Raw genomic sequence first — 144,179 nt, forward strand, 5'->3', positions numbered from 1 at the left:
CTAAAAGCAAATGTTCAGTTCTTGGGTGTCTAAGTTAAATTTAATTTCCATCTATGTTGATAAGTCAGGTGACAGCTTTTCCACGTGTCCAGCTCCTTGGGTTGCCACTTGCTTCCCAGCACCAGGCTCTGCTTCCCCATGAGATGCTGCCGGGGCCCCTGGGCCCACCCACCCAGGGCCCTGAGAGGCCCCATGCAGCCGTCCAGTCTGTCCACTGGGGAACAGGAGGCTGGGAAGAGGCAGGGTGTGGATATGGGAGCAGCTGCTCAGGGGGCTGGATCCAGGGAAGGGGTCAGGAGGGGCGGGGGTGTCCAGGCTGAACATCCTGCAGCACTGTGGCCGTGAACACACATGAGACCTAGGTCCTTCTCTGCGTGACGCCAGGGGGAGCCGGGGTTGGGGGTGGAGCCAGCCCGTCAGCTGCGCGGGGAGTCGAGGGGCATGGAGGGCATGTGGCCAAGGCCCCGGGGTCAGTGCCCCTCCTCCCAGGCCACTATCCTGCATGGTTTAGCATCCTCGGCGGCCCCAGGACTCAGAAAGACCCACTCCCCGTTTAATGCTCCACGGTCCTGAAATTCAAACCAGGGCCCAGGTTCCAGTCCCCGCTGGGCTCCAGTCACCTTGCCGGGTCGGCGCCTTGCACCCTCAGAGCTCGCTTGTTTTCACTCCATTTCGTATCTCGTCAGCCAGACTGTGACCCTGGCGTCTGCCCTGTGGGGAGCGGGCAGGCAGCAGATGCCCCGTAAACGCACGCTCTCAGCTGGCCTTTATTCGGCCCCATCTGTTCACCAGTCCACACGACAAACATCCAGAGAAAGGGGGAAACGTGGGCAGAGTGCTATTACAGGACAGCCTTGCATTTAAAATCCTTCGAATCCAAGCCCCAGTGATGGCGCTCGGGCCGGCCGTCCACCCCGTCCCACCAGCGCGGGAACCGTTTCCCGCCCGCCCAGCCAGCAGCGCTCACGCCCGGCGCCCCGTCTCTCCCAGCAGGAGTGAGTCAGGCCGAGGCGCGGCAGCCTGGGAAGTCGCCCCACTTCAGCGTGAACTGGGTGGTGGGCACAGCGGACGTGGAGGTCATCGACGCCACCACCGGGAAGCGGAGCTGCGGCCGCTCGTCCAGGCTCTGCAAGCACAGGCTCTCGGCCCGGTGGGCGCGGCTCTACGGCAAGGTCAGTGGGGCTGGACATGGGTGGGGCCCAGGGTGTGGCCGCTTGGGCAGAGCCAAGGTGACACGGGACACGCAAAGCAGCCCCTGTGTCCCTGCCCGCCCCCAGCCAACCCCAGGTGTGGCCCCTCCGAGTGGGGCCCCCGACCCGCAGCAGGGTCTCATGCTGTGGCCCCAGAAATAAGTGGAAAGGGGCTCACTGGTGAACAGCTGTGGTCAGTGCAGCCCGTGAGAAAGTCCATAGAAACTTCGGAGTCCATGTCATTCCAGTTTAGACAGAAGGAAATGGATGCCCAGAAAAGTTAGGTGTTCCCCCAATTACACAGCAGTGAGTGTCAGGGACGGACTGGCCGGCCAGTAGCAGGTGCCGCCCCCCGCCGACCACTTCCCCCGCTCACCGCACCCCTGACCCTGGCGCACAGGTGGTGAAGCCAGGCCGGGTCCTGCCCCACTGGACACAGGGGCCAGTCCCGGTCCTCCCAGTGGGCTAGCAGGCGACTCCACCTGGGACGCTGCCTTCATTCCCTCGGCCCCCTCGGCCTCACCACCCACGCCGATTTGAGCCCCTAATCCTCCTCGAAAAAGAAAAAAATTATGCACAGCTTGTGTTGTTAATAGCAGACAAGTTCTGTGTTTATTTTTTTCATTAATCGCTCACACTTCTTGTGAAGCAAAGTCTCCCTAATTTCTACTGTTACTCTCTTTCTTTTTTTGTAATTTTATATGAAATTTTATTTATCAATAGATCAAATTAGAGAGAATAGATATTTTTCTTTGTTACTGAGGCATAATTGACATATGAACAGTGTATATATTTAAGGTGCACAACTGGATATTTTGATACGTTGTGAAATGACCCCAGAATTGTACTAATTGACTCAAGCAGCCCCTCCCATCATCCGTGTGGTGAGAGGACTTAACCTGAGATCCACCCTCTTGGCAAACTCCAAGCCCACGTGATGATCTCGCTGCTTTTCTGTTTAAAGGAAGAGAGAAGGAAAAGTGACCGGCAGGCCAGTGCCTGCTTGCCAGGCTTGAGCGGTCCTGCTGGTCGGGGCCCGTTCCCGGCGAGGGCTCACCCGTCCTCTCTCGTTCTGTTCCACAGCTGAGCACACGGATCCCAAGCCACGGAGACACGCCGTCCATGTACTGTGAGGCCAAGCTGGGGGCACACACCTACCAGGCTGTCAAACAGCAGCTGTTCAGAGCATTCCAGAAGGCCGGCCTGGGCACCTGGGTGAGGAAGCCGCCAGAGCAAGACCAGTTCCTACTAATGCTATGAGGCCCCGGGCCGGCCCTGCACAGTGGGTGAAGCCGTGTGTGGGTGTGGCGTGCCCTGACGGTGCTGATCTGTGCTGTGCATTCGTTTTCCTTTGGTGTTCAGAAACACACACGTGTCTGAAGCTCAGATGAGCAACTAGCCTTGCGTTAGGGACATGCTGCTTCTCCGACGGCCACTCCCAAGGTGCCAGGACCGAGATCGCCCACCACACCTGCCTACGCACAAACAGCTCACCCTCCTCCTTGTGTCCAAGGGAATTTCCATTTGGGCCAGAGGATCTGAGTGGATGCCTTGAAAAGCAGTGCCGAGGCTTGGCCGGTGAGAACCAACCAGGCCCATCCCCGACGCTTCCCTCCCCGCCACGCACCCCCTGAGCAAGGGGTTCCCACGAGCACAGCGTGTGTGAGACTTCAGGATAAGCCACAAGTGAAGAGAAAAGCCATGGGCTCCTCCCCAAAGAAGCCAGTAAGGATGAGCTGTCATGTTCATTACTATTTAAGTTTTTCACTCCACCTCCTTTCAGAAGGATTTGAGACACATGATATTAAAGAACCCCTAAAAGAGGACCAGAGAGTGAGACCATTCTTGCAGAGAGCAAAGGAACAGTTTCCAAAGCACCCGGGGGCCAAGATTTAGGGAGTGAAGAAACCACTGCTACATGTCCTGGTGACGAGGGTCCCAGATGCGCAGCCCCCGGACCCCATGCCCATGGCTTGACGCAGCTGCTTCCTGGCAGATGATGACCCGACCACATGGACAAGGTCTGAGCTGATAGGGTCCTCCCCAGGGAATCAATCAGGAAACCAAGTCCCAGACCAAGTCCTGCCTTTTTAACTGAGTTTTATCAGAAAGCAAGCACAGAAACTCACAGAATTGTCCCCTTAGGCCTGAGGGGCCTCCAGCTCTCATCTCGGTTCTCTGATCTCCATCCTGAACAATAAAAAAATTCACTTAAAGCAGCTGCAAAAGTGCAAGAGGCAGAATTCTGCCCCCTTTAGGTTCCCCCGAGCACACGGGGCGTCCGGGGTTGAGTGAGGGGCGGGATCCTGACCCCCTGTTCACGCAGGAGGGTGGCACCCCCGTGACATCTCAAGTCCATCATATGCCTTGAATTGTTTCACCGCCGAGGACTCATTTCTGGCTCCATCATGCTGGCTAACCAGCCTCTCATTCCTCCATCTAAATGATCCGCATCTGAGATTTATCGTCCAGAATATAAATAGCAAAGCTCTGTAGCAGCCTGAGCACCTCACTTAACCCAAGAAAGGCAAGTGCAGCATCACAAAGATCTCATAACAACGGGGCAAAAGCAAAACAAAGTGAGTTGTAGGTATTGTCACAAGAGAACAAGAAGTAGAGATACTAAGTATGGAGAGAGAAACTTTTCCTGGGATTTAATATAAAGTCAAACTTACTCAAGTTCTTTTATAAGAGAAAACGGGCCGGGTATTTGACAACTTCTCCAGCATAAAGTTTCAAGAGAGATGAAAATGATTTTGCAAATAGATGACTTGTATTAATCTTTCATACAAATTGAGGAAATAAAATCTTAATTCAGTACAAAAGCTAGGATCAAAAGGCCAGTTTATGTTAGTTTCTGATCATTTGACGTGTCACCAGGACAAAGCTTAGAGAACCAGCGGCCTCAGGACTGGTTGTGACTCAGACACTCTGAGCCCCGTGTCTGGAGCCCTGCTCTGAAAGCAGGAGGCACAGTCCAGTCCTGGCTGGAATCTGTGACCAGAAGCTCAGCTCACAGCACTCTGAGCTGTTTCTCGGAGACGTGGTCCATGCTTTGTATGAACGAGCTCCTACTACAGGGAGCAGACGGCAGGGAAGATGCGGGGGAGCCGACCCACAAAGGGGCACAGAGGGCACTGCCCATGGGACCTGGTTCTAGGGGCTTGGAAGGTGCCCACCCACCCATGATGAGCACCCCACAGGGTTCGAGGCACTGGCTCTCCAGAACCACACAAACTTCCTCATGTATAAACATCTGCTCCTGGAGAAAGCCACCCCTAGCACCCTGGTACCCATTAGCACCGGTGTGGGGACTTGTCTGTCGGGTCAGGAGGGTACTTCTCGGAGGGAGAGATGGATGAGAGGAGAGTCCCTACGGCAGCAAGAAGTCCAATTCAGGGCCTGGAGCTTTGCTGCAAGTGAGTGGGAAACAGAGAGGGAGCTGGGGACGAGGGACCCCGGGCTCCGGGCACAGGCGGGTGGGGACGGGACAGGAGGGCTGGGACAGCCAGAGGCCAGAGGAGGGGGCCCCGGGCTCGAACCCGGCACCAGGGTAGCTGGAGGGCTTGGCTCAGGTCAGCCCGAAGCCCAGAGGTGCACCACTTACGCAGGTCCACCTGCATCTTTCGATTAGAAAAATAAGGGGAATTCGAGTCCAGAGGAGCCCGCACACCTCCCCACCTGGGTCTCTGTGAGGAGTACAAACACTTGAGTCACCCTGAAAGCAGGACGGAGCCAACAAAAGGGCCCCCCACCTGCCAAACCTGCCTCAACCACCATCCTGCGTCTCCATGATTCACACTTGCCCTGTTCCGTGTTCGCATCCACCCTCCCACTAACATCCAAATAAAGTCGGCAGCACCTCCATCTGCCTCCCAAGCCCACACCACTTCCAGTCAGGGAGAAAAACGTAAGCAATGTACAGTTCCCAGCCTGGTCCTCCTGGCAGGACCCAGCCCCAGAGGGTCAGGAGGTCGGTGGCTCCGCTTGTCCCCTCCCAGCACGTGATCCCACAACGTGTGATAGCAAGTTACTGGATTTAGGATTATCTTTGGGTTTTGTTTTTGCTGAGCAAATGATTTGCGGGTCTATTTTGCAGGTCTATAACTGTTGTTTCCTTTTTGTTCCTTTCTAAGTCTGTATGTACCCATCTGGCCACTACAGTGTCTGATGTCTGCTGTTCCTCAGAAACGTTGACTTGAGTTGCTTTTCAAGGAAACACAGCTCATATTTTTCCCAAATAATTTTTTTCACAGAATTCTGTTCTTATCAATAAAGTTAAATGCTTTCTTTCTTTCTTTCTTTTTTTTCTTTGGTATAGTGTTTATCACATCTGGAGAGCCATAAAGAGTAAATACACGGTGTATCAATGCCCAGAATAGAGTATTTTGATGAAATCCTATTTTTAGATTAAAAATTTCAAGATGTGTCTATAGTATCTTGTTTTTAAAAATTTAAAAAGACATTTGAAACTTAAAAGTAGACATTTTTAATTTAGAGAAACTTCTATACCCATTTTTAAAGAAGCCATTCTAATGGAATCATCGAGTTGGTCCAAAATACAATAAATAGCACTTTCTAATAAGACCAAAGGAAAGTTAGGAAAATCTCTGTTTATGTACCACGATTCGATGGCTGTGACCTCTTTTAGCAGAAGCCTTGTTAACACCCAGCAAAGCTGGGTGAACCCTGGCTGGTTTCCCCACCACCCTCCCCATCCAGGAGCAGGGACCCACCGCCTGCACATGTCGAAAGGCTGTCCCAGCTGAGTCCTTGCGGGGGTCAGGGGTGGGGTGAAATACCGAAAGCTCTGTGATTCAGGAGAGACAGACCCGCGCTCCGAGGCCCCTCCGGGCACAGTGACGGGCGCTCGCGGGGAGAGCGGTGGGAACGTCATGGCTGCCAGGTATCCGCCGCTGTCCGCGGTGCTGACTCACCCCCAGCTGCAGCACGACTGCTTCTGGGAACGCGGGGACACTGCCGGCTCCTGACAAGATTCCCCCACAAATTCTGAATCAGATCAAGTAAAGGATGGTGGGGGGTGAGGGGATGAAGAAGCAGAAACAAGAGACAGAAGAAGCATCCATCGAGGGACGGCTCTGGAAAACCGCCGCGATGGGGCCACCGCCACCACGGCCCCAACCTACCTCTTCTCCCTCTTCTTTCTCGCATTTCCTCTCCCTGCCCGTCCTTCTCCTTTTTTCTTGGCTGACTCCCCATCCTAAACCCCTGGCTCCTGGTACAACCGAACGTTAAGTCTCAGGCCCGTGTCCACCCCTGACCCCCACTTCACTGACCTGAGGTCAGGCCTTTGCTCAGGACTAAGAGGTCCTGGCGTGTTCCTGTGACTTCTTGTCCAGAGGGACCTACCAGTCCCTTCAGCCCCCTGGAGCCTGTCCACCAAAAGGGACACTGATGCCACAGCTCTAGAAATTTAGACCAAACAATATCACTCCTGCAGTGACATGCAGGCAGCATCAATCCCTGGGGAAGAAAATACCTAGTTCCCAACTCATTTCAGAATCAAAGGTGGAGGGATGAAATATCCTCTAAAGATAAAGACAAATGATCTGGATTCTAGGGCCTCTTTTTACACAGGCACTAGATTTCTATCACTCTGCCGTGTAAGCATCAGTAAAAAAGGGAGAAAAAAAAACTTTCCCAGCAGTGCCCAGTTAATTTTCAGCATTTTTTAAGCAAAATGAACTTAATAAATAGTAATTCCTAAGTGAAGGTATGTACATGAAAAGCATGATTGAATGGCAATATTGTACCAATCGATGTACATTTGTAATATTTGTAAAAAAAAATCCAAAACCTTAAAATATGAATTTACACGTTAATTTACCTCTACATTCTGTAAATTGCACTTCAGTGAAATCTGAGAAGTGAATGTTTCTGTTAAGTGAATAAAAATATCAAGTACAATTGTGCTTTCCTGGGGTGTTGGGCCTTTTTGATCAAGCAGAGTTCTAGGGGTTCAGAGTCCACGGAGGGTCTGCCCCCCACAAGGAAATGGCACAGTCCACTCCAAAACCTTTTTCTCCTTACAATGATTGCACCTGTGTCTGGATGGCCCAGGTGCTGCTCTTATGGATTTACTGTCAGTGAACTACGGAGAGTATCCCAGGGCCGGGAGTGGAAGATGCCCCCATACCCCGACTCAGCGTCTCAGTCCCTGGGGCCTTCCCTCCAGTTTTCTCACTGCCGCGTCCTCTGCCCACTGGTGTCCAGGGCCGCCCCTGAGGGGAACCAGGGAAGTTGGAATATTTCAGTGCTTCAAAAAAACACTGCACATACTTAAGGTGTTCTGAGCGCTCCCCCCAGATCTGCACATGAAGTGTAGGCATGGCCATCATTTTCCCGCAGAATACTAAGTCAGGTGGCTATCAGGCATGGGAAACACCTAGAGCATCACCCAGGGGAGTTCACAGTCCCAGTTCTATAGGACTCAGCATGGGCTGGACATCCCAGAGTTCAACTGAGCATCTCCCAACAACATTCTCTGCCCATCCACAGGCTGGCGGAAGGGACTTCACTATTTTGTTTGTCACCCTAGAGCTGGAGCCAAACACGGGGCTGGTGAGCTGCAGTGTGATGGTCGCAGGTGAGCTTTCGTATCCAAAACAGCCTCATCCATCCGAGTCTGAAATCCTAACACATGTTCCTCTCGGGCAGGGTGGGGATTTCTTAAAATGTTTTTCTGTCTATATTTATTTCCCATTAAGCACAGCGAGGGTGTGAGATGTCAGGGTGGAGGCGGAGGTGGGGGCAGAGGTAGGGGAGGACGGGATGCTCTGAAGATTCCTTCATCCTCAGGTTGGGTGGGGGGAGGGCTGGGCAGCTCCTCACTTTTCAAGTCTTATGGTCAGTTGCCCAAATAGAGAGGACACTTAGGGCCACACCTGCCAGCCAGGGGTCTCCAAAAAACAGACCCAACGGGACGTGAACATAGAGAGAGATTAACTTTAAGGAAGTGGCTCATGAGATTGTGAGGGGAGACTCCCCCTGTAATCAGGCTTCAAGCAGAGGTCTGGAGGCCCACTCAGTCTGGAGGAAAAACGAGCCAAAGGTGAGGAAGGACATGTACAGACTAAAGGGGATGACAAATGGCCCCCTGGTTGCTCAGGACTCGGAAGGAGAAAGGCTGGAGGATCAGGGGAGGAAGGTAGGTGGGGCTCAGGCTGGAAGCAGAAGGTGACCGTCATGGTATCTCAGGTGAGGCCACGAGAGCATCCGCGGCAGGCAGGTGACAGCCTGTCCCTCTGTCCTCTGACACTCTGGGGCCTCACAGAAAAGTTGCCACAGGGGTACAGATGGAGGCATTGCATGGACCACAGGGTGTGGGTCCTTCCCCCAAGGCTGCTGCAGCCGAAGCTGAGCTGGGTGATCACACCTACCAGCACGAGACCAGCCGGCACCCAGCAGCAAGTGGATCAGGTCAGGGTCCTTCTTCCCGGAAAGGCGGCCTCGTGAGAGCGTTTAGTCTGGACACTGGTGCCACCCAGGCACTGAGTGCCACGTCTCAGACAGAGGGACCCCCTGACGTCACAGGAGGTAGGACGGTGACTACGTGACCCACCACGGACCAGACCACGGAGTGGTGAGGTGGCCTGGAAGGGGCAGCAGCGGGAGGCACCCCCAGGTGGGATGCTATCATTCACGACGTAGTACCAACTGTAAACCAAAGGAGCCGTGTCCCCATGGGGGGAAAATAGGTTCTGGAAACCAAGGAGGAGGAAGTGGACCCACTTCCACGATTCGCTTAGGCGCTCGGAGAATTCGCGTTTCTCAAACCGCCACTTGGGAGGATGCTTCAGCCAAGGCTGTGGTAAGAGCCACACTGTTCCCAAAGCAACAGCTGTTTCTGGGTCACTGCAGGCTCCCCATGCAGTGGACACGCAGGAAGCAGGAAACCGACCCTTACTGTCGTGACTACGTGATGGGGTGGGAAGGAGGGCTGTCTGCCTCTTGGGTGTCTGCTGGGCGTGTCCCAGAGAACCGCCCCCGCCCTAGGGGCAGCCACACTGACAGCCGACAATGCAGAGGCTGGACCAAGGCTGACCCTCTGGCCTTGAGTCCCTGCAGGCTGGAGCTGAGCTGGACTCGCCCTCGGAGACCACACACCCCCGCTTGGCCCGCTTTCCTCCGTGACCCAGGCACACAGCTCCTGGCCTCAGGCTCTGCTTTGGCACAGGACAGGGGGTGGGCTGCATGGAGAAGTGGGTTCAGAAACTCGGTAGCCAAAATGAATAAAAACGTCCACTGCACTTGCTATTTACCTGTGGATAAATCTGAGGACTCATTTGTTGACATTTGAAAAAGGAAACACTCTTTCTGCATTTGGAATTCTTTTTGCATTTGGATTCTCAGCATAGCAGGAGTCACAGACGGATGAATGATCAATTTTGCTGGGACTCAGACACTCGTGCCTGGAAGAGCCCAGGCAGGGACCCTGGGGACTCTCCTTACCAAGCTTTGCCCCAAACTCTGCTTCGGGCTGAGGAACCGAGTGTCAGTTCCGTCCAGCGTGACTTCTGACCTTTGCCCCCATCCCTGGGAGCTCCCAGGGGAAAGAGGGGGAGGCAGAAGGGAACTGTAATTGCTATCTTCACTAAAAAGCCTTTGATTTACTCCCTGGGCTGAAGCGATGAAGCTTTGACGCCCGGACAACCAAGCCCGGGATGAAGGGGACACTCTTGAGGCTTCCTGGACATGGCCTGGACGTGGCGGAAGGACCATCTGAGGCAGCCAGCGGTGAGCCTTCGCACCTTCACAGTGGAAGCAGCTGGCGGCTCTTGTGAACGTTTGCCTGATGCACCGAGCAGCCTCCCCCCACCCCCAAGATGACTGTGAAGGGGCTGCATCTCCGGAATTAGCGGGGTGGAGCCGGAGCTGAGGACGAAAGCGCATGGTGGGGAATGAGGCTACATTCCAGCTCCGGGATGTAGTGACCTCTGTCCACCTTGGCTGTAACGCCTGGTTTTCATCTCCTTTCCCACGAACATCCAAACTGCACGCTCTCTCTTTGAAGGAGCGCGTCGGGCACCTCGTGCAGGAAGTTAGTGCCGCCCTCGTCCTGCCGGCCACTAAGCTTCTCCACATAAATCCAGAGACTCAAGTCTCAGAACTGCCGGCTCCTTAGCAAGGACTACTTTGCATTTCAAAGAGAAAAGTACTCTGGACACTGAAAGCTCACTGAAAACAAGGGCTGCTTTGCAGACAGCCTGCCCCTGATGAGGTCCTGCCGCTGACCCACCCAGCAAGGGACCTGGCTGCCCGCCCCGCTCCGGGCGCCAAGGACCCGAGAAGCTCTTTGCACTGATCTCAGCCCATCTGGGCGCTTGGCTGAGTTGCTTTTCTTAGTGGGTGGAGGCTGTTTTCACAGAGATTTTGGCATCAGAAAGACCCACATTCATCCCACAGCTCTGAGCAAGGCAGCTTCTGCATTTGAACCCCAATCCCTCATCTTTCAACAGAATCATACATGCAGTGAAGGATTGTGATGAGAATTCAATAAGTATGTAAAGGGGAAAGTGCTTAATTTTGGTAACAACGGGTCATAATGACGACAGTTATTCAAGTCAGGAAGGCTTTTCCATCCTTCCCACCATTACTGGGATTTCAGCTGCTCACTGAGAGGCAGTGTCAAAGTGATCACTCTCTCCAGGTTCTTCAATAAATAATATTTATTGAGACTTGTTATGAGCAAGTCATTGTGCTCTATCCACATACGTGCCACGATCTCTGGTCCCAAGGAGCTGACGCGCTAGTTGGTGGAACCGAACACAAAGCAATTTAAAAAGAAATTAAACGGTTACAACAACAGTGAGAGTGGTCACCAGGTTGGACATAATTAGCAGCTGGACAGCAGTGCTTTCAATTGAAGCAAGGGGGCCACAGAGTAGGGTGACCTGGCAAACCCGGTGCCCAGGGGACTAAATAACCAAGGGGAGGTAAGGGCACCTGGCAGGGACGTGGGGATGGTGTAAAGTCAGAGGCCAAGATCACCCTGGGCAAGGGTCCATCAACAGGGAGGGTCAGGAGGTGAGACCACAGCATTTCTGCAGACAGAAAAGGGAAATGCAAGCCATCCTGCCTCAAGGAGAGATGTCAGAAACCCTGATTTATAAATGCTTGTAGTTTCAGATCAGGAGAACTATTTCAAGAGGCAACCACTGGGAGAAGTGCACAGAGATTTGGAGAAAAAGTCACGGACACTGTAAAGGGACCAGACCTGACACATTCACGGCCCTTCTCGCCTGTGTTGTGTACCTGCTGCTGGACCCTGGGACAGGGGTGTGCTGCACTGCTCCTGGACACCCCGCAGCTCAGGGGAGACACCCACAGAACAGCTGTGCGCAGGCTGCAGGATGGACCCAGCAATGACTGCAGGAACAGCCCATGATGCTCAGGTGTGGTCCCCAGAGCTGGGGGAGGGACACTTCCCCAGGGAAATGTGAAAGTCCTTGGAAGCAAGAGAGAACTTCGAGGGGGGGAGGGCTTCCATGTCTGGCAGCTTCGCGGGGGTACCGCGGGCAGCACAGAGCAGACAGGCTGAGGCAGGGGCAGGAGACATCCCATCCGAGGCAGACGCCACCCACCCTGTCCCCTGGGAGTGACACATGTGGACATAGTCAGGGAGGAGCTCCGCAGAGCGGGGGCAGGGTTCTGAGCTCTTGCCCGTCAGGACGGGTGCGGGGACCAGGGGCGGCCGGAGGCACTGCTGCAGCCCGGGAGCCCCAGGGGCCAGGTGGGCAGAGACCTGACCCCAGGGTTGGGTTATTAGCATCGTCAGCACCAACCCTAGAGCTGAACTGTTGCAGCCAGAACCTCATTCTTCCTCTTCCGATCTGCGGTGAGGCACCGGGAAAGGACCAACCCACCTATAAAACGTGTATGATAATCTCACTACTTCCCTGGTGGTCATGAGGCTCAATGAGCAGCTAATACAAAAGGCACTCAGGACAGTGCCCAGGACAGGCTGTGCAGCCAATTCCTGCTTCTGCCTCGTAGACTGGGACGTTAACTGTTGACACCTCGAGCCACAATTTAAGAGGTTTGATTTCCCTGAGGCCATCGTGCTGTAAGACCAGTCCACGCAGGTATGCAGCTTCTGAGCTGAGCCAAACTTTTCTGTCAACCCAGCTCAGGTGCCAGACACACAAGAAGACACCTGCAGATAATTCCAGAGCTCAGTCTTCCAGATATTGCAGAGGAGAAAAAAGTCACCTTTGATACGCCCTTTCTGAACTCCAGACCACAGAATCTATGAGCATAATAAATGATTGTTTTGTACACACACAAACACACTAAATATTCAACTCCACCCTTTTCTTGCTTGGTTTCTGATGGAAAATCTGATGTTATTCTTATCACTGTCCTCTGTAGATATGGTGCATTTTCTCTGCACTTTTCAAGATTTTGTCTTTGGTGTTCCACAGTTTGAACATGATGCACTCGAGTGTTGATTTTCTGGCATTTATGCACTTGGTATCCCCTCAGCTTCTTTGATTTGTGGTTTGCTTTCTGTCATTAATTTTGGAAAATTCTCAACTATTATTAAATCTTTTCCTTGCTCCTTTCTCTCTTCTCCTGGTGTTCCCATATGTAGATATCACACCTTTTGTAATTGTCCCACAACCCCTGGATATTGTTCTTTTTTTCATTTTTTTTCTCTTTGCATTCCTGTTTGGGACATTTCTATTGACCCATGTTGAAGCTTTCTTGAGGTCCAGTGTACTGAAAGACTCCTCAAAGGCATTTTTTATGTCTGTCCCAGGGGTTTTGATTCTTAGTGTTTCCGCATCTCTGCTTACATTCCCATCGCTTCTTGCACGCTGTTCACCCTTAGCATGTTAATCACACTTGTTTTAAAATCCTGGCTGGATAACTCTAGCATCTCTGCCATGTCCAAGTCCACTGCTATTTTACAGGAGCCGGTTGATGTGGTGGTCAGGCCGGGAGATGGGAAGTGTTCTGAAGACCTGTGATTAGGTCCATCTTTCAGTGAGCCTGGGGCCTTGGGCTGTGACCTTCACAAGGGACAGGAGGGCTAGAGGGGGCTGGGGCCGAGTCATTCTTCCCCACGTCAGACACGGCTCTGGGGAAGCGTCTCCCTTGGTGAGCAGGCGTCTGTGGTGGAGCTAGCTCTGGGCTTATGACCACAGGTGAGGGAACTTTCCTCTCATCTTCACGATGGGAACTTGGAGCTCCTGGAAACCTAACCAGTGAAGTGCGGTGGCCCCTGGGGTCTTTATCTCAAGCCAGCCCACTCTCAGCAGTTCATCAGGTTACCACTTAAGGGCCCAACTCATCCAGCTCCAGAAGGTTCTGCTTCTCGGAAGCTGTGATTCTCTGAATCGCCCGTCTGCCTCTCCAGTTTTCGGAGCAGTGGTTTGCCCTCTGACCCTCAGTCCTCTACGAGACCTAAGAAATATCAATGATTTGTTCACCTTTTATCTTGCTATGTGGGAAGGAGAGACAATCGCCAAGCTCTTTACATGTCAGAGCAGAAACCAGAGTCTCCAGTACAACCACTTTGGAAAACTGTATGGGAGTTTCTTAAAAAGCTAAAAATATTCTAACCATATGGTCCAGCCATTACACTCCTAGGTATTTACCCAAGAAAACTGAAAGTATATGTGAATACAAAGACCATAAGTGTTCATACCAGCTTTATTTGTAACAGCCAGAAACTGAATGGATAAATGGATAAACAATGTGACACATTCATACATGAAATTAAAAGGAATAAATTATTGATACAGGCAATAACACAAAATAATCTCAAAACAATTTTTCTGAATGAAAGGCAAAAATAAGTAAATAAGTACAGACCATGTAACTGCATTTATATAAAATTCTGGGAAATGCAAACCTTCCTTCCTCCCTCCCTTCCTTCCTTCATTCCTTCCTATTTATTTATGGCTGCATTAGGTCTTCATTGCTGCACACAGGTTTTCTCTCTAGCTGCGGCGAGCGGGGTCTACTCTTCTTTGTGGTGCGCGGGCTTCTCACTGCGGTGACTTCTCTTTGCTGCAGAGCATGGGCTCTAGGCGCGTGGGCTTCAGTGGTCATGGCAGGCGGGCTCGGTAGTGTGGCGCACGGGCTTAGTTGATCCACGGCATGTGGGATCTTTTCCTGGACCAGGGCTCAAACCCGTGTTCCCTGCATTGGCAGGCAGATTCTTAACCACTGTGCCACCAGGGTAGTCCCGCAAACCAATCTTTAGTGACAGGGAGAAGACCACTGGCTACAGGGATGGGGGTATGGAGGCACAGGAGGCAGGGAATGCACAGGCATGAGTAAACCTTTTTGGGTTCTAACTGCACTACCTTGATTGTGGTGGTGATTTCATGGGAGAATAGGTCAAACTATGTTCAGTGTATATTACAGTTAGACCACAATAAAATCTTTTCTAAAAAAAGGAAAATCAGGTTCATATAACACTAGAGACGGATTAGTTATAGAATATATACAATTAATTTTATCACTGAAAAAGAAAATTAAAAGTTCACCAGTAGGGGGCTTCCCTGGTGGCGCAGTGGTTGAGAGTCCGCCTCCCAATGCAGGGGACACGGGCTCGTGCCCCGGTCCGGGGGGATCCCACATGCCGCGGAGCGGCTGGGCCCGTGAGCCATGGCCGCTGGGCCTGTGCGTCTGGAGCCTGTGCTCTGCAACAGGAGGGGCCGCAACAGTGAGAGGCCCGTGTACTGCAAAAAAAAAAAAAAAAAAAGTTCACCAGTAGGACATTTTTATTTATTGAGAATCAATTCACAGCTAGAAGGTATTAGTAATGCATATACATTATATTTATAAACTGATTATATTTCAGCAAACATACCAGAATTTATCCACCTAGCCAAATAAATGCTTCTTTCCCTAAACACAGACTGTGAGAATAAAAATTCTTATTCTGACATGTGGCCCCTGCTCAATACAATTTTTGGACTGTCTCCTAGATTTGAAATTACCTTCAGTCCCCATTTTATGAGCAACATAAGAAAACTTTTATTGTTTTACGATCACACCTGGTAAATGAAATCCTTATTACATTTCCCACTTTAAAGCCAGGATTTCCAAAATGTATTTGACAACAACCCAATTTTGACAGTATAACACTCTGCCTTTTGACAATTTCCTTGGTGACGGTTGTTTTTCAAGAACATTATCTTGGAACAAAATTGGCTTTGCGTTTCCTCCCATGGTAGGTACACACTGACTGAAAATCAGACATTTTAGAATAAAACTACGCTTGTAGGCGAAAAAAGAAAATAGGGTTATGCAATAAGCTTGAGACTGACATAGTCAAAAATTACTCCAAATTTCCCCATTTTACCAGCATTCACTTGATCCATCTCTGGAATAGCACACACTTTCTCTTTAGAATTGTTTATATTACTCTTTTGATTATATGATATTAGATACACTAAAGGAATATTTGTAGAGATACTTAAGTTATAAAGTGTGAAAACTGGAACACACACTTGTGTGTCCACTGTCCAAATCAGGAACTGGACATTGACAACTCTGGGCCCTTCCTGATCCCACCCTTTCCTCCTACCCCACCCCCTCTCCTGGCCCCAAGACGACCATTTGGAACACTGGGTTTTCATCACATGAAATACTTAGCCATGATCACACGCGTGTGGCTGGGCTGACTCGTGCCTCATAAGGTTTCATACACATCAACAGTTGCACGTAGCTGCATGTGGGTCACTCATCTTCTGTTATGTAATATTTTGCTGTGTAGACGTACCATGATTTGCTTGCCAGTCCCTGTCGATGTGTGTTGGGTTGTCCCGTGTTTGGTGCTATGACCTTGCATATGTCCCCTGGTGCACAAGTGCAGAAGGTTCTCCAGGACGGCAGCTCTCAAACTGCACAGGAGCTTAAACAAAACGAAAGCCTGTGTAAAATGCAGCTTCTTAAATCCTAACCCAAGAGATTCTGAGTCAGTGGCTCTGGGGTTGGACCCAGGAATCTTCATTTCAATAGACAAGCAAGGACTCCTGACATGACACTTTAATAAACTGTGTCCCTACTACATACTGAGTGACTGCACATGTCCAGACCTATAAGAGAGTGCTTCTGATTTGCCATATCCTTTCATATCCAAACCAACAATATTTATGTTTTCTCTCTTGTGACGTACCTATTCACGTCTGCTACCCAGTTCCCCCATTCTCTCGGATTCTGTTGTGCGCTGTCTGGGATGCTAACCCTTTGTGAATTATATGTTACAACCACTCTGTGGCCTACTGTTTCACCCTTATAAGGAGTCCTTTAATACACAGATCTTTTCATTTTTCGTGTAGTTGAATGTCTCAATCTTTTCTGGTATTGTTAATGCATTTTTAGGTAGTTGTTTAATAAACACAAAGTCATAAAAATATTCTTTTTTTTAATGTTAGTGTTTTGCCTTTAACATATAATGCTGGAATTGATTTTCTTTTGGTGTGAGGTAGGGATCCAAATTCCTTACCTTCTTCCACATGAATAACCAGTAGTACTAAAACCATTAATTAAATAGCCACTTTCTCCTCACTGATCTGTGATTACATGAGCTGAAATATTTCAGGTTTTCATATATGCATGAATCGATTTTGATTTCTTTCTGCTCTACTGGTCAATTCCCCATCCTTGTGTGAACCCCTCCATGCATTTACTATAGCCCTGCCAGGCTTGAGGTAAATCTTTTTTTTTTTTCCTTCTCCTTTCTCACCTCCTCTTTTCTCTTCTTGAGCATCTTAACTCTGGCCTTTGTTCTAATAAATTTAGGAACCAGATTGTCCAATCCCTCAAAAAACCCTGGGGTGATTTGGATTGCAATTGCATTGATCTACTTGCCAGTATGAGGAGAACTGACATTTTTACAATATTGACTCTTCCTATCAATGAACATGATGGTCTGTCACTGTATTTGTCTTTTTTAATGTCTATGTTAAAGCTTTAATATATTCCCATGGATGATTTCAAGCCTCTTTTTATTTTTGTCACATTTTCCCAATAGGTACCTTATATTTTTGTTGCTAGCATAAAATGGGAACTTTTCAGATACTGGGTGATATATTTCAATGGTTCTGAAATTTTTAAAACTACAAAAAGAAATACGCTAAAAAGTCGCTTCTGCCCAGTTCTTATTTACATTTCCCAGCCCCTTATAGTAACTTTTAATCATTTCTTTACCTTTCTAAAGTGTTTTTTTTTTGTGGTTACCCTTGAAATGTCTCTATAAATATTTAATAACTTAAAGACTTAATCTTTCAAACCCCCAGCCAAACAAAAATGGACATTTAAACCACAAGCTCCGGTCAGGCATAATTTGGCACAGATGTCTGCCGGCACACTGGCCCATTTTGAACCATTCCTTCATGACTTTTTCTTCTTACAGTTCCTCCTTGAGAAGTTCCCTTAGGGAAGGAGTACTGGTGAAAACTGCTTTTGTTTATTCCCCAAGCCATCATTGCACACACATTCCTCAAGGAAGTCTTGCCGAGCACAGAATTATAGTTATTTTCCCTTCACACTCTGAAGCACTTGGCATTATTTTCACAAAGACGAACTACTGGAGAGAGACGGACTTTCTCAGTTCTAGCTCCAAAATTTCCCAGGAGGGATCCTGACGGCCCCGTTTGGGTTAGTGGAGCATAAAACGACGGCTCGCTTGGCACCCAAGTGGGAGGACACAGTTGTGGGGCGGTGGTGACAAGGGGCCCAGCAGTAGGGAGTAAAAAACCTGTCTCTAAACTGTGGCTTAAATTTCCCAACACATTCCCATACCATTGGTGGTGGGGGGGGGGGATTCTTGTCACACACTTTAGCATCCTTTAGGTACCGCAGGATGCCTGTGTGCTCGCAATGACGGGAGCCCGTGAATCGTCCTGACTGTGGGATAAAGAGCCCTGCCCTCCCCACCCTGCTGCCCCAGCCCACTCCTCAGCACAAATCCCATGGAACTGGACCCCCGCCCCATCATGCCGAAGTGCCTGGCGCATGTGGAGTAAACCCGCTCTTCCCAAGGCCTGTTCAAGCACCTCCATCAGGGGCGCCCTCCCCAACTTGTTCTCGCCCCCCACCCCTCATTTCCTGACACTTTTCGTCAAACTTCAGGCTCCAGTTTGAATGTCATCTCTCTGGAAACGCCTCCTGGACCAAACTGCCTGCAGCAGCCCCTTGTGACTCTGCCACAGCCCACACGGCACAGAGCCCTCAGGGCACCAAAGGGCTGCTCAATCTACTTGCATTTTGACCAAAAGCTGCTTAAAGACCGTTCTAATAAATCTGATTTTAAACTCACAGCATTTTTGATTTCCTTTTCAGCCTCTTCCCATGATATGGACCACATATCGTATGCTGCATATAAAACAGAGGTGCTCCCAATTTTTGGAATAATTTCCTTGACTTCTAACTTATTAAAGGAAAACAGAAAACCTATGGATAATGAGGGAGACACGTCTTAATGGCATTTTGATGAAATCAAAGCAAGTCTTGCCTTCTTAATTCTTTACACTAATATGCAAACTTTTAAATGTAACTGAAGATATAATTATGAAATCTAGACAATACTCACATGTTTTTGAAGAGTAAGGTAAGGGAGTAATCATGGAGAATTTCTGCCCTCTGGGGACTGAACGTGCCCCCGAGGCCCATGCAAGGTGGGCGGCGACGCCTCCTGGTCCGAGGCAGGGCTGGGGCAGGCAAGAAACGCCGGGCAGAGCCCTGCCACCTGCCAGGGCTCCCAGGACAGGCACAGCTCCATCCACATGGGTGAGAACATAACGGTGAACAGGCGGCTGCAGCCAATCCTAATTTGCATTCTCCCATGGAAAACAGGCCTATGTTCTCTTACCGCAATTTTTTTTCAACTTTCAAACAAGCTTAACTGTAGTAAGAACAGGACAAGCGTCTTATGAAACTCTGAGGAACTTTGGCAAATGCCTGTATTTTGTCAAATTGTTAACTCCCTTCAGAAATTTTGGGGGTGGTGATGCAGGAATGGAGAAGTGTAATGTGGATCATTAAATTATAGCATAACAGATAGAAAATACAACACAATTGGCCTTTTAAGTCTAAAATTAAAATTTTTTAAGTGGGCAATACCATAATTAATTTGTTTACCTTCTATATCATTGTGATGTTCCACAGCCATTAACAATGCTTTACCAAAGCAAAAACATGAAAAAAAGGCAAAATAATAAAAAAAGAGACTCCTAATAACAACACTTTTACAACAGTAGTTACAGAACATGGATTTTTAATGAATTTCATACTGCATTGAAGACACTGAACACTTAAAAACAATTACATCAACACAATGAAAACAATTGCTTCTACACAACACTGATAAATGCACACCTTCTCCCCAAAAGAAACTTTTTTTCACAGATTTAAGCAACAGATGACTTACATAGGATTCTTCAGATTCCAAAATAGGTACAGATTTTGGCTCTGCATGAGCTGATGTGCAGTGGTTGAGAAAGGGCGCCCCTTCATCCAACAACATACCTCTCGTGAAATTCTCCATCAACACACAGTTTTCAGTAACCACCCATCTCTTTCTGTTATTAAATGAAATTCTGGACATGTCGGCACATGGACAAAACCAATTCCACTTCCAAACACTATTTCAGATATGATCAAGGCAGCTGGTCACACAAGTTCATTTCAGGCACACACATGCACAAACCTGCGGACACTCACACGTGCACACACACACACTCACTACCCCCATCTCCTTCACGATGCCTGAAGATGTCCCTCTCAGCCATGGTGGCGGGTCCTGCTCCTGAGAAGGGCCGAGCCCTGGGCAGGAACGGGGAGGGGGCAAGGGAGACACGGTTGTGAGCGGAGCCTCGTCTGCACAGGCCACGTGGCCGCATACACATGTGTTTACACGCTTCCAATTTTTTAATCCAGCAGAGATCTGGTTCTTAAATCTGGCTTAGCGACCTGCAGACATTTCCCAACGTTTCCAAAAGTAATTCTAAGACACTCAGACGTGAGACTGAAGCAGAAGAGGAGCCGGCATGTGAGGACAGCCCTGCTGTGGAGACTCCAGAAGGGCAGGCGGTAGCCTGCACCGTCCTGACCCTGGCGTTGGGGAATGTCAGACTCTAACAACTAGCTCTTGAGCTGCTGTTGTTATAAAGCTGCCCTAAAACTCTTGCTGTCTGTCCCTCGCTCTGGTTCTCCCCGGCCCCACCCTCCTGCCCAGCCAGGAGTCATCTCAGAACCAGACCCGACGACCCAGGGCAAGAGGCCTGAGATGGTCTACCGCAAGCCCTGAGGCAAAGGAGCCATGGGCGAGGCGCCATCTCTAGGGATGCTCTGCCCGCGACACCACAAAATGGAAGCGGTGACCGGACTGGGCCATCACGATCGTTTCCAATGTCACCCTCCAGTGCCTGTCCCAGCGCTGGCCTCCAAGGGTTACATACGTGAGGGGAGTACTGAGATGTCTTGCTATCAGACTGTAACTCAACAAGAAACATGGCTCACAAACACCAGGTAGAAAGTCCCAAGAAGGCAAGACTGACAGACTCCCTGGCAAAGGGGACACCGAGAGCCACCCGCCACCTGGGAGCTGGCAGCTAGTGAGGAAGGAGCCTTTCCTCTTCAGGTACGTGGGCTGCGCTGGCCTCTCCTACCTTCTGAACGAACTCATGTTCTAGCTCTACATCAAAAAGTGCATGAACCAGGTAACAGTGACACCCCAAGTTTTCCAAATATTTTGCTTTTGAGGTAGTACTCATTTATTTGCATTATTGGCTCTCAAATACCACCCAGAAAGTGAACCCACTTGGAAACATGCAAACCCAAGGTGTAGAAAATAAATAAGGTTTGTTTTCAGGTAGCAGGGCCTTCTAGAAAGGTCAAGTCACATTCAATGGATAAGTCATTTGAAACTTCTAAAAACTGTTTATAACCATAGCTATAAACTAAAGTGCTTTAAATTTTGCTTAATACCTGGAATCAGTGATTAGAATCATTATATTTTAGAATTTGCTAGCATGAGACTTCAGGAGATTAAATGATTTTCTATAAAAAGAGCAGAAACTCTTTCTTTTCAAAATAAACTATCCAAATGTTGCAAATTGAACATTCTATGTTTTGTTTTTTTTTCACTTCTAAAATCCAAGTTGATTTTACAGAACTGTAACAGAACACAGACGTGAAGCTGAGTTAACACACGCTGGAACCCCACGCAGACCTGAGCGTGAGGTCCCTGCTCGCTCCTGCCAGGACAAGGCAGAAGTGGATCATCGTTCCAGAAACGTGGAGACCACTGACACCTCCCAATGAGAACAGGGTTCATGATTCACTTGCGCAGACACCACGCCCTCCTGTCACCCCAACACATCCAGGGACTCAACACCAACAGCCGCGGGAGGGGCTCCACCTCTACGGCCCATGATGCCAACACACACAACACAGAAATAAACAACAGGGGCACACTCTGGACGCTTCATGCAGGCTGGGTACAGCTTGGAGAGAGCACACATCTCCCGCTCAGCATCCACCACCCACAGCAACGTTTCCCCAGCGCCAGGCGAGCCGGTAGTCGCAGTCCCTGGCTGCCGAGGAGCCTCAGAGTGGTGCCCTCACTTCTCCTGCAGCAGTGCCGGGATGTTGATGTTCCAGCCGATGGCCTGCCGGTCAAAGCCACAGGTGAACAGGTTGCACACGGGATGGTCCTCGCTCCAGGCCGAGCCGCACACCATCCTCCTGTGGCCCTGCGACCAAGCACACAGCACAGTCAGAGCAGGACTCCCCAAGCAGGACCAGATGAACCACACACGCCCAAACGACCCAATGGAAATGAGAGCCGTGAACACAATTAGTCCAAGTGACACTTCCTGTGTTGCTGGTAGAGAAGCCTCCACGAAATGAGGGGTCGGAACATGGATGAACTCATTGAGGCTCACCAGTGCCTCAGGATTCTTTCTTCAAGAAAAGGAGTCAGGGCTTCCCTGGTGGCGCAGTGGTTAAGAATCCGCCTGCCAATGCAGGGGACACGGGTTCAAGCCCTGGTCCAGGAAGACCCCACATGCCGCGGAGCAACGCGAAGCCCGTGCGCCACAACCACTGAGCCTGCACTCTGGAGCCCAGGATCCACAACTCCTGAGCCCACGTGCCACAACTACTGAGGCCTGCACACCTAGAACCCGAGCTCCGCAACAAGAGAAGCCACTGCAATGAGAAGCCCGTGCACCTCAATGAAGAGTGGCCCCCGCTCGCCGCAACTAGAGAAGGCCACGTGCAGCAACAAAGACTCAATGCAGCCAAAAATAAATAGATAAATAAATAAATTTATTTTTTAAAAAAAGCAGTCAGATCACAGTCAACAGGAAGAATACATAAATGGTCACTTTGGAAATTTTTAATGAATCAATGAGGCTGGGTGACGTAGGAAACAGTAAATAAAATTCCCTCAAAGACCCCAAATACCACTTTAACAAATAACTGGCTCAGGTAATAAAGGAGCTAGAAATATACCTTTGGTGCCAAATAAAACAAGGATAAAATAGATGGCCTTTCAAGTAGATTCCCGCCACCTTCAGAAATTCAGTTAAATATCAGAATGTTGGAAAAAATATTGCAGATTACTTGGAAAGGTTATAGCAGATACACACACTAACATGTTACTATAATATCATACAACAGGTACAAGAGGTAGAATTCAGAAAAGCTGACAGAAATTCTATAAGTACAAGAAACTCTGGGGACTTCCCTGGTGGCGCAGTGGTTAAGAATCTGCCTGCCAATCCAGGGGACACGGGTTTGAGCCCTGGTCCGGGAAGATCCTACATGCCATGAGCTACTAAGCCCATAAGCCACAGCTACTGAGCCTGCGCTCTAGAGCCTGCAAGCCACAACTACTGAGCCTCCGTGCTGCAACTACTGAAGCCTGTGCTCCGCAACAAGAGAAACCACTGCAACGAGAAGCCTGTGCACCGCAACGAAGAGTAGCCCTCGCTCGCCACAACTAGAGAAAGCCCGTGCACAGCAACGAAGTCCCAACGCAGCCAAAAAAAAGAAAGCAAAATAAAAAAATAAATCTATTTCACCTACCACTTTAGGAGGAAATTAATTCAAGCACAACAGAATTCTACAATTCCTACAAGGCTGAATGTTTACAGACAATTAAAAATGAAACTGTCTCCATGGAATTAATACCAGGAAGAACTGCTTGGAACTCCCTCTTTCTTGAGGGAGAAGATTCTCAAAGCCATGAAGGGACCTGGGCTCCTGGGTCAGAACGCAGACCTCACATGCTGTACAGCTGTTCTATTTAACACTCAGGCCCACCTAAGAGAGAGAGAATCCTATTCAGTTAAGGTGCAGCTTAGGTTCTGCGTCAGTGATACCCAGCAGTTCGCAAACGTGAAGTTGCCTGGACAAGCAATTCATGGCTTTGCTGGGGTGGTGAAGCTTTCCTGAGTTATTCTAATTTCGTGAGTAGTTTGTCTATGAAGTGCACTCAAAGAAAACAAAGCTCCACAACTAACTTGGGACGGTACACGTAAGAGCTGCAAAAGGGAGGACATGGCTTTGTCCGAAGGACAGAGGACCTCTGGGAAGCTGGTGCCACTTAGAGCAGAGGTGTCTTCCCTGTCTACCAATCTACCGGCCAGCCTGCCTCCAAAACTGCCCTGGGCCCACGGCTCAGCAACCGCTGCGAGGTTTTGCCCGGGACAAGGCGGAGGAGCAGCAGAGGAGACTGGGGGTGCAGACACACTCACTGACTGCAGGGTCAGGCACAGACCCTGTTGGAAACAAGGGACTGGCTGACCCACCACACAGCTTCCACTGTGAATGTAGAAAAGGCCGAAGGAAGCCAGGGAGAGAGTGGGTGTGTGTGGACTCCATGGAGCAGAGCAGGGGCTTCGTCCACTATAGCTCCACCTGCTGCCCCCTGGTGCTGAGACTGGGCCCTGAACTTGAACTTGCCCAGGTGCCCCCCTCAATATGCTGACTCAGCAGGTCTGAGCTGGTGCTGCAGAGCCCCAGGCTCCCCAGCGAGACTGGCTCCTGCACTGCACTGACCGAGATGAACCAGGAGCAACCCCTGCCTCACGAGAAAATGCATCTAAATGGAGACACGACCGCCACAGAAAGGTGCCTCCAGGACTCATGACCACTGCCCCCATAGGACAACGGCACACACCTGCCCGGCGGTGAGCTCAGCTGCTGTGCCCAGGGAGTTCTGAAACGCAGCTGGGAGACCAGGAACTGAAAGCCTGATTATCTCAGTTTAAATTTAAAAGCTGCTGCTCAGCTCAGGTATCAGGCAACGTTTCCAGCTTTCAATTTTATGCACTCCAAATACAGACTAAGTACTTCCAATGGAAACCCAGCAACCAAAGACTTAGTAAGAAAATGAGTGTAAAAATCGTGAATATTTTTCTATTGACTATCTGTTGAAATTATGTTATTTCGGATACATTTGGTTAAATAAAATACACTGTTAGAATTAATTTCTTTTTGTGAAGGGCTATTGGAGCACTGGACACGCCCAGACTGGCTGGGAGTTCCCATCCATCAGTGATGCTGGGCCCGGGACCCCAGGCTCCCTGTGAACAGACTCGGCCCCAGCATGTACCTGCCGACTGCTGCGTGGGAGCCTCGCCAGCCGCACGCCCGACATGTCAAACAGCCTCACCTGGCGGTTGTCGTGGGGGAGGGCAATGATTTTTTGGCCAACGCACACATTGATCCTTCGAAGAGATAAAATCAGGTTACATACAAAACAATGAGAGCACAAGTTTCTGAGTTTCTAGATTATGATGCAGTAAGGGATTTCATACTATTCACACTTCAAGGCAAATCACACCAGCAAACCACAGGTATTATCTGCCTAGGGCATCAGGAAACAGGCCAAGTTACTTACATGTAACTTACACGTATGTACCACTCGGTAACCTTTGGCCATAAATGGCTCATTCTTATTCTTACAAAGCTCAATACACCAACCTGATTTTACACCTAAGTTTCAGTATTTATAGAATACTGGATATGCATTAGAGAATCAATAAAAAAAATACTTTCCCGGGAGTCTAAACCACTTTTCCCAGGGCTCTACCAAGTAAACACAAATTTACATGAAGCAGACACAAGCCACAAGGCCCCCTTCAAGCCACACTAAGGGTTCACGTGAGGAGCACCACTGTCACCTATTGATGGCAGAGTCCGTGCGGATGGTCGCGATGGGGGACCTCATGTTCTTCAAGTCCCAGACCTTCACGGTGCGGTCATCACTGCCGGAGACCACGTTATCTCCTACGGTGAACACGGCAGAGGTCACGGTGCTGCAAGTAAAGGACACAGGGTCAGAACCTCGTCAGGAAGTTCCCGTCCACACTGTGTAACAGACACATGCTCTTGCTGCCAGAGGCCCTGGCAGGTGGGTGGAGATGTGGACGCTGCGAGTCGTGTACCCTGCTCACTGGCCCTCCCGCCTAAACCTCCACTGGGCATGCAACTGAGCACAGTTGACCTCTCCTACTCAACCTCAACTTCTCCAGGCAACGGAGCAAGGAAAGGCTCCCAGAAGAGATGGACTAGATTAGACAGAACCTGCCAAAATCTCTATACAGCAGACGATTTAAAAAAAAAAAAAAAAAAAATCCAGGGCTTCCGTGGTGACGCAGTGGTTGAGAGTCCTCCTGCCGATGCAGGGGACACAGGTTCGTGCCCTGGTCCGGGAAGATCCCACATGCCGCGGAGCGGCTGGGCCCGTGAGCCATGGCCGCTGAGCCTGTGCGTCCGGAGCCTGTGCTCTGCAACGGGAGAGGCCACAACAGTGAGAGGCCCGCGTACCGCGCAAAAAAAATCCATCCCAACTGCAACTTTCAATCAAGTTAATCAGAACACTGGAAAAAATTTCATTCCAACAGTAACAAAAACCAGTTTAAAAAAAGATATGAACAGACTCTTCTCCAAAGGTTTACAAATGGCCAATAGGCCCATGAAAATTTGCTCAACATCATTAAGCATCAGGGAAATGCAAATCAAACCACAATGAGCTAACACCTCACACCTGTTAGAATGGCTGTCATCAAAAAGACAAAAGATAAGTGTTGGGGAGGATGTGGAGAAAAGGGAACCCTTGCGCACTGTTGGCGGGAATGTAACTGGTAAAGCCACTACGGAAAACAGTGTGGAAGTTCCTCAAACAATTAAAGACAGAACTACCATGTGATCCAGCAATTTCACTCCTGGGTATTTATCTGAAAAAAACAGAAACACTAATTCAAAAAGACACATGCACCCCAATGTTCATAGCAGCATAGTTTACAATAGCCAAGACATGGAAGCAACCTAAGTGCCCATCAACAGATGAATGGATAAAGAGGATGTGGTATATATATACAATGGAATGTTACTCAGCCACGAAAAGGAATGAAATCCTGCCACTTCTGACAATGTGGATGGACCTGGAGGGCACTATGTTAAAATCAAAGACCATGTGTGCCACAGGGAGAAAGGTGGAAGTAAGGGTAAACCCTAACAGCAACCTGATGACCCACCCGAACTCCCTATCTGAAGAACAAGGACACCGTAAGGGCTTGAGCAGAAACGAGGTGTTGCTGCCCCTTAGGGCCGAGGCACAGTGCCGTCTGAGCAGCTCGGCCATTGGCCAGGCCCTGGGGGCAGATGCCTCTGCTGCCTGTGATTTCTCTGCGGACTGGAGGCCTCAGGAGGTTTGGCCAAGTTAAATTTCAGTTAACATTCTGCTAAATTAGTGGGGAAAAGTCCCCACAAAAGCTCGTCTAACTCTATGTTAATGAAATGCTGAAAGACATCAGGTTTTCAATAAATCACGACCCTGACAGGTATTGTAGGGCATCAAAGGGAGAAGCTGGTGAGGCCATTCTTCTAAAGGCCCCTCCGACGCAGGTCCCTCAGGGGCGGGTGGGAAGGCTTGGCTCCGCCAAGCTCCCACTGCCTCATTTATCTTGCTGCCGAGAGCAGCCAAGTGTGTGCCTCCAGCTGACGGCGTGGCACCTACTCACCACGCACGCTGCACAGCCTGGAACGTTCCGCTCCTTCCATGGGCCTCAATCAACAGAGCGTCCAGAGAGCTCACGCTCCTCTTTAGGACTGACAGCTGTCCCCCCACCACACAGAGACATGGCTGCTTTGTGCAACCATCTGCCGAAATTTTCCGGCAAAGTAAGGAAATACATGATGTGGAAAATGCCAGCCTGGGAGACATGGGGGCAGCAACTCCTCTGGCTCCACGTTGGGCACCGTCTGCAGGGCTCCTACCTCTAATTCTTAGGACGTAGCTTCCGACGGAGCAAAGTAACACTTTCCCACCTGAAGTACAAGCCAGAGGAGCAAGCGCTCCAGAAACAGGGACCCAGGCTGAACCTTTGTGGCTCTTCCACCTTTGGGGAGACCCCAGGACGCATCGGGTGGCTCTTGCCTGCTTAGGATCGTGGCAGGGCACATGAAGTGCAGTTCCACAGATGTGACAGGACACACGGACCAGAACGCCTTTCTGCACCCGCACACAGGAGACCCACTGTGACTGGTGCTGCTTGCTGGGGGTCGGGCCACCGCATTCCTTCCTGACCACTGGCTTCCAAGCTGTGTCTTCCAAGCTAAACGTCTCACAGAGTAACAAGTCTTCGGCAACACCCAGGATCTCAGAGAGCACTGCCCTTCCGATCAGGAGTGCTCTTCAGAAGTCAGAGACTCATGTCTCCTGTGCTTCAAGACCTCTGATGCCTGAATGAGAAACAGAAAACTCATCTCCAAATGAAACACACTTCTGGAGAGTCCTTGAGGGCCGGCTCCCAAAAAAACAGACCCTGAGATAAAAAACATTTAAAGGAAACGTCAGTTTTGCATCACACACAATTCTTCAGCACTTAAAGTCCAACTGCTCCTGGAAGAAAGCAGGTAACACACATAGCGTGCAGGGCCTCAGTCTCACTTGTTATTTTCTCTCCAGCTGCCCTCTCCAGGGTCAGTCGAGAGTTTCCCAACTCACCTTGCGATGGGCCTGAACCACAGAACTGCTTCCTCTACAGACTGCACACCTCTCGCATGCCAGGTCCCACTTCCCACAAGAGAACAAGGGACAGAGGGGCGCGTGACAACGTCCCCACAGCCCATGCTGGCGGAGGACACAGGTGCGCTACAGGGTCGGGCGCTGTCCTAACACCAACACTCCCACCAACGGCACCCATGCCAGAGCTCTGGGGACATGCCCGCCATGGCCACAGTGAGGGGCTCCAAGGGGTGAGTCAAAACAGCACTGCTATTACTAGGCTAAATTCTCATCAGCATTTTATTAACCGAATTAATAACCTTTTCCACAGATTATTCAAAGATGACAGGCCCACACAACCTGATTTCAAATGATTACAGAGAAGTTAAAATCAGTAAGGTTGATATAATAACTTCACACTTGCAGTATCAAGGGTCAAGACTCTGATTTCCTTTCTGTGAAACCTGGTCCTGATTTCATTCTTACTAAACGATGTAAGAGTCAACCATAAGTCAGATTTGAATGCTGCAATTATATCAGTAATTTAAAGAAATCTGAGAGGAATGTATTCCACTTAAATGAGGGGGGGGAGTGAGCTCCCTCAAGTTTTTTAACGCTCCATCCCCTGATTTTCTGAGTCCAAGAGTTTATCTGCTTACATGCTCATCAATTAACAGCCAATGCCCAGTATCAATGTGACATGATTCTGTGCATAAAAATTGGGAAGAATTTCAAAGGTTTATTTTTTAAATCTTTCAAAAGGAAAACATCTGTTCATAAGTTTTGAAAGTAATATGATATAAACAAGCCCTATTCATAAGATAAAAGTCAGAAATAAATAAGGAACTACAAGATTTTTACTCTCAAATACGTTAGTAGATTGGCCCTAAATTGCAAAGTTGGAGCCAGAGGGCCCGGCCTGGGTCTGTGGGGATGGTCCGGGGTTGGGAAGGCACCTCTCCTTTGCTGGTAAGACGAGGAGTCCACCCGAAGCGTCTCTCCCACCAGAGCGTGGGGTGACTCCCCTAATGCTGGACAACAGGTGCCGGAGGGTCCTGAGAGCCCGAGGTCGTGTGCAAATGTGCCTCAGAACCGCGTGGAGTTCCCAACAGAAGTGACACAAGCTGCATGGAATATGACGTGTGTGCAGAAACATATACATGCACATGTAAACGTGTCTGTCCAGAAGTGTTACAGGCTGCACAGACCGTGATGTGTGTGCAGATACGTGTGTGTGTGTGTGTGTGTGTGTGTGTCACGTAAGCCAAGACTAACCTCCCGCCATCACTACCATCTCCCAAACCCAGGCTCTGCCCGGCAGCTGCCCCCTCCCCACTCTGCTCACTGCTCGCCGTCGCTCAGGGGGTCCTGCCAACACCTGTGTCAGGTCCAGACGTGCCTCGTGTAGGTCTCAGTGAGGCTGTAACGACGCAGTCGGGAAGGTGTCCATCTGTGTGAATAACCTGACGATGCTGCCTGCTCTGGGTCACCTCAACGAAAAGTGAAGCAATCAACTCACAACAAAGAGGCATTTAAATGCACTAATTTCCTTAAGTCCTTATTTTTATTAGTTACTAATCAGCCCTTCTTCAATGAGGAATTTAAAAAGGATAAATGGAGAAATATTAAATCTCCTCTTACTTTTCAAAACTATCTCTTGAATTTCAAACAACTTTTAAACATATCACCGGGGATCAGTAACTAAATTACTGTATATCCACTACCTACCTCTAAAGCCAAGGTGAGTGAGCAAGAAGGAGGTGGCTCCTCAGCAGCTGACACAGAGACACTCCCAAGATCTTTCCACACAGTGCCCACGTGTGCGAGGTGCACACGCCCACCCGGCAGCTGCCGCGCACCACCACTCATGCCCTCTGCCCATTTCCATGACAAGACAAACATCCACTGATTCATAACCACTGCAGTCAGATCACATTTCTGAGACCACGGCTGCCACTCCAGTCTCTAGGAATCTGAGCAGTCTTTGGGCAAACAGAGCTGAGAAAATTGGAAATGGGGCAATTTATGGGGAGTTCACTCTGTCAGCCTTGGTTTGATGGCAACCTCAGATATCAACCATCTATTGCCAGAAATTACATAAGTCTCTACACTTCCCCAAATGAAACTGTTTTCAATCTACCGAAGCGAACAGAAGACAGAAGCAGACTCCCAGGCATGTGGGGACGGGGCTGTAAACTGGGGGGAGTTCAGGTTCAAGTTCTGAGGCCCCTGTGGTGCCCCGGGCCTCTCCTTCCTCCAGCAGTCATTGCTACCCCTGTTCCTCCTCCTAATCACGGACGAGGGCTGAAGACCAAGACCAGGAATGACAGACTCTCAGCCCAGCGCAGAGGTCTGCCAACCACCCCTACCTGCCGCCCGCCTCCAGCACAGGCCTGCACACACACTGTGTCGCTGAGCAAGCACAGAATTCAACAGTTAAATCGAACCACCACCCAGTTAAAAGTATCACACTGCCAAAACACTTTTTCTCTTTAAAACTTAACATAAAGAAAACTGTCAACAGCACGACACAAAATTCAAAGCGACTTTCACCTTCGTAAGCATATGATCTAGAATTTAGATCTCTGGGTACTTGGCAAGAGAAGCATATGAAAATGTCATAACTTTAAAGCAATCATTATAATCTCTAAACTTTTTAAAAAAAGGTTTTTAGATGTCATGTCTTATTTTCTTTAGACAAGGAAGTACCTAAGTTCACATTTGGGGGATGAAGTTAAAATCATATGAAAAGAATTAAGGCAAAAAAGAAAGAAACAAAAACCTTTGCATTCTCAGATATTTTACCCATGTTGAGCTAATTTCAGATATTTTCAATGCCAGAGCTTATTCGCACGTGTAAATACTGTCAGCTGGGTACAGACTGGAGTCATCGGCCACCCACAGGGGAAGCTTAATGACCAGTGACTGCCTCAACTGTCAGTCCCTTTTTATAGCAATGGAAACAAAACAAAATGAATCTAAAAAACTGGGGGAGTGATGACTCTACCAAGCTCCACAGGAGGCAGCGGTGCTGGGAGGAGAGGGATCAGGAGCCTCCCTTTAGAGCAGCGGTCCCCAACCTTTTTGGCACCAGGGACCAGTTACGTGGAAGACAATTTTTCCACGGGGCGGGGAGGGGGGCGGGTTTGTTCAGGCAGTAATGGGAGCAATGGTTTAGGCGGTAATGGGAGCGACGGGGAGCAGCAGATGAAGCTTTGCTTGCCCGCTGCTCGCCTCCTGCTGTGCAGCCCGGTTCCTAACAGGCCGTGGACCCATACCGGTCTGCGGCCCAGGGGTTGGGGACCCCTGCTTTAGAGGACAGTCTACACGGGCATCTCTCAAGAGCAGCAGTGGTTTTAACCTAAGTATAGGTTTTATTATAGTAGAGCCACTTTCAGGAACGTGTCTGTACCCATAGCCCACAAGGTCAAACTCCAGCCCCACCGACTGAGCGCAAGGTACGCAGAGGAGCCGAGGCACTGTCCCCACCAGGTTGTCTTGAAGTGGCTCACTCCCCGAGTTACACTGTCAGGTGGAAAACACATGAATACATAAGGATTTAGCTCATTTCAGATAAAAAGCACTGGATTTCAATTCCAGCTGATGACAGAAATACATGAGACAGAAACTGCCAAGAGTTGAAATTCCTGTGACATTCCTAATTTTTCCAATTAAACATTTCTATTATTTCCAAGAATAGTACACACTACAATTCCCACTATTAGGAAAATAGTTTGTTATATAAGGATTCTAAAATTACTTTTCATGCAAATTGGTACACCTTGGGTCACTAAAAGCTAGTCTAATAATACAGCCCCCCAATTCCACTAAGTAAATCCTGTTATGTTAAAATTCCTAATATAATGAAGAAATTTCATAATACACAGTGAAAATAAACATAACATACCAAAAAAGAAAAGGGTTCATTTTTTGTCTTTTCTAAAAATTTATGAGGAAAACCTTAAAACAGACCTTCCATCTGGGAGCTCTCTCTCTACCCAGCAAAAATAATGCAGCACAAATCTCAAGGGGACCCATTTGACTACAGATTTTTATCTTACAGTGAAGTGTAACATCTGAAACCCTACTTTCTCAAAAAGGCATAGGAGACTTCCCTGGTGGTCCAGTGGTTAAGATTCCGTGCTCCCAAAGCAGGGGGCCCGGGTTCAATCCCTGGTCAGGGAATTAGATCCCACATGCCACAACTAAAGATCCCACACCAAGTAACGAAGACCTGGTAAAAGAAAATGAAAAGGGAAAAATAAACTCTCCCCCAGCTCCCAGAGAAACTGGACTGCGGAACTAAGCCAGTAATGTTGAAGCCTATACCACTACATCTTGCCTTAAGAAAACGCAACACAGAAAATTCAAATTACTCATATAGGCAAGTGAATTATTCACATTATGAAAGATGTGAGAGTCTAACATACTTTACTAAAGAATTTGTGCTGAGTTCCTATAAATAAAAATATGCCCTAAGATAGGCTTTTCCAAAGTGTGTTCCACATCATAGTAATGTGAAATTTCACATATGTGAAATATGTGGTCACATAATTTTAAGAAATACAGCCTCTGTTTAAGTGACGATCCACTGAAAACATTCCACGCGGACTTTTTAGGGAGACACAAGGAAAGAACAGCAAGGCTCCTGAGAACAGCACTTCTGAGTGTTGCTTTTAATGTTCAGAAAAGAATCGGGTTAAAAGGATCAAGAAAACCATCCCAGAAAACTCAGTCACCTCCCAGCCCAGGAGCAAGCTCTGCAGGCACTGAAGTGAGCTCCCGAGAGGACATCTCAACTGTCTCTGGCTGGAAGTGCAGGCAGGACGGCCAACCCTGGGGCCGGTGGACAGATGGGGACAAGCACGGGGGGTCATGGGCATCCCTACAGATGTGAGGGGAGGCAGGACACCCGGAGCTGCTTGGAGATGTGAGTGATGAAAGTGAACAGCGCTCCCTCTACTCTGGATTTGATAACGGACGCCTTTTCGTGGGTCCACACTTACATCCCCGTGCAAAGGGAGTACACTCCGTGGGTACCACGTGTCATATGGCTCGACCCCAGAAGACCCATGCCAGACACAAAAAGGCAGCAGTCAAGTCAGGCACTAGGAAGAGTCCTTAGCTGAAAGCCTGTAAAATGTCTCACTTCCTGCTTTTCCAAACTGCAGTCATTCCCAGAGGCTTACAGCTGATGTAACGTGGGATGGTGGTTCCAAAAGGGAGAGAACAGCCTGCAGCCCCACCTGCTGACCACGCGGCCTGCGGCCTCTGCAAGGCCTGCGGGCCCCAGTGCAGCTGCAACCGTAAAGTCGACGGGAAACACAAAAGCCAGCCCCTCACCCGGCCCGCCAATTCACGAAGGCTTGAAAAAAGGTAAAGATTCCCCTTCTTTGACACTTACTGCAGGTGCCAAAGAGAGAACTTTTTAAAATTGATGTTTGTATCTACACATCAACGAAATATGCTAGCTCATCCTAACAGAGCAAAAAAAAAAGAAAACGTAAATACTCTAAGTAAGAGCGGTACTTTACATATACTCTATTACCATCCAAAAGCTCCTGTGTCCTGGTAGTAAAAGTGAACGCAAGTGTGAACCGACGTCTCAGGTCGGGGTTGGGAGAGGCCCCCAGGGGTGGACCCAGCATCCTGGTAGTAAAAGTGAACGCAAGTGTGAACCGACGTCTCAGGTCGGGGTTGGGAGAGGCCCCCAGGGGTGGACCCAGCATCCTGGTAGTAAAAGTGAACGCAAGTGTGAACCGACGTCTCAGGTCGGGGTTGGGAGAGGCCCCCAGGGGTGGACCCAGCATCCTGGTAGTAAAAGTGAACGCAAGTGTGAACCGACGTCTCAGGTCGGGGTTGGGAGAGGCCCCAGGGGCGGACCCAGCATCCTGTCAACTCTAAGCCGCTCCTGATCCCATTAGAAAAAACAAACCTAAGAAACTGTGTCACACACTGGAAATAAGTCCTTCATCCCCGGTTACACTCCTCGTAAGTGTCTCTCTCCAAAACAGCCATCGTTTTACACACCTACCAGCTGCAAAAACAGACCAACAATTAAACAGGTATTTTAAACATGACACAGTACTTGCTACCCTCCACAATCAGAGAAGACAGGTGGGAACAGGCCACTGCTACCATGCTCTCAAAGCTACACCAGACTCTTCCATCGACTCCCAGTAAGACAAGTAAGTTCTTGGCTTTTTGTGCAAAACAAAAATAAAAACTTTCAGAAGTTAAATAGAGCAACTGAAAATAGAATGTGACCAAAAGACCCTTCAAATAACATGGAGACAGAGCTCCCTGGAACCAAATTCAGAGTCCGGCAATCTTGAGGACCCTGCTTTGGTTTACCCACGGACGGGAAGGAGGCCGTCAGGACTCACCGAATCCTCACCGTGCTCCGCACTCACCAAGGGAGCCTCCTGGATTCTGCCCCCGCAGGCCTACCCTACCCCGTGCGGCAGAGGCGGCTCAAGCGAGCAGGGCAGAGGCCTGTGCGCCACAAAACGGACTGCTTGCCCTCCACGCGAGACTCCTCCACCCGCCCTGGATCTCCGGAAAGATTCTGCTCGGTCCAGGACCACCAGCAGGGCCAGCTCAGTGAGGAGACTGGGGCGGACGGCACGGGGCAAGTCTGGACAGACGCCTGCCGGGCCAGGGCGGCGAGTTGGCCGAGTGAGGGTCTCGTGGAAGAGGAGCCACGGGGCACTCAGCGGTGAATCTGGCACAGCCTGAGCATCGCTCATACTCACGGCCACAAAGGCCCATCACCCTCAAGTAGGAGGGTCCGCGAGGCTCCACTAACTCTCAACCATGCCAATGAATAAAGTGCCAGCTATACAGGCAGAAGGACGGACAGAATCAGCAAAACCATCCTTTCCCAACTCTCGAAGGAATAACTGATTCAGGCAAGGACCCTTGATGACATCAGACCTTTCACTGGGTGGAAGGTCGCTGAGAAACAAGACACACCTCAACATGTCAACCCTCACGGTCGCGGGGACACCTGGCAGACACTACCTGTGGTCCAGGCCAGCATCCCCAGTCATGCAATGATGGGTGGGATGGGGCACACACAGCAGTAGCTATGAGACTTCCGGCAGAAAGGAAGCCGCAGAAGAAATGCAGAGGGTGCACGTTCCACAAGAGACTGGCTTGCATTCCACACACAAACTCGACGTCACAAAAAATAACGATAACAAAATGGGTGGAATTGCACCAGATTAAAAGAGACCAAGGAACATAGTATCTAAATGTAATGAATGAATCTCAATTAAACCTTAAAAAAACATAAAAGATTCTCTGAGGACAACAGAGATAAATGTGAACATAAGCTGGATGTCAGAAGCTGTCACAGTATGTTTTTTATTTTTCTCAGGTGGAAACGATACCATGATGTTTAGAGAATGTCCTTATTCTCAAAGACACAGGCTCAACCAAAGAAAGTATGAGTGCTTGCTGTACATCCAGCCCTTTGCACATGTGTCTGCAGAGACAGAGGCAAATGTGGAGAAATAAAAATGGGTGATCCTAGGAGAAGGGTAATTGGGATTTGCTGACTATTCTTTCAACTTTTATGTTATGCTTAAACTTTTAAAATGAGAAACTTGGAAAAAAGACGTGTGGACTAAGGAGTAGGGCTGTGCGGGCAGAGTCCTGGCTCGTCCAGTGCACTGTGACCAAACGGTCCCTTCTGCTCCCTGGGCCCTGAGTGACTTGCCTGAAAAGCAGGGAAGAGCAGCTGCTCCTGGGCCCCTAGGCACCCCAGCAGGGTCCCCCCTCCACAAACAGGACCGGCCCCAGGAGGTAGGGACTTGGGGGAGCCCAGGGTCCCCCTAGCAGGAGCATGCCCCTCCGGCAGACGAGGGCCTTCCCACTGAAGCCCACACTCGGCTGGGCAGGTGCTGGGGCTGCACACACCAACCTCTTGACCTCGAGCTTCCGGAAGAACACTGTCCTGGCTTCCTTTTGAACATTTATTAATTTTGAATATTAAATCTAAAATTTAGTACCTAACATTAAACACAGAAAATGGATTCGTTTACAGGACTGTATGACAAAGAAAGGAAATCAGACTGGAGCAGCCGACAAGCAGGTTCATCTGCCAAGAAGCGTTTGCTGATATGGCCGTGATCTGGCCTTTACGGACGCGCTGCTGTACAGGAGGGACCCTGCGGGACAGCAGGAGCAGGTGACAGGACATGGTCGGGAGCTGCGGGTGACAGGAGTGCCAGCGGGGGCTACACAGGGCTGCCGGGAGAGGGCCAGACTGCAGGCCGAGGAGCTGGGAGGCTAGGCATCACTCAGTGGGAAGGTCACACGGGGTGAGAACAAGCGTGTAGGGGGCGAGCTGTCGGCATGCAGCTCTGCCCACCAGGCAGAGGGTGGGACGTGGGGACTCCCCCGGAACAGCCCTGCAAAATGCATGATGTCAAGACTAGACAAGAACGAGCCCAGCGCGAGGACAAGGAAGGGCAGGGAACCGCTCTGATGTTCACGCCACGACCCGAGCGTTTCCTGGCCCTCCCCCACCTCCTGCCCACCACCAGTTTCAGGAGGGGACATCAGTGAAATCTTCCAAAATGGAGCTAAGTGTTTTGGGAAAGAGTAGCCATTCTGAAAAACGGTGGAGTTGGAAATTAACACTGAAAATTAAAATAAGAACGGACTCTTAACGTCTACCTGCAGAACTTCTTTCTCGAATAGTTAAAAAGAGACATCTAAGCAACTGAGACTCACTCCGTATGGCCCTGGAAAACATTCACGGAGTGGATGGAAGGGTCCCTGAAGTCCCACAGACGGAAAGTCGTGTCGCGGGAGGAGGTCACCACCAGCCGCTGGGTCGGGTGTGTGCAGCAGTGCGTCAGCTCCTGATCGTGCCCTGCGACAGAGACGAAGGGCAGACGGTCACAGGGAGGCAGGCCCCTGCTGTGCTGCCGGTAAGAGAAGTCGCGGGAATGGTGTGTGGGGTTGAGGTAGGACCCATGTCCCTTCCCCTCGTGCATTTGGAAGAGCAGGACAAGTGTGGGTGGGACACTCCTGACCCCGATGGCTGGAAGGTCAGGCAGATCTCCAACAGGCCAAGTGTGTAAATAAGTACAGTTCCAAATTCCGCACTTGCAGAATAACCTCTAATAATACACAGGTGGAGCGCTCGGTAGAACACAACCTTTATCACTCAATGAGGAAAGGCACTCACCGATAAACATGCACAAAGGCCTGTGATGGGCAGAGCTCTGAGACAGCCCAGAGATGCCAACCCTGGTACACACCCTGCAGGATTCCTGCCCTGTGTTTGGGAAGAACCTGCAAATGCTCTGGTAATCTCGGTACATTATAAAGCAAAACAGATTTTGCAGATATAACTAAGGCCCCCAAATCACATGGCTTTGAGTTAATCAAAAGAAAGATTGTCCTGGATGGGCTAGCCAGGTGGACCCTTTTAAAGGGTCCCGGCAGAGATGCTCTCCTGCTGGTCTGGAAGAAAGCCAACAGCACATGGTGAGACGCCTCTGAATGGCCACGGGGGACTGAGGGCAGCCTCTGGATGCTGAGAACTGCCCCTAGCTGACAACAGGCAGGAAAACGGATCTCAGTCACGGGCCACAAGAAAAGGAATCCTCCCAACGGCAGTAAGAGGACCCCAGGTCTCAGGTGAGAGCACAGCCCCCACCAACACCTTCACTCCACCCATGACACCCTGAGAACCAGAGGGTCAGCGAGCATGTGCCCAGAACTCCTGACCCAGGGGCACAATGTGATAAATTCATGTTATTTTAAGACATTAAGTGTGTGGAAGTTTGTTATAAAGCAAAAGAAAACTAATACAACAACCACATTTAAATATCTAGATACTACATGTATCTAGATGCAATTAACCCCCCCGAAGATAAGATAAATTTAACTGCCAACAGCTCTATTAATCATAAAGGAGCTCTGAAAATCACAGCTGCACCAACAGAACCAAGAGTCCTTCTAGACGAGACGTCGCCTGCACACAACCGGGAATGCAGTGCCTGCACACCTGTCAGGGAGTGAACAAGTTCCGACGTCTCCACGTCATACAGGTTCGCCGTTCTGTCCCACGAGGCCGTCACCGCCTGCTTGCCCCCGACCAGCCAGTCGGCGGCTATGACCACTCCCTGGTGGCTCTTAAGTGATGTCAGTGGCGCCCGGATGGTGGGACAGTCGCTGGATGCGTCTGCGTCTGCATCGGGCTCATCCTTGTCGGAGCACTCCACCTCGTCCTCGCCACAGAGCTGCTGCTGGGGGAGAGCAGAGAGGCGGTTCCCTGGAAATCCTGAGCCTGCCAGACACGGCTGCACAATCGCACTGTTACTGTCTGTCCTTCTAGGACTTAACCACCGTTACGACCAACACCAGTGGGTGTCTGGTACTAAGTGGTGCTCAGTGACTGTGTATCAACTTCACCACCTCCTACTTGGCTAAAACCCTGGGCCAACCATAAGAAGAAAAAACGAGGTAGCTACAACATCAAATGAGCTACAGTTCATTTCCACTAACCAATAAAAGGGGAAAATAAAATGATTTTCAACATTTTAAGTTTTCACCACAGATTAGGAGAAATGTCATAAAACTAAACACAATTGAAAATCAATAATTTGTCACAATAAAAAAAAGGAACATTCAGTTCTCAGAAGTCTATTTAAAACACGTTTAGAATTCTATTGCTATGTGAATAGACATGAGAGTTCACTTTATTTTCCTACATTATCAATAATCTTTTGTCAAAAGCTAAGGATAAAACAAAAAACCTGGGCTTCCCTGGTGGCGCAGTGGTTGAGAGTCCGCCCGCCGATGCAGGGGACACGGGTTCGTGCCCCACTCCGGGAAGATCCCACGTGCCGTGGAGCGGCTGGGCCCGTGAGCTATGGCCGCGGAGCCTGCGCTCCGCAACGGGAGAGGCCACAACAGTGAGAGGCCCGCGTACCACAAAAAAAAAAAAAAAAAAAACTAATAGTCACCCTAGGCTTCAGGTCTTTAAGAAAATACTGTGTATTCATTCAACAAATATTTATCAGGTGCTTACACGGTGCCAGACCACATGCTGGTCACACAGCAGAGAAGGGGAGATGGCCGCTGCCTGGCATGTCCACGTGGAACTCGTGCAGGAGGTGATGCAGGCCTGGGGCCCCACCTCACAGAGCGTATGGGCCAGCGGGGGGACAAACACACAAGTGGGCACAAGTGCACACACATGGGTATGGGAGCAGATGTCAGGTATGGAAATACATGTCGTGCATACACACACATGGACACACACAGCACACAGATGTATATCATGTATACACACACAGTAGAGGGATGTAACCTGAGCCGAGACTGGCCAGCAAAGCTTAAGAAAACTAGTGCTGCCCATCCAAGCACAAGGCTCGGGCTGGGCAGCAATGAGGGAGCGCCACCTGCTCTTCCTTTCGTGGCAGACCGCAGAGCGGTCCCGGCACCGACCACACCTCAGGTGCATCTCAAATTCAAGCTGGGGCCCCCAGGGAACCTCCAAGCCCTGAGGCAGCAACTTTCAAGCAAGAAAAGTCCCTGCATCCAACGCAAACAAAATCCTAAAGAAAATAAAGTCAACCTTACATTCTAAATAAACTATTAGGTTTTTTAATCTAAGTATTATATGTAATATTCCCTCTGACAAAATTGGTGCTTTTTAAATTTTATTTGGAAAAAGAAATCCATACAATGTAAACTCATTTTCTGAACTTTCTGAGCATCAGTCTTCATGCTCACCTCTGCCCTGTCCTCCCCCAGTGCTGTTTCTTGAGTGAACGCGTGCATTAAGCACAGCACATGACAGTTTGGAAATTCCACGAGGGAAAAATCTGTGTTAAAATTAAATACACAATACACTGAATTAAAAATGAATTGTTAAGACCACTTACCTAAGAAAACTCATTCCTACTCATTACTGGAACTCATTACTTAACCCATCTCTAAATAGAACAACATTTAAACGGTTTAAAAAGAGAAAAAGTAAAGGAATATTCACAGGCAGAGATATGAAAACTGGAAGATTACTATCATCCTCTAACAATTACAGCCAAAACGTAAATGGAAACCTAACGTTTGCTTGACTACATGAAATCACTCAGCGCCCTCTGCCTGGTGAAACTCCCCCCACCCCCGCTGGAGCAGCACAGGGAAGGGCTGAGCGTTTGTAGACTCTACAGCAAAGAGCCGCCCTCAACAGAAACTAGGAAGATCAAGTCACCAGAAAGGATAACTAAGACCCTGCGTGATTAACCAAAGAAGGTGCATCTGTATCCTACAGGACAAACAAGCATGTAACCGAGTGGTTTGTGGTTTAAACCTGTGGATTCATTCTTCTCAACATGCAACCTCTTTTGTTATGAACATTAAAACTTTACCCACGTGAGACATTCACAGAAAGATAGACAAGTTGAAAAGGCAGAGGGCTATGTACCAGATGAAGGAACAAGATAAAACCCCAGAAAAACAACTAAATGAAGTGGAGATGGGCAACCTTCAGAAAAAGAATTCAGAATAATGATAGTGAAGATGATCCAGGACCTCGGAAAAAGAATGGAGGCAAAGATCGAGAAGATGCAAGAAATGTTTAACAAAGATCTAGAAGAATTAAAGAACAAACAGAGATGAACAACACAATAACTGAAATGAAAAATATACTAGAAGGAATCAATAGCAGAATAACTGAGGCAGAAGAACGGATAAGTGACCTGGAAGACAGAATCATGGAATTCGCTGCTGTGGAACAGAATAAAGAAAAAACAATGAAAAGAAATGAAGAGAGCCTAAGAGACCTCTGGGACAACATTAAACGCCAACAACATTCGCATCATAGGGGTCCCAGAAGGAGAAGAGAGAGAAAGGACCAGAGAAAATATTTGAAGAGATTATAGTCGAAAACTTCCCTAACATGGGAAAGGAAATATCCACCCAAGTCCAGGAAGTGCAGAGAGTCCCATACAGGATAAACCCAAGGAGAAACACGCTGAAACACATAGTAATCAAATTGGCAATTAAAGACAAAGAAAAATTATTGAAAGCAGCAAGGGAAAAACGACAAATAACATACAAGGGAACTCCCATAAGGTTAACAGCTGATTTCTCAGCAGAAACTCTACAAGCCAGAAGGGAGTGGCATGATATACTTAAAGTGATGAAAGGGAAGAACCTACAACTAAGATTACTCTACCTGGCAAGGATCTCATTCAGATTCGATGGAGAAATCAAAACCTTTACAGACAAGCAAAAGCTAAGAGAATTCAGCACCACCAAACCAGCTCTACAACAAATGCTAAAGGAACTTCTCTAAGTGGGAAACACAAGAGAAGAAAAGGATCTACAAAAACAATTAAGAAAATGGTCATAGGAACATACATATCGATAATTACCTTAGATGTGAATGGATTAAATGCTCCAACCAAAAGACACAGGCTTGCTGAATGGATACAAAAACAAGACCCATATATATGCTGTCTAAGAGAGACCCACTTCAGACCTAGGGACACATTCAGACTGAAAGTGAGGGGATGGAAAGAGATATTCCATGCAAATGGAAATCAAAAGAAAGCTGGAGTAGCAATACTCGTATCAGATAAAATAGACTTTAAAATAAAGAATGTTACAAGAGACAAGGAAGGACACTACATAATGATCAAGGGATCAATCCAAGAAGAAGATGTAACAATTATAAATATATATGCACCCAACATAGGAGCACCTCAATACATAAGGCAACTGCTAAGAGCGATAAAAGAGGAAATCGACAGTAACACAATAATAGTGGGGGACCTTAACACCTCACTTACACCAATGGACAGATCATCCAAACAGAAAATTAACAAGGAAAGGAAACACAAGCTTTAAATGACACAATAGATGAGATAGATTTAATTGATATTAATAGGACATTCCATCCAAAAACAGCAGATGACACTTTCTTCTCAAGTGCGCACGGAACATTCTCCAGGATAGATCACATCTTGGGTCACAAATCAAGCCTCAGTAAATTTAAGAAAATTGAAATCATATCAAGCATCTTTTCTGACCACAATGCTATGAGATTAGAAATCAGTTACAGGGAAAAAAAAACGTAAAAAACACAAACACATGGAGGCTAAACGTTACTAAATAACCAAGAGATCACTGAAGAAATCAAAGAGGAAATCAGAAAATACCTAGAGATAAATGACAATGAAAACATGACAATCCAAAACCTATGGGATGCAGCAAAAGCAGTTCTAAGAGGGAGGTTTATAGCTATACAAGCCTACCTCATGAAACAAGAAAAATCTAAAATAAACAATCTAAGCTTACACCTAAAGGAACTAGAGAAAGAAGAACAAACAAAAGCCAAAGTTAGCAGAAGGACAGAAATCATAAAGATCAGATCAGAAATAAATGAAAAAGAAATGAAGGAAATGATAGCAAAGATCAATAAAACTAAAAGCTGGTTCTTTGAGAAGATAATCAAAATTGATAAACCATTAGCCAGACTCATCAAAGAAAACAGGGAGAAGACTCAAATCAATAGAATTACAAATGAAAAAGGAGAAGGAACAACTGACACTGCAGAAATACAAAGGATCATGAGAGATTACTACAAGCAACTCTATGCCAATAAAATGGACAATCTGGAAGAAATGGACAAATTCTTAGAAATGCACAATCTTCCGAGACTGAACCAGGAAAAAACAGAAAATATGAACAGATCAATCACAAGCACTGAAATTGAAACTGTACTGTGAATAAAAATCTTCCAATAAACAAAAGCCCAGAACCAGATGGCTTCACAGGCAAATTCTATCAAACATTTAGAGAAGAGCTAACACCCATCCTTCTCAAACTCTTCCAAAATATAGCAGAGGGAGGAACACTCTCAAACTCTACGAGGCCACCATCACCCTGATACCAAAACCAGACAAAGATGTCACAAAAAAAGTAAACAACAGACCAATATCACTGATGAATATAGATGCAAATATCCTCAACAAAATACTGGCAAACAGAATCCAACAGCACATTAAAAAGATCATATACCATGATCAAGTAGGGTTTATCCCAAGAATGCAAGGATTCTTCAATATACACAAATCAATCAATGTGATACACATTAACAAACTGAAGGAGAAAAACCATATGATCATCTCAATAGATGCAGAGAGCTTTTGACAAAATTCAACACCCATTTAGAATAAAAAACCCTCCAGAAAGTAGGCATAGAGGGAACTTACCTCAACATAATAAAGGCCATATATGACAAACCCACAGCCAACATCATCCTCAATGGTGAAAAACTGAAACCATTTCCTCTAAGATCAGGAACAAGACAAGGCTGCCCACTCTCACCACTCTTATTCAACATAGTTTTGGAAGTTTTAGCCACAGCAATTAGAGAAGAAAAAGAAATAAAAGGAATCCAAATCAAAAAAGAAGTAAAGCTGTCACTGTTTGCAGATGACATGATACTATACATAGAGAATCCTAAAGATGCTACCAGAAAACTGCTAGAGCTAATCAATGAATTTGGTAAAGTAGCAGGATACAAAATTAATGCACAGAAATCTCTTGCATTCCTATACACTAATGATGAAAAATCTGAAAGTGAAATTAAGGAAACACTCCTGTTTACCACAGCAACAAAAAGAATACTTAGGAATAAATATACCTAAGGAGACAAAAGACCTGTATGCAGAAAATTATAACACACTGATGAAAGAAATTAAAGATGATAAATAGATGGAGAGATATACCAAGTTCTTGGATTGGAAGAATCAACATTGTGAAAATGACTATACTACTCAAAGCAGTTTACAGATTCAATGCAATCCCTATCAAACTACCAGAGGCATTTTTCACAGAACTAGAACAAAAAATTTCACAATTTGTATGGAAACATAAAAGACCCTGAATAGCCAAAAGTATCTTGAGAAAGAAAAACGAAGCTGGAGGAATCAGGCTCGTGGACTTCACGCTATACTACAAAGCTACAGTAATCAAGACAGTATAGTACTGGCACAAAAACAGAAATATAGTACAATGGAACAGAATAGAAAGCCCAGAGATAAACCCACACGCCTATGGTCAACTAATCTATAACAAAGGAGGCAAGGATATACAATGGAGAAAAGACAGTCTTTTAAATAAGCGGTGCTTGGAAAACTGGACAGCTACATGTAAAAGAATGAAATTAAACACTCCCTAACCCATACACAAAAATAAACTCAAAATGGATTAGAGACCTAAATGTAAGACCGCACACTATAAAACTCTTAGAGGAAAACATAGGAAAAACATTCTTTGACATAAATCACAGCAAGATCTTTTTTGATCTACCTCCTAGAGTAATGGAAATAAAAACAAAAATAAACAAATGGGACCTAATGAAACTTAAAAGCTTTTGCAAAGCAAAGGAAACTACAAACAAGACGAAAAGACAACCATGAGAATAGGAAAAACTATTTGTAAACGTATCAACAAAGGATTAATCTCTAATATATATAAACAGCTCATGTAGCTCAATATTAAAAAAACAAACAACCCTATCAAAAAATGGGCAGAAGACCTAAATAGACATTTCTCCAAAGAGGACATACAGACGGCCAAGAAGCACATGAAAAGATGCTCAACATCACTCATTATTAGAGAAATGCAAATCAAAACTACAGTGAGGTATCACCTCACACCAGTTAGAATGGGCATCATCAGAAAATCTACAAACAACAAATGCTGGAGAGGGTGTGGAGAAAAGGGAACCCTCTTGTACTGTTGGTGGGAATGTAAACTGATACAGCCACTATGGAGAACAGTATGGAGGTTCCTTAAAAAACTAAAAACAGAATAACCATGTGACCCAGCAATCCCACTACTAGGCATATATCCAGAGAAAACCATAATTCAAAGACACATGTTGGGGCTTCCCTGGTGGTGCAGTGGTTGAGAGTCCGCCTGCCGATGCAGGGGACATGGGTTCGTGCCCCAGTCCAGGAAGATCCCACATGCCGCAGAGCGGCTGGACCCGTGAGCCATGGCCGCTGAGCCTGCGCATCCAGAGCCTGTGTTCCGCAACAGGAGAGGCCACGACAGTGAGAGGCCCGCATACAGCAAAAAAAAAAAAAAAAAGACACATGCACCCCAATGTTCATGGCTGTGCTATTTACAATAGCCAGGTCATGGAAGCAACCCTAAATGCCCACTGACAGACAAATGGATAAAGATGTGGTACATATATAGATGGAATATTACTCAGCCATAAAAAGGAACGAAATTGGGTCATTTGTAGAGATATGGATGAATCTAGAGACTGTCACACAGAGTGAAGTAAGTCAGAAAGAGAAAACCAAATATCGTATATTAACGCATATATGTGGAACCTATAAAAATGGTACAGATGAACTGGTTTGCAGGGCAGAAATAGAGACACAGATGTAGAGAACAAACGTATGGACACCAAGGGGGAAAGTGGCGTGGGGGTGGTTCTGTGATGAATTGGGCGATTGGGATTGACATGTATATACTGATGTGTATAAAATGGATGACTAATAAGAACCTGCTGTATAAAAAAATAAATAAAATTAAATTTTAAAAAAAGAAGGAAGCAGGCACAAAAAAAAAAAAAAAAAACTTTACCCACATAAAAATGATATCACATGCACCAGTGACGTCCAGGATTTATCTCACATGAAAGACAGACAAGTCTAAAATCAAATACATAAAATATTAAGAAGTATAACTTAACCATAAAATTTTAAAGAAGTAATGTAAATGTTTAACATTTGTGGAAAGGAAAGTGAAAGCAAACACACCCGGATATAGACAGAGACTCGGCCCTGGTCCACTCGGCAGCCAGGCTGGGGGTGGCACTCTGGTGAGTGCTCACGTCCTGGCTGGCAGGTGTCCTCACATGGCCTCTCCTCGGTGCGTGCAAGAAGGTACAGGGAGCCCTCAGGTGTCTCTTCTACAGACACTGATCCTACTGGATAAGGGCCCCACCCTTGTGACCTTATTTGACCTTAATGACTTCCTTAGAGGCCCATCTCCAAATACAGCCCATGGGGGTTTAGGACTCTAACCTATGAGTTTTGGGGACACACACATTCGGCCCACAACACAAATTATAAGTTTATCCTAAAACTCACAAGCATCCAGAACCTACCAACATACCCCATATCGTGCTTTCAGGGTAAGTAAATGTGCTGCTTACACTAGTGTCGGCTGCAGGCTGCGGAGTGGGCAGCTGAACCGCGTACCTCCAGACATGGGCGGTCTGATCTCCAGAAGCTGAGGAGAGAAAGAGGGGAAATTACCCGAGGTGCAAACATGCGCTGGCTAGGCTCCTGCTAAGTTCTGTACCTGAGGGATTGCAAGTGACTGACTATACTTAAACAGCTACCTCTGAGACTACATAATGCTACTGAGAATAGCAAAAGTACACAAAGATAATGATGACCTATAAAAATAACCCCCTTCATCTTAGGGTGGAAAGCTGTGAAGGTTCAGAGAAAATTTACAAGTTTCAGATTTTATTCTCCATCTGGCCAACCTAAGAAAACAGAAACCCAAAACTACAGTAACTCAAGGGCATGTTCCCATTCACTGAACCTGGATGCACCCCACAGCTGGCCATGCAGCCCCTGATACTGAGACCTTGCTATCACCAGCCAGGCCGTAAGGCGATGCTTGGACTTGGGAAAGACAGAGGGCAGCTGAGGGGTACAGGCAGTCCCACAGACGTGCGAAAGGGCCACCTCCACTGCCCCCACGAGAGCACCGTCTGAACCCCACCTTCTCTGCGTGGCTGCACAGCTTCCCCAAGGCAGCAAATGGCGGCACGTGTCTTATGGCGTCGAATGGATTTAGCGCCTGACCTGCCCATCTCCCTCCGAGTCAGCATCCTGTCCAAACCCCTGTCTGGCGCTCCACTCTCCAGGCCACTACTTTGTTTCCATTTCCCACTGCAGCTTCCTGACGTGTCTCAATTTCATCCCCTTCATTCCAGCCTGGTTGTCACTGGTCTCCGTCTTCCCAACCACAAAACAAATGGCCCACATAACTAGGTTAAACTCCTGGCCTCCTTTACTCCCCAGATGTTGATTCAGGCATCCACTAGCTCTGTGGGGGAGGCCTGTTAAAACTGGACCCTCAAAGGACCCTGCCACCTGATTGACTTGAGTGTAAGAGCACTGATTAGTCCCACTTCTGTCCTCTGTCCTGGGGTCAGCAGAACTGGCCCATGGGCCAAATCCAGGCAGCCACCCACCCTGTAAACACAAACAAGGGTCACTGCCCACTGCCATATCCCCTCATCCGTGCACCATCTCTGCTGCTTCCGTAGCAACGGAGCTGAGCAGCTGTGACTCAGACCGTGTGGCCTCAAGATGAAAAGTTACTTCTGGTCCTTTACGGAAAAGCTTGCTGACCTCTGGTCTAGACAAACACTCGTCCTTCAGGTTACCATCCGTGTCCCCAAAACACCATGGGGGTCCACAGGTGTCAGACAGTTTTATGGAAAAACTCAATATAAGGTGTCATTTTATTTTTTCTTAATTTTTATTTTAATTTATTTACTTATTTTTGGCTGCGTTGGGTCTTCGTTGCTGCACACGGGCTTTTTTTTTTTAATTTATTTATTTTATTTATTTTTGGCGGCACTGAGTCTTTGTTGCTGCACATGGGGTTTCTCTAGTTGCGGCGAGCAGGGGCTACTCTTCGTTGCGGTGTACGGGCTTCTCACTGCAATGGCTTCTCTTGTTGCAGAGCACGGACTCTAGGTGCGTGGGCTTCAGTAGTTGCAGCACACGGGCTCAGTAGCTGTGGTGCACGGGCTTAGCTGCTCCCCAGCATATGGGACCTTCCCAGACCAGGGCTCAAACCTGTGTCCCCTGCATTGGCAGGCAGATTCTTAACCACTGTGCCACCAGGGAAGTCCCTATAATCAAGGTGTTTTTAAACTATGTGAAATGAAGACAAACCAAGGTACCACAGCTCTTTCCAGGAAAACTGCCTGGGAAGGGGTAAAGATGTGGGCCTGCAGAGAGCCCGACTCGGGGCTGCTAAATTCCTCATCTCTGTGCCGACAGGGCGTCAGAGAAGCGAGCACATTCCCGCGAGCAGGAAGAGCGGGTGGCAGGGACGGGATTCGTAAAAAGACCTCCAGGAGAACGCGGCCGAGTTCAAGCTGACATCAAGTCAAGTTCACCTAATTCGCGATCCACTACTCATTTAAGAAAAAAGTACCCCTCAGTGTAGTTTTCTTTATTCATTTCTCATGCAATTTGTAAAATGTCTACTAACGACTAACTTCTGTGAAAGGCGTGGCTAATCCTGATGCTACTGATGAGAAAGGAATGATGACAACTGTTTTCAGATCAGCAATAACCGTTCAATAAATAAAAAACCAAAATCAACATACCAGTGAGAGCCAACTGTTCTGATGGATGAAATTTAATGGAGTTTACTGCAAAATAAAAATATTACAGAAACAGGTTTAAAATGAGAACATGTCAATATTTATTATAATTACAGTATGTATTGCAAAGCTAAATTAAAAACTAAAGGAACTATGATAGTTCAATATTAAATATCCTAATTCAGTTAAACTATGAATAAACATGTAAGTTAAAGAGAACAGAGGTAGTGCCACGTGGCGTGGCCAAAAAAAAAAGAGGTACAATACAAAGTAACTAAATGTGAACTACCAAACTGCTCAAGAATAGGCTACACAGAAAAAGGATATTAATAATCTATTTTTTATACATAGGGAAGTCAACTAGAGTTAAAAATAAACCAGGATGAAAAAAGAAAACATAATTATAACAAGCAGAGGCAGATTATGGTAGTGCACACTGTTTATTGCCTACCCAGCTGCCCACAAGCCCACCCTTCCAAAAACCCAGTCTATTCTGTTCCAGAAGACTCAGGAACTCAGAGAAGGCAAGCCCCTGATGGCCTAGGGACGGTTCGGATAGGAATGGATCGGGACCAGATGAGGACAGTTATGATACCCTCCCAGTCTCCTCTCCAGATGGAGGAATCTGCCCGAGGTGTCCTGGGGAGGCTCCGGCCCCATGACAATGCTGCCCAGAGACTGACCGGTCCTGAGCCTGCCTGCCTGCCGAGGAGCTCTCCTCAGGCAGACGAGAGGCTGGAAGGGTGGAGGTCACTGTTCTCGGTCGGCAGCTCCCGGTCACCCCAACACAGGCCGACCCAAGGCACTGGAGAGCCAGCCCACACCCCCCACAGCCCAGACACAGGATGTACAGGGAGCTTCCCAAACCTCAGCAAGTTCTCTCTTCCACTAAGACTCTGTCAGGTACGCCATTAGATTGATACTTTTCTAAGAATCTGAAAAATGCTAGAAGATGCTCTTTTACCATTAACACTAGACCAGAGAGAACTGTGGGAAGAGCTGGTGAAAACTGTGACTGCCTTAAAAATGTTAAATAGAAAATGCCCCAAATAAACACTACTAACAAACAGTATTAATGCTCCCAATTTCAACCATCAATTGTTACTTTCTGGTATCTATGTGAACTCCAGCAAATCAGTGATGCAAGCAGGAACATTTGTAATCTCACGGATGACCACGAGGTTTAAGTGAAGAACACAGGCAACGTGCTTAGCCAAGAATCCGGCAAATGGTGGGCGCCAACGACCACCAGCTGCAGGGCCAGTTTATTCTCAGTACTGTTTACACAGACGTGGGGCGGGGGGACCCCAGTACGTGTGGGTGCGATGAGGCCTTAAAGCCCAAAGTCAGCAGGTCGGGCCAACCCACAGCCCCACCAGCAGCTTATTCACAGCACAGCTAATGTCAATTACAGCAGCCACATGAGGAATAGAAGAGAGGGGGCCAGAGACCACAGTTCCTTATAACAAGCTCCAAGATCATGTGTGTCTAACAAGACATATGCCCGCACCTGGCCGGCTCCACTCGGCTCCCTAATGCCAGGGGTTGGGGGTGCGTAGGGGGAGAGGGCACAAACCTCGGCACCTCCTCTCTGGAGGCAGCTCCGCCAGTCCACAGGTGGGCACACTCTGCTCAGAGGACCCAAGAGGAAGGAGGCAGGCGCCAGGCACGTCAACCCACCTGCAGGGAGCTGTGCTGATTAAAAACCCCAGGGCTCCACACCCCCCTCTGTTACAGTAACTCAGTCACACAATCAGTACCACCAGGTGGAAAAGGCAGAAGCAGGGCGTAAACACGACAAAGACAGTGCGCAAAGCAGCCTGTGCTCTGCTCTCTCCTCAGACTCCTCCAAGTGCACGACAAGTCTAGAAAGAAACAGGCACAAACTCATAGCAACAGAGACGGAAGACAGTGAGAAGAGGCACCCGGGAAACACCAGGGTGCAAACACAAGGGTGACCACAGGGGGCCAACAGGACACAGGGGTGATGGCACCTGAGTGGACACGGGGGTGGTTGCAGGTGACTGAGTGGACATGGGGGTACATTTCTAGACTGCCAAGTCCCACCAAATGTCCAACACAATGTTTTTTTAAGAAGACCTAAAAGAAAAATCCTAAAGTCTTCAAGAGACAAATATCCAACTACCTACGAAGGACGAAGATTCAAAAGAGCATTATTAGACTTTTAATATCAATCCTGAAAGCTATGATAAAACAAGTCAGGGACTTCCCTGGTGGCGTAGTGGTTAAGAATCTGCCTGCCAATGCAGGGGACACAGGTTCAATCCCTGGTCTGGGAAAATCCCACATGCCATGGAGCAACTAGGCCTGCATGCCACAACTACTGAGCCCACACGTCACAACTACTGAAGCCCACATACCTAGAGCCCGAGCTCCACAACAAGAGAAGCCCCTGCTCACCGCAACTAGAGAAAGCCTGTGCGCATCAACAGAGACCCAATGCAGCCAAAAATAAATAAACAAATAAATTTATAATAAATTAAAAATTAAAAAAATTTTAAAAAGAAAAAAAAAAAGGTACGCAGAGCACTACCTTCATCTCTTCCTACATAGAAGACTACACTCAGCCAAACCACCCGTCAAGTGTAAAGGTAAAATACATTCTTCAAGCATCTTATAGTCTCAAAATTTTCCTGTAAGACCCTTTAAGAAAGAAGCTAATGAAAGACGGGCTTCCCTGGAGAAAGAGAAAGAAGAGGGTCCAGAAGACAGGAGGTGACAGAGGACAGAGGTGGAGAGAAAGCCCAGGAGGACACAGGAGGTAGACTGCAGGCATCTGTGCTACAGCCCTGGGTACCAACTGTCACAGGGAGGGGAGGCTTCAGGGAGGGGCCAGAGTGACAGCAAAGGAACACAGACACGCAGGGAATGCCACATGTCAGGCAGATCTGCATGGAACGAGGCCAAAATAAAAGGCCACTATTCCCTTCAGAAGAAGCAAAACTGGGGATTCCAAGTAAGGTACGTGCTTGGGAGCTGTGAACTATATGGATGCAGCCACAAGTACGTAAAACCTGAACATCCATTTAAATGGAAGTTGAGCCGTAACCATTTCACGATGACAAGGAGCACAGAGGGATGGAGGGAGGAAGCAGGCCAATCTCCTTCTCCTTAGAAAGAGTCACTTCCTTGTAGAAAACTCCAAAATTAAGAAATAATAAGATAGACCACTTTTTTAAATGGAAGAAAAAAGCAAACTATTTAAAACTGTTAAAAGTGGTCGCCTTTTGAGAAGTGAAAATGAGGAGTGAGGAGGGATGAGCAGAAGACTGCTGTGAATTTTTTACGCAGGCTGGCTAACACTTTAGTTTCTAGGTTGTCTATTTAGCCTGTCACATCCACTGCAGGCAGCAGCAGCCACCCAGACACAGACCTGGGGGAAGACAGTGGGTCCCAGCAGGAGGGGACGGCAGACGAGGCAGGAGTGTATGTGGGGCGGGGGGACGTTCCATATGGGAAGGTAGAAGCTGGTTCTCATGCTGAGGCGACAGGGACAGCCCTAAGAGGAGGAGGAGCCTGGCCACGGCCCTGACGGGACAGCAGGTACTCCCTCCACCAACAGGACGGAAGACACGCAGAGGAAGGGGTTTCACCCAAGTCCGTGGGGGACACACCTAACCCTGGAGGTGGAGGGCGGACACCACCGCCAAGCCTGTCTGCAGGGGTGAGGGAGCCGAGGGCAGCGTGACACATGGCTTGGAGCCGGGGCGCTGGGAGGAACAGAGACATCTGCCCACCGGTGCCCGCAGGAAAAAGCCCCACATCCACACCCACCAGGATCCCAGGGGCTGACACACAAAGCACCTCTGCACCCGAGGACCCTCCCAATGGAACACAGTTCGTGATGCTAGTGCACATGTTCCAGCTCCAAAGTATGCACTGGCCGGCTTTCTACGCCACCCTTGGGACGACGCTGTTCAGGGAGCTGAGCTGCCCCTTCATGAAGCTCACACAGTCAGAGGCAGAGGCCCGGCCCTCCCTCTGAGAGGACACCCCGTGGTCCCACTGCTCACCTGACCCCACGTGGCCCGTGTACTTGGCGAGGCTCCGCCCCGTCTCGATGCTCCACAGCAGAGCCGTGTGATCTGCAAGATTCAAATGAACATGAGTGAGCTGCCGATTTTATGGTCTTTTTAATAAAAGAGGAAGATAAAAATTCTAAAACTGAGAAGTTACGTCACCACCAGTACCTCGTACAACTGTGCTCAAACTCCTCTGTGATCCAACTGATCCGAGAGAATAGGGGGCCGGTGACCCGTCCGAGGCCACAGAACCGGCAGGGGGAACCTAGAGACCTGAATGCGTAGGCACCGTGCACTGCCGGCACCAGGCTGGGGACTTGGGACACAGGGGTTACTTGAGTCAAGGGCTCGTTATTTTGTTGAAATATTAAGACATTTCAGAATATCAAGCTATATTCAAATGCAAGTAGCATCCAAAACCAGTTACAAATTATTTGAGATAATACACGCTCTTTGGACCTCTCCTCTCTGGGTAATAAAAAGATAAAAAGGAGACTTAATAAGGGAAACCCGAAACAAAATGCCGATTTTCCAAGTGAGATTTCAGAAATACCAGAAAAGGGTCTCTGTATTCTTTTCTTAAACTGTAATTTCCAAAACAATCTGGGGTGCTCATATATGAACACAGTCTTAAACAAAAGAAAAAACTTTCTTCATCATTCTAATGACGTTAGCATTTCCTATTTCTACTATAAAAGGTAGGAGCTAGTGAGTAACTTTTCACAGGCTGGCAGTCATTTTCCACAAGTGAGCACATTTTTAATTTTAGGAATTTTTTTCTGAAGGGTTATTAGGTTACGCACCTTAACTAGCTCTCAAAAGCATCTCCTCTCCAGTGAGGAGAAAGGGGGGTCTCTCTAACGCCACCCTGGGGCTCCTGACGGCGGACTCCTCTACATGCTTAGGTTTCAACGCCACTCGGCCACTTCCGCTTCCAGGGCAGGCCACGCCCGCCAGCAGTGAGGCTGGTGTGGACTCACCGGCAGACGCGGTCCCCAGCACCACAGGCTGCGTCCTCGCCACACTGACGTCCCAGATGCCATCCCTGTGGCCGATGTACTCCTTCACGAGCTGGCACACTGCCCTGGACGTGGTGGTCTTGAAGCTGGAGACAATCTGAAATTGTGATGGGAATTTACTGAGCGAATGTGTTTAAGTTAAAAAAAAAAAAAATAAGACAGCATGTCTTGAAGAGGCATAAATCACTGAATAGAAAATTTTAAATGTTACAGCAACACAACATAGGTGCAGCTGGATCTCACATAGCAGGAAGGAAGTCCTTATGAAGGCCTCGGGAGAACCCCACGATCCCCCTACTTCCAATGCTTGCCTACCTGTGTACCTTACATGTCCTCTCCCACAAATCCAAACCATCAGACAAAATATCCAAATTTTCAAAAAAAAAAAAAAAAAAAAGATGTAGCAGGACATGAAAAACTTAGGAAGGTATACCCCAAACCCTTAACACTAATTATTCTTATTATTTGGGAACTTGTGCTTTTTTATTTTTGGTAATTCATACCAACCACATATTATCAGGAGGAAAAGAGTCCAAGGTAGGGGAGGAAACAAAAGACAACACTTGTAATAGATGAGGTTACTGAGCATAGGCTCGGCACCAGCCCTGCACTAGGCTGTCACTCTGCTCCTGTATGACACAAACAGCAAATAATTCTCACTTTCTTTTATAAGTGCACGAGGAAGATGCTAATTAAACACAAAGATTTGGTTTCTAGATTGTTTAAGATAAAAGATGGCTTTTCAGCTTTTAATTAAATTAGAATAATTAAATTAATCAGAATACTGAAACCGTAAAATCAAGTGAAAAAGAAAAATGGGTGGTATTACAGAGCTGTTTTAAACACTGATTTATTAGCAAAGGCCTAAAAATGTATCTAAATTTATTTCTAGTATAAAGGCTTAAAACACAATCCACTGTTCCACTACCTCAGGATGAGCCCTCAAATGATTCCTGATACAGTCTAAGACTAAAACAGACGCACAAAGGAGAGATCCCCTCTTCCACAAGTTAAATAAACAGGCTCCACTGACTGGGTTTAAATTTAAAAGGAGGACAGGCTACAATACGAGCTTCCGAAAGAAAGAAGGCCTTGCTCAACCTCACACCCTCACCTTCCTCTTCCTTCTGAAAGCTCATATCCCACCCAACCCGGCAACGCGGTCCCTCCACAAGGAAAAGTGCTTTTGTGCCTCCGGTGCCCTTCAGACGCCTTTAGGAGGGGTCGGGGCAAAGCGCACGGTGAGCGGTGGGAAGCTTCCAGACAGCACTGTTACGAGACACGAACCACCCCGACTCGACCAGCAGAAACTGGGGTCACGGCCAACACTCGTGCCGACTGCATTTCCAGAGGAGTATGGGGAGAGGGCATGCAGTTGATGATACTGAGCAAACAGTCTCAGGCGCTGCTTCCAGGTGTCCGTCACACTCTTACCACCTATGAACTACTTTAAAAATGTGGACTCAGTTACAACTGCAAAGAGGCCCACAACACAGACTGAATTATTCCCAGGGACCATTTGTGATGGAAAAGCAGAAGGATGCTTCCAAATTATTCTGCACTGAGATACAACTTAAAGTGCTCTAAAAAACCAAAACAGGCTTTTTCACAGCAAAAGATACTTATCTTTATAAAAACCTGTGTGAACAATTGCACAAGTTCCTGTAAAGCGGTTTGCCGGTTAGAATGTGGCGCTGCCCCAACAGGCCTTAGAGCTGCGTCCCAGGCCCCCAGGAAGGGTGGGTCTGCGGGGGAGTGAGAAGCCTGCCCGGCTCCACTATGAGAACCCACGCTGTGGCCAGGGCAGAACACGCTAGGTCTCCATGTCCACCTTCACTCTTTAAGATGGGTGCACGGTGCTATGAAGATGGTTTCTTCTAATCCAGATGAATTTTTAGTCTCTAAAATGACTGGGGCTTCAAATATGTCTAACACATTCTTTTAAAGTAATTATTGTACATATTTTTACCTTTGCCCAATTCTTAAGTTTTACTACTCATGGTAAGGGGTAACTCTATATAATCCTTTTTTCCTCTACTTCAGAAATGATCACAGGGAATTCCCTGGTGGCGGAGTGGTTAAGAATCCGCCTGCCAACGCAGGGGACACGGGTTCGATCCCTGGTCCAGGAAGATCCCACCCGCCACAGAGCAACGAAGCCTGTGCGCCACAACTACTGAGCCTGTGCTCTAGAGCCTGTGAGCCACAACTACTGAGCCCACGTGCTGCAACTATGGAAGCTGCATGCCTAGAGCCCGTGCTCCTCAACAAGAGAAGCCTCCACAATAAGAAGCCCGAGCACCACAACGAAGACCCAAAACAGCCAAAAATAAATAAAATTGAAAAAAAAAAGGAATGATCACAAAGTTTTGGAATTCTAAGACCATACACTATATACATAACTGGAATAAACATATAATTCAAAACAATATAACAAGAAGTTAGATAAGGAAGAACATAACCCTACTTGACATTTTAAAGAAGTAGTTTAATGTTAATTTATTAAAAACTGCAAAAATACTAAGTGTAAGCTAGATAATACAGAATTAAAAAATTTTAATTAGCCACTTACACTCTATAGAGTACTCAAAGGAAACACAAAAAAATGTCAGCAATATTCAGATTTTTAAAAAACAAAAAATTACCAAAGACTTTCAAATAAGCAGAAAGAGCATAAGACTGAAGCTGCTCCTTGAATTGCAGTTCATCTCACTGTGGATATCATAATAAGTAACTTTAAGCTGAAGAGAGCAAATTGGAAAAGTAAAAAGCTAACATTAACTATAGCCTTCACAGCAGACTCACCACAAATTTCAACTTTTTTCTAAGGTTTAGCTAAAGTAAGGTACGCTCATTAAGGTTAGATAATTAATTTATCTTTTGTTTATTCCAAATACTCCAAAGTGGTGATGCACACAAAATTACCTCAAAATATTACTTCATAACAGTACTCCCCCATAGATAAATTAATTCCCAAATAATTAAAATTTTGCCACTTTAAGAAGGTCAGAAGATAATTTTTAAAAAAGCAAAATATGACAAATATCTCTATTTGCCTTGGACACAGACCTTCACTTCTTGATCATACTTAGAAAATTAAAGAAGCGGTGAACTAAAATGTAACTACAGCTCAGAACGTAAGTTCCACTGCTTTATACCCATTTATTAGCTTCCCCAAATTCAGAATCTCCGTATCAAGCCAAATAACAATACAAAATGTATACTTTCCCACAAAAAAAAACACACTAACACATAATGTATCAGCCGCAGTAACAAAGGTAACGTCCAGGTGTCTATGCACTGTGGCCACTTAACATCAACAATACTCCTTTTTTTTTTTTTTTTTTTTTTTTTTTGCGATACGTGGGCCTCTCACTGTTGTGGCCTCTCCCGTTGCGGAGCACAGGCTCCGGACGCGCAGGCTCAGCGGCCATGGCTCACGGGCCCAGCCGCTCCGCGGCATGTGGGATCTTCCCAGACCGGGGCACGAACCCGTGTCGCCTGCATCAGCAGGCGGACTCTCAACCACTGCGCCACCAGGGAAGCCCGACAATACTCCTTTTAAAAATTAGGTTTCTCTCTATCGCACATATGTGCACACCCTACATACACCTGACAGGCTGAGAGCCACACGTACCTTGCTGGTGGAGGCCTTGTAGGTGGTCTTCAGTTTCTGAGAAAGCTGGCTGGTGCTGTGACTGGCTGCAGAGACACAGAACCAACCGTCAAGACAATCACACAACCTAAGCACCATGAACGTCAGAGCTGGGACAGGGAGACAGTTCGCCCCACCTTCTGTTCCACACAGGAGGACGATGCAAGCCTAGGGCATGGGACACGGGGCTTCCCGAAACCTCCTCTTCCTTCTACACCCACACCCAAATTACGTTATTCCAAGTCCTGATGACTGCAGAAAGGAAGTGAGTCCTGTCCTCCACTAAATTCCAAACTCCCTCCGAGCGTAATATGTAGGCGAGCCCTGTGGGAAGGCAGCCTTACCTTTGGTTTTGAGTTGGCCCTTACTCAGCTCTGCCCCATCGATTGCTTGTCCTTCGGCAGCTAAACGGTCATTAAGAGTCTCGATTTCTCTGCGCACTGAAAAGTAAAACATGTACTTTTGATGTATAGTCACCAAATCCAAAAGTGAACACATAAAAATGTTATACATTGGTACGGTCTAAACAAACACAGGAATGACATCCCAGTAAACAACGTCACATTTAGAGTTCCAAAAAACTCAAGACATCATATTCCAAAATTAAAAAGCCCACCACACTTCCCACACCAGAAAGACCTTGTGCTATCGGGTCCCCAAGCAGGGCTCTTGGATTTCAACATAGTTCGTGTCCTTTGTACTTTATTCAGTGCACTTAAAAATGTTATTCTGACACTGTCCAAAACTCAATGAAACACTTACAGTCTAGCTGAGACCACTGAAATTGGGGGAAAAAACATACAATAAAAAAACCTAACTATTGTTGCCTGGCACCACAGAACACAGTGAAGATTATATACCTCAAAGATTAAAAATTCAAGGGGAAAAAAAAAAAGAAACAAACAAAAATTAACATTTGGGAGTTCCCTGGCAGTCCAGTGGTTAGGACTCAGCGCTCTCACTGTCAGGGCCTAGTTCAATCCCTGGTCAGGGAACTGAGATCCCATGAGCCACGCATGCAGCCAACACTTGGGCTCTGCACCTGCCGCCGCCCAGGCTGCCCACGGTGTGCTGAGGCTACAGGGAGGGCGGGGAGGGTGGCATGGAAGGAAGGCCGAGGGCAAAAGGCTCGGAACAGATCCAGCCTGAGCATCTGGACATGTTCACAGGCAGCAGGAAGCCACCAAAACCGTTAAGCAACTGACAGTGTAAACTCCAAGTACCTCCAGCATTAGTCGTTTGTAGCCCTATAGTTTTTCTTGAACAAACTGCATCAACTCAAAAAACCTAAGGCCTTAGATCACAATGGAAATTCAGTAATACCTAGGTTGCTACAACTCTTGATAACAAACCCTTAAAAATCAGATGCAGTACACGGTACCTAATTTTTATTTGATTACTCACGCTGTAAATTTTCAAGGTGGACTTATAAGAGAATCCAATATTAAAACATTAAATTTTCCAACAGCAAAGTTTAAATGACACAGGATTACACTGTCTTCACCACTGATCCACACCAATTACTTCCAGAGTGAAAAATATTTTAACAATGCAAATGCTGTTTATTAGTATTCAATTTTTGGAAACAACTTAAAAAACATGAAAATCCTGATTATGGTTACATTTGCATAATATAAATTTTATAAACACAAGCTCTATAAAAATACCAAAAACTGGACTTTCCTGGTGGTGCAGTGGTTAAGAATCCGCCTGTCAATGCACAGGACACGGGTTCGAGCCCTGGTCCGGGAAGATCTCACATGTCACGAAGCAACTAAGCCCGTACACCACAACTACTGAGCCTGCACTCTAGAGCCCATGAGCCACAACTACTGAGCCCGTGTGCCACAACTACTGAAGCCCGCACGCCTAGAGCCTGTGCTCCGCAGCAAGAGAAGCCACTGCAGTGAGAAGCCCGCGCACCACAACGAAGAATAGCCCCCGCTCACCACAACTAGAAAAAGCCTACACACAGCAATGAAGACCCAACGCAGCCAAAAATAAATAAATTTTAAAAAATTATTTTAAAAAATAATAACAAAAACTGAGGATAATGGAACAGTGAGAGCGTAAAGAAGGACAGGTTCATTTCCCAACACTTGACAGTAAAGCATGAATGCATGTGGCCTAAGGCTGACACGGCTAAAATAAAAGATTACTTCAATTTACAAAAATTATCATGACCAAGAAGCCAAGGCAGCCCACAGACGGACCCTGCCTTTCTGACCCTGTGCTTTCTTAATTGTGGCCGTGGATGCCTGGCTACCAGCTCCAGAGACACATGGAGAAAATTCCCCATCCCTCCTCTTAGGATTTGATGATCTGGCTGCCAGGACAGGACGACATGCAGGAGAAGGGAAGGAGAGCCGTGTGGGGAAAATCATTCCCAGGGAAAAGCAATTAGAAAAACCTTTCATCAAAAACTGCTATGGTGGGGCTTCCCTGGTGGCGCAGTGGTTGAGAGTCCACCTGCTGATGCAGGGGACACGGGTTCGTGCCCCGGTCCGGGAAAATCCCACTGCCGTGGAGCAGCTGAGCCCATGAGCCATGGCTGCTGAGCCTGCACATCCGGAGCCTGTGCTCCGCAACGGGAGAGGCCACAACAGTGAGAGGCCCGCGTACCGCAAAAAAAAAAAAAAAAAAAAACCTGCTATGGTGAATGACACAGGTAATGGATCAGACGTGCCAGGGACTTCCCAACCTGCCCAACTCTAAACTAGCATCCAGGCAGCATCCCTGGATTCAGAGAAAGTGGAAGTCTCTGAATCAAAATCACTGGTTAAGTGTTAAGGCTGGAAAGTTGGAAAGTATGTCGTCCTTAAAACTTAACAGACATTTAAAAAAAGAGGATAAAGTCCAAAGCAAAACAAAAATTATCATGAGAAGAACTAAAAGCAAAATATGCAGAAAATGTTTTCCTTTGCAGTGTGGGATGGGCCTATAAGCAGGGGGTAAAGGTAGATCTTTCCTTCTTACACTGCTTGACTCTTTAAGCAAATGAATGCATTGTTTCTAAAATTAAAAAAAAAAACTAAAGCCAAGCTAATTAAAAATTCTTTTGATTTACCTTTAATAAGTCAAACAGATAATACACACATTTTAGGAAATTCTCTAAACACAGTATATTTTAAAGAAATGAATCAATGTTTTCTTAATTTATAGTATCCTTTGTGTAGGAAAAGTTATAAGATGCATTCGTTCTTCATAGAATCATAATTCAGATTGCCAGGTGTGGTCAGCAGAATACTGCCTGCCCCAAAGATAACCTGTGAACACATGACCTGGTGGCAAAGGAGCCCTGCAGGTGTGACTGAGGTGAAGGACCTCTGATGGGAGATGATGCTGTGTGACCCAGGCAGCCCATCCTTCCCACGTGTCCCTAGGAATGAGTCAGAGATGAGCAAGGACGACTCTGCCTGCCACTGATGGCTTTGAAGATAAAGAGGAAGGAAGGCCTTCGAGCCAAGGACGGGGAATGCCAGCAAGATGGGGGCCTCTGTCTTCACACCACAGGGAACTTGAAATCACAACCCAAACCAGCAGGAGACACGCTCCTCCTCATGCTCCAGAAGGAGCACAACTCTGCCAACACCCTGACTTGAGTGTGCAGAGCAGGCAGATAATAAACGTGTGCCATCCTGAGCCCCTAAAGTTTGTCAAAGCAGAACAGGAAAGGGATACAAAGGTGAATGTCTACCCACAAATTAAACTCTCAAATATTTGTATGGAGAAGTGAAGTTATAAAAGTATTTAAAATAAGAGAGGTACTCACATTCTAAGTTTTCAATATAAAGGTTTTCAAATTCTCTTTCTATTTGACCAAACAGTTCCAAAAGAGTACTGCGAACCGAGGAAGGCAGTTTAGAATCCTGCAGAAAAAGAAGATTCTGCTTAAAATGAACGAATGAATGAATGAGAAACTCTGACACCAAGCACCAATATAATTTTTCCAAAGTGAATTATTTAAACTCTTATTTTACATCTTTACATATTTTCTTATACATAAACACTCAAAGAACTTCAAGTTTCTAATTTCTACAGATGAAACTAAAATCAAATTGTATAAATGGTTACCCAGGATGGCATGAGATTTAAGACCAAGCACGTCTTCAAACATGTAACTTCCTTTCACAAGGAAAGAAACAAGCATACCTTATTCAAAAACTCCCAAATTTGTAGAAAATGAAGTTATAAACAGCCTTTAAGCTCTAGCATATGGTATTATAAATTAATTTTAATAAGCTGTTTACTAATAGAAGATGTACCTTATAGTCCTCATGTTCACTGTGCTTCAAGCAAAATAAACTGGATCATTTCCTGTAACTCTACTCAATACCTAGAAGATTGTCGTAAGGAGGGAAAAGAACTCTCAGCTGTAAGAGCAAAACGTGTATCGGCTAAATGAAAACACCCACGTGGAAGCTCCCAGGCCTTCGCAGGTGCTCTGCCCACCATCAGCACCCTGCCCCCACCAGGCGGGAAGTCAAAGGAAGCAGCAGAAGCAGCTTCCTGGGCCCGGTGTCCTAGGCACCAACTGTGTTCTCAGGCACTGCTGGTACTGACAGAGGCTATGCTCCCCTCCAACCTCCTGAGGGTGCGGCCTAGACAATATTTTGTATGTGCCCCACCCTACCACTTAAGAGTTATTTTCAAACAAAATTCTTATAAGATATTTCTAAAATAATGTTTCAATGGTTAACTGATGCCACTGTAATTTTCCAAGTGAGTTTTCAAATTTATATGCAGCATAAACTTTTTGATGTTTAATGAATTGCAAATACAAAAAAAGACATAATGTTTATTAAATCCTTTCTCAGATTAACTTCTTAGGAAGACAGGAATTTTAGGCAAAATGATCTGTAATGATACCAATGTTTAGCAACATGTTTTGAAATAATCACAGAACATGAACTTTACAAGCTACTTAAAGATACGTGACGCCACTTGTTTAAAAATTCAATCTGGGAGAATTGGTGATAAGTCTTTCTCAACACCCCTCTAAAATAGCAAAGAAAATCATGGAAAAAAAAAAGAAACGACATCTTAAAATAACAATGAACGCAAAATAAACCATCACAATTAACGTCTGACACCCTGTCCACCTGCCTCTGGCCTCCCCCTGCCCGTTCTCCCACACCCCTCATTCACTTAGCCCTCCTCGAGGGGGCGGGGCGGCACCAGTTGAGAGCCTTGCTGGCCCCTCCCAAGGCCAATCTCCTCTTCCGTGTATCAATTCCTACTCACCTACCCTCACAGTATTTAACGTTAAGGTCATTATTCAGCAGCTGAAACATTTCCTTTACTTCGAGTGGTAAATGCAGCTTCATGTAAGATGTAATCGTAAAGGGAGACAATGTCAGCGTTAACTTCACTTGATAAAATAAAGACAATCAAGGAGACGTGCAGTGAAAGGGGAACTTCTCCACCAGAGGCAAGCGGAGCACAGCCCAGCTCTGCGGTTGCCTCCAAGCTTCCCAACAGTCTGACCCTCTGAGCTGCAATCACAGGCGCCCTACCCCCACCCCCAAGTGAGAGGTGCTGAACTTCTGGTATCATTTGAGAAAACTCATGACACAAAAGCTACGATTCAGTAAAGTTCTGAAAGAATCTGTGTTTTGTCACAGCCGACGTGAAAGAGGAGGAAGGAGGCCCCTTTCCTGGCCTCAGTTGGTGCTTCCCGGTGTAGACACGGGCCTCCCACCTCTGAGCCAAGCACCAGTGCCTCAAATGCTTCTGACTCATGAATCCAAGACACAAAATTCCCATAAAGACTCCCCAACAACTGACAGCTTGATTGCAACCCTGTCTAGGGTAGTGACTTGTGGCTCCACTCAGATGCCCTGATCACTGGCCTCTCGCACCCGAGGTCCGCCCCACGCCTACCATGCCAAGTGCCCATGCCCAACGCCGTCACCGCCGTCCTGCTGCCCCGGAACTGGGCAGAGCACCCCCACTAGCCCGCAAGGGAGCTCCTCGTCCACCAGCAGGCACCAACCCACCCGCAGGGTTCTGAATGACCCTCTTAAAGGGTTACCCCAAGATGCAACTACCTGCTGGCTCTACATCACAACGGGGACAGCACAGAAGGCCCTGAGAACATGGTGTTACCACCAGAAGATGCCAGCAGAGACAGCTGTGGAATTGTCACTGCTTGAAATTTAAGTAAATCTAACAACTTAAAAGTATCTTAGGGCTTCCCTGGTGGTGCAGTGGTTGAGAGTCCGCCTGCTGATGCAGGGGGACACGGGTTCGTGCCCCAGTCTGGGAAGATCCTACATGCCGCGGAGCGGCTGGGCCCGTGAGCCATGGCCGCTGAGCCTGCGTGTCCGGAGCCTGTGCTCCGCAACGGGAGAGGCCACAACAGTGAGACGCCTGCATAACACACACACACACACACACAAAAAGTATCTTAGACTACCTGCACTATCCAAGGGCGTAGCCAACAGCCACATTTGACTAAATTTAAAAGTAAGTTAATTACAATTTTTAAAATTCCTCAGTCCCACTAGCCACATGTGGCTCTTGGTTCCCATGTGTGATAGCACAGATCTACAACATTCCATCACAGAAGTTCCACTGCACAGCTCTGATTCAAACATTCCTTATAAGAAGAGATCGGGACACAGACACCCACAGAGGGGCGACCTTGTGAGGACACAGGGAGAAGATGGCATCCACACCCAGGAGAGAGGGCTCAGGAGGACCAACTTGCCCACACCTGGACCTCCAGCTTTCTGCCTCCAGGACAGGGAGTAAGCAGTGTCTGCAGTTTAAGCTCCCAGTCTGCGATGCTTTGCTACGGCCATCCAAGCTCACGAAAAACATCAAAGCCATTTTGAAGGCTCCTTAAATCTATGATTTTATTTCCAAGTTTAAGTTAAAATGCAACCATTTCATTTATTCATCCAGTCAACACATAAGAGGACACTAAGTGAACGTTTACCATGTGCCAGCAAAGGCAGCGCTAGGTTCCAAGCACACACAGCTGCCTCCTGGAAACACATCCTCCACAACCCGGCTTGCTTCTAACAAAGTCAATATGCAAATGAGCCAGTTTCTCAGATTTAAGCCATATTTTCCTTTAACATTATGGCTGATGAATTAGTTCTAATTGCAAAAGAATGATTATAAATTTATATGTATTTATTTTTTTTACGTATATACTTACGCCTATATAAGGATACAGCAAATGTAGCTATAAGTTATTTCATTATAACATGTATTTTACTTAGGCTTCACGACAATGTTCTTTTAAAAATCTAACACATTTTCATCATCATAAAGGAACTAGAAAATGTAAAAGCAAACTTAACAGTAAAATATTAGATCATTTAATCAAAGGTATCAAATTATCAGAAAGACATAATGTAATAAACAGCAGATAACACACTCACTACAGCAAACACAGGATAAAGCCAAGAAAAGTTACTGAAAGAACAGATTCTAAAAACTCTGCAGAGGATAGAAAAAGATCATTAGACCTGATTCTCTTCTCTTCTGGAGACTCTGAGACAGAAAACCTAAAACTACACTGTCAATTCACCTGTACAAAGAATAAAAACTAGTCCAAACTGTCACACCCACATTTTTTTTTAAGTACTGTAAACACATTAACCTGGAAACCGAATTCTGTCTCTGTGTAAGCTGTTGACAGCAGTTTTAACTGGTTTATGAGGGAGGCTGTGTGTTTTGGTAACCCACACTTTTTCTCTACTTTGGAGACCTGCATATATTTGGCTATTTTTGAAACACTGCAAACATGATCCACATCTTCACCAGACACTCACTTGTCCCTCTAACATGTCTCTCGGCAGGCCAGTCCTCTCCTGCTCTGAGCTGTTAGTTCTTCTTATGGAAAGGCTGTGAGATTTGCGTTTCTGTTTTGCTTGGCGAGCAGTTGAACAACTCCCGCTTTCTGTGGGCATTACTTCTGAAAGGTGATATCCTGGTCACTCCTGCAAGAAGCTAAACAGGAGCAGGAAAAACAAGTACTTTATTTCTGATACAGCAAACTGAAATGAAGGAAAAAGACGATTACTTTTCAATGCAAATTTCCTTACTATGTTAACATTTATTATGTAAATTAGAATGTGATAAATTATCATGTTTTAAGGTAGAGACCACAGCCTTTATTAAAGAGGTAACTTTTTATCAAACTTCATTAACATCCTTTAAAAAAAATCAAACAGCAAAGAAGGGCTTAAAATAACAACTCTCCCTTAGCCCACTCTCGGCAGACTCAGCCTACTCCCCAGAGGGAACCAATCCTAATTGCATTTTCCAGGCTACAGATTCTAGAGCAATGCCCTCCAAGAGAAATCCAATGCAAGCCACGTATGTAATTGTAAATTTTCTAGTAGCCACATTAAAAAAAGAACAAGTGAAATTCTAATGATCTAACCCAATATGTTTAAAATAATATCATTTTAGTCAATGTAAAAAACACAAACGGGGTATTTCAGTTCGTAAGCTCCCCGTTTTCCTTCATACTCACTATGCCTCTTGCTTGCAACCAGCCATGTCCCCAGTACACACCTGCGGTCAGGGCCGCCGTTACACAGCATACCTGCACAGCATTCCAAAATCCACATAATGCAAACATTTTCCTTTACCCATTTTGGACATTATCTACTCATTTCCTGCTATTATCGATTCTTCCTCCCAATATAATCACATCACTGTTAGCTAATTTTTTTTTTCCCCACTGAGCCATGTCTTAGTTGTAGCACGTGGGATCTTTCTTGCCACGTGCAGGATCTTTAGTTGCAGCATGTGGGATCTAGTTCCCTGACCAAGGAACGAACCTGGGCCCCCTGCATGGGAGTGCAGAGTCTTAGCCACTGGACCAAAAGGGAAGTCCCAGCTAATATGATTCTAAGAAATATATTTACACATGAGATTTTCCTTCTTCAACTGCAGATTTACGTCTTGGACATTACCTAATCATTTTTTTGCTCTTATTGGTCCCTCCTTCTCCCAATCTATCTATTTTAGTGCATGTAATTTAAGTATGTACTTACGTTTCTTCCTTCTTCAACTACTGACAGTATCTTTGGGTCCTCACTCTGTAAGGTGTAGAGTATCCCACCTTTTCTGAAGCCCACCCCACAGCCATACATCCCCCAACTTTGCTGTCACAGAACGTTATACAAATGCCAAGCACAGAGTATGTGCCCTCTGGAGATTCTGAGCTTAGCACTCACAGAACCCGTCCCCTTGCCGTGTGGGCCAACAGCCACCTCCTTTTGATTGCTGGTGCTGTTCCAGTGTGGATGGAGTACAGTTGTCTTAACCATGCACCTACTGCAAAAAATTCTGGTGCTTTCCAGTTTCTTACTATTGCAAATAAAGCTACTATGACAATAATATGTAGGCTTTCGTGTGAACTTAAGTTTCTACTTCTTTTGGATGAAGGCCCAAGAGTGAGACTGCTGTATGTTTAAAGAAAAAAAAACTACAGATTTTAAAAAATCTTTATTGAGATATAATTCACACAAACTCCACTCTGCCGAAACTTTTAAATTTTGATCAAGTCCAACTGATCAATTATTTTTCTTCTAAGAATCATAATTTGAGAGTCATGCCTAAGAACTTTTGACCAGTCCTAAATCCCAAACTTTTTCTATGTTTTCTTCTTAAAATTTTAGTTTTATAGGTTACATCTAAATTTATGAGCTATTTTTGGGCTGATATTTTTATAAGATGTGAAGTTTAGATCAAAGTTTTTTGGGTTTTTTGTTTTTTTCTGGTGATATCCAATTATTCTAGCACCATATGCTGAAGACTATCCATCCTACCCTAAATTGAGAAAGTTTGGCATCTTGATCGAAAATCAATTGGCTTTATTCCTATGGGATTATTTCTTGGTTCCCTATTCTGTTCCATTTTTCTGTGCTGTCTTGAAATTAGTGATTCCTATCACTTACATCTTTTTCAAAATGTCTTAGCTATTCCAGTTCCTTTGCCCTTCCATATAAATTTAGAATAATCTTGTCCATATCTACAAAAATCCTGATAGGATTTTGATAGGAATTGTGTTTAATCTGTTTACCAATTTGGAGAGAATTGGCATCTTTATTATGTTGAGACTTCCAATCTATGAACATGGTATATAGGTTTTAGATCGTCTTTGATTTCTTTCCTCAGTTTTGTAGTTTTCCCATAAAATTTCTACACATACATTCTAAAATTACCCTGAAGATTATAATTTTACTTTTGAGCAATTTTAAATGACACTGTATTTTTATTTCCATCTCCACATGTTAATTGCTGGTATACAAAAATACAATTGATTTTTGTGTACTGGGCTTGTATCCTACGTTCTTGTTGAGCTCATTTCTTAGTTCGAGATTTTTTTGTAGATTATTTGGCATTTCCTCTGTAGACTTTTATGTCATGTAAAAAAAGAACAGTTTACTTCTTCTTTTCTGATCTGTATGCCTTTATTTCCTTTTCTTATCTTATTGATCTGGCTAGAAATTCCAGTACTCTGTTGAATTTAGTGATGGCAAACACCCTTGCATTATTCTGATCTCAAGGTAAAAATATTCCGTTTTCACCATTAAGTATGATGCTAGCTGTAGGTTTTGGGTAAATATTTTTTTATCAAATTGAGAAAAGTCTCCCTCTATTATTCATGTTTTGAGAGTTTCATGAGTGTTAAATTTTGTCATGTTTTTTCTGCATCACTTAATATGATCAAATGGCTTTTTTTAAGGTTAATTACACTGATAATTTTCAAATATTGATCTAACCTTGCATCCATGGAATAAATCCCACTTGGGCATAGTGCGTAATTCATTCTGTTTGTTCTCTCATTTTGTTTCTTTCTTCTGCCTTCTTGTAGGTTATTTTAACATTTTTTAGAATTTCATTTTGATTTATCTAGTTTTTGAGTTTCTCTCTTTCATATAATTTTTCTTAGTGGCTGCTCTAGATTTTCATTAACTCTTACAACTTATCACAGTCTGCTGATCATCAACTTCTACCAGTTCATGGTAAAGTGTAGAAGCCTTACTTCCTCTTTGTCCCTTTGCCCTCCCCATTTATAACATAATCATCTTAAGTATTTCCTCTATACACACAAAGAACCACATCAGACGGCTATGGTTCCACCTTCAAACCTAATTTCTAATAAAGAAGTCTACTGAATTCACCAATTTATTTTTTCTTTCCATTGTTTGTTCTTCCTTCCTGGTGTTCCCACATGATTTCCTTTCTGTTTAGAGAATTTCCTCTACCTATTATTTTAGGGTAGGTCTGCTGGTAACAAATCATTTGAAGGATGTTTTCACTTGATAGAGAATTCTGAGTTGATAGTTCTTTTCCTTCAGCACTTGAAAAATGTGCTACTTCCTTCTGGCCTCTGTAGTTTGTGATGAGAAATGCACTATAGGTAAAGGGACATTTCTCTCTCTCGCTGTTTTTTCATCTTTGGTTTCAGAAGCTTGACTATGATGTGTCTCAGCATAGATTCCTTTGAGATTATCTTACCTGAATTTCACTAAACTTTTTCAATCTGTAAGTTTATGGCCTGCCAAATTTGGGAGATACTCAGCCAGTATTTCTTCAAACATATTTTCAGGTTCACTGTCTTTCTCCTCTCTTTCTGGGACTCTGATGATAAGAAAGACAGGTCTCTTGTTAAAGTCCCACAGGTCCCTGGGGTTCTGTTTACTTTTTTCCAGTCTATTTTCTCTCCATTGTTCAGATTGGGTAATTTCTATTGTTTTATCTTCAAGTTCACTGATTCTTTTCCTCTGTCCCCTCCATTCTGCTGTTGGAAGAATGGAAAGGACAGGAAAAGAATCAGTGAACTGATTCCACAAGCTCATTTACTGTACTTCTCAGTTCTAAAATTTCCATTTGTTTCTTCTTTATATCCTATATTTTCTTCCTGAGATTTTCTATTTTTCATTTGCCTCAAGTGTTAATATTTCCTCATTGAAAAACTTTTATGATGGCTGCTTTAAAATACTTGTCACTTAAGCCTCAATATTGTGGGCACTGCTATCAGGCGTGGGATCTGGTTTCAGTCTTCTATTACAGCAGGCCTCTTCTGACATTGCCCCAGCAGGCAAACAAGGGTGCGGTCTTATTCCTGCCAGGTGGATGTAGAAGATGGAGATGGAAGTGAGGGCTTCCCACTCAGCTTCCACTCATCTGGGTGGAAGTACTCCTCGTTAATGCCAGGCGGGGTTAGAGTTCAGCCTCTCCCTTGGCCTCTACTCATATCACAGGCGCTGAACCAGGGGTGCTTTGTTACTGTGCCCTACACGGCCTCATTAGCACGGGTGATGGTAAAACTCCTGAATCTCTACTAAGTTTCTTCTGAGGCCATCCCAACAGGAAGAAGGAGGTTGTTCTTTGTTACCACCCAACAGAGATGAAAATCCCAGCTCCGCACTGATACCACCAAGCAGAGAGTGTTGTCTCAATACAGACTGTCAGGGGTAAAAGTCTAGATTCCCCACCCTGCCTTTGATAGTAAGGGTGACACGGGGGCTACAATGTTTTCTAAACATGTCCTGTCTGGCAGACTGTCTCTTTCCTGGTCTTTTGGCTTTTCTTGGGGCTTGTCTGAGCCCTTTGGTGTTGCTGGGTTGCTGGTTTATCCAGGCCCAAGGCCGGGATGTATGGGGCAAAAAGAAAACCCAGGAAACTCAGCCCTGCATCATTTCTCAGGTCCCCATACATCTAGCCAGTCTACTTTCTTCTCTCCACTTTTCAGTCTCATATTTCTTCTGTATTTAATGCCCAATATTTTTAGCTGTACTTGGAGGAATAGGAAAAGTACATCTACTACAAAGGCAGAGATCTTTTGCGTCTCAAATTAGACATGTATAGGCCTTGATTTAAAATGGCAACAGAAAAGTAAGTCTTGTTTCACAACACACTAAAAACATTCAAATTGGTCATTTCTGTGTGTTTAGGTTTAAAAATTTGAAATCCATTAATCTATTAAAATTATCACTTACTTTTTGTAGCATTATATAGACAAAATTTAACTCTCAAATCTTTTTTTTAAAGGACACTTAAAAAAGGAATAAGGTTACTTTTTTATCTCTAAAATTCTCATTTAAAGAAAAAATCTCCCATTCCCCTCACTTTTTTGGATATTCAATTTGTCAAAGCAGGTCACAAGGCCAACCCAGATTCAAGTAGAGGGCTGAGACCACCTCTTGATGGGAGAATGAGAAAGAATTTGTGTAATCCATCACACCTTATTTCACTCACTAGTTTTGGTTATACACTGAATAACATTCTGCTTCCCTAAAAAATAACAGTGACTGGAACTAAATAGTTTAGCACTTCAGATATTCAGTGGAATAACATGGATATAAATAACCCAATTAAGTTAAACACCCACTCAGAATAAAATCCATAGAAGAGCCCAGTGGTTAACATGAGTTTGGGAGTCATACAAACCTAAGTCCCCCCCACCCCACACCCCAACCCCTCAAAGGGTTGGCTCTTTTTCATCATGAAGCCTCAGCTTGACCGTTACTTCCTCAAAACAGCCTCCCTTGACGACCGCTAGTCACAGCACTTTATTATCCTCACCACGTCTGTACTTAGATCTTATTTATAGTTTGCTCACTTAATGAATGTCTCCCCCGCTACACCATCAACACAATGAGGACAGGGACACAGTTAACTGGGGCCACTACTGTATTTGTTAGGCTTGACATAAACACATCCTCAAATATTTGTTGAACGTATGAATGAATAGAAATGGATGAAAGCTACATCTACCACTGACGGGCTGTGTAACCTTGGTCTAGTTACTTAACCACCTTCCTAAGGCTTAACTGTGTCATCTTTAAAGCAGGATAATAACAGCATTATTTCATTAAGTCACTCATCAATAGTCCTCTCATCTGTAGATGAGCTAGGTAGTGGGAATGTTGTGGTGAAAGAACAGGCTTGGTCCCTACCCTCAGGTTGCTTAGAGTTGAGGTGGAAGACAGACATTAAACACACAACCTCATAACTTATTACAGAAGCTATATATTGTGATGAGTGCTACGAAAGACATATGCAAATATTATGAGGCCAGCTATTAGCTAAAGAGTTACAAAGGTCATTCTGAGAAACTGGCATCTAAATCGAGACTGAAGAATTCCTAAGAGTTAACCATGTGGAAAACAGAAAAGGGAGTAAATATTTTAAGGACAGGAACAGCATGTGCAAATGTCCTGAGCCAGGAACAAGACTAGTTTATCAGAGATATTAAAAAATAAATACTATAGCTACAACACAGCAAACAATGGAGAGAATGGTGCAAGATAAGTGGAGAGACAGGCTTAGAGTCTGTTCTTTCGTGTTTATAGTTTATCGTAAAATAAAAAGGAAGCTACTTAAAAGTTTTTAAGCAAATAAGCAACACTAGATTGGCTGCTATGTGAAAAATACATGGAAAGATAAGATGACCATGAATGAAGCCAGTTAGGAAGTTACCGAAACAGTCTAGGCAATAAATGATGATAGTTAAGATTAGAGGTAGATGAATGGACTGGGGTGGGGGGGGGTGCTGGGCGGGGGAGAGAGAGGTATCAAGGATAGCCCTTGTTTCTGAGGCAAGAGGTAGGTGAAACGGAGTTCAGGTTACTGAGATGAGGCAGCAGATATGGAGAAGAAACCAAGACCTAATACTGAATATATTACGTTTTGGCAATGTCTTTGAATATCTAACATACAAGGAAGCAGGAGGTGTACGGGTCTAGAGATGAAAAGAGAACTAGGCAGCATGTATAAATCTGGGAGAGGTCTACACAGAAAGTAAAGATGGTCACTTTGACTCCATCATGCCTCCAGGTCCCATGCCTTACCATTATTACGCTTCTTCGCAAGAAGGGAATAAAAGGTTATATTACTGGTAGATACAGACAACAAAAAATAAAACTATCAGTCCCTTACATGATATATAGAAAAATTAATTTTGATTAATTTTTGACAGAACAAAATGACAACAAATCTTTTTCATGAAATTTATCTGAAAAATTTGAGCTATAGAAATTAGAGATAGTTGAAACAAAGGTATAAAGAAAAACTCACAATGGCAGAATCTGTGGTTGGTAGAATTTTATATACACAAAAAAAGATATTGATATTTAATTTGAAATATTTGAATATAACAAATTTATGTTATTAAGCAACTCCTATGATCCCAGTGAAGAATATTCCAGTAATTTTTTAATGGAAACATTTAGAGACTATTTAAGTCTATTTAAGTGCGCCATATACAAAAGTTAACCAAGAAATCAAACTGATTTAAAGGAATCTTATCCAGAAATTATATTCTTCATAAAAAAAGGGTCAATATAATTCTCTTTTTCAGTGATTATACATATTAAATTACTAACTTCATAAAGCATCTCAGTTGTCAAGATTTTCAACACAGATTTATCAGTCACCTCGCAGTTTATAAGTTATGTTTTTTATAGGAACAAACATATTAACACCCTGTGAAAGCTCAAGAAAAAAGACTATCTTTAGACATTTCAATCAAGGAAAAAACATATTAACACCCTGTGAAAGCTCAAGAAAAAAGGAGACTACCTTCAGACATTTCAATCAAGCAAATAAAGGAGCAAAGAGCTTCTCTTTCCTCCCTTAAGAACTTCATCAGTAGAAAGTTTATGCATCTGGTAAGCATAAACTGGGAAGTTAATGCATTCCCAAGATTCTACAAATTGGTGATAGGAACCGTGAAAATTGCAGTATCAACCCTCCTTTCACCTCAACAATTGTTTCCCTTAAGTATCACATCACCGGCATTTCCAGCCTCTGTATCTTCAGTAGGAAATAAGCAGTCTTCTTCACAACTAACTTAAAATCCTCACCTTCTGCCTGTCCCTAAGCCTTTAACTCCTCCCTCAACCCCATGAACCACATGGTGTTGTTCTGGGCTTTGCCTGATTTTGTTGGTCACTTCACAAAATAGTCAATACACTGGTCAACTTTTTCCCATTGACCAATTTCCAACCAAACACATACATTTCAAACAATTATAAATCTGGAAGAGGTTTTGGTTCCCCAAAACCTGGCCTCAAATGATTTTTTTCATACTGATTTTCTCTCTTAGTAACTTTCTAAACTCTGTGAAGTCATATGTCAATATGGGTTCATAACGCCTATGCCACACACTGTGTTATTAACATTCAAAGATTATCTGGCTAATTCAAGTTCTGCCTCTTCCTGTAATTTCTTCAGCTACACTTTACCTAATTTCTAATTCTTCCAAAATTAGATCTGTAGGTTTCTCTAGTTCTTCTAACCTCTTTTAAATTTCTTCTTTTTTTTCTGTTAATCTATCACAATCTTTTTCCTGAAACTTTAAAAAAATTTTACTCTTGCCTCTTCATTCACATCCTCCATCTTGTTCCCCACAGTCTTCACTGGTCCCACCACCACTTCCTTCCTTCCTTCCTTCCTTCCACAGCTCACCCTGGTGGAGAACAAGCCCTTAGCCCAGGAAGGGACGTATCTATCGTGTTCACCTCAGTCCACGGGTCAGTGTTAGCATAAATCTTATTTAAATGTCTGATAACACATTGAGGGTTTCTGCAGGACGACATCATAGAGACTGGAGCAGGTTGCAGGTGTCTGTAAAAAGAATACTGAAGTGATGTAGCGTGGAACCTAAGCTAGACAAGAAGGGAAATACAGACAAAAGAAATGATGAAGAGGAGCTTCCCTGGTGGCGCAGTGGTTGAGAGTCCGCCTGCCGATGCAGGGGACACGGGTTCGTGCCCCGGTCCGGGAAGATCCCACATGCCGCGGAGCGGCTGGGCCCGTGAGCCGTGGCCGCTGGGCCTGCGCGTCCGGAGCCTGTGCTCCGCGACGGGAGAGGCCACAGCAGTGAGAGGCCCGCGTACCGTAAAAAAAAAAAAAAAAAAAGAAAGAAATGATGGAGAGATACTGATGGGTGGGGAAGTCTGTGGTGAGGCTCAAATATATCAGTAACTACAGAGTCACTAATACAACACCTCTGTGAGATACAGTTCCCAAGTACTTAACGGACTAAACACTTAGTTAATTGGCCATGGAGCTGTAAAAAGAAAACTTCTTCACGCAGGTGAGTAAGCTGCTTTAACCACTATGCACTGTTTCACCTCAATACAAACTAAAACAGAAGCCCGAAATTCCAAGATAATCATCTTTCTTCAAAATAGTCATACTAACCCAATATCACAAGGCATATGACCACTTTAAACAGAAGGTTTATGTGACTAAAAGGTCCTACTGGTTTTTTAAACACATTCAAAAAAGTATAAATAGTCCCCTCCAAATATCCAAACTCCCTATCCTATCGGTCAAACAAATGAATTTAATATAAACTCTCCTTCTGTCCAACTCATTTACTGCCACATGCCTATTACCCCCACCTACAAAACATTACTCACAATTCATATCCAGTGGGACTTTTAAACACTTTTTTTTTAGCAAGAGAAAAACACCTGCCTGAATAGCAAATGTCATGAACGTTAACATGTGTACAAAATGGTTAAAGTATATAATTTCCATGTGGCATTTAAAAAATACAAAACGTGACTGGATTTCCACAAAAAGGTCGGTAGAGTTTTTCATAGCATTTCATTGTGAAAGCACCATTACTGAATTCCTGGAGTCAAACACCAAACTCAACTGCTTAGCGACATCAACCAGAGGCAGCCCCGCAGTCCACCCTCGGTCAACCCGGGTAAGGTGTCCTATCGTTGACCCAGTCGAAGGCACGAAACACACGCTCACCAGCTCTGGACATGAGACGGGACTGGGGGCATGTATAACCGGAAAACAACCAAGACTGTTTAAAGACCTTAATTGTTAAGATACTCGAATCGAGGACGAAATTCGTAACTGTGAAGTCTTCTTAGGAAAACCAGGACTAGGGAATTCAGAGGGCTGTCGGTACCCCTGGGGGAAGGGGCTGGGGTGTCAGCTCAGGGCCAGGGCACAGCAGGTGCACACGGCTGCCCAGAGCCCTGAGGAGAAAGGACACTCGCCGATGCCTCCGTGCGAGCACTCTGCAGGACGCGAGGCTGGACACGGACCCGCAGCAACTCCTGCCCAAGGTCGCGGCGCCCCTCCCGCGGCCCCACACCCGCTAAGGGACCCACGGCCCCCGGGCTCCTGCGCGCTCGCGGGCGGGAGACTCCCGGGCGCCTCGATGGACCCGCCTCACAGGCCGCTCTGGGCGAGGGGCGCGCGTTCCAACCACGTCAAGACCCGGCCGGGCTCGGGGTCGGAGGGGGGCGCGGTCCAGGTCGGGGCGCGGGTTCGGGGGAGACGCGGTCCAGGTTCGGGGGCGCGCGGTCGGAGTCAGAGGGCGCGGGGTCCGAGGGCGCTAGGCCGCCGGCCCCCACAGGCACGCCCCGCCCGGCGCGAGGCCGCTGCCACACACAGAGAGGCGGCCCGTCCCGGGCTGAAGATGGCAGGCCAGCACTCACCTGTCACGCCGCCGCCGAGCCCGCCACCGCGCAGTGCGAGCCGGGCCGTGCGCTGCAGCCCGTCGGTTCCCAGCCACGCGGCGCCGGGGACGGACGCGGACGCACAGCCCTAAAACCCGGCAGCCCGACGCCCCACACTTCCGGCGCAGGAACTCCCGGCTCCCCCTCAGCCCCGCGCCGGAAATCCACTACACGCAGGCACCGCAGGAAGTCCCGCCTCCGCCCCAAGCTAGTACCGCCGGAAATATAGCCCCACGAAGGAAGTCCCGCGCGACGCCAGTGTGGGCAGGGGGGCCGGAGGCGGTCGCGGTGAGGGCGGAGGCGTGGTGGCGTTGTTCGACCCCGAGACCGCCGGGGCCTCGACCCGCGAGGTCGGCGACCATCTGGAGACGCCGCGGAGGGCCGGGAGGTGGGGTGGGGGCGCTGAGGGCCCGCGGGTACTCACTGCGGCGGGCTACTGCGGGCTCCTGGGTCTGGCGCAGGTCGGCGTCCATCGGGACCCAGGCCGGGCATGTGGGAACGGCTGCTCCCAGTCAAAACCGCCGGGTGTGCCGGGAGCCGTTTCCCGGGGCGTCGGGAGCGAGGTGGCTGCGCGCGGAGCCTGGCGGATCTGCGGAGGGTGACTCACCCACTGCAGCCTCCTGTCTGAAATGTATGTTAGCCATTGGCTGCAGAGAGGAAACAAAGGCAGCCTCTCGCCGCGGAAGGTGGGACCTGATGGCCTTCTTGTCCTTGTCCAGGTTGGAAAAATTACAGGGTTCGCAGAAGGCCTCGACTCTACGAACAACCAGATGAGCGTTTAAAGCCTTAAGTAAAGACAAAATCAGACGCGTGGGAGCATTTTTCTTTTAAACAGTAAAGGTCATCATTCGGAGTCAAGAAGCACTAGTATGATTGTTGCACAAGGAACAAACGACGTATTTGGGGATCCAAATAACCAAAAAGTTTGTAAAATAAAACCTGAAGTTACTTCATCATTGAGTATAATAAAGCTTATTACTAAAAACAATTATATAAGGTGTGGGACTTCCCTGGTGCTGCAGTGGTTAAGAATCCACCTGCCAATGCAGGGGACAAACCCATGTTCCACAACTACTGAGCCCACGGGCCTAGAGCCTGTTCTTTGCAGTAAAAGAAGCCACTGCAAGGAGAAGCCCAAGCACCACAACTAGAGAAAGCCTTTGCACAGCAATGAACACCCAATGCAGCCAAAAATAAATAAATAATTTTTTTAAAAATTGTATAAGGGGAACTGAGGATGTCAAACTTGGAGGTTGTGGCTATCATTCATCAAGAAATTCTATTAAAGACCTAATATGCACAAGGCATTCCGCTGGGTGAGGGAGCACCTAGAATGCCTGATTAACCACAATATTGGCTGCAACTGATTCACGTGCTAATATGTGGTTTTGTTTTGCAGCACAGCATCCACAGTTTGGATGAAACTTAGGGTATTGTTAATTGGGGTAATGTTTTCTCTGATATACTTAGGATTCCATACAAGTCACTGTAAATAAAATGATTGCATAAAGTGTCACAAAACTAAAACAGGAAAGGAGTCAACACTTTGAGGGCCTGTTGCATGCCAGGCAGTTCACAGATTTGGTAACTTTGATCCTCAAAACCAATAAAGTAAAAATTATTAGTAGAGAAATATAAATCAAAAGTGCAACGAGGTATTACCTCACACTGGTCAGAATGGCTATCATCAAAAAGTCTACAAATAACAAATGCTGGAAAGGGTGTGGAGAAAAGGGAACCCTCTTGTACTGTTGATGGGAATGTAAATTGGTACAACCACTATGGAGAATAGTATGGAGGTTCCTTTAAAAACGAAAAATAGAGTTACCGTATGATCCTACAATCCCACTCTGGGGCATATATCCAGACAAAACTCTAATTTGAAAAGATACATGCACCCCTATGTTCATAGCAGCACTATTTACAAGAGTCAAAACATGGGATGAACCTAAATGTCCATCAACAAGATGAATGGATAAAGAAAATGTACATGAATACAGTGGAATACTACTCAGCCATAAAAAAGAATGAAATAATGCCATTTCCAACATGGATGTACCTAGAGACTATCATTCTGAGTGAAAAAAGATAAAAATATATATCATGTGGGATCTAAAGTATGATACAAATGAACATATTTATAGACCAGAATAGACTCTGATACAGAAAACAAACATGGTTATCAAAGGGGAAAGGTGGGGGGTAGAGATAAATTAGGAGGTTGGGATTAACATATACACACTAATATATATAAATAGATAATAAGGATTTACTGTAAAGCACAGGGAACTATATTCAATATCTTGTAAACCTATACTGTAAAAGAATTGGAAAACTACATGTATAACTGAATCACTTTGCTCTACACCAGAAATTAACACAACTATACTTCAATTAAAAAAATTATTCTAAATTGAATTCTAATTAAGAGTAAGAATGTTAAAATTACTTGTCAAAAGCAACCTAAGTGTCCATAAACAGATGAATGGATAAAGAAGACGTAGTACATATATACAATGGAATATTACTCAGCCATAAAAAGAAACGAAATTGAGTTGTTTGTAGTGAGGTGGATGGACCTAGTCTGTCATATAGAGTGAAGTAAATCAGAAAGAGAAAAACAAATACTATTTGATAACACATACATATGGAATCTAAAAAAAAAAAAAAGGTTCTGAAGAACCTAGGGGTAGGACAGGAATAAAGACACAGACGTAGAGAATGGACTTGAGGACACGGGGAGCGGGAAGGGTAAGCTGAGACGAAGTGAGAGAGTGGCATGGCCATATATACACTACCAAATGTAAAATAGCTAGTGGGAAGCAGCCGCATAGTACAGGGAGATCAGCTCCGTGCTTTGTGACCACCTAGAATGGTGGGATAAGGAGGCTGGGACGGAGACGCAAGAGGAAGGAGATATGGGGATATATGTATATGTAGAGCTGATTCACTTTGTTATAAAGCAGAAACTAACACACCATTGTAAAGCAATTATACTCCAATAAAGATGTTTTTTAAAAATTACTTGGGGCTTCCCTGGTGGCGCAGTGGTTGAGAGTCCGCCTGCCGATGCAGGGGACGTGGGTTCGTGCCCCGGTCCGGGAAGATCCCACATGCCACAGAGCGGCTGGGCCCGTGAGCCACGGCCGCTGGGCCTGCGCGTCCGGAGCCTGTGCTCCGCAACGGGAGAGGCCACAACAGTGAGAGGCCCGCGTACCACACACACAAAAAAAAAATTACTTGTCAAAAGTCAGAAAGCCAGTATGCAATGGAGCAAAGATTGGATTAAAATCCAGGTCCACATCAAAGTCCACATTTTCCACAGCGCATTCCTTTGATAGGGCTGTTGTAACAGAGTAACACAAATTACGCTTAAACGACATAAATTTATTGTCTCAGGTCTGGAAGCTTGAGGTCCAGAATCAAGGTGTCAGTGTTACATTTTGTTTGTGTCAGTGTTGGTTCCTTCCGAGACCTGTGATGGGGAATCTATGCCATGCGTCTCTCTCTCTCACTCCCTTAGTTTCTGGTGGTTTGCCAGCAACTCCGAATTGTAGAGGTCACGTTTTCTAATTCCTTTTATTCACAATTTTAAGTCTCGACACTTCTGGGTGCAACCGCTCACGCTTACCGACCGATCTCAGTTTAGTGCACAGAACGGCCGCGAGCAGGCGCCTCCCCACGCCTCAGAGCCCGAGCATGCAGAGAAGCCTGACATCAGCACGTCACCAGCGCAGGGCCTCGGGCGCCTCAATTGGCTGGCTCGGCCAGGGCGTGACCGGTGGGCGGCCGCTCTCCCGGGCCCCTTCTCTCCTAGCTCACTCCGTCAGGTAGCTCCGCAGTCGAGGAGCACGCCCCTCACTCAGCGCCACAGGGAGGACGCCGAAAGCATCTGCGCTTCGGCCTGGGGGCGGCTCTGCAGCTCACGACCCTGGGAGGAGACCCCTCGCGCTCCGGGAGTGGCGCCACCGCGCGACCGTGACGTGAGGCGCGGCCGGCGCGCCATTGGCCAGCGGCAATGTGGCGCGCTCTGGCACGGGCGCGGGCGATTGGGCGCGCGGCGTTGGGAGGCGGGGCTAGGGCCGGGGGCGGGCCTTGTGCTTGGGAGCTAGGCCTGCAGCAGACAAGCGCGGCGGAGTGTCGTCCTGCTGCCGGTCTGCTTGTGAGGTAAGGAGGCTGGGTCTCTGAGGGGAGGCGGGCTGGAGTCCCGGGGTCGGCGTCGGGCTCGGCGCTGAGGGGCGGGCCCACTGCCTGTTAGTCGCGTCCTGTGAGCTCAGGGTGCTTTTTCCTTTTAACTGTTTTGGGGAGAAGCCAGAGGGCGGAGGTCTATGCGGCGCGGGAAGCGCGTGGGGTCGCCGCCGGGCTGGGTGGGCGCAGGCCGGGAGGATGGCGCGGGGGAGGTGGCGAGGCGGGCGGAGGGTGGGGCGCGGGGCGGCGGGCTCAGCCTCCAAACCTCGGGTCCCCACCTCCCCTGCCAGGTCCCCGGGTCGGCGCGCAGGCTGGGCCGCGATGCCCGAGGTGAGCACTGACGAGCTGGACGAGCGGCAGGTGCAGCTTTTGGCGGAGATGTGCATCCTCATCGACGAGAACGACCGGAGGATCGGGGCGGAGACCAAGAAGAACTGCCATCTGAACGAGAACATCGAGAGAGGTGCCCGCGGGGGCGGCGGGGCCGGGTCCCCGGGCGGGAGCCCCGCTTCCTTCGGACCCCAAAGCGACAGGCAAGTAACTGGCCTCTTAAAACTCAATTCATCGTATTTCTTTTGCTTTCAGGATTATTGCATCGAGCTTTTAGTGTTTTCTTATTCAACACTGAAAATAAGCTCCTGCTGCAGCAGAGATCAGACGCTAAAATTACCTTTCCAGGTTAGTGTGCTTTGTGTAGTGTTTTGGGGGGGACTGTATTTAGTTTGATTTTGTCACATGCAACTTCTGGTAGCCAAGGTCAAAAAAGAAATCTTGTGAATGACTTAGTTTTATATTCTTCATACAAAAAACTTGTACGGTGGTTGCAACCTAATAAGACATAAAGTTTATCCTAATAAAGGATAAAAACTGCTAGGTATGTGCAGATTCATATATAACTTTCTAAATTGTATTTAATACACGTTATGATCGCTTTGGTTAAGAAGGCGTTCATAAAAATACCTACACAAGTGTCACAAAATGGTTGCTGATAGCTCATTATAACAGATTTAGAAATCCTCAAGAATCATTTTGTTTTTGTTACTTTTAAAATTTAAAGTTTTCTTAACCTTTCAGACCTGCTTTGAAGAAAAGTTAATGTACATCTATATTAACATGTTCCAGGTTGTTTTACTAATACTTGCTGTAGTCATCCCTTAAATAACCCACGAGAGCTTGAAGAAAACAATGCAATTGGAGTAAGGCGAGCAGCACAGAGGCGTTTAAAGGCTGAATTGGGAATTCCCATGGAAGAGGTAAGCAGCCATACTAGCTGAAATCTAGAATACATTGAAACAATTTTTAGTAAAACATTAAATTTAGGTGTAGCTTTCTGCTTTGTAATCTCTTGCTTTTTTAGGCCAAGAAAGCCCATTGGATAAAGGTTAAATTTTGATTTCATAATACTTGTCGATATTTAACTCAGTACCAAAATGGATTGATCTGTTAACCAGTTTATAAAGTTGACTGTGTTTTATAATTGATCAGATCAAAGATGAATATTTTCTTGTGAACTCCAGATCTGATTGGGTGAATTGAAATAATCTTTTTTTCCCTGGAATTGTCCCCTTTTAATAATACACGAATAAATAATCTCTCATTTAGTTAAAACGGTAAATCTTTTTCTCCTGTAAGTTAATATTAAGATGTGAGGCAGAATGGCACACTTCTAGTTAGTGACTGCTTTTCTTTTTTTCTTTAATACAGGAGTTTTCAATAAATCTACTTCTATTTTTGGTCCTATGGGAAAAGTGTCAGACACTTGAAACTATTTAATGTTATTTAATACTATTTCCATATATTAATAGGAGACTAATGTTTCAAAAGTTGTCATTCTAAAACTAGTTCTGTTGTTCAAGGTATTACTGAAATGTAGGGGGTTGATTTAGATTATTTTATCGTTGATATATTGGAGGTTTTTGGGTTTTTGTCCTAGGTTCCTCCAGAAGAAATTAATTATCTAACACGAATTCATTACAAGGCTCAATCTGATGGTATCTGGGGAGAACATGAAATTGATTACATTTTATTTGTGAAGAAGAACGTGACCTTGAATCCAGATCCCAATGAGATTAAAAGCTACTGTTACGTATCAAAGGAAGAACTAGAAGAACTTCTGGAAAAGGCAGCCCATGGTGAAATTAAGATAACTCCGTGGTTTCAAATTATTGCAGAGACTTTTCTCTTTAGGTGGTGGGATAACTTAAATCATTTGAATCAGTTTGTTGACCATGAGAAAATACACAGAATGTAGATGTGGAGATGAATGATTACTGAAGCACTAAAGAATTTCTCTACTTAGTAAACTTAAGATGAATTTTTTAAAAACCTGGTTCCCCGTTAGAACTCTCATTGGAAATATTGATACAAGGAGAATTCGTGTGGAAAAGAATTCTTGATTTGTGTCATACAACCCATATGTTAATTGCAATTTGTAAAAAATATTTGAGGTTATTATAAAAAAGAGCAAATAAACTAATTTAACCTATCTAAGCAGACGGTTATGACAAATTTGAATAAGTTCATTTTTTAATATATTGTGATAAACATTTTCAGAAGACTTGTAGAGCACTTTGCTGTTTGCCAGGTGCTTGATGTATCTTTAAATTTTTATCATAGTCCAGAAGAATGTTCAATGGAAACTATTTGCTTATCTACTTCAAAACAGTTCAAATTAACTTTTCAGATGGAGATTAATATAGAACAGGTTCAAGGGAATTCAATGGTATATATCCCGATTTCTGTCATTGTTAACTTTGTGTTTTAATCATTCTGAAGTATTTTGATGCTTAAAGTCAAACATTGTTTTTGGTAATGACTAGGTTAATTCATTTAAATAAGCATTGCTGATTAGCAAAGTCTGTGGTTTTCAGAGTTACTGGGAACAGACAGGTTATTTGTAAAATGGAACTTGGGTCATACTCTACAACAGGGTATTCTAACCTTGGCACTGCTGATGTTTGGGTTGGATAATTCTTTTGGGGGCTCATCCTTTGTGTTGTAGGATTTAGCAGCATCCCCAGGTTCTACATTAAAAAATGCTGTTGGCACCGCTCCCCCATGACAGCCCCAGTGACACCAGATGCCAAATGTCTCCTCGAGGACAGCATCACCCACAGTTGAGAACCACTGTTCTGCTGAGTCAGGCCGTGTTGTAGGGGGAAAATTATCAAAAAGGCTGGCGTGCATATTAAATAGATTTGGGTTATGGAATATGTGTGTATTAATATTTAAAGTACACTTTGACTAATGTACTTTAAACTCTTGCCATAGACTTCTCAGACTTGAAATCTTAAGACAGCTTTATTATCTTTGAATGCTGTGTATTAGTAAGTAATGAAGAAAAAGATAAAAATTTGTTTCTTACAAAGCTAAATGTTTTATAAATTCAATATAAAAATCCATTTGTTAACCCTGAACAGTTAATTTCAGGCAAGACTGTGTAGCTAATAGTAACTATTGAAAAATAAAAACAAAACTAAATTACATTTTGATACTGTTGTCTAGTTTGTTAAAACTTCAATACAGTAATAATAGGTCAACCTGCCTATGGTAGCTTAAGTGATAAATGACATAGAGTTTCAAAATGCATTTTTATATTGTTTCTAGTTCTTTAGTAGGAACTTTTAGGCTAAAAGACACGTGTAACCAGTTACTGGGTAGCTACAGTGGCTAGTGGTTGCCATATGGGCCGTGGCATCTTAGACTGTTAGATGCTGGACAAAACATTGACAACAGGTACAGAGCAGAAGGAGCCGTCTATAAAACTTTATTCTCTTTATTGATATTCCTGATTTGTTCGTTGTTTTTTCTGACTTTGTCCACGTCTTCCTTTAGCTCCTTGAGCATCTTTAAGGCAGTGTCTAGTAAGTCTGTCATGTCTTCCTGAGGGATAGTTTCTTAGTTTTTTCCTTTAACAGACCACACTTTCCTATTTCTTCGTATGTGAATTTTTAGTTGTTGGGTATCTGTACCACCCGAGGTCTTCATGTCTTACTTCCTTTCCGACTGTGTGTCTTTCCCTGGACACAGACATGCTGACTTTCTAAATTCCCGAGCCAGCAGTGCTTTCTTAAGTCCTAATACTCACATCTCTAGCTCTCCAAAGGGGTAAAAAAGGAAAAATGCAAGGGAAAAAGAAACAGGCACTGACCCTTCAAATTCAGCGATGGGGATCCATCTCTGTCTACACCTCTGCCATCAGAAGCAGCAACTGTCAATCAAAACAAAATCCTAATATTTGGAGAACAAGGCCCTTAGGGCCCAATCTGAATCCCACAAGCACCTCCAGAAACGCAGGTACAGTGACTGCCACAGGGTGTGGGGTGAGAGGTCAGGCAGTTGCTAAGCCACAGGGGCTAAAACTGACAAACTGGTTTACCGTGGAGCCTTTCCCTGGAAAAGGTGAGCCTTTAAAGACTCTGGAGTCCCAAATATTCAATAGTTACAGCAGAGATTCTGCCAGAGCCACTGTAACCTGGGAGGAGAGGGACTCTGGTGCTTCCTACTCCCTCTCACCTGACACCCAATGGGTTTCTCTTTACATAATCTTTCTCAGCATAAACATGAAAATTTTACTTTGGATCCCCAAAATGTAATTCAACTTTCAAACACACCTTGAACCACACTGCATGACACTGGAAGACTCCCACACAGGTGCACTTAGAAATGCCATGAGTCACCAGAGGGGATGCTTGAAACCACACATAAAGCGGTGGCCACAGCAGTTTTGTGGTTGAGAAGTGACGCTTTAAGCACTTAATATTCTAAAATGTTAATTTCCTACATTTTACTGGGCCTGTACCTCACAATGATTTCTACTCAAATTAATTTTCAGCAGTGGACACAAGCAGCAGGTGCCCACATTTAACTGCTGTAGTAACTTAGGCAACATTCTGTTCCACTAAAAAGTATTTTGCACTTTGAAAACAAAAAAGAATTGCCGGGCTTCCCTGGTGGCGCAGTGGTTGAGAGTCCGCCTGCCGATGCAGGGGACACAGGTTCGTGCCCCGGTCCGGGAAGATCCCACATGCCACAGAGCGGCTGGGCCCGTGAGCCATGGCCGCTGAGCCTGCGTGTCTGGAGCCTGTGCTCCGCAACGGGAGAGGCCACAACAGTGAGAGGCCCGCGTACCGCAAAAAAAGAAAAAAGAATTGCCATTTACTTTCTTTTCCCTTTTCATCTGCCCAAACTGACAGTGATTTGTAACTAAAAAAACAAAAACAAAACCAACTAAATAAAACTGCTTTCTTTTGGAAGTTTATTTTGGTTAAAATAGTTGAAGACAGACTACAACAGTACATTGTACAAAAGGAGATAACTTAGTCCTGGCATCCTGACATCTGTAAGCTTTCACCAGCTAACTCTTCACATGCAGTGAAACCAAAGTTCCCTGTTGCACAAGAGAGTAAGGTTTTTCTCCATCAAAAACAACGTAGTCACATAAATATATCCTTCCAGCCCTGCAAGTCTGAAGCAACCAAAACTCCATAAATGAGAAACCACTGCCTGCTCAAAATATCTGTAATATTATGCAGCAATAAAAATCCCCCACACCTGGACAGTTATCGGGTAACCACAGCTTTCAGCAAAGCAACAAGTGCTTGAGTTATTCCACTGTCACGTTCAGTTTACAGATCACGACTCCAATTCTGTGAAACCAAACCAGGAAGAAGTCGAGCCAAAGTGCTTCAGCTGCGATGGACACTATCTCCTGTCCTTTTTACCAGCTTTCCTCTTTCCCGAGAGCAGGTGCTTGGGTTTCATGTCAAACACATGTCTGTCTGCCTCCCCTTTCCTCCCCAAGCGATTCATCTTCTTCTGAGCGTTCTTCATCATGGTCTTGGCTTTCTTCACCATCTATAAAGGAGAAAAAAAACACGTCAGCTGTGGAAAACCTAATTTCCAAGCAAATTTCCATTACCTGTTAACACTCTGTCTGAACGGTCCGGATCTGTGCTGTGAAGAGAAACCCTGGTGAGCCTCACTCACACCATGTTCCCGTGGATCCACCACAGTACCTGCAGGAGCTCAACCAGTATCTGCAAGATGAAAACTACCCAGACAAGTCTCGTACCTACAGGGACCAGATACACTCAGACCTGGACTTCCTCTCAGACACACAGGGACACTGAGATTCCAGCCCATGAAACTACTCACATCTGACCGACAAGTGTCAATGCTGGTGTTAAATCCAGACTACCAGATGGAGACGGCGTGGTGGAATGGGAAACTCGGGCTCCCAAAAGGGAGACTACTTGTAGGTTTATACACAAACTTTCTCATCTGAATTTTCAAAATGCTAAAACTAATCATTTTTGTGTTTATTTAAAAAACAGTTTCAGCAAAAGAGACAGTATACATCCAAAGTGTCTTTCCCAAAAGACTCCCAAACAGCTCTCTATGGGCTGGCTCCCCACATGGGCCTGTGGTGGGTGAAGGCCCCATGTCCAGGTTTTAAGCAGGACTGCTTCCTAGAACAGCCCTGAGCGGCTAGGACAGAGGCTCAGGCCGTGGTGCTATTACCACACCCTGCTCTGTCCACCCCAACAAGGAACACATGCACTGAGGGCGAAGGTCCAGGGACACCCGGCTGTGCCAGGTCCAAGCCCGCCTCTCGGGGTACAGCACACAGCCAACGCCCACTCCCCCATCCCCACCCCGCAGTCCTTGCAGATTCAAGTGTGTGCCCTGAACCCTCATGCAATCAACAATAGAAGCTACCATTTTATTAATTACACCTTACAAGGACTAACCTTGACGTCCCGGAGACCAGAGACATCACGTGGGGTCCGAGAGCAACTGCGAATCCGGGCCACAGATGTGGGTGGGACAGAGTCTTCCCGCTTCCTTTTCCTTGTGACGCTCCGAGACCTTCTGGCCTGGACCACATAATGGGCCTGAAACACACAGAAAGCAAACTTCAGTGCCTCAGGGTCCCAGCCTTAGTGACAAACATGAAATTATTCCAACGAGGGGAGAAGGCACATGGAGGGGTTTTTAGAACTATCGTCAAATAAGTTAAATACATTTAAAATACACATAGTTAGGGCTTCCCTGGTGGCGCAGTGGTTGAGAGTCCGCCTGCCAATGCAGGGGACACGGGTTCGTGCCCTGGTCCGGGAAGATCCCACATGCCACGGAGTGGCTGGGCCCGTAAGCCATGGCCGCTGAGCCTGTGCGTCCAGAGCCTGTGCTCCGCAATGGGAGAGGCCACAACAGTGAGAGGCCCGCGAACCGCAAAAAAAAAAAAAAAAAAAAAAAACCACATAGTTAACTTCACATTAATTATTGGTCAAACACTCTTTTTTTTTTTTTTTGGTTGCATTGGGTCTTTGTTGCTGCGCACGGGCTTTCTCTAGTTGCCATGAGCGGGGGCTACTCTTCATTGTGGTGCACAGGCTTTTCATTACGGTGGCTTCTCTTGTTGCGAAGCATGGGCTCTGGGCGCGTGGGCTTCAGTAGTTGTAGCACGCGGGCTCTAGAGCACAGGCTCAGTAGTTGCGGCACACGGGCTTAGTTGCTCCGTGGCATGTGGGATCTTCCCGGACCAGGGCTCGAGCCTGTGTCCCCTGCATTGGCAGGTGGATTCTTAACCACTGCGCCACCAGGGAAGTCCCAAATACTCTTTTTCACTTCCACAGCTGCTTTAAGTTACAGAGCTGATTTTAACTCCATTTAAAAAACTTTACTTAGAGCTGCCTGTTCAGCCACATTAGCAGCACAATTTATGTAAAGAGCTGTCTCTCCTTCATGCCCCCCTTCCGGGATCATCCGCCTGAACACAGTGACGGCCACCTGAAAGCTCAGCCTTGTGGGTGCTGAGATCCAGCTCTGCAAGCCAGCAGCTTGGCACCCAGCCCGTGGCGCCCCCTCATGTTACTGTTTTGAAATAAGATGACACAATGATGTGAGAGGCAGGTACCCTAGAGCCCAGCACCTGATAAACAATCCAAAGTCAGGGCCATTTGTGAACATTAAAATAACACCCCATGCGAGCAGGATAAGCTCATGCACTGCTGATACATTTTAATTTTGCTGATCAAAATCTGAATTAGTCTAACACAATGTCATCCTTTGTTTCGGTAATTCCACTTCTTGGAATCTGTTTTGAAAAAACAATCCAGAACATGAAGACATTCTTTTACACAAAGATGTGCATTCCCCAGAGTAATTCATCAAGCAAGAAAAATGGGATCCTGAAAAAGGTATCTGAAATGCCTTCTAACCTCTGGGCTCCAAGGAACAGCTTTGAGCTATTTACAGCCTACGTAACTCTCATGCCAAGAAACTCAAGACCACCTCACGTTTACCTGGTGTCTAAACTGAAGCTCTACGTGAAGACATCAGTCACCAAAATTGAAGTTGCAGCTCAAGTACTAAAAATTGCACAAAACAACGTAATTCTCAGCACAAACCCCGGAAGTGCTAACTCCCCTGTAACCCGCTCCTGCCCTGGTTCCCAGGACGGCGCCGCCCCACAGATGGCTCTGAGGCCGCCTGCACTCACGTTGTCTTTGTTGTCCATGTCGACACCGAGACTGCGCATCTCATCCTCCAAAACCTTCCGCTGAACCTGAAGATGGAAACGGACATTGTTTTAAGCAAAATTAGTTTGATAAAATGTTTAAAAAAAATTTCAAGGGAAACCGTACCTTTTACAATGATCCATGATACACTTATTTTAAAAATTCTTTTACTTGGGCTCATCTGTATGTTTTTGTACAACTCATTAAATAATATGAAAATTAACATTTCCTGGGCAATTTTTCTGAGCAGGACGACGTACAGTTGCCCCTGGATTCCGCTCAGCTCCCCGGGGATTCCCACATGCAGACCCCAGAGGCCAGCATCTCCTCCCAAGCACACGGAGCCCCACGATGGGGGGGATACAGCGATGGCCACGTCTGTCAAGAGACAGTCATTCGCCACCACACAGAAACAGTATTTCGAACACATGAGTATCCTCCATGGAGAGGTGCCTAGCATCTGACATTTTCCCTCCTGTCCCATCTTGCTCTAACTGCCCTGCGCACCATCCTCTTTCCCTGGGGAGCTGTGCCTCCAGACAAGAGCATGGAGCAGGAGGAAGACGCTAAGAAGATGGACCTGAGAACTAGAAGGACCCTGACACCATCTGATCCACCTGTGCCTCAGTGTGAACTTCCCCATCCTAACCAGTCACAGGGCCCAGTTAAATCACCTTTGGCCCTAAGTTAGATTGGGTTAGTTTTTCTGTAAATTGTAAAAGATAACTCCTAATAAAGAATTAAAGAATAAGAATGTGTTAATTGAGGACTTTACCTCTACAAATTTATGTGTAACTCACAATCTTCATTTGTACAGCTACAGAGGGGTTGAATCCAACAGTGAAAGTCACCAAGAAGGGGTATAATACTCAGAATACGAAAGATCAACACTCACTCAACCTCAAAAGTCAACTTATACCAACAAAACAAAGTGAAGCAGTTTAGCATGGACCATACAAGACTCCAATACACAAAGAAATAGGTGACGCTCTTGGACACGACACGACACTTGCCTTCTTGGCTGTCCGAGGCATCCTGGGTCCCTGTGTGTCCTTCTCTCTGGACTGCAGAATCTTCAACTTCTTTTTTTCCCTAATCTGTTTTGCCAGCTGTTGGATTTCCGCCATTTCTTCATCTTCAGTTTCAGATTCACTGTCATACACTCCAGCAGCTGTTCTTAGCTCTTCTTCTTTTTCTAACTCTCCCAATTTCTTTTTAAAAAGTCATAATTAAACAAAGCCAACAATGAGAAACTCATAAACAAGTGTAACAATCTTTATAGAAACCAGGTTTCCCCTAAGCCTTTTGGGGTATGATGAACACCTGGGTCCAGACTCACGTGGGCCTCGCCCTCTGTGCCAGGGCTCACCTCCCCACAAACAGGCTCCGTGCGGAGATGAGCACAAAGACTAAGCCGACAGCCAAAGACTATTCTGTGCCACTTCTTTTCCTTCTTTAGAAACAACCACTCCCAACTCTGAGGTTAAAACGTGTAAAATGTTCCCCTTGCTCCCAGCAGGTACATGAAAGACCCTCCATTCTTGAAGAACTGAGAACATCAATCTGAACCGGCCTTGAACCATGACAGCCTGTGTATCCATCCCAAAGCCGTCCCAAACACAAGCTCGTTGGCCATACGGTTAATAAAATTTTTAGATACACATAACGAATAAACCTCGACAGGAACCCGAGTCAGAGGTACCCCCATCCGTAGTAGCATGAAAAGGCATAGGGAGGGAGGTTGGACGGGAAGGCCAGGTCAGGCCATCTGAGCCCAGACTACAGAAGGGATGCGACAAAGTAAGAGACAAAGCAAGAGGCACAACTGAAGAGATTAAGACATGAAATATAAATTAAGGATGCCATTTGAGAACTGAGGAGTGAGTAACAAGGGAAACAAGGAACATATGTTGCAAATATTTACAAAATAAAAACTTGGCTGGCAGTTCCTCAAAAAGTGAAACATAAAATTACCTTATGACCCGGCAACTCTACTCCTAGGAATCTGCCCAAAAGTGTTGAAAACAGGCACTCAATACTTATCCATCAATGTTCATAGTAGCACTAATCACAATCCCCAAACGGTGGAAACAACCCTATGTCCATCAACGGATGAATGGATAAGCAAAATGTGCTACACATATAAAACAGAATATCACTAAGCAATAAAAAGGAATGAAAGCTCTGACACATGCTACAACATGGGTGAACCTTGAAAATATTATGCTAAGTGGAATAAGATCAACATATTGTAAGACTCCATTTATATAAAATATATAAAACAGGCAAATCTAGAGAGAAAAGAGATTTGTGGTAGCCTGAGGCTAGCGGGAGGGGAGACTAGGAAGTGATTACTTATCGAGTACTGGGAGTTACTTTGGGGATGATGAAAAGGTTCTGCAACTACACAGAGGTAGTGGTTGCACAACACCATGAAGGTACGAGATGCTACTTAACTGTACACTTTAATACATTAGAAAAATAAAAAACAAACTTGACTCAGGAGAAAAAGGATAGAAACTAAAGAGAACACAGGGTCTAAGAAGTTTTTGTTTTCTGTGGACATTCATATGTTATGAAACAGCAAACAAGAAGAGGACTGAAACAGGAGGCAGCTGCGTGTGCCGGGGCAGAACTTGGGGAAGACAAGGGGTCAGGCAGGGAGCGAGCAGCACCTGCAGCCAGAGGGGCCCACATGGGGTGGCGACGAGGGCGTCCACGCCCCGGGGACTCCCTTATGAAGTGAGGCCGCCCCTGAGACCAGCACAAGGAGCTCGGGCAGGAGGTCTAGGAGGAAGGGGAGAGTCTGCACCAGCGCCCGGTGCAGGGACATGGTGCTGCGTGTGCAGGGCCCCAGGAGGCAGGGCCCCCGGGGTCTTGGTGGGCGTAGAAGGAACGAGGGCCACGGACAGAGGTGAGTGGAAAGTTGTGTGCGTGTCTTTCGGTGGTGGTGTTAAAGAGGAATAAAAGTCACATAATTTAACTAGTGACACAAACCTGCATGATGTCAGGATCAATATAGTCGGCTATGTTATGGCCTTCCCAGATCTCAGGTATCTTATCATGTTTCTCAGATGAATTCATTATATCCCAGTACTCTAAAGGTCAAAGAACAAAAAGTTTATAGTTGGTTTTAACATCAACTACCGTGTGCCCCAAACGAGCCACCACTTACCCAAGTCCTACACCTGTGAAGACAACAGAGCACTTGTGTTCAACACTAGGTAAGCAAGGTAACGTGCTCGACCGAAGGATTGCTCCAAGCACATCCTAAGACACGTCAGTACCTCAGGATCAAGTGTCCAAAGGGATGAACAACAGATTATGAACAATATCAGCCTGGTCCAACACTTATATGCTAGGAAAGCTACAGAAATGATCACTCACAGAAAACTACCTGGAAGGAAGAAATCTCAGAGTCCTGGCAGTATGCAACCCCTCGCCTTCAAGAAATTAAATTAACAAAATGCTGGAACACTTGCACTTTCACATTTTTCACACAACTGGCATCTGAAATCAACTATCACATTTGAGCAACTATCACATTTGAGCCCTTACTTTGAAGATCCAGAATATAATCATCGCCCATTTCCAGCTCAATGTCCCGTTCCTGCAATGAAAACACAGTTTTCATCAGCGCTATTTGACCTTCAGATCCAGAACTGCTGGGCCCCCTCCCTTCCCTGTGGAATCACCCCTTCTCCAACCGAAGAGCCAATCCTTTCAGCACCTGAGGCTCAGCGCCCATTTCTGGTGGGAAAGCTGTTTCTGCCACTGGCGGACCTGGCACCTCCACCCAGGAGGGTGTCCAGGCCCCAGGGGGTTTATGCTCCAAAGCCCTGCCCCACACACGCTCTCCAGCGCAGGCCCATGGGGCGCTCCCATCACCTACCCGCCTCCTCTTCGGCTCCCCGAGCTCCATTCTCTTTCTGCGTGCCACAACTCCTTCAGGGATGAATGGGGGCCGCTCCTGAGAAGACATGAGTGGAAATACCTACATGAAATGCCTTGCTAAATCAAAACACAAAGATGAAAAACTACAAGCAAATTCTCCACCTGCAAGGGAAACACAAAACCACACCCAGACCAACTAAAAACCAAGATGATGTGGGGGAGAGGGGAAGGTGCAAGGCCAGTCTGGGCAAGGAAGCTGGGAAGGCTCTGTAAGCCAATTCTAAAGTTCATTTAGAAAAAACAAATGGTAAGAGAATCAAGAAAAATTATGGATGAAGAAAGCAGTACAGGAGAAATAAAGCAGATCAATGAACAGGAGAAATTCAGACATAAGCCCAAGCACAGAAGGGAATACGATGGGAAGACACATCATCCAGCCATCAGTCCTGAGATAAACGATGAGCTGAGTGAAGACCACCACCTGCTTCCCATGAACAAGATAAAATCACAACTAAATGAAGACTTCTATTAAAAAAAAGGTGAAATTTTAAAAATTGAACCATCAGAATACAGAAGAAAAAATACCTTTGACAAAAAGAAAACAAATCTACAGAACATACAAGAGTCTGATTTCCTTAATATAAAAATTACAAATCAGTAAGAGATAACCTAAAGAAGTGAAAAAGCAAATAAGTATGTCAATACCAAGATACATATCCTGTTCCACATTATGTTCACTAACTGAAAACAATCATGTTGAATAATCACTGAGCATGACAGCCTGAAACTACAGTGTAGAAATATCACTTCTTATAATGTAATTTCCACTTTATTTTGGGGAAAAAAAGTGTGGTAATGAAAAAAACTGAAAACTGGTGTAACTTTTTGAGAACAAATATGATAAAAATCATTAACAACGTCACTGACAGTGATCTTTACCTGTATTGTTAATGCCTAGACTAGCTGCCAAAAATTAGTGTTGAATGAATAAATACACAAGAAACATTAAAATAAATAAAAAGTGGGAATTTCCAAGTGGCCTAGTGGTTAGGATTCTGGGCTTTCACTGACATGCTCCTGGGTTCAATAGCCAGTCAGGGAACTGAGATCCTGCAAGCTGTGCAGCACAGCAAAAAAAAAAAAAAGAAAAAAAAGAAACACATCACAACAATGGAAGCATCTTTAGTCCGTCACACTGACACAACAGGAAGCGTGCATTCTCAAACCTTCAGGAGTATAAACCTGCAAGGCATTGTTGGAGGACAATGACAGTTTCGATGCCATGCCTTAAAATTCACTCTACAGATATATTTGCAATTAAAACAGAGACCTATGTATGAAAACGTACCCTTGAGCACTAGTTTTTAATAGCAAGAAAATGAAAAACTTGAAAGAAAATATATTCCCGTGTTTAAAGTGTTTTAAAAGAAGCTTATATGCCATAATGTTTCTGGACAAATAGACAAGCCGAGAGTTACAGTAACAGCCTCTGGTGCGGGAGCAGGTTTAACCTGGCTCTTCATACTCCTCTCACCGCTTCGATTCTTCCTGACATACATGGCATAACTTTCATTCTGAGAAAGATGCGAGAACACCCAGGAAATCCACTACCGGGGAGGCAGGCGTGCGGGTCCCCACCAGCCATTGCAACCCCCTGCCTCAAGGGCCTCCACAGGCAGCTTTACCTTGTCATCTCTCCTGCTGGGAACAGCCAAATGCAGTCTGTTCAGCACCTCGTTCACTTTATTTCCTTTCATTTTGGTTTCAACTCGATGAGCCAGAAGCCTGTCACAAGCCTAAGAAGGTGAGAAAACGTGGCACCAGGTCAGAGGGCACCTGGCACAGCCTCATGTTGCCTTCTGGAAGGAACCAGGAACCACAGCCCCCATAACCAGAGGACGGTCCCCAGGTTTGGAACCTGCTACGCTTTTCCCTCAGAGGTAGCATCTGATGGCTAAGTACTGGGACCCCCAAGGTCCAAGTCAATGCCCTGGGGCAGACCTCACGCTCCGGGACGGGGGAGGGTGGGCCGGGTGCAGAGGGGACCTCTTCCTTCCCGGGTCAGGGTCAGGCCCAGCCCGAGGAAGAACCCTGAGGCAGCAGGACTAAGTGACCATGACCTGTGCCGGGAGTGTGAGCATCTCTTCACATCCCCCCATGTTCACTGGGCGGGTGGGGGGCCCCGGGAGTCATCTCTCAGGTGCAGCTACTAGCGCTCAGGGCTGTTAACACCCAGAGAGAAACATTCCTGTCAAGGAAAGGGATCAACCCTGCTTGTGAGGAAGCACTGACCTCTGTCTTCACTTTAATAACCCCTTCCTCCGTCAGGGTGCTGGTCTCCACCACAGAAAACCCTTCAGCCTGCAGATCTAGAAATATTTTCTGGGAATACAAAGGACAAATGAGAGCTGTGTTTATCACCAGTTCCCCATGACCAAATCTTAACTTCTCCTCAAATGGGTGCTATAAATGCTAATTATAATTAACACATCTGTAGTTTTTTAACTCTTTTGAAGGACATCTCCCCAGAACAGTTATTTATTTTTCCCTAAATTCAGCTGTGATTAAGAAAATACAGGGGCTTCCCTGGTGGCACAGTGGTTAAGAATCCGCCTGCCAATGCAGGGGACACGGGTTCAAGCCCTGGTCCAGGAAGATCCCACATGCCGCGGAGCAACTAAGCCCGTGGGTCACAACTACTGAGCCTGTGCTCTAGAGCCCGTGTGCCACAACTACTGAAGCCTGTACACCTAGAGCCCATGCTCCACAACAAGAGAAGCCACTGCAACGGAAGCCCGTGCACCGCACTGAAGAGTAGCCCCGACTCACCGCAACTAGAGAAAGCCCGCGTGCAGCAATGAAGACCCAATGCAGCCAAAAATAAATTAATTTTTTTTTTTAAAAATAAGAAAATATACATTACGGGGAGGATCAAATCAGACTACAGCAAGCAAACCAGAGGCTCTCTGGAACATTCTGTGAGACCTACCATTCTGAAGAGAATCTTGAGAAAATTAAGATACAGATTTTCATAGAGAATATTCACAATGCTATTTTTTATAAAATACCTGGCCTCCACAGCCTAAGATAATTCCTTAGAAAACGATACAGCAACGTGTACAAATCCAGCTACGAACGAACCACCAAGACCCCAGGACAAGGGACTTCATTTGCGCTTCCACCAATGCCACCTGACACCTTGCTGCCGGCCTGACCATGTGACAACGCTCAGACACAGGTGGCCGATTCACGACAGTCAAGCTTCTCAGGAATGAGTTCTGCTCCCCCCGCTCCCGGGAAAGACCAATCATACCACCTACCAGCATGACCCACATAAGACACCACACCTGCCGCCATGTGCCTTGTGCGAGACAGAACCTGCACTGCAGCTCCAGAGACATCAGAGTTAGCGACAGACACAGGGCAGGCCCCACGCGGTGCTGACCAGCGTTCAGAGCACCCGCAGCCCTGCTTCCTAACCCAGCGATGCAACTGTTCCCACCACTGAAACTCCATCACAGCTGGCAGTGGGGGCAGGACTTGGGTGCGTCTAACCCCAAGGGCTGAGCTTCCGGCACAACGATCACTCCTGACCTGCCCTCCCCTCCACACTCCAGTGCTCTTAGCCTGAAAAACTGAGATCACCCAATAAGTATCTGATCCTTTCAAAGAAAAGAGAATTCTCTGACATCAGCGTTTACATCATCAGTAACGTAGAGTACACGGCAGTGCCCAGGGACACCAGAATGGCTGTTTAAACACATCACGTTCTCACCAAGGATTAAGTGTCCAAACAGCACCAGAGAGAGCCAGAGACAAGAGCACAGCCCCCCTAGAGACCCTCTGCTCAGGCCAGACAAGCGCAGCGCCTCTCACACCAAACGGGGCCTTGCAAACTGTGCTGCTGGGCCTCCCAGAGTCTGACTGCGGAGGCCCAGGGTGTGCCCTGACTTATAATGCATTACCACCGAAAAGCAACGCCAACACTGCTGGTGGGGCCACGAGACAGAACCACTGGACCAGCGCGGAGCTTCTCGAAGCATTTGTCCTGAGAGGTGCCTCCTGGGGACGGATACAGGGTCAAACAGCTTGAAAACCTAGGGCTAACCACGTTACCTGCCACTTGGAAAATTACAGCAGACACGACAGGGTCACGGCTCTGGAAGGTCTGCAAACACGCCTTTTCCCTCACTCACTCAGTCCCCAACATCTCTCCACAGAATCTGTGCAGTAGGTACTCCAGTAACACCCAAGAAACGCCTCCCACTAGACACTTCGCTGCAGGTGCTGCTCCAGAGCAGCCGGCAGCCCAGGCCCAAGGAGCTGAGGCGAACCTTGAGGTGCTTTGTTCGTTTTAAGGCCCCAATAAGAGAGGCAGCCCCTTCCGAACGAGCAGTCTCCTGAAGGCTGCTGTACCGACCACACACACAGCCAGCCCCACAGCCTCTGAGAGAGTAGGAACCAGGAAACCTCATGGTCCGTTTGCCATTAATGGGCTTTCATAAGGTCACGTCGACTCAATCAGTGAGGATATTATCTCAGCTGCAAAACGAAAACCAGACTAGCATCGCTAACATTCCTTTTCAACTCTGATCGTGCAAGACGAGATTCAGAATTAGTAGGAAATATGGAAAACATCACGGTGATTTACCTGATCGTCCTCAGAAAGTTCAGCTATTCTCTTCACGTCACATTTGTTTGCTACAATGATAAGAGGCTAGAATAAGAAAGAAAAAAAACGAAATTATTACCTTCACGCTGCAGGTTACAAACTAAAACATTGGTCTCCACATTCACCTTGTTGACAAAGAGTGGCCTGATGTTCTGGAAGAGCTCCAGCTGCTCCCCGAGTCCGTGCCCACACTGCTCAGACAAATCCATCATGTAGAGAACGGCGGCTCGCAGGTGAGCCAGCGCAGTGATGGCTTGCATCTCAATGGTGTTGCGATCCTCCAGAGGGTGGTCCAGGATCCCCGGAGTATCCACCACCTAAAGTCAGACTCGTTACTCCAGAGCCCACGTCTGCACAAGCTGCTTGCCCAGCACAGGCCAGGGGCGCTCACAAACCCAGACCAGCTCTGACAAAGCTGGTAAAGAAAATGCAGGGCTCCCAACTGACCACAGTAAAGAAACAAGGCAGCGGGGGAAAAGGACAAATTAAATATGAAAAACGGGGGAGGGGGCTGCAGAGCTCATTGAAGAACGAACTTGCCAACGACCCTGAGAAGGACCCCTCTTTCCATTAGAGACAACACAGAAACACTGGGATAACTGCTCCCACGTGCTAGGAATGACATCACCTCTCATAACATTAAATTCAACTATGGAAACAGGCTGCGTCATGCTCGTAAATGGTTTCTGATGACCGGCCCATCAGAAGCACCACCATTAGCCAAGCGCAGGTGGCTTGCTGGGAGCTGCCGCGTCCCGAGCTTGGCGGACCTTGTCCACGGGGACATTCCCGGTGACCCCCCAGTCTTCCCTGTGACCCTGCATGCACTGGGACGTGGGCAGACACTAACTAGTCTGTGGGAATCCCCCAAATCAAACTCCAGGAACAAGGCCACGACTGTCCTGGCTTAGACAGCTCTCACCTGCCAGCGCAGATACTTGTAATCCATGTGCCCAACAAACAGAGACTTGGTGGTAAAGGCGTAGGGCTGGACGTCCACGTCTGCTCTCGTCACCTGGAACAAACCACAAGTCCTGTACCGCGTATCCTCTGATACAGAGTATCCTCTGTATTCTCTGACACAGAATCCGCGATACAGAGTAAACGCGGCACCTACGTGTTATCGAGACTAACTGCTGGGGTAGGAAAAAAACAAAAAAAACCCCACGAGATTCAACCTCATATGATTCAACTCTTACAGGAGCCAGCACCTCAGCAGGCGGACGGGCTCCTCTTCCTCAGGACCCGGGCCGCAGAGGCGGAATATGAATCAGGCATCAGGGAGCAAGGAAGGCCCAGCACCTGCAGGACACCAACCGGCTCCTCTTCTCACCCATCCTGGCCCCAGCGACGCCCAACAGAACTTCCTGTGATGACGGGAACGCTCTACACCTGCACCTCACACCGGCCCGCGAGCCACGCGGGGTCCCTGAACTCCTGAAATGTGGTCACGAGACTGAGGACTGAATTTTCTGTTGTTGTTTAATGTTAGTTAATTAAGCGGCCCGTCTTACCCCCAAGGCCTGGCTCAGAAGCCCTGGAGAGGTCGGCTGAGACACTGCAGAGCTCAGCTGTCACTGTGTCAGTACCACTTGTGGACAAAAACCTACAAATCTGCAGGAGTGTTCTTAGTAGCAAAGAGCCACACATGTGACCATTGTTTTTTGGCACCTGGGCTGTTGCTGGTTGTGAGCTGACACTTTAAACAGTTTCTACTCCATTCAGGTTCCTGAGCTCAGCTAAGGTGCTGCGTTACTTAAACAGTTCCTTTAGCTCTGATAATAAACTCACTAAGTAAAGGGCAACCACTTCCCACTACACAAACCAAACAGTTTACATGCAAGTTGACACAGCAACCCAGGTGACAACACCTGAGAAACACCTCTGGAGCCTGGGAAGGCCAGTTCAGCAGGCACGGTCTGCACGGTCAACAGTGACTCCCTGGCACTACTGTTCCCGGGACACGCATGTCCATGTGTTAACAGAAACATATTTAAACGTGTCAAATGCCTTAGAAATTTGTAGGACACACAAAAAACTCAAAAATAAAATGGTCCCCATAACTGCAATATCCATCCAGGTTCAGGGTCGATCCTCGAGGATGGGAGGAACAACGTTTTGAGCCCAGGGCAGTGCCTACTAGAGGAATGACTGCAGCCGCCCTCACCCCAAGCAGTAAGGTTCTTGGTCACCGCGCCGTCAGGTGGACCAACCTTATTGATGAAGCTGGACTTGCCGACATTCGGGTACCCACACAGAAGCAGGGTCCTTGTATTCGGGTCAATGGTCGGCAGACGGGACAGATGCTGACGCACTGTGAGAAGTTTACAGTAAACATGCTTAATTTCATAAGAAAACATAAGAAACTCAAAGCTGAAGATCTGCTCGACTTAGCTGCGCACTCCAGGACTGTGGTCACATTACCCTCACTCCAACATTTATCATGTTCCTGACGGAGAGAATACAAATGAACGGAGACGGGACCAGCTGCGGAGGCACCGGGCATCCAGGCTGTACCAGGAATCCAGCATGGATTCATTCCTATCCAACAGGTACAAGATGGGGCCCAAACCACACAACCCAGACAACTGAGTTAAGAAAGATGATATTTGAAAGAGCATTTTCGAGCGAGTGTGTGTGCCATCACGTCCTGGCTGGGCAGCAGGCTATTTCCACGTAATGAGGAACCCTCAGGGGCCTCGTCTGCTCCAGCAACACCAGTGGGCCACCCTGATGACCTAACGGCTCACCGGAAGCACTGTTAAAGCAGCCCAGTGTTACAATCTTGTCACAAGTTATTTGCAAGATGCTGGGAGGGGTGGGGGGGTCCAAAACCAAATCAGTTAAAAACACTTGAAATGTAAAAATATATGCATGCAAAAAGGCAAAAAATTGTTTCAATAAAAGTCCTACTACATTAATTAAGAAATCATCCTACTGAAAAAAACTACCAGGTAAAAAAAACTAGAGTAGGGCTTCCCTGGTGGCGCAGTGGTTGAGAATCTGCCTGCCAATGCAGGGGACACGGGTTCGAGCCCTGGTCTGGGAAGATCCCACATGCCGCGGAGCAGCTAGCCCCGTGAGCCACAATTACTGAGCCTGTGCGTCTGGAGCCTGTGCTCCACAACAAGAGAGGCCGCAATAGTGAGAGGCCCACGCACCGCGATGAGGAGTGACCCCCACTTGCCGCAACTAGAGAAAGCCCTCGCACAGAAACGAAGACCCAACACAGCCATAAATAAATAAATAAAATTAAAAAAAAAAAAAAAAAAAAACTAGAGTAGCAGTTTGATGCTAACACGTTTTACAAAGAAATGCACCATACTGTCAGTAACTGGTAAAACTATGGGTCACTTTATTTTTATGTTTTATTACTTCCCCATGATTTATAACATACATGCCTTACCTATTAAACTTAAAAAACATAAATTTTCTTAATAGTGCTACTAATGTGTAAGCATGTTAAATGCTAGCTGCTTTTTCAGTAATATCTAACCTGTTAGAATTTCTTACAGGCTAGGCTGGGAAAAATAATTTGATCCTCTTATCTCTAAAACAAAACAAAAATAAACATTTTAAAAATAACTTCTCGACAAGGATCAACTACGTTAACAGAATGCACTAAAACCTGTTTTCGCTGATGCATAACAAGTACCTTGTTCCAAATATTCCAAACTCTGCTTCTGTCTTTTGATAATAGTACACATTCGCCCAAGGGCCGCACGTTTCAGCTGCTTGCAGCGGTAGAGAGAATCACCATATTTCATAAGCCGCACATAATCTTTAGCAACGCTGAAAGACATAAAAAGAAATGTATAAGAGTTTTCCCTCTTTTAACAGTAACTTAAAAGATACTATATTAAGAAAATACCTTACTTGTCCACTAAATTTTTGGCAATATTTATTTGTCCTAGAGCCAACTTGTAATGATCCTTGTCATACAGAATGTTCATCAAATCAGCATAAAATGGATGAATATCCTATAACAAGAAAAACAAAGTGGTCATTTTGCTCCAGCAGTTTCTCCTCCCAATATATGAATAACACTTGAATAATAATTTCCTAGGGAAACACATCGCACCTCTTACTCTTCCTCACCCCCCCAGGATCTTCTCCCCGGTCCTCTCTCTTGTTTAGTGACTGTTTAGTTCACAGAGAAAAATGGAGTCAGCAGGGCAGCCAGGCCCATCTCCATCTGAGCACCAGAGCCCGCCCCTCACCACTCAAGAACTGAGCTGGAGAAATTCTTCCCTGTCCCATCAACCTTACGCAATTATTGCCCCAAAACTTTAAAAGTTTTAAAACTCCCTTGAGCCCACAATCCGCCCATCTCTGCTCCTCCTCTTGGCAGACGCTTCTCAGCTCCTCAGCTCTGGAGCCACCAGTGCCCTGGCGGCCGTGCTCCCCACCCAGTGCTCTCACCCCCACAGACCAGTCCTCCTTCGAAAGTCAGTCACAGAAAGGCCAGCGAGGCCGGTCCCAGGCTCCACTGCAAAGGCCGCTACACAAGTCGCTTTGCCCCACCCACACCCTCTCCGACCCGCCTCCTGGACATTCCTGTTCCTTGAAAACACCACACTCTGGAGCCCGGGGCCTTTGCACTTGCTGTTTCTGTGCCTCAGCGCTCATTCCCCAGGTAGCGCACAGCTCTCGCTTCCTTCAGGGCTCAGCTAGGGGCCTTCCCTCGTCTCCATACCCATATGACACACGTTTTCATGTTTATTATCTCTTCCCCCCACTGGGGCTTTAAAAATGACTGCTGAACAGACACAGCAATCGTTTAATGAATAATAATCTACTCCTTTTACTCGAAAATTGTTCTCAGATAACTTCAGTTTGAAAAAAAAAAGACAACAGGAATAGAATGTTCATAAATTTGAACCCCTAATGTATATTAAAAAAAATGATACCAAGGATAAAAAAGATAAATTTTTTTTTTACAAAGAACAAAAATCTGATGTTGATTAGATCAAAGTATTTTCTGTTTGCTCACATCAGGTGTTTCCTGGTATCTTCATCTCATTCTTACTGCTTTCTTTATCCCCAGGTACTTCCCGAAGTACCCACACTTTCCCAAGAAACTACACCCTCATCCAGCCAGTAGTCACTGAGCACCTATCAAGTCCCAGAATTTTGTAACAGCAATTTCTGTCACATAAACCAATCTCTTCTCACTGCCTTAACCCGCCTGCAGGGACTGTTGTAGGGCAGTGGCACATGTAGGCTCTCATGCTGTACTGCTAATCCCACATCCATCACCTCCTCAACAACCCTGCAACCACGTCGCCCCACACAGGGACTCCACAGGCAGTGTCCTCTCTTGCGTCCTACAGCTAAACACACAAGCAAACTGCTCTACACAGCAGAGCTCAACTTTGGGGGCTCAATGCAGAAGGCGGCTCCCCACGAGACTGTTTCTTGCCCGTGAAGAAAGTACACAGATGGTCGTTAGCTGATGAAGCAACAACATCACAAACACTGCTGGGCCTCAAGCCACTGGCCCAACTTGAGGCCACAGGAAAGGGAGCCTTGGAAAGAGGGAGGAGAGGAAGCACACAAGCCGCCAGAAGCTCGGGCTTCTGAATTCAGTCCACAGCTTTCAGAGCTCGGGTTGGCCCCTACAAGCCTAGAGGTTACAGAAAAAGCCCGAGCGAGGCATGCTCTGGGCCCTCGTAGATGGAGTTTGAACGGGGGGGAAAAAAGATACTAAGGAATCAAAACACCTGTACTCTGTTCCCAGTTTTGCCACTCTCAGAGTAAACTTCGACAAGTCAATTATTTCCTCTTTCCTTCATTATCTCTAGACAGACCTGGTTTAACCCTGTCTGAAGGCTCATATTTACATAATCACTTATGTTTCCCAGAATCACTTACATCCAATTTGGGGAAATCCGTCAGAATCTGTGAGAGTCTGTCATGGTAATTCTGCTGAGTAAATTTGACTTTCCTCATATAAAAATGTCTAATGCGATGGATTTTATAATGTTTATGGATAACTGTCGGAGTCTTTCGTTGAGTCTTCGACAATGTTAAGTCAATAAAGTCCTGCAATTAAATAAAGTAAGACACAGTTACACCAAAAACGTCTACTTTCACCCACTTATTTGAAACCATCTTAAAAGACTAATATTTAACAATACGATATATTTTAAACTACAAACACATTTTCTAATTAAATCTTCAATATAAAACTTGCTCATCTTTACAGTTCCTGGCCTTTAAGAAACACTCAGCAAATGGCTGCAGAAATAAATTTTATCCTACGCTTTCTTCACGTTATCCTAATTTCCAAATACCTAAGAACCTCTAAAACGGAAGTAGCCAGACAACTCAAGCATAAATTAGAAAAAAACTTTTTTTAATGAGAAACAGTTTTACTGTTTCAGTTTGCGTATCTGTGGCTTTGAAAGTACATAAAATAACAGATAAAACTAAAACCCACTATATACAATTTCCTAAGGTAAGGTGACTAAGGCATGTAAGGTGACTACCAGAAGATATAAAAGACTTCTGCATGAATTCCCCAGTGCAAACTAGCCAAGAAGACAGGTGCCGGCAACACTGTTAGCTCCAGGAGGGACGCCGCGGTCTCGCCTCTGACCGCGACCCCTCTTCCATCTGGCAGAATCCACGAACCCTTTGGGGACAGTTCAAAACCTACCTACTTCATAAAGTTTGCCCTGACTCTCCCCCTCTTCTCTGGGGAGGACCCTAACATCTGAGGAGGGACCCTAACCCCGGCAGCCCTAATCTCTGAGGAAGGACCCCCCCACACCCTCTGGGGAGACCCCTAACCCGGGGGCCCTAATCTGGAGAGAACATGGTCTAAGACGGGGGCCTGGCGGAGGAGGCGACCCCTCTCAGCCCAGCGTTACAAACCGGACCCTCGATTCCCATGACCCGGCAGAGAAAAGTGTGGGCGGAAGGGCCCTCGGGGCCGCCTACCTTGGCGGACGGCACCACAGTGATCTTCTTGAAGTTGTAGTGCGCCATGCCTGCGATCAGCCACGAGGGACGGCTGCCCGGACTTCTGCCTGGGGGTAGGAGGAACTTCCGCCAAGGTGGACGGGACTTCCGCTAGCTCGCGTCACTTCCGGGCGCTCCCTACGTCCCCCACACACGGCCCGGCGTCCCACAGCGCCCCCGCCCGGCCGGAGGAGGGGTCACGGGGCCGGGGGTGGGGCTGAGGGCGCGCGGAGGACTGGAGGAAGACCGCGGGGAGGAAGCGGTTTTGAGGTTCAGTTCCTGCCTCGTAAAGGAGAGGGTCCTGAGAGGCCTCCCTGGGGGGGTCTGTGCTCCCCCCGACGGTCACCGGCTCCAGGGCCCGGCCGCGATCCCCTCCCGGCCCGGGTCAGGGGTCTCGGGAGCCTCGAGGTGTCGGGGTGGTTGGTCAGAGGCGCTCGAAAGGCTCCGGGGGCCTCGGGGAGTCTGGGGTCTCGAAGGGCCTGGGGGACTCAGGATCTCAGGAGGCCAGAGGCTCTGGGCTCTCAGGATCGGGGAGTCTCGGGGGCCGTGCGTCGCGGCCGCTGGCTGGTGAACGGAAGGTAGGGGGGCGCGAGGGTCTGCGCTTTGCGCACTCACGCCGCCTCTCCATTTGTGAGCGCGATAAATCTTATTAAATAAACGCCGTTGAGGCCGAATCGTCTGCAGAGAAGGGGCCCGTCTCCCTGCGGGCCGGAGTCCGCGCTCGCGACCCGGGCCCTGGGCCCCGCCCGACCTGCCAGCCTTCCCCTGACTTGGGCCCTCAGCCGCAAGCCCTTTGTCAGTCATCATTTTCTCTGCTTCCCGTCTTCTCAAGACCCTCTCTTCTATCCCGTGGCGTCTGTGACTCTGGCTCTTAATCTCTCCGCGCCCCTGACTTTGGCTGACTTTGGCTGACTTACCTGCCCGCGCCTCGCCCTAACAAGCTCCACCTGGAGCTTTTGCCCCCGCCCTTTGCTCTGCCTGCCGGGGTCTCACCGAATGCTTGTATGGACTAGACATTTCCAATCAATTGTGTAATGTCCACCTACACGATTCCAGGTATGGCAACGCAGCATTTGTGAAAATCAAACTCTAGGTCGGTCCATCCTCACCGCCCTGTGCGGGAGGGCAGCCCCTCCCCCTCCCACTGAGATGCCAGGAGTGTGAAACAGGTCGCGGGTGAGATCATGCGCCGAAGGAGATGGCCCCCAAGGCCTGCGAAACCCCACGGAGGAGGGGCCGGGGGCTGCAGCCGGCTCCGCACGTGCCCTCTGGAGTGCACTGAGGAGAAGGTGAAGGGGCTGGGGCACTGGGGCACTGGGGCACTCCCCACCATAATCTCCCCTAAGGGTGTGGCCACGCCCTCAGGGAGCCCAGGACCACATACCTCGTAAACTGTACCTGCGTGCGTGTGACCAGGTGTGGAGCACTATTCACTAGCCCACATATTAACTCATTTCATCCCTACAGCAACCCTGTGACTGGACGGAGAAACCGAGGCACAGCACGGGGGTAACTAGCCTGGTCACAGCTAACAGGCAGCAGTGGGGCTTGAACCTGGGTGGCCTGGCCCAGCATCTCTGCTGTCCACCAGCAGCTGCTCCTCGACTTCTCAAGCATCTCGACTTCTCAGATCTTTTTAACAAGTCCTCCCATTCTTAACATGAAAATGCCTCATAAACCCCCCAAATTCCAGCACCAAAAATAATTTTGAGTCACGATTCTCTCATCTGTTATTAACTGTACTACCCGTTTTTGTGTCATGGGTTAGAAAAGCATGCCTCCTGTGTCTCTGTGGCACTTCTGAAGGAAGCCTCTGGGGTAATTAGGATTTGCTAGAATCATTTGCTAAACCCCAGACAGCTCTGTGCACCATTCCTGAGATGCACGGAACCGTGCTCACACCCCTCTGTCTTCCTCAGGTACCTGCATGTCCCTCAACCTCTCCCCCTCCCCTCACTCTTATATGGCCCGTTCCTCCTTAAAAAATACAGTATTTAGATAAGTTCAACCAATCCTTTGCTTCGGGCAAGCAACTATCCTTTCTTTAGCTTTTAACTCTAGGCAATAATTGAACAATTTCTTACATTTGCATAGGACTTTAACATTTACAAAGTGCTTTACTTTTTAGTATCAATAATATTCTCAACAACTTTGTGGTGCAGCACTAAACCAAGACCAGAGGCTTGCTTCTCCCCAAGGATGCTCCAAGTGGCAAACAGGACCCCAGGCTCTGCTGAGGACAGCATCTTTTCAGCTGTCCCGTAAACACAGTCATGTATATAGGCAGTGTATGGAGCGGACAGAATTTTTTTAAATGATGATAATAATATAAGATGTCAAATATGTGATTTTCTTGGTTTTACAAAGAACAGTTGAAGTCTGCTTGTTCAATAGAACAGAAGAGGAACCATTCGTTAACCAAAAAGAGGACCCTTGACAAAGAGAAAGTGCATTAACATTCCTGTCAGAGAACATCAGGACTTTATACGTCCTGTCAATGAAAAACGGACAGGTCTTTAGTATTTTTACTATTCACCCATGAATTTGAAATCGTGTTTGCCTAAAAACACTTAATAAACACTTGCCCTGGTGAAAGGCTCTGCACCTTACAGCTTTGTGAGCCATGGCGAGTGACAAGTCCTTGTAACCCTGGTTCCTCTCTTGCAAAATGGGGGAAATAAAGCCCCTCTCCAGAGGATTGTTTATGGAGGCTAGTTAAGATGTGTGCAAAAACATAAGGCGTAAAGTAAGAGGTACTAGTATAATGACCACCATGAATCAATTCTATATGAAAACCTTATCGGGGCAGCACAAGGTCATGCTCTGAGCATTGCCATGAAGTGTATCAAATGCCTAATATCTTGCCAGGGATTCTCGGTTCCCACATGTGACAATAAAATCACCCCTTAGAGAGCACGGTCGGTCGTGCAGAAACTGAGCTATTTGCCAGCCTTCAAAGGAAAAGAATTAGCACATAAAAAGAAGAGACTAGAAACACCTCCCCTCACTGTGTGTCTGTGTGACAAGTCCACCGGCAGGAGCTCTCTGCTCAGCCACCGGGCCTGTCTGAACGAACACACAAGCATCGTGACTTGTGGTGCCTAGAGCTGCACGCCCAGGGCGAGGAATGGAGCACCACACTCCACCTCCCACCTCTGCTCCTCTGCCTGCCTGAGTGCGGCTTCCTGGGGGCAGGTGTGCGTCCCAGACCACACGTCCTTGGACACACTGCCGGGCTTCTCAGAAGAGCTGGGAAGGCAGATGGCCAGTTCTTGAGCCGATGGTGACAGTGTGGTGGGATGTTCAGTTACCAGGACTCCTCAGACCATGAGCCTGGTGACGGGGACAGGCAAGCCTCGGCTGTGGTGAAGGACACTCTCAAGGGTGCCCTGCAGTGCTTTCTGGCGACTTCTGTCAGGGCACTTCACAGCCAAAGGGCTTGTTTCTCAGACCTCTATATTTTGTGGAATTGGTCTCCTCTGCTTTACTTTCTTGTTACTATAATTCTGATTGATGAAAAGTACATCTTGCAGCAGAATCTGTGCCAGGAACTGTGACCAAACTTCTTGTCTAAAAGGAGCCTTTGTGTGGGGATTAGTACTTAGCTGTAGGTCACTCAGGGTATGGAATTAGAAGTTGTTAGGACCTGTGCATCTGGCAGTCACTTCCCTGCATCCCCAGAAACTGTGTTCTGGGGACTCATTCAGCATGAATCGTGTGTCTCCCTGGGTCCAGCTTACTTCCCGAGGAGGTGGCCCCTCTGAGGGCAGGACCGTCTTGTCCTCCTGACGTTTCCCTCGTCAGAACTCAGCTGACTGAAAGCCTGTGCAGCCGGGCAGTGACATTTGTTCTCTGGCTTCTGTGTTGCTCAGGGTCCCACCTCTTTCACAGCTCAATATGTGGGACAGGCCTCCAGCTAACAACAGCTGGGGAGGGGCCTCAGGGGCACCCAGACGCCTGTCCCCTGGAGCCGCAAGAGACACAGCGGGCCTCGGGCTCTGAGGCTGTGCCCCTGATCCTGAGAGGCAAACTCTCCCCCGAGAATCTGCAGCCAGCAAACCATGGGACTGCTGCTCCGGCCTGTCCCACGGTGGAGGGAGACCTGCTGCTGAGGACCCCACGGAGCAGGGTTGAGGAGGGACACCCTGAGCCCAGTCCCGACCCTTGGCCTCCTGGCCTGAATCAATGGTGCCTCAATGCTGGACCGGGGGACCTAAGCCAGGTCCACACAGCAGAGGTCTGAAAATGTGTGTGTCTTTCAGTTGTTGAAGTGATTGGTTATGAAAAGAACTCACTGAAGGATAAAGAGATGAAAGGTTTACTCATTATGGTTTTCCTTTAATATGACACTGAAAACTCAAGAGGAGAGGAATTTTACTTTAATGACATTACTTGGTGACTTAGCTCAGGCTGCTATAACAAAATACCACAGATGGGGTGGTTTAAACAACAGATGTTTATTTCCCATAGTTCTGGAGGCTGGCAGCCCAAGATCAAGGTGCTGTCACGGTCACATTCTGCTGAGTTCACAGACAGCACCTTCTTGCTGTGTCCTCACTTGGTGGTGCTAGGAAACTTTGGTGTCTTTTCCTCTTCTTATAAGGACACTAATCCCATAATGGAGGCTCCACCCTCCTGACCTCAACTAATCTTAATCACCTCCCAAAGGCCCCACGTCCTAATTCCATGAGATTGGGGACTGCGGCTTCAACATATGAATTCTGGGGGGACACAAACATTTGGTCCACAACACGTAGCAAGTGGATTTTGCTAATTTAACAGTGTCTGTCAACCCAACCCTGTCAGTCTTGTGGAATCTTAAATGTAGCTATGGGACAGATGTCATCTTAATTTCACAGAGATATGACTCCAACAAGGATATGCCCTCATTCCATGGAGGGCAGTAGCAGCATTAGAGACATCCTCAAAAGTAGCAACTGGGAGATTCCCTGGTGGTGCAGTGGTTGAGAGTCCGCCTGCCAATGCAGGGGATACGGGTTCGTGCCCCGGTCCGGGAAAATCCCACATGCCATGGAGCGGCTAGGCCCGTGAGCCACGGCTACTGAGCCTGCGCATCCGGAGCCTGTGCTCCGCAACGGGAGAGGCCACGACAGTGAGAGGCCCGCGTACCACAAAAAAAAAAAAAAAAAAAAAAAAGTAGCAACTGGGCATATCTTCAGAGCTACATAATAGTGCAAGAGTGGACATTTTTTCGAGACCTTTCTCCGCCCCATGTGATCTTGGGAAAATCTCTTCATTTCACTAAGCCTTAGTGTCCTCCTTTGTAAATTGCCCACAGAATAGGGTTAGTGTGAAGACGATAAGTGTAGAATGTTTATCATAGAGCCTGGGGCCCAGCAACTATGCGGAAAGATCCTCTATCATTAGTAGTAGTGTTTTTTTGTTTTGTTTTGTTCTGTTTTTTGGCCGCACTGCGAGGCTTACAGGATCTTAGTTCCCTGACCAAGGACTGAATCTGGACCACAGCAGTGAAAGCGCCGAGTCCTAGTAGTAGTGTTCTTTATGTACTTACTAAATGCTTAGTTACGATAATAGCCCCTAAATTTTGGTTCTGTTCATAAGTGCTCACTGGACCTGATGTAATAACTACGGTGCAGGGAACCTCTGCTACATGCCGGGTGACTGTTTATTTCTCACAGTAGCTCAATGAGGTGGCCATGACTGTCTCTGTTTGACAGATGAGAACACTGCTTTTGGAGAAGTGAAGGGGTTTGCTCCCTGTCACACAGCTACCGGGTGGCACCGTTGGAAGTGGAGCCCAGGGCAGTTGAACTCCAAAGCCACTTTTCCTATTGCATTGCCTTCTAAGAGTAACTTTGCTCTTCACTTCCTCAGAGTTCTTACTTTTTTGGGTTTCAACTGGAGGTACATGATGGAATGTGCTGGAAATAATCCCCCAGAAGCGCTAATCGTGCGTGTACATGGGTAGGGTTTCTTCTGCAAAATTGTGCTGCTCCTGTCACTCGAACACGACAGACAGGCAGGACATTTGCTGCTGTGCTGATGAGCTGACACCCTTGCTCATGCTGGCAGCTGTTGATAAGGGACGATTCCATGCATTAATTACAGCACCAGCATATGAATCATCCTGTTGCATGAACACACTGCTGAAGACACTCTTTCCATTTTACAGGTCCCAAAAGGACTTTAGGTTTGATGAAAATCTTGCAACCTGTTTCCTAAGAGCAAATAAAAGGTGATAATAAAAGGCTTGTAATCTGTGTACTTATGTTTCTATGATGGGTTTGCCAATGATTCTAAATATCTACAGGCAGAATCTCTTAAGATGAACATTGTGTGTGACACCCAAAAAGGCTCACAAGGCTCATGTTGCAACAGGTGCCTGACTTCTTGGTGTTCAGGAAAGCTGGCTGAGCAGCTGGCTGTGCTGGCCACCCCTCAGGGTAAAAGCAGCAAGAATATAGATTCTGACAATGTTATGGTCCTGTCAGCAGTTTTATTATTGACTATGAAGTTCTGCATGAGGAAAGCATGACGTTCTACCAATCTCAGTTTTCCAGAGAGAGGAAGTTTAAAGTGCCCATGCCAGCCCTGCGACTAACTTTTGTAGTGATAGCAAGCTACCTGCCTTCACCACTATTTGAGTTAAAACCATAATATTAACTTATCAGTCTGTATAGTCTAGGTGATGCTGTGGTAACAAACAGCCCCGAATCTCAGCATCACGCTGTTTTTCTTTTGTGAACCATGCCCACCGTAAGTCACAGGGGACTGTGTCCTGGATGGTCACTGTGGGAGACAGACTTCCCCAGCAAATAGTGCCAGCTGCTACGCTGGGGAAAAGAGAGAGTATGACAACGACATGTTTCAGCCTCAATTCATTGGCTGGAAAAAGAGCCACATGGGACAGGATGTACAAGAAAGTGGGAAGAAACAGTTATTTGTAAACGGTACTGACGTCCACCCCGTGAGCCTCTGAAGCGGTTTCCCCGTAAGTGTGTGTTCAATCAGTAATTCAGACATTGCACATAAGATAATTTCAAAATACTATATGAACAAGAAAACTTGAACTTCTAACCAAACATTTAAGGAACCAGCAACAAGCCCTTTTCTGATCATCCATCTCAGACAGTGATGCCCAAACCTCAGGCTGGAGGGCAGGTGAGGGAAAAAGGTACCAGGGCAGCCTCTCCTGCTCACTGCTGCTGGGGCCTCCCTTTGACCTTTGACGTAGCCCAGTGGCCAGAGTGCAGCAGAGCCGAGGTGACCAGCCTGTAGGGTCACTTCCTGGACACTGTGTGGGGCAGAGAAAGGACATGGGGGGATCTGGGGCAGATGGGAGCACATGACACAGAGGCCAAGAGATATGAAGGAGGTGGACTGAGGAAATCAAGATGGCTGTCTAACAGGAGCTCCAGGAGGACCTGGGAAGGAGCAAGGGGAGGAAGCACGACAACCGGGACTGCCCCAGAGCTGACAGAAGGTAGCAGCCCACAGATTCCAGAGAACCAACAAGCACCAGGAGATTAAACAATAAGAAATGTACTATGACTATGTACACATAGTCAGAGTGTACATAGCAGAGACAAGAACAATCTATTAAAAGCAACCCAAAGGAAAAACCTGGTAACCTTGAAAAACCAACAGCTGGTGAGATAGTAACATTGAAAGACAGGAGACAGTGAAATGATATCTTCAATATGATGAGGGAAAAAAACAGTATCAGCAAACTAGAATATGGTGACCAAAGAAAATTTCCTTTAAGGACCAGAAAAAGAAAAACTAGGAAATCCGACCCTAAGTAGATGACCCTCTCTAAGGGCAAGTCCACAGAACATACTTGAGGCAGGAGCAGTGACCAGAACGAAGAGCAAGAAAATGTATAAACAACAACAATAATAATATTTTACTGAATTTTAACACATAATAAAGTCTATGAATTAAAAAAATGATAGATTTCTAGGTCCTATATTCAGAATTAGGGTAAAAAAGTACTGATGAGCGCCAGACTTTGATGAACTAAGTTTTCATGTTATAATTTTTTAGGGTAATGATTTAAACTACAGAAATAGAATGTATAACTTTCAAATTATTAGGAAAAAAACAGAATGCTTAATAAAAGCTAATAAAATGAGGGAAAGGAGGGAAAAGAAAAAGGAAAAGCACAACAAATGGAAAATCACAAATAATATAGTAGATTTAAATCCAAATATATCAGTAATTACAATGTGTTCAATTCACAAAGAATGTAATTTCAGAATATGAACCTAGTAGCATTACCTCGAAATACAGAACACAAAATTGATGGAACTACAAAGAGAAGTTCATGTCTCTCAGTAACTGATAAATAACGCACACATGAGAAGATTAAGCATATAGAAGATGTGAACAAAACAATAAAATTAACTTAGTGGACATATATATGTTACTGCATCCAAGATTTGGAGAATATGCCCTCTTTTCAAGCACACTCTGAAATATTTATGAAATTGGGCACATGTAAATCATGTCAACAAATTTCGATGGATCTATATCATAAATTGGATTATTTGAACGCAGAAAAATTAACTAGAAATTATAACAAAATACTAGAAATATACAAAGGCTTGGAAATTATAAGAATACATTTCCAAATATAGTATAGATCAAAGAAGAAATTACAATGAAAATTAGGAAATACTTTTAACTGAATGATAAAAATTCTACATGAGTGACTTCCCTGGTGGCGCAGTGGATAAGACTCTGCGCTCCCAATGCAGAGGTCCCAGGTTCGATCCCTGGTCAGAGAACTAGATCCCACATGCATGCCGCAACTAAGAGTTCACATGCCACAACTAAGCAGCCCGCATACCGCGACTAAGGAGCTGGCGAGCTGCAACTAAGGAGCCCTGGAGCTGTAACTAGGGAGCCCACCTGCACAACCAAGACCTGGTGCAAACAAATAAATATTTAAAAAAAAAATCCACATGAAAGACTGAAAATTGATGACCTAATCATCCATTGTAACAAACTAAAAAACAACAGCAAAAAGTAAAAGAACAAATAAGGTGGAGAAACTAATGATGTATAAAACAAAAATTGGTAATGAAAAGACTATAAAATGTGAAACCTGGGGCAAGACTATCAAGAAAAGCAAGAGGGCTTCCCTGGTGGCGCAGTGGTTGAGAGTCCGCCTGCCAATGCAGGGGACACGGGTTCGTGCCCCGGTCCGGGAAGATCCCACATGCCGCAGAGCAGCTGGGTTGGTGAGCCATGGCCGCTGAGCCTGCACTCCGCAAAGGGAGAGGCCACAACAGTGAGAGGCCCGCGTACCGCAAAAAAAAAAAAAAAAAAAAAAAAAGAAAAGCAAGAAAGGGTACACATAAAACAGTGTTAGGATTAAAGACCTAGTATCATTTACATTAGCACCAAAAAAATTGAGATATTTGGGGATAAATCTAACAAAATTAGTACAAGATGTACATACTGTTCAGGCATAAAGCTCGAGACGGAGGTCCAGGGATTGTGAGGCATAGCTGAGAGTCAAGAGCGTCCTGGTGGTAAAGAGGGGATGAGAGGCGTGGGCTGAACGGAGAACCCTGGAAACACGGAGGGAAGAAGGGTGGCCGAGGTGGAGGACCCCATCAGGGGCCGAGAGGGAGGTCAGGGAGCATACGGTGGTGCACCGGCTGCGGCCTCTGGGGAAGCAAGGACTCAAAGCGGCCCCATCATCTCGGTATTTTTTCGGCGTTTTTTACCTTTTCTCTCTTTTTATTTTGGTTTTGTTTGTTTGGTTGGTTTTGGCTGCGCCGTGGGGCATGCTGGATCTTAGTTCCCCGAGCAGGGAACCCGCGCCCCAGCAATGGAAGCGCGGAGTCTTCACCACTGGACCGCCAGGGAAGTCCCCATCTTGGTGTTGCTGCTCCGTGGTGTTGGCCGTGCGCCCCGCCCCCTAGGGCTGCGCCCCCGCCCTGGGGGGCATGCGGCCGTCTGTTTGGGGCCAAGACATCGAACCACTGGGGGCGCCCTTCCTACCAACGGGTCTGGGGGCACCCCGAGGAGAGAAGAGCGCGGCCTGCGGGTAGTGAGCGGTGAGAGGCCGAGATCAATCCCAACCCCCCATCGGGGAGCGTGATCCTGCCGACGCAAACGCTGACCATCCCCTCTGCGTCAGGACGCAGGGAGGGAGGGACCGTGACAGCGTGCCCACCCGAACCCTTTCTGGGGGTGGGTCCTCACCTACTGCGATTGCAGACGAGGTCCTCCTCGTGTGAGCTGACCCCCGTCACCAAATCCGCGCGGACGCCTATCGGGTGTGTGTGCTCCTAGCAGCCCGCGCAGAGCGAGCCCGGAGGCTCGACGTCCCGGTGCCAGCGGCCCACCCGGCAGACTCGTCAGTGGGGCCGCTTGCGCCAGACGCGATCTGCAAACATAAGCGGAGAGATCCTGCTGAGAGTCAGGCCCAGGTCCAAATCTCTAGAGAGCGGTTCTGAGCACACCCAGCGACCAGCGATGCTGCTGCTGGTTCCCAGCTTCTCTGCTCTGAGTGCTGCCCAGGCGCAGGGTGGGGGTTGGGGTCGTAGGGTTTGCATTCTGGCTGTGTGGCCTGGGGCAAGTTACTTAGCCTCTCTGAGCATCAGTTTCCGCCTCTCATCACAACCATGAACTAGAACAGCGTGTGCATGGTTCCTGGCACACGGAAGATGCTCCGTCCGCCCAGGCGTAGCGTTCAGTCCCGGCTCGGTTCTGATTCCTCCCTCTCACCTTCCAGGTGCCGGCGCTGCGCTCTCCCGCACCAGGCTCGAGGCGTGGAGGAAGCGCTGTTCACTGGGCACCTGAGGTGCCGTCGACATGAGGCAAGTCCTAGAGCAGCTTTTCTTCCCCGGTGCGCACAGCGGACACCCGCCGTCAACTCCCCACTACGAAGGGCGCCTTGTGTATCTTCCCTATCTTTCTCTAACCCAGCGGTCAGGGCCCCACCAGGCACATACTAGCACGCCACGGCTCCCCGCAGGGTCCGATACAGCCGCACCCCCAAGAGACACCATTTGGTTTTGCCCTTGTCAGGCCCAGCCCTATCTCCCAAGCTGGGAGCGGACTCAGAATCAGGCTGCGTAAGTGGAAGCGGACCTCTAGCCCCTGAAGCCACGGCCTTCCCCGCTGCTGTGTCATCGTGCTGACACTAACGGCGCATTGTGGAGTCATTCTCCAGGCTGCTGCCAGGGAGACACAATAATCCCTGTTGTCCAGGAAGCAGTACATTTGGAAACTCTAGTAACTGAAATGATGATTTAGTTTAGAGGGTGAGGAAAAAGTGGTGGTATAAACAGAAAATGATACAATTGCTAACAAGACAATATGGTAAAAGTTAGATTGATTAAAGGGAGTTTCGATATCAAGGTGTACGTATTTACGTTGTTATTTAAGGAAACTGCACTGCCTGCGGAGCACCTTGGTGGGTGTGGTGTGCCAGCTCCTGGGCACTCATGGTCACGTGACCCTGAGGGGAATTAGGTGGAAGATGGGAGGGAGGGAGGGAGGAAGGGAGGGAGGAGGCCCTACCAACCAGGGAATACACAGATCCATCTCATTGTAGCCAGTGGCCTTCCCTCTGCCTCTTGTCCCACCTCCCCAGCCAAACAGAGCTCAGGACTGTTGGGGAATACACCGTCTGGAGATGCTGGCAAGTCCACTACACAGAGCAGGAGGGCTGCTCTCCAGCGAGTCAGCCCTAACCTGCACCTGGAGAGCCTACTTAGTGCAGGATATGCCCCCAAGACCCTCCAAACCCCTTGTCCTGCAGGTACCTCGAATCCCTGACTCCACCCAGGGCTTGCAGCTGCGAAGTCAGACTTGGAACTTTAGTGGCTCTCAGAACAAGGCTGAGTCTGAGTGAGCTTGGGGGCTTCCCCTTCTGAGGGTCCCTTGCCCACCCCTCCAGGCTGGCACGGGCCTGTGGGCAGGACAGGGTTGGCAAAGGGCAGCTCCCCTGCCCTGTGGATCGTCCTACACGTTCCTGGGACCTGCTCTCCTTGCCAACAGAAGTGCAGTTAGAGGGGACACCCCTGGTGACTACAAAGAAGGAAAACAGTGCCAGCATCCGGGCAGGGGCTCCAGGAGGGGAAGGAACTGGGCCTTTTCATGATGTAAGGGGTGGAGGCCAGAGCAGAAGACGGAGGCTCAGGCCTTAGCCAAAGCATATCTGACCGTTCCTGCTGGTTCACTTACGGCAAAGCCATAAGGGGAGGTGGGAAGCTAAGTGTGTTTGTTGGGGGGGTGGGGGGAAACAGAGGTCCCAGCACCTCCGTCAGGGGTTGGGGCAGTGCTGAGGGTCCACAGGAGAATCTGCGTCCTCGGGACCAGGTGCAGAAGGTCTCCCCCTGGCCCCAGACACCACCATGAGCACATTCTGTTAAAGAAGCAACATGGGAACTTCCCTGGTGGTGCAGCGGTTAAGAATCCGCCTGCCAATGCAGGGGACACCGGTTCGATCCCCCGGTTCAGGAAGATCCCACATGCCGTGGAGCAGCTAAGCCCGTGTGCCACAACTACTGAGCCTGTGCTCTAGAGCCCACGAGCCACAACTACTGAGCCAGCATGCCACAACTACTGAAGCCGGCTCGCCTAGAGCTTTGTGCTTCGCAACAAGAGAAGCCACCACAGTGAGAAGCCCACTCACCGCAATGAAGAGTAGCCCCCGCTCACAGCAACTAGAGAAAGCCTGCGCACAGCAAGGAAGACCCGACGTAGCCAAAAAAAAAAAAAAATCAACGTGGCCTCACAGGCCGCTGCTGCCAGAAGCAGGGGGAGTGGGGGGGGCGGGGGGGGTAAGGCAGAGAGGAGGCTGGAGACTTGCGCATCCCCGGCCCCTGCTCCGCCTCCTCCCCCAGCCCCCAGCGACTGTTTAACTTCTGACTCACTTCTGACTCACGTTTCCACCCAGGAATCACTCAGTGCAGGTGCAACTTGGAGGCTGCTCTCCGTTTGGTCTGCTTATCTCTCCGCTGGCGGGCTGATCCCGACACAAGCCCTTCCATCCAAAGGGCTGGATTCAGACCCTGCTCCCCACTCAGTGGCTGCCAAGCCTCAGGTGAGCTGTTTGCTTCTCTGTACCTCAACTTCCTCTCGATAGTAACAACACCTGTTGTGGTATGAAGAATGGTGGCACCTGAAGATTTCCACGTCCTAATCCTGGGAACCATTGTGGAAAGGGCTTTGCAGGTGTGACTGAGGTTACAGGACCTTGGGATGGGACAATTATTCTCAATTGTCTGGGTCCAGTCTAATCACACTAGTCCTCAAAAGCAGGGAATCTTTCCCCACTGTGTTCAGAAAGAGATGTGACCATGGAAGGCAAGGCCAACAAATGAGGTCGCCACTGAGAAAGGTGTGGCAGGTGTGGTGACCAAAGCCATCTCCAAACATTGCCAGACGTTCCCTGGGGGGACCCCCACGGCTAAGAACCACTGATGTGTATGTCAGCTGTTGTCTGCAATGCCAGCAACACAAGGCACGGTGCTGGGTGATTAATTTGATTTCTTTTGCGAGCAACCGTGACTTAGATAAGAATGTGTGTGGGAGAGTTTACAATTGGAAATGCCCAGAATTCAGTCATGTTAACCACCGTCTGATTGCAGCCTGGGTTGTGACCACCGAGTAAGTCAGATTATAAACCCAGGGGCTATGTCCATGCTTTATGATTTTTCGAACCCTCAGTGCCTAGAGCATGTTGGGTCCACAAAATAAGAGAATTCTAGAGCTGGAAAGGGTCTTTCTGGTGGGTTTGTTCTACCATAATAAACAATCACCAGACACTTGATGGAAGGGTGGGTAGGTGGCTATTTAAGGAACTCGAAGGACATATGACATCATGGAGTTTACGTATAACTGACCACTTAGATGTTCTAGTTTCATACAACACAAAGTTCTCAAACTCAGTATTTAACTCAGGCAGGACCTCTGTTATGTTTAGAATTACAGCCAACTTTTTGGTTATCTATGGCTTGTACAAAGACAGGGCACGAGAAATGGAAGAGAGAGATTGAACTCTAGTGAAAGGACTGAAATTATAGATTAAAAAAATCACACAAATATCACTAAACCTCATTTTAGGCTATCTATTCTGTCCATCCATCCATCCATCCATCCGTCCGTCTATCCATCCGGCCTGGGAATGCACAGGTCCATCCAGACCCTCAAAGGGGAGGGTAGGGAATTCCACAGGTTCACCTGTAACTCATCTGTCAAACCAAATGATGGTGACAATGGGGTGGAGGGATTGAGAATCCTTGGGTGGTTCAAGCCTAATTCACAGGGTTGACATACTAGAAGAAACGACAGTCGAAAATATTGCCCCCAAAATACAAAATGGCAAGGATTCTGAAAAGAGTGGCAATGGAATCATTCGTACTGAAGAGAACCAAACTCTCCTGATTTCTGTTACTGTTGTGTTGTTACCACACCTCTGCCCCACCCTCCCTGTTCCTAACTTGGGTCACCAGGAACCCCAGTCATGGCTGTGACTCTCTTGAGCATCTCGGTAAGTGGCGCCCTCTTCAGAAAGGGCTCTGAACAGGCCGCGCCCATGGGACGGGAACCCCTCCGCGGACATGGCCTCCTAGCAGCCCTGCCACAGGCTCGCCTCATCCGCGAGTGCAGCCGCCTCTCAACGAGTGCTGTTCAGTTAACTGACCTTGTGGGGAGAGGAGCTCAACTACAGCTACTCCAGAAGTGAAGGTGGAGAAAAAAAGAAAGGGGCTCAAATGCCAGCGGTTAGCAGACATTTCCATGGAGCGTGTATATTACATGCGCGACCATAAGGCAGATGTTTGTCAGAAAAACAGAAGTCCTGAAGGCTTTGTTCTGTCAGTGGTAAGAGAAATCACGGCGCTGGACACGCTAGTGTGGTCCCAGCAGGATGTGATCTCTCCCTAAGGGCTGACGGGCATCTAACCATGAGCACATGGGCTATCCAGCGCCGCTTAAACGCGGCCTCCTTTCTCAGTCGAGGAAATACGATACAGACGTTCACAGCCCTCTACTTGTGAATGCCGGGAAGCATCTACCCACAGCCCACCCTCCCTCACTGCCGTGCGGAAGGGTTGTCATCGTGTCTGGAGTGACAGCAGGGATTTCCCACGCGTTTGCTGCTCGCTGGTGGAGCGCATTGGAGGGAGGAGGCCAGCAATGAAGATGATGATGACCAATGAGCATTTCTGTATACCTTTACGGCCTGCCTCCTGGAACCTGGAACTGGCTTGCTGGCCCTGGCAGGCTCCTGCTTTCTGCATTTCCGGGACACTTTCTGCATTTCCGGGCTGTGGTGGGAGAGGCAGCATGGCTGATCTCCGAGGCGCCTGACAGCTCTGCTGTTCCACTCTGTAGAATCCTCCTCCTTCATTCTGTCCGTCTCTGGTGCCTCTGGTTCCAGCTGGCAGAGTTGCTGATGGTCCAGTCCTGTCTCTGTCCCTGCCTTTGGTGGGGATGGCAGAGACCTTTTCAAATCTGCAAGTTCTGGTTCCTTTTTACTGAACAATTCCTTCTGCAAGTCCTCTCTCTCCTCTCGCATCTTACTCTAGCAGCCAAGAGAAACCAGCATGCTCCCTCAACACTTTGCTCAGAAATCAACTCTTCTGTAGACCTCGAGGGCAGTAAGTCAGACAGAGAAAGACAAATACCGTACGATCTTACTTACATGTGGAATCTAAAAAACAAAACAAAACATAACGGAACAAAACACCAAGCTCATAGTTACAGAGAACACACTGGTGGTTGGAAGCTGTGGGTGAAATGGGTGAAGGGGGTCAAAAAGGACAAACTTCCAGTTATAAAATAAATGTCATGGGGAAGTGGTGTACAGCATGCTGACTATAGTTAATTATACTATATATGCATATTTGAAAATATGCATTCCAAGGTATGACATATTTGAAAGTTGCTAAGAGAGTAGGTCTTAAAAATTCTCATCACATGAAAAAAAAAAGGAACTATGTGTGGTGATGGATGTTAACTAGACTTGCTGTGGTGATGATTTCACAATATATACAAATATTAAATTATTATGTTGTACACCTGAAACTATTATAATGTTGTATGTCAATTATACCTCAATTAAAAAAAATGAAATTTCCTCTGCTAAATATACAAGTTTGTTACTCACAAATTCACGCCTCACAAAACGCCAGAGCACAACCAGCCAAGTGCTTTGCCACTTTATAACAAGGTTGCTTTCCAATAACCTGTTCCTCTTTCGTGTCTGAGTTCTCACCAGAAGTCCCTTTAACGCCCACATTCCCACAACAGTCTCTTCACGGTCCTCCGGGCTTTTTCTAACAGGCTCCTCAAGACGTTTCAGCCACGGCCCTCACCCAGTGCCAAAGACACTTCTGCCTTTTGGGGTGTTTGTTACAGCAGAACCCGTGCTCCTTGGCGCCAAATCTGTAGTCAGAGTTTTTCAGAGAAACAGAAGCCGTGGGACGTGCATACACTGAGGGAGAGACTTAGGGAACCGGCTCACAGGATCACGGAGGCTGGCGAGTCCAGTCTGCAGGTGGAGCCCACAGCGCCTGCTGGCAGAGCTCCCTCTTGCTCAGGGGAGGCTGGTCTTTCTGCTCTATCCATGCCTTCAACTGGCTGGACGAGGCCCGCCCACACCCACACCTCGACGGCCACCTGCTTCACTCAAAGTCCACCAACCTCAATGTTAATCTCATGCAAAAACTGCCTCACAGAAACATCCAGGATATTGTCTGAACACATATCTGGGCAACGTGGCCTAGCCAAGGTGACACATAAAATTAGCCATCACATCCACCAAGCCTCCCTTTCTTTTCTTTTTCTTCTTTCTTTTTTTTTAAAATAAATTTATTTATTTTTTCTTTATTTACTTCTGGCTACATTGGGTCTTCGTTGCTGTGCAGGGGCTTTTTCTAGTTGTGGCGAGCAGGGGCTACTCTTTGCTGTGGTGCGCAGGCTTCTCATTGCGGTGGCTTCTCTTGTTGCAGAGCACGGGCTCTAGGCACGCGGACTTCAGTAGTTGTGGCATGCGGGCTCAGTAGTTGTGGCTCAAGGGCCTAGTTGCTCCGCGGCATGTGGGATCTTCCCTGACCAGAGTCGAATCCATGTCCCCTGCATTGGCAGGAGGATTCTTAACCACTGCGCCACCAGGGAAGTCCCGCCTCCCTTTCATTTCTTTGTTTTCTTTTTCACCATTATCATAGCCATTTTCTTGTTAACACAAAAGAGAAGTAGAAAGCCAGCCAGGGGGACTGGCAGTGCCGGCCTCCAAATGAGGCAGCTCAGCTGCCGGGACAGACAGGAGCAAGGTGGCATGATGCAGCTGGGGTGCCTGCTCCTTGGGCCTGCGCACATCTCTTCCCAGAGATCAAAGGAGACTTCGGGGGTCCGGAGAGAATACTTCCGCCACCGAGGCTTTATGACATGGCAATGACAACTGAGTAAAACCCGTGGAATTCATTCAGCTTCCCTTAGGTGAAATCTGAGAGTGGCGTCAACAGCTGATCAAACGACTTATCAGGCAAACAAGCCAACACCCATGGTGCTGGGGGCAACGTTCTCTCCGCCCTGCCAAGTCCAGGAGCTCCAGGAAGTCCGGAGACCTGGCGCCTGTGGTGTGTGGACTGCGGCTCCACACTCCAGAGTGTGCTCCGTCCACTGTGTCGTCAGTCACCTACACACCCAGTGAGTGTGGCACATTTGAGAGCACACTACCAAGTCACTCTTCAGTCACTGCTGGTGAATCAGGGGTGAGCTAACTAGTTAACTGGTTTACTCCAGGCAAAGATAAACATAAAGCAATTTTTAAATGTTATTAATATGGCTTTGCTGAATGAAGATTAATATTGAAACTGTCTAATATGTCTTAACCTTAAAAAATGAAACACTCAGGGTTGAGACATTAGCAGGAAGGTAACTGGTTGCGTCAGTCCTGACCCCAATCTCCTGGCCTGCGACCACTGGGCTTGCATCACAAGACTCCTGGTTGCAGATGACCTTGACTGGAGTCTGCTAACAGGGGCACCCTCCTGCCGGCACACTCGGAGCCACCTAGAAGGTCTTTGTCCCAAGGGATTAGCCTAGGCACTACTGCACCGGGCAGTCAGTGTGACCGCTGACCTGGTTAAGCCACTAGACTGTTACGTTGTCAGCATCTAGCACTTTGCTTGCCCATAATCCAGGCTCAGTGAGTACCGGTCGAATGAATAAATGTAGTCAACTACGTTTAGACAGCAATGTCTGTGCACCGGGCACTGTTTTAACTGCTTTACAAATTGTTAATAGTTTGATTCTCATAACAACTCTATGTATAGGTACCATTATTAACTCCTTTTTACAAAAGGGAAAATTGAGGCACAGAACACTGGAGTCAGCTGCCTACAGTCACACAGCTCGTCAGACTCAGAGGTGGAGTTCAGACCTGACTGCCAAACTCCAAAGTCCAGCCCTTAATCACTATGGATGAATGAACAGGGAATGAATGGTCTTTCCAGAGCCAGGCTGAGCCTCCCAGGTGACCTGCAGCCCTGTTACTGGACAGAAGCTTCCCTGCCCCAGAAGACATCCTTGGTTGTGGAGTGGACCGGGGTCTTGGGCAAGCGGCCCCCAGATGACTGGCTGCCAGCTGGTGCAGGCTCACGGCTGCACCACAGTATGGAGGAGCGAGGAGGACTAGGGGAGCGGCACCCAGCTTTCTGGCTGAAATACACAGGCCACCCCCAACGGCGCCGTCCATCGGACCCAGTGTCCGCTTGCAGCTTGTTAAAATCAACACTTCACGGAGACCAGCACTGACAACTCCCCAAGCAGACAGAACCAGTGCAGTCACACAGGCAAAGCTTAATTCTGTTTTTGCGAGAGTAACTTCACTCCTTGTTTCTGCCTCTGGAATCATAAGTGAAACTTAAACTGCTTCCTGAGGTTGCTATGAGGTCACCTCTGGCCAATAACCTATCATTTAGGAAAATTCTAACATTATAACCAGTCACTGTGAAGAATACAGTCACCACTTTCTCTCTAGATAAGCTGTGTTATAACAACACACCCCTGAGCCTCACCCTGTTTGGTTGGAGAGCTCCCAGTTGTTTTTTTTTTTAACATCTTTATTGGAGTATAACTGCTTTACAATGGTGTGTTAGTTTCTGCTTTATAACAAAGTGAATCAGCTATACATATACATATGTTCCCATATCTCTTCCCTCTTGCATCTCCCTCCCTCCCACCCTCCCTATCCCACCCTTCTAGATTTGCCAACTGTTTGGTGTGAGCACAACAAACGTTCACTGATCACTACTTCCCTGATCACGGAACACCGCTCCCCACTGCGCCCTCTGCTCCAACTGCCCCCCCTCCCCGACCCCACCAAAGTCAGCAGGTGGCAGGATGAAGCAGGACACCCCTCAGGGGACGTGCACCACAGACAGATCTGCCAGAGCGGGCTCAGGAGCAGGTCAGGGAGACACGCGCAAAGGGCAGATTAGAGCTTCCAGGACATCACTGGTGACATTAGAAACCCCAGAAGCAGCCAGCAGCTACTCGCTCATTAGTGGGCAAGCCTCCTCTCTGGAGCCCTCCGGTTTGAAAGCTCTGATAGTTTTAGATGTTACCTTTCCTCTTCCCGAGCCCAAAGCTGGCCCGGTCCTCAAGGAAAGGTACTCAGTGACTGTGGAAGCAGGACTCTCGGCAAGAACGTGCCAGTGGGCTTCCTAATGCATGTCCACTCCTAGCTAAAGCCCTCACCACTGTGGCTCTTTTCAAAATAGAATCAGAACTAAAATACAGTCACTTAAAAATAGCAATTTTGATAGATACTTTTAAGTAGTTGAAAGACATTTCGATATTTTTGACAGATAAATACTTGTAAAAGATATGGATCTTAAATAATTATCTCCAAATCCTAGCGTTAACTACATCCTGATGCTCCAAACTTTCTTCCAGAAGTTTATGAAAATGTGTTCTTCCTTTGAGAGTAAATAGTTCTTTTAAAGGACTTTGTGGAGAAGCCCTTTATCTTATTCTTAGCAGTCATCAAGCTATTAGTTACCTGTCCTTACAATACCACCAAACAGGAAGTAAGAAGAATTTAACCCAGAGAATGGGACCAAGCCTCTTTTATGGTCTCAAACAAGGAATCAGGCAGTGGAGGGAGAGGTGGACACATCAGAGCCCGCTGAGCCCCATCGGTGATGCACTCACTCAATCAGCTAAACGGTGGCCTTAGAGGATAAGGCACCTGCCAGCTGAGAACTGCACAGCGGGGTCTGGAGGGCTGTGCGGAGGAGGGACGCGGCTCAACCCGGAAGGGGAGCCGGGGAGGGAGCCAGGGAGAACCCCGCTGGAGCCCTGCCAGCCCGGCTGCGCGTGACTGGCAGTGGAGGAAGTGCGGTGAGAGCAGTGGGAGGTGCAGAGTCCGGGGAGTCTGAGGTGAACAGAAAGTTTTGCTAGGTCTGGACTGGGGTTTCCGAAAAAAAGAGGAGTGGAGGTGACTCTGGTTTGGGCCTGAGCCACTGATTCACTGAGAGCATCAGGCGGAGCCGGCGCAAAGACAAAATCGGGAGCTCGGCTTGGAAGCAGTAAGTTTGAGAGCAGATCAGACGCCCGCCCTAGCGAGGCATCAAGGAGGCCGCTGAACAGGAAAGTCTGGGACTTGGATGCAAAGGCCCGGGCCAAAGGTGGATATGTGGGAATCAAGGATGCAGATGACATTAAAGCCCTGAGACTGGATGACACAACCACAGAAATGAGCAAGGAAAGTGGGAGGAGGAGGCGAGAAGGGAGATCGGGGCGGGGGTGGGGAGGGGATGTGAGGGAGAGCGAGGATGGAACGAGGTCCACCCTGTACCCCACACTCCGGTCTGGGATCCCCGCCCTGCTGCACTGGCCTGGTCTCAGGAAGTGCGAGCCCTAATCTGGTTTTCCTGCCCCACGCTCTGACTCCTGCCCAGGGTTGGCGTTTGGCCTTAACCCCCAGCCTGTTGGGCCAGAGTCCTGAGACCTGCCTTGGTCCAGCCTTGCCCCCAGAGGCCTGGAATCTGGCTGGTTCTGAGAAGAGGAAATGGACTCTCCAGGACGTTGAGGAGACCCACTGTGAACACACCTGGCTGCCCCGGAGTCTTCCCTGCGCTGATGTGCTGAGGTGCATCCTTCCCACCTCTCACTCTGCATGAGGATAACCTCTGGATCTTTGGGCCCAGGACCATTTACAAAGCTGACGTGATGACAGCTCTGTGGCCCAAAGTCCCCTGGTGTCTGTAAGAGCGAGACTTGTGGCTGAGGTGCTGGGGTCTAAGTGTGAACCCCAGTAATGCTGTGGGGGAAGGAAGGAAGAAGATCCTAGGACTGAGCACTTAGTACACCTAGCACTTTGCTAAATGTTTTTCTGATCTTCTCTAACTTAATGCCCACAAAATCCTATGACATAAGTTGTATTCCTATTTAACAGATGAAACCTGGCTTCACAGAGGCTGAGCAACTCACACAGTCCCCTGCCAGCGAGTGAAGAGCTCAGGCTTAAACCCACACCCACAGCCTCAGGAGGCCTAGTTTACACTGACAATGACAGCCATACTGCAACCTGCCCTCATGACACCTTCCACCCTGCCCAGTGGTGTACATGCACTTGAACTCTAGTCTCTCCTTTAATCCTCATGTCAATCCTATGATTATGCCCTTTCATAAATCAGGGAACTGAGGCACAAAGAGATTACATAACTTGCCTGAGGTCCCGCAGTGAGCAGGTGCTGGAGCCAGAATCCCACTCCAGAAGAATGCCAGTTACACCCTCAGCATTATTTAATTTTCTTACGTATCGATGTCTAGATATATAGCCTGTCCTGTTCTTAAGAAACATGATGAAAGTTATAGAAAATATGCTGTACCATAAAATGAGGAATATATGAAATATGAAAAATCCAGGACAAAGGTAAAGTAAGAAGAGAACAGGAGACCAGAGAAAAGTTATGGCCAAAGGTGTGCTGTGAGGTCTCAATGACCAACCTGGGCTGGGGGTGAGGGGAGGGGTCCTGCAGGACAAGAGCCGTGTCAGGTAAGCGCGAGCAGTTCCAGAACATAAGGGCTCCAACCCAGCTCCCAGTGCCGCTGTGCTAAGTACTCAGTAAACCGCCTCCGGCTGCTGAGCCTCCAGGACAAAGGCCAGAGGACGCTGAAGGAAGAAACTCTGCTTCTCTAGTTGCCACACCCCCCAGAATCCAGACAAGGCGAGAAGTGGGGACCTTCTCCCCTGGAGTCAAACCACTTCCTTAAGTCTGGGAAATAACAATGACTTCAAAGGAGCATCCCATTAACCATCCTTCTTCCAGCAGCAAGTGGGAACAGAATGGCTTCTTGTGCTGCTACCTGGATTTGGCCAAATTTCCAATGTTTCAACAGTGAATTGGTGGGCTCAACGGCTGGCAATGGGACCAACTCTATGATGGAGGAGACAAGACATTTACTGAGAGCGCAAGTGGCCTTCTGGTCTCTGGAAGGCTGGATATTTGAGTTTGAGTGAACCATGCGGAAGGTCCCACACCTTGAGTGCGGCCCAGATGAACGAGACACATGTGCCCCCAGGACCACCACCTCATAACAGCCCCTCTACCCCGATGCCAACTCCCGTCTCACGTTCTGAGCCCAAAGTGTCTCATGGGCCACGCCCAGGTCGGGGGGCTGCTCCAGCTGCAATAGAGGCTGAGGAGGGATGTACCTGGACCTTGGGTCTAAAGCAGGAAGAAGGCTCCACCCCCATGGACACCTGTGTCACTGTTTCCATATTGACGCTTTGAATCTAGACAACACTTCCTGTGACATGGAGCACAGTCAGCTCTGAACCGAGCAGGGGCTCCCTCATTTGTCCGTTTTCCCCTCCCTCTCACATTCATCTCTGTTAGGGAAGTGGTTCTCAGCTGACAGCTGAGGCAATGGCTTTCTAAATTTAATCTAAACCCTGTCTGTAAAAGGCAGACTTAATTTTCAAAGGTACTGGTGTATAGACTTGGGATGTAGATGATCCTGTGAGTCTCTAAGTAGATGTTATGTGACACAAATACATCCTCCCATCATACTCCCTTCCAGTCGCATCTTATAATAGGAATATTGAGTGTTTCCATCATCAAAGGGCACTGAATTTTGTCAAATGTTTTTCTGCATCAATTGAGATGATCATGTGTGTTTTTTCCTTCATCATATGAATGTGTGATACTATGTTAACTAATTTTTGTATGTTGAACCATTCTTGCATTCTAGGAATAAATGCTACTTGGTAATGGTATATGATCTTTCTAATATGTTGCTGAATACAGTTTGCTAGTATTTTCATATTTATAACAGTTGTTTTAAAATCTTCATCTGCTAATTCCAACATCCGGGCCATCTGTTAATCTGCTTCTATTAACTGATTCTCTTCTTGATTATGGTTCACATGTTTTGGCATATCTAGTAGTTTTTCACTGTATACTTGACATTGTGAATGATACCTTGTACAGACTCTGGAACACATTATCCTCCTCTACAAAGAATTGACATTTACTTGCTGTTTTTCTCAAAGGCAGTTAAACTACTGGCAGATTACCTTGATCTTGTGAGGTTAGCTTTAAACTCTGTGAGGACAGGTCTCCTTTGGTTTTCTTCTTTGCTCTAGAGTATACCCTTTTCTATTGTTTATATTTTTAATTTTTTGTATATTATGATGTTTTGACACCTTTAAAACCTTTCCGTCTGGGCAGAGACTGCCCCTCCCAGGGCTAGCCAATTCTTAAAGATGCTAAAAGGCTCAGCTAGAAGCATGCCTCTGATCTGCAAACTAACCAATCTAGAGCCATACCTCCTCTATCTGGGTCATATACCCCAGGAGGCAATATTCCTCTGCCTTCATCAGGTCAGAGGCAGAGACCACCACTACAGCTTAGAGCCTGCTGGAATTATTCAAACCAACCAATCCTAAACTGTTTACCCTGTTGTCTTGCCTTTCTCTCCCACAGAAAACCCAGTAAAGGTGCTAGCCTTGGCTTTCCCCTCACTCCTGACCTCCCTGGTGTCTTCCCCATGTGGCCCTGCATGGCATAACATGCCTCCCATTTCTAGGACCAGTGAGCATAATAAATTTTGTTCTTTCCCGAGCTTTTCCTGCATCTTCTCTTGTGACTGCACCTGACTATTACATAAAAGAACACAGAACACCCTCAGTCCTAGAATGTGACCAATATCCCAAAAGGTGTCCCTTCTGGGAAAGCCATGGTGTCCACTGAGCCCTTCCAATTTGATGGCACTGGACTCCACACTGTGTCTCTTGCACTGGGCAGCCCAGTGCCCCTCTGCCCTTTAATTTTCCAGCTGCTGATTTCTTGGTTGGGGGAGGTTCCTTGGAGTCTCACCCACATGTGTAGTTAGGAGCCAGTCAAGATTGCAAAACATGTTCTTACACAAATTAAGGAGATGCTAAAAATATTTTCCCAATGTGCAAGTGTGTTCAGATCATTGAATAATGTGAAATCAAGATCAAACATTGTTACAAATTGAGAAAAAAATTACTTTCCCAACTGTTGTTACAAAATAATTTTGTTCACCTGTAGGTCCAATTTTTTGTATTATGTAACTTAGGGACACATTCTATACTTAAAGAGCAATAAAATAGAGTAATTTCTTCCTCGTTTACATCTTCTCTTTTCCTGTGTTTAATATCTGTGGCATTACATAGAACTTGCTAAGAGTTCACTCAGAGGGCTTCCCCGGGGCTTCCCCGGCTTCCCCGGGGCTTCCCCGGTGGTGCAGTGGTTGAGAATCCACCTGCCAATGCAGGGGACACGGGTTCGATCCCTGGTCCGGGAAGATCCCACATGCCGCGGAGCAACTAAGCTCGTGTGCCACATCTACTGAGCCTGTGCTCTAGAGCCTGTGAGTCACAACTACTGAGCCCGCATGCCACAACTACTGAAGCCCACGCGCCTAGAGCCCGTGCTCCACAATGAGAGAAGCCACTGCAATGAGAAGCCCACGCACCACAACGAAGAGTAGCCCCCGCTCGCCACAACTAGAGAAAGCCCGCGTGCAGCAATGAAGACCCAACACAGCCAAAAATAAATAAATTAATTAAAAATAAATTTTTAAAAAAAGAGTTCACTCAGAGAGGCAAAAATAATTTTTTAAGCCTGTTAAAAATAGAAAGGAAAAGTTACTTTTCTACAGTTTGAACCAATATTTGAACTGATGGAATTCTTGAAGTTTTCAATAAAATAAAAAATAATTAAAATGAAAGACAAATTTCTGTTTCAAAAGTTTGCTCATATAACTCTTTTCTAAATGATAGCTTGGGCTTGAACACCTGCCAAGGAACTGGGCATGAACACTGCGTGGGCAGCTTATCACATGCGTGTGTGTGCATGTGCACTAATGCCACTTTAATTGGTTTTGCAAACACTGACAACTTCGTCTGACACACAGCACAGCGATCACCGGAGGACAGTCAAGCCAAGCCCAACATTTGGAGCGCTAAGACAGCCTGTAATAAAACTTCTAGCCTGGCTTGGAAATGACACTTGCAACATTTCTGTTCTTTCTTCTCAATCGCTATCTTTCATTTCCTTTGCCCCAACATTTTCCTGTTGAGCTTCCAGTTTTTACTTCAAATTTCTTCTCTCTTGATGCTCAGTGTAGTCTTATAGTTACCATTAAAAAAAAGAAAGGAAAACACATTCCTTAGACATCATGGAAGAAAAAGATACACCCCAACCTTGAGAAGAATCAAAGCTGACACAGCTGTCTTTTCCCTCTATGCCTGTTCTAGGAGCCAGAGTAAAATTAGCACTTGAGCTGTTATTCAGTGCAAGTGTTCTGATGCAGAAGTCCCAATCACTGCTTTCAAAGGACTCCTGTGTAAATATTTACCAGCTACTTAGAATCTCAATCCTGCTCCCATGTTTGAGCCAAGGATTCCAATGACTCATAGAACCACAGAACTCCAGATGTGGAAGGCATGGCAGAGATCACACAATCCAATTTGCACCACCCATCATGACATTTTTCTTTAAAACACCCCTGAAGGATAGACATCAAATCAAGTTTCCACTTATGAGCAGAGCTCATGGTTTCTCAAATAAGTCCATCCTACTGCCAGGTAGTGTCAATGGTTATAAATGTCTTTCCTGAATTAACTAAAATCCGCTTTCCAGAACCTTCAATTCATTGGTCCTTGCTTTGCCATGGAGCTATACAAATGTAGAGTTATCTAGTCCATAAATACAAACATGCCAGACACTGTAATTCCTTTCTTTAAGTCAACTTACATCCACATCCGAGCCTCCTTCTGGCAGTGTTTGTGGTAGTATGGTAGACAGTATTTAATCACGGTGAGTATAGAGTTCACAGCCACTACCCAATAAACCCGGCCAATGAAAAGTTCCGAGGGGACGATGCACAGGCAAATGTTCAGGACTTTCCTGTTTTGACCAGCCCATGCTCATCACCACTGGAATGCTCATGGTCCCTTAACTTCCATGTCCCATTTGGGGCTGTTGTTGGGGAGTGCAGCCCCTGGCACGCCACTCAACGTCCCTGAGGTCTTCCCACCTCCCTGGAAAGAGAGTCAGATGCCTCTAATTGAATCCCTCTTTTTCTCCTAACTCTTAGAAGCATCACTCCTTTCTCTATCCTACCACTTGAAACTGTGTGTTTGATTTCTTCTACACTTTTATCATAGTCGAGAAGAGTACTTGTCATCAAGTTTCCCCACAAATACCCCAGCCAACAAAACTCAACCAGAACACTTACCTGAAATGGGTGGGGTGGCAGGAAAGACAAACAAGGAAGGTAAATGCACGTTGTAACGGCTACACTTGGTAAAAATGAATCATTTTCTTAACCTCCTTCCAAATATTTGAAAATATCCATCATCTTTGCCTAAAATCCTGTCCAATTCAGAAACTACTCTTGTTTCCTCCAATTATTCCCCATAAAACAGAGTTTCTGGGTTTTTTAGCCTCATCTTAACCTTCTGTTACTTGCCCAAGTCTTTCCTAAAATAGTGTGCTGAGACCTAGTGCCCAGATGCGGTCTGCGCTAGGCGGAGAAGCGAAGCCAGGAGACCCTTGCTCTGGGCATTAAGATAATGTCAGTCTCCTCCCCAGACACACCACCCTGTTGGCCCACCCTGAACATGCAGCCAAGACAGAACTTCATGGTTTCTTCCTAGCTCTTTCTCCAGAATGTGTACCCTGACTTGGAAACAGCCCACAGGTCAAGGAGCTCACTTCCATTGCTTCTCCACAATTTCTCCAAACGTTTCCAAACTTTCAGTTCATCAGCCAAGCTCTTCTTTGTGGTTCAAAGGCATTTCCACTTTCTGAGAGATCATCAGCAGAGCAAGTGAAACTGTGAGATACTGGGCTTTTAGGAGAATCAGATTTACAACAGTTAGCTAGGAATCAAAGTCTCCATCCTTGGTGACTTGTCTTTATAAAGTTTGTTTGATCAGAGGAACCTCATTAAAATCTTCTATCTGCATCTATAGTTCAGATTCCCACATGGATCACAACCCTATCAATTTAGGCTAATTGGAGGAAAGGCCAATGGAATTAGTGAAAAGTCAAGTACATTTAGTAACCAAAAATATGCTGATAAAGGGTTGCTAAGCAGAAAAAATTCCTTTGGAAACTATCTCTAAAAATCCCTTTAATTAGCATACAAATTGTTTGTATGGTACATCTATAATGTTTGACCTCAATTTGCTCTCAAGTATCATTACTTGCTTTAAAGAGCCTTTTATGAGCTCAAAGGTAAACTACAGCTTGAGCCCAGTGAGATTATTACAAATTACCAGGTTCCAATTTAATGAGGTTTTTATGCTGTAAGGCTTATAGGGTCTGGGAGACAGAACCCCAGCGGGATATTGAATCTAAATTTCTATTCATTGCTAAAAGCCCCTGCTTGAATATTTTTCCTGAACAAGGACTGTGTGATAGAAAACGTTACATAATATATGGGGAGAGGGAGAGCAGAGAGGGAGAGGGAAGATGGGAAAGAAATGCATTTGTTTTAGGGGAGCCAAAACCTTTGCAGGTTAATTTCCACCCCCATCCCCCCACCCCCGCCTCTTGTGATTTGCTTTCTGAAACAATGTGCAAGAAGCCTGCAACACTCCCCTCTGATGATTTTTTTCTCACCACAGGCTAGATAACACTAGTCGCCTGGACCAGGGGTGGGGTCCCAGACCTGCCCAGCCCCCTCACTCCCTATGCAGCTGCCGTCCTCCCCACGGTGGCACCCCATCCACGCAGCGCGCCGTGGCAAGATGAGTACCTTCTGAGTTGGGCGACTAGAGCTTTGATCACCTGGCCTTGAACCAGACTCTCAGCAACCTGATCCTTACTTTTCTTATCTGTGTGCAAAGTACCTAATACCATGCTTGGCACATAAAGGTGATCACATAAAGGTGATAAACTACTGATTATCTCTGCCCCTTCCTTTCCCAGTCAACAGGAAGGACAGTGGGATGCCTACACCCAAGAGCCGGACGTTCTGCCTCTCCTAGAAGGAGCTTAAGAGGGAAGCTCAGTGCAGCGCTGAGTTGGTGGCCCAGATTGACTGCAGCTTCGTGGGCCCACCGGCAATCTCTCTTCAGGGGTTCTTAATTTGAGCTGCACATTGAATCACCTAAGAGCTTTAGAAACCATGATTTGCAGGCCGCACCCAGACCAATAAATCCAACTCACTGGATTTATCTTGGAAAAAAATGGTCCATAATGCTACCTCTTGCTCCTTTTGTTTTAGTCATTATCCATTGACTTTCATCTTGTGTGCTGGGGTTTCAGCTACTCACTGCAGGCTGCCGCTCACCACCAAATACACATGTGCACATGCACACACATATCCCACACATGCACACACACGTCCCACATGCACACACACACACACACACACTCCAGGCACCATATTCTCAACATGCTCTATCATAAATATGTGGTTATTTGACTTGTATGTAAGTAAACATTATTCACATGGAAAACTATGATTCTGTTTCCTTTCTTCCACACTCTTCCCCCCCTAAAGTGAATAAATTGCCTGGGTCTTTCTTCCAATTGTTTAACTTTCTATGTGCCTATTATGAATTCAGCCCCAAACTCTCCCATGAACATAAATCTCCTCTCGACACCAACAGCACATCCACCATCCCGTCTGTCTCTTCTGGGTGTCGACCTCCTGGAGGCCTTGGTCTTCCTCTCCAGTCTGCACTGGTTTTGCCCGGGATCCACACAAGTGATCCTGGGGATTTTTCCCTTTTTCCTGTGCTGGGTTTTCTTTCCTAGATCCTGTCTGTGTGTTTCTTGTTTACTCCTTTATTGAAGAGGACACATCCTCCACTGGCCTCCCGAGGAAGAGTGCATGAGAGCTAAATGCTTTCAGACCCTACGAGTGTGAAAATCTTCACTCTCCCTGAGACCTTGTTAGATAATTGGATAGGTGGAGAACTCTGGAGGGAAATGATACGCCCTCAGAGTGCTTGAACTCCACCAGCTCCTCAGGTCCAGCACTGCTTTCAAGTCTGGTGGAATTCGTTCCCAACTCTGACTCAAAAGTGGGAGGAGGATTGAGATTCTAAGTAGCTGGTAATTATTTGCACAGGAGTCCTTTGAAAGCAATGATTGGGACTTCTGCGTCAGAACACTTGCACTGAAGAACAACTCAAGTGCTAATTTTACTCTGGCTCCTTAGAATGGGCACTGAACTCCTTTTACAGAGGAAAAGACACCTATGTCAACTTTGATTCTTCTCAAGGTTGGGATATATCTTTTTCTTCTTTGATGTGTAAGGAGTGTGTTTTCCCTTTCTTCTTCTTTTTTTTTTTTTTTTTGCTGTACGCGGGCCTCTCACTGTTGTGGCCTCTCCCGTTGCGGAGCACAGGCTCCAGATGCTCAGGCTCAGCGGCCATGGCTCACGGGCCTAGCCTCTCCGCAACATGTGGGATCTTCCTGGACCGGGACACGAACCTGCATCCGCTGCATCGGCAGGCGGACTCTCAACCACTGCGCCACCAGGGAAGCACTTTTTTTCTTTTTTAAGACTGTACTGAGCATCAGATACCAGAGGATTTATTAAATATTCATGTATCCAAGAATCACCTGGTGAACCTGTAGAATATGTAAAAACCCCGACTCCTGTGCAGGTAGTTCTGATTCTGTACATCTGAGGCAGGACCTAGTGATGGCCATTTTACCAAGATGGGTGGTCCTCAGAGCACACACTGAGAAATAAAAACCTGGGGAATAAAGAAGGAATATGAGGCAAGTAAGAAATCCAGGGTCTTCTCTGAATTTAGGGTCTGGAAATCAAACCTCATGGACTTGACCTGCCCCACTTAGAACATTCATGTGCATTTCACTTTACAAGATTGAAATGACACCTATGGGGTCCTCTGGGTCTGCAGAGCTCAGACATGTCTTGCTGGAGTGGAAAAACTCTTCCTCTGCCCCCTTAGCTCCAGTAACTGTGAATTAAATGACAAGAGACAGAGTTTATCTACTCGTGCACAGTGCATACACACAGAGATTCAGGGATGAATAACTCAAAGCGGTGGTTAGAACTTGGGGCTTATGTACCCACCTTAGTAGGGGAAGGGAGAGTGGAGAAAAGGTTCCTATGGGAAGAATAAGCACATTTCTTTAGGAAAGACAAATGGGTTTTTAGGAAAACAAATGGGAGATAAGAAAGTTTTGATAATGTTTGTTTATGCAGGTGCAAGTGGTCTTACTGTCTTCATCATGGCCATTGGGCTCCCCCAGAGAGGAGACTTATGGTAGGTTTACTCTTAGTATTTCTGCTGGGAGTAGAAGCTGCCCCAATGAGGGAGCTTATGGCAGTTCTCATTTCCCTGAGGTAGCTGCCTTTAGTCAGGTAAGGGGAACTTTGAGAAGGCTTCTTTCTATACCTGTTGAATGAAATGTTGTGAGTCTAAAGTAATCTGCATACCAACTCTTGGGTTCTGAGTGGATTCCCAACAGTCTTAAACTCTTTCTTGGTTTAAAGATAAAGGCAAACATTTGAAGCCTGTCAAGAGTATAGTTATTTTCCGATGACAGCTCAGTGGCTGGTAGGAAAGAGTTCATGCTCCCTAGAAAAAGATACTCATTTATTTCAAGTCATGTGACTGAGACAGCTCTAAAGCAACATGGAGCACTGCTATCTCACTGCAGATAAATTGTTGGCAAAAGCTATCATACAACAATTGAAAGTATGTGAGAAAATGAGCTCACCATGTGATCAAGGGCATTCATTTCTTGATAGGAAAATTGTTATCATCCTACAAGATGAGAATTAGGTATTTAAAATGTCAGTTTTCTGCCTTAGAAGGGGAAGTTTCCTTATGATTGCCTGGGTGGGGTCAGTTTCCCCGTTTACCTTATCTTCAGCATCTTCCTAGCACCATCCATGCAGAAATACACACAAGGCTTTCAGACAAATGTACATCAAACAGCCCAGAAACCCCTCTGTTGGGCAGGTACAACTTATCTCCCTATGGGGGGGGCCTGGAAATGGAAGATAAACTTCTCTTTATCTTTAATGAACAGAAGGCCCCAATCCTGTTTGAGCACTGACTCTACCTGTGGTTCTCAAAGTTCTGCTATTTTAGGGCTACATCTTTTTTTTTTTTTTTTCTGCTGTACGCGGGCCTCTCACTGTTGTGGCCTCTCCCGTTGCGGAGCACAGGCTCCAGACGCGCAGGCTCAGCAGCCATGGCTCACGGGCCTAGCCTCTCCGCAACATGTGGGATCCTCCTGGACCGGGACACGAACTCGTGTCCCCTGCATCGGCAGGTGGACTCTCAACCACTGTGCCACCAGGGAAGCCCAGGGCTACATCTTTGATCAGCATCAACCAAGGTGATCACATGACTATTGCTGGCTTTGTTGGGTCTGCTGTAAACAAAGTATTTTAATACAGAAATGAGAGATCTTGCAAAGCCACAGGGTGCCAAGGAGAGAACAGCAGTTAAAGTCAGAAAGGAAAGAGGCAAAGCTTGTGCACTGCTGAAGATAAAAGGAGTAAATCTACTCCATCATGAGACAAACCTGAAATGATGTCAGGGACAGAAGACGTGGCTTCAGAAGGAAAGCCACCGTGTTGGCATGAGGACATCTGTGTGAAGGGGCACAGCACCGTCTGCTCTCAAGTCTTCACCTTTTTTCCCCATCAGCAACCAGAATGCTCAGTACTGGACCTCAAAACCTATCCGACCAATTATCTGACAGCTGATTACTTGGCAGGTAATCCAAGCATACAGCTAAAGCATACCTTTCCTTTAGTGAAGGAGAGGAAAGGAAATAAGATGGAGAGAGGGTAGCCCATCTCTTTCCCCTCTGCCTCCAGGAGCAGGTGAAGCATATATGTCCAGAAGGAGCAAGAAACGAAGCACTAATACATTCCCCATTGTGGAGCATTAAGAAAAGCTAAGGAAGAAGCAAATTAGGAGAAAACAAATGGTATTACAGCTGTGGAAATGCCACGCTAACACATGCAGAAGTCGAGAAAGTAAAAAATACATTTTGAAAGAGGGTAATTTAGCTCATGGAGAGTATTATTTATGCCCCACAAATAAAGAAATTAACTGCAGAGGAGAAGCAAATGTTTTCCTAACCCTCTTAAGCATCAAAGTTCTAACTCCTTGTAACTTGGGTTTTTTTAACACCTTGACCTTATTATGTTTTTGATCTTTGATTCCTTTATCTCTTCTCAACTTATAATCAGACCTGTACAAAAACTGTCCTCACTGAACACTCCCTTTTTATTATTTTTAAAAGTTTTGAAGCACAACATACATATGAAAAATGAATAATTAGGAACATCCATGTAATAATCCCTCAAGGCAAGAAATAGAACATTAGCAACAATTCCTGGGTGCCCTCCTTTTATATATTCCATCTTTTATCTTCACTTTTCACTTTACTTTTGAGTGCTTTGTTGTTGAATCTACACCGTGTTTGGAAACTTCACCTCTCACCAGAGGGGCAGTAGCAGTTAAGAGCTGGTCTTTGAAATTGGATTGACCAGATATCAAATTGAGACTCAGTAACTTACCAACTTGTAACTCTGGGCAATTTACTTGCCTCTGAGCCTCAGTTTCCTCACACATAAAATGGAAGAAAGAATGCCTATCTCATGAGCTTTTTTGCTGATTACGTAAATTGGAACCCAGCTTCTGAGCTTGAGCAGTAGGCCTGAGATACAGAGTAGAATTCATGATTTTTAAGCACTCTAAGTAACTCTTTTGTTCAAATGTCTTACCTTCTCCATCCCCTTACTTACTATCAAAACTGAAACTAAATTATTATAGAAAGATTTTTGATAAGGAAGTGTTTTGTAAAAGGGTGGAAGGGTTTTTGTTGTCATAATAACTGGAAGCAGTACTGGCTTTAATAGAAAGGGAACAGGGTTGCAAAACATCATGCAATATGCAGCACAGCACCGCACGGAGGAAAATGGTTGCATCCAAAATGCCACTAGTATTCCCTTGGTGAGAAAAAGCTGTGTCTTAGAATCCAGAAGGAAAGAAGGAAGGACTGAACAAGTCTCTGAAATAAGTCTATCAATGTTTATACTCTTTATAGGTAGTTTCCCCAATGTCTAAATTATACCACCTTTGTTATACTTTAAGACCATCTTCCTTTAATCCTATTTGCAGAAGGAAAAAGAACAGCTGATCCTCAGTTTTTGTGTTTGTAGAAAAATAAAAGTATATATAAAATAAGTTTGTTTAGTGAAAAATTAGAGTGGGAAAGGTCCAAAAATAGAGTATTGGTTTAATAAATTGGGGTACTCATTCTTAAAGAGCCTATTAAAATCTATATATAGCCATAAAAATAATATCATAGGATAATCTTTTACTGACATGGGAAAATATTAATGGTACGTTGCTAAATGAAAAAATAAAGCAGAATAAAAACCAGACATTGCAGCTACAAGACATGCAAAGGAAAGTATAACCCAGACACCAGAAAAAAAGAAAACACAAGCAACAAAAAGTGCCAGTGAGAGTGACCTGATGTTAACTATGACTTCAAAACAGCCATTATAAATAATGTTCAAAGAAATAAAGAAAACCATAAATAAGTAAAAAAAAATACAAGGTATGATGACAATGTCACATCAAATATATTATACCAAAAAAGAGACAGAAATGATAAAAAAAAGAACCATATCAAAATTCTGAAGTTGAAAAATAAATAACTAAAATGAAAAATTCACTAGAGGGGCTTAATAGTAAATTAGAACTGGCATTAGAAAGAATTAGCAAACTCAAAGCTAGAGCAATAGAGATTATAAAATCTAAAGAACAATAAAGAAAAAATATTAAGAAAAATTAATAGAACCTTGGAAAATTTGTGGGCCACCACTGAGGGCACCAACATACTTGGAATGGAAATAGCAGCAGGAGCAGAGAGAAAGGAGCAGGGAAAAGTACTCAAAAAAACTAATGGCTGGGACTTCCCTGGTAGCACAGTGGTTAAGAATCCACCTGCTAATGCAGGGGACATGGGTTCAATCACTGGTCCGGGAAGATCCCACATGCCATGGAGCAACTAAGCCTGTGCACCACAACTACTGAGCCTGTGCTCTAGAGCCCACAGGCCACAACTACTGAGCCCACATGTCACAACTACTGAAGCCCGTGTGCCTAGAGACCAGGCTCTGCAACAAGAGAAGCCACAGCAATGAGCAGCCTGCACACCGCAATGAAGAGTAGCCCCTGCTCACCACAACTAGAGAAAGCCTGTGTGCAGCAGCAAAGACCCAATGCAGCCAAAAACAGAAAAACAAAAAACAAAACAAACAAACAAAAAACTAATGGCTGAAAACTTCCCAAAGTAGTTAAAAAACATTAATCTCTACATCCAGGAAGCTTAATTACCGTCAAGTAGGATAAATACAAAGAGTTCCACAACAAATACAACATACTAAAAATGCTGAAAGCCAAAGACAAGGAGAAAATCTTGAAAGCAGAAAACAACTCATCGTGTACAAGGGAACCCCAATAAGACTGACAGCTGACTTCTCATCAGAAGAAGAGTGAGGGACTTCCTGGTGGCACAGTGAGTTAAGACTCGGCACTCCCAATGCAGGGGGCCTGGGTTTGATCCTTGGTCAGGGAACTAGATCCCACATGCATGCTGCAACTAAGAGTTTTCATGCCACAACAAAGAAGCCCACCTGCTGCAACTAAGGAGCCCACGTGCCTCAACTAAGGAGCGGGTGAGCCACAACTAAGGAGCCTGCCTGCCACAACTAAGACCCAGTGCAACCAAATAAATAAATAAATATTTTTTAAAAAGAGAAGAAGCTATGGAGACCAGAAGGAGAATATTTTCAAAGTGCTCAAAGAAAAAAATGTCAACCAAGATTCCTCTATCCAGTAAAGCTATCTTTCATAAATGAAGGTGAAATAAAGACCTGCCAAAATAAACAAAAGCTGAGAATATATTTCCAGTGGACCACCTTACAAGAAATACTAAGGGAAGTCCTTTAGGTTCAAAGCAAGTGACCCCAGATGGTAATTTAAATCCACACACATACACACAAACAAATAGTACTAATAAAGCTAATTATGTAATTGTAATAGGCAGTATAAATGCATATTTTCCCCTTTCTTTTCTTGATTTAAAAAACAATTGTATAAAAGAGTATGTATGTAATGTATTGTTGGGCCTATAGCATATTAGAAATGTAATATATATGCCAACAAAAGAGATGGGTTGCAGCAAAGCTGTATTGAACTAAAGAAATGATTCCATATGGTAACCGGAATTCATAGAAACAAAGATAATCAGAAATGATAAGTAAGAAGCTAACATAACAAAAGCTATAAATATATATTCATACTCTTATTTAAGCTTTTTAAAAAGACATAAAATTATATAAAGAAATAATTATAGGGACTTCTCTGGTGGCGCAGTGGTTAAGAATCCGCCTGCCAATGCAGGGGACACGGGTTCGAGCCCTGGTCCAGGAAGATCCCACATGCCACAGAGCAGCTAAGCCCATGCGCCACAACTACTGAGCCTGCACTCTAGAGCCCATGAGCCACAACTACTGAGCCCGCGTGCCACAACTACTGAAGCCCGCACACCTAGAGCCCGTGCTCCATGACAAGAGAAGCCACTGCAATGAGAAGCCCACACACCACAACTAGAGAAAGCGCACACGCAGCAACGAAGACACAATGCAGCCAAAAATAAATAAATAAATAAATGATTTTTTTTTTAAAAAGAAAGAGTTATAACAATGTCTTGTTGGGTTTGTAGGATTTATAGAAGTAACATGTATATCAATAATACCACAAAAGGGACTTCCGTGGTGGTCCAGTGGTTAAGACTCCACGCTCCCAATGCAGGGGGCTGGAGTTCAATCCCTGGTCAGGGAACTAGATCCTGCACACCACAACTAAGGCACAGTGCAGCCAAATAAATAAACAAATATTTTTTTAAAAAATAATACCACAAAAAGGAGGAAAAGAAAATATAACTATATATGAGGAAAATTTCTGTTTGTCACTGGAATTAAGTAAAAATCTAAAGCTAATTCTGATAAGATGTATATGGTAAGTCCCTTTTCACCAGAAAAGAAGTGCAAACTAGTCTAAGGCAGGCATAAAGAAGGAAATAATAAAGATAAGAGTGAAAATGAATGAAATAGAAAATAGAAAAAACTCAATAAAATCAATGAAAACAAAAACTGGTTCTTTGAAAAGATCAACAAAATTGACAAGCCTTTGTCTAGATTTAACAACAACACAAGAAATACTCAAATTAGGGAGGCTATTATGACTGACTTTACAGAAATAAAAAAGATTGTAAATGAGTACTATGAGTGATTGTATGCCAATAAATTACATAACTTAGCTAAAATAGACAAATTTCTAAAAGATACAAACTACCAAAACTGACTCAAGAAGAAACAGACAATCTGAATATACCTATAACAAGAGATTGAATCAGTATTCAAAAACTACCCACAAAGAAAAACCCAGGTCCAAATGGCTTCATTAGTGAATTCTACTAAATACCTGAGGAAGGATTACTACCAGTTCTTCAAAAATTCTTCCAAAAAATAGAAAAGGAAGGAACACTTCTCAACTCAATCTGTGAGGGGAATTCTACCCTGGTACCAAAATCTGACTAAGACATCATGAGAAAAGGAAACTACAAATCAATATCTCTTATGAATATGTCAAAAATTCTCAACAAAGCACTACTTTTTAGTAAGTGGAATCCAAAAACACATACAAAGAATTACGCACCACGATCAAGTGGGATTTATTCCAGAAATGTAAGATTGGTTTAACATCTGAAAATCTATTAATAAAGATTTTTAAAATTTTAATTAATTAATTAATTAATTTTTGAGCCGCACCTCGCCGCAGGCAGGATCCTAGTTCCCCGATCAGGGACCGAACTCGTGCCCCCTGCAGTGGAAGCTTGGAGTCTTAACCACTGGACCACCAGGGAAGTCCCAAGGATGTCCACTCTTGCCACTGTTATTCAACACTCTACTACAGGTTCTAGCCTAAGGGCAATTAGAAAAGAAAAAAAAAAGGCATCTGGATTGGAAAAGAAGAAGTAAAACTATCTCTATTCACAGATTACATGATATTGTATACAGAAAATCTTAAGGAACCCATTAGAAATAATAAGCGAATTCAAGGTGCAGGATATAAGGTCAATATACAAAATGAATCATATTTCTATATACTTGCATGGAACAATGAAAAAGTGAAGTTAAGAAAATTCTATTTAGAATAGCATCAAAAAGAATAAAATAGTTAGGAATAACATAAGTTTAAAACTTATACTCTGAAAATTATAAAACCTTGTTGACAGAAATTGAATAAGATCTAAATAAATGGAAAAATATCCTAAGTCCATGAATTGGAAGACTTAATATTCCTAAGACAGCAATACTCCCCAAATTGATCAATAGGCTCAATGCAATCTTTATCAGCTGGCTTCTTTTCTTTTTTCTTTAAAAAAAACCCTCATTAAAAAAAAATCTTACATTACTCCATAAATCAATTAACAAGAATCTCCTGCTAAATCCAGAGGACGTTTCTGCTTCTATCTTCGTTGCTTATTTACATTGAACACCACTGACCATTTCCTCCTTCTTGAACCTCACCAGGCACAGTGTTTGGCACATTGTAGATGCTCAGAAAGTACTTACTGAATAACTGAAGCTTGAGTGCTTACTGGATTGAGGATTTAAGACTAAGGCATAAGGAAAAAATAAGAGAACAAAGAATATAATTTAGTGCTGTATTTTCTGGTTTGTAGCACCAAGTGCTGTTTCATAAATGAGAAAGATTAAGGGGAGAAAAACAATCAGTATCATTTGTGCCAAATGCACTTCACGGATGGAGAGATGCAGGGGAGGAAGTTTCAAAAGGAAAGAGGTCTTAGCTTGCCAGACATTTTTCACTCCTTCCTGGAAGGAGTCTGTGTTCTAGCCAGAGTGGTCCAGCAGGTTCCCCAGAGTGGTCTCTGCTTTCTTTCACTCATGCCAACCCTCCTCTTTACATCACTACTGACGAGTGAAATATCCTTCTTTATAATGTCCACCTGTCAAGACCTGATTCGTAGCACTGATGGCGTCACCCCATCTGTCCCGTGTTGTTGTCCTTGTTCTCCTCTGAGCAGACTTCTCCCTTCCCTGAAGCCCTCAGCTCTACCCTGACTCTGTTCGTTCCTCTCCACCCCACCCACTGCTAGGCTCATGCCTGGAAGGCCTCTGATTAGCCCTTGTTGGCTCCAGTCTGTGTGCTCCAGGTGGAAAACCACATCACTGGTGAAGAAACAGCATTTGTGAGAGTCTGAAGTTGAGCTATGGTGTGCCCCCTCGAGAAAAGGAGAAGTGTGACATTCAGGAGAAAAATGGGTAGTGGTGAGTGTGAAGAGGGAAACAGAGTCAGACCAGGAAGGGCTTTGGGTGCCCTGGGAAGGAGTCTGGATGCCCCAGATGGGCAGCAGTAAGCACATTTGTGTAACATTTCCCCTCACTGCTGAGTGACACAGCATTGGGATGTGACAAGAAGGGATGTTGGTAGGTTACATAGGAGATGAGTGTAGTGACCAGGTGAGGGGTAAATGGACTAGCAACAACCAGTACAGTGTCTAGTGGAGAGAACTGGTGGGACTGAGCATAGGGGCAGAATTGGTTGCTAGTGCCTCTCACATAGGCAGGTCAAAAAAAAGGAGCAGGGACTTCCCTGGTGGTGCAGTGGTTAAGAATCTGCCTGCCAATGTAGGGGACATGGGTTCAACCCCTGGGCTAGGAAGATCCCACATGCCATGGAGCAACTAAGTTTGTGCGCCACAACTACTGAGCTGGCATGCCACATCTACTGAAGCCTGTGTGCCTAGAGCCTGTGCTCTGCAACAAGAGAAATCACCACAATGAGAAACACATGCACCACAATGGAGAGTAACCCCTGCTCACCACAAATTGAGAAAGCCCGCGCGCAGCAACGAAGACCCAACGCAGCCAAAAATAAATAAAATTAATTAATTAAAAAAAAAAAAGGAGCAACCTGAATGTTAACCTGAACGAGAGTTTTTCTTCAGCCTTCTGGGAAGTGTTGTGTAGGTAGCTGGGTACACAGAAGTTAAGTTCGGGATATATACAAAGGCTAGAAATTTGGTTTGGGTGTAATTGGCACAGAGAAGACGATGGAAGGTCCCAGATGAGGCGGGAAGAGTGAGGGCTCACAGCAGAAACCTAGGACGTACCACAGGTTAGAGAAGAAAGGAAGAGGACCCTAAAAAGGAAACAAAGAAGGATCTGCGGAGAGAGAGGAGACCAGAAGCCAAGGGAAGACACTGCTCAGAAAGGAGGGTGTGGCCAACAGGGATGCCATGTCTTGAGCACTGAAAGCTGTCTAACAGCTTTGTCCTTTGGGAGGCTGTCAGTGACCCAGCAGGAGCAGTCTGCACAGGTAGAGGGCAGCTTAGGCCAACTGGCAATGGGCTAAGAGGATGACGAGAAAGAAAGGAACCAGGGGTGCCAAGTGCAGAAAACTCTTCCCAAAAATGTGATCAGCCTTACCCAGGAAGACCTCGCCTATTCCTAGGAAACAGGAGGCTCGAATGCAGGTGAATGCGTAGCTTCTGTGCCAGG

General features: G+C 46.4%; 4 protein-coding genes and 1 long non-coding RNA gene across 10 annotated transcripts in view; 3 read left to right on the forward strand and 2 right to left on the reverse strand.

Moving 5' to 3' along the window:
* The window catches only part of ADARB2 (adenosine deaminase RNA specific B2 (inactive)), a gene marked incomplete at both ends in the record, with an annotated part of 387,024 nt that extends 384,574 nt beyond the window's left edge, over nt 1–2,450 (forward strand). The window contains 2 exons of the mRNA XM_081230118.1: nt 994–1,172; nt 2,274–2,450. Of these exons, the coding sequence (XP_081086244.1) occupies nt 994–1,172; nt 2,274–2,450 (356 nt within the window). The remainder of the gene's footprint in view (nt 1–993; nt 1,173–2,273) is intronic.
* Nucleotides 2,451–19,432: 16,982 nt separating this feature from the next.
* WDR37 (WD repeat domain 37) lies at nt 19,433–76,412 on the reverse strand. Of its 4 annotated transcripts, none has more exons than XM_081229232.1 (14): nt 76,234–76,412; nt 65,124–65,301; nt 61,109–61,205; nt 57,681–57,776; nt 57,319–57,383; nt 53,643–53,778; nt 52,654–52,725; nt 48,623–48,667; nt 46,415–46,491; nt 38,225–38,462; nt 36,940–37,081; nt 25,370–25,504; nt 24,799–24,913; nt 19,433–21,928 (listed from the first exon to the last, which is right to left on the reverse strand). In XM_081229232.1, the coding sequence occupies exons 2-14, from the start codon at nt 65,259–65,261 to the stop codon at nt 21,797–21,799; spliced, it is 1,488 nt and encodes a 495-aa protein (XP_081085358.1). In that variant the 5' UTR covers nt 65,262–65,301; nt 76,234–76,412; the 3' UTR covers nt 19,433–21,796. The 4 variants fall into 4 exon arrangements, with proteins under 4 accessions (XP_081085358.1, XP_081085356.1, XP_081085357.1 ...); XM_081229230.1 differs by having other exon boundaries at nt 38,225–38,465; XM_081229231.1 differs by lacking the exon at nt 76,234–76,412 and adding an exon at nt 75,789–75,906 and having other exon boundaries at nt 38,225–38,465.
* Nucleotides 76,413–79,632: 3,220 nt separating this feature from the next.
* On the forward strand, nt 79,633–82,482 carry IDI1 (isopentenyl-diphosphate delta isomerase 1). Of its 3 annotated transcripts, none has more exons than XM_081227003.1 (5): nt 79,633–79,976; nt 80,288–80,460; nt 80,583–80,675; nt 81,120–81,250; nt 81,931–82,482. In XM_081227003.1, exons 1-5 carry the CDS (start codon nt 79,828–79,830, stop codon nt 82,246–82,248), a joined length of 864 nt encoding a protein of 287 aa, XP_081083129.1. In that variant the 5' UTR covers nt 79,633–79,827; the 3' UTR covers nt 82,249–82,482. The 3 variants fall into 3 exon arrangements, with proteins under 3 accessions (XP_081083129.1, XP_081083131.1, XP_081083130.1); XM_081227005.1 differs by lacking the exon at nt 79,633–79,976 and adding an exon at nt 80,025–80,087; XM_081227004.1 differs by lacking the exon at nt 79,633–79,976 and adding an exon at nt 80,124–80,176.
* A 2,758-nt stretch (nt 82,483–85,240) lies between these two features.
* Nucleotides 85,241–104,121, reverse strand: GTPBP4 (GTP binding protein 4). The gene is made up of 17 exons (XM_081227002.1): nt 104,034–104,121; nt 102,963–103,133; nt 100,965–101,068; nt 100,744–100,880; nt 99,302–99,402; nt 98,011–98,103; nt 97,214–97,405; nt 97,068–97,133; nt 94,709–94,798; nt 94,102–94,212; nt 92,415–92,492; nt 92,081–92,132; nt 91,520–91,620; nt 89,536–89,733; nt 88,504–88,569; nt 86,750–86,893; nt 85,241–85,853 (listed from the first exon to the last, which is right to left on the reverse strand). The coding sequence occupies exons 1-17, from the start codon at nt 104,079–104,081 to the stop codon at nt 85,701–85,703; spliced, it is 1,905 nt and encodes a 634-aa protein (XP_081083128.1). The 5' UTR covers nt 104,082–104,121; the 3' UTR covers nt 85,241–85,700.
* A 176-nt stretch (nt 104,122–104,297) lies between these two features.
* Nucleotides 104,298–106,031, forward strand: LOC308614922. The gene is made up of 3 exons (XR_014015463.1): nt 104,298–104,632; nt 105,111–105,343; nt 105,522–106,031. It is a non-coding gene; the product is annotated as an uncharacterized lncRNA (long non-coding RNA).
* The last annotated feature ends 38,148 nt before the right edge of the window (nt 106,032–144,179 follow it).

This window comes from Mesoplodon bidens, assembly GCF_964165515.1.
Source record: "Mesoplodon bidens genome assembly, chromosome: 3".
In the NCBI taxonomy this organism is placed as follows: Eukaryota; Metazoa; Chordata; class Mammalia; order Artiodactyla; family Ziphiidae; genus Mesoplodon; species Mesoplodon bidens.

Bases quoted from the DNA above. Each gene is read 5' to 3' on its own strand.
- WDR37 (XM_081229230.1), bottom strand. From the start codon at position 65,261: ATGCCCACAGAAAGCGGGAGTTGTTCAACTGCTCGCCAAGCAAAACAG. The intron at 57,384-57,680 runs GTAAGGCTGCCT...GTGTCTCTGCAG, and splicing joins GGGCCAACTCAAAACCAAAG to CCAGTCACAGCACCAGCCAG. The intron at 24,914-25,369 runs GTGACAGTGGTG...ATCTCTTCGAAG, and splicing joins ACGGACTCTGCCATCAATAG to GATCAATGTGTGCGTTGGCC.
- IDI1 (XM_081227003.1), top strand. From the start codon at position 79,828: ATGTGGCGCGCTCTGGCACGGGCGCGGGCGATTGGGCGCGCGGCGTTG. The intron at 79,977-80,287 runs GTAAGGAGGCTG...CTCCCCTGCCAG, and splicing joins GCTGCCGGTCTGCTTGTGAG to GTCCCCGGGTCGGCGCGCAG. The intron at 80,676-81,119 runs GTTAGTGTGCTT...AACATGTTCCAG, and splicing joins CGCTAAAATTACCTTTCCAG to GTTGTTTTACTAATACTTGC.
- GTPBP4 (XM_081227002.1), bottom strand. From the start codon at position 104,081: ATGGCGCACTACAACTTCAAGAAGATCACTGTGGTGCCGTCCGCCAAG. The intron at 103,134-104,033 runs GTAGGCGGCCCC...ATTTAATTGCAG, and splicing joins CTGTGGTGCCGTCCGCCAAG to GACTTTATTGACTTAACATT. The intron at 89,734-91,519 runs GTTTGTGTCACT...CTTTTTAAAAAG, and splicing joins TTGATCCTGACATCATGCAG to AAATTGGGAGAGTTAGAAAA.